At 43.6% G+C, this 144,179-nt stretch overlaps 2 protein-coding genes and 1 pseudogene across 2 annotated transcripts in view; 2 read left to right on the top strand and 1 right to left on the bottom strand.

Moving 5' to 3' along the window:
• Positions 1–38,834: 38,834 nt before the first annotated feature.
• Positions 38,835–46,267, bottom strand: LOC138368054 (Kruppel-like factor 18). Its single transcript, XM_069330352.1, has 6 exons — positions 46,190–46,267; positions 45,789–46,052; positions 42,567–42,748; positions 42,120–42,315; positions 40,811–41,074; positions 38,835–38,954 (listed from the first exon to the last, which is right to left on the bottom strand). Exons 1-6 carry the CDS (start codon positions 46,265–46,267, stop codon positions 38,835–38,837), a joined length of 1,104 nt encoding a protein of 367 aa, XP_069186453.1.
• A 1,980-nt stretch (positions 46,268–48,247) lies between these two features.
• On the top strand, positions 48,248–101,024 carry LOC138368055 (uncharacterized PE-PGRS family protein PE_PGRS46-like; annotated as a pseudogene).
• Positions 101,025–140,017: 38,993 nt separating this feature from the next.
• The window catches only part of LOC138368056 (uncharacterized), a 6,182-nt gene continuing 2,020 nt past the window's right edge, over positions 140,018–144,179 (top strand). The window contains exon 1 of the mRNA XM_069330353.1: positions 140,018–140,063. Coding sequence (XP_069186454.1) covers positions 140,018–140,063 — 46 coding nt within the window. The remainder of the gene's footprint in view (positions 140,064–144,179) is intronic.

Here is a 144,179-nt window from a genome sequence, read left to right on the forward strand (position 1 = left end):
CTCTCAGAGAAGTCACGGAGCACTGTGCTGCAGTAGTTACGGTGTACACTCTGCTCTCAGAGAAGTCACGGAACACTGTGCTGCAGTAGTTACGGTGTACACTCTGCTCTCAGAGAAGTCACGGAGCACTGTGCTGCAGTAGTTACGGTGTACACTCTGCTCTCAGAGAAGTCACGGAGCACTGTGCTGCAGTAGTTACGGTGTACACTCTGCTCTCAGAGAAGTCACGGAGCACTGTGCTGCAGTAGTTACGGTGTACACTCTGCTCTCAGAGAAGTCACGGAGCACTGTGCTGCAGTAGTTACGGTGTACACTCTGCTCTCAGAGAAGTCAAGGAGCACTGTGCTGCAGTAGTTACGGTGTACACTCTGCTCTCAGAGAAGTCACGGAGCACTGTGCTGCAGTAGTTACGGTGTACACTCTGCTCTCAGAGAAGTCACGGAGCACTGTGCTGCAGTAGTTACGGTGTACACTCTGCTCTCAGAGAAGTCACGGAGCACTGTGCTGCAGTAGTTACGGTGTACACTCTGCTCTCAGAGAAGTCACGGAGCACTGTGCTGCAGTAGTTACGGTGTACACTCTGCTCTCAGAGAAGTCACGGAGCACTGTGCTGCAGTAGTTACGGTGTACACTCTGCTCTCAGAGAAGTCACGGAGCACTGTGCTGCAGTAGTTACGGTGTACACTCTGCTCTCAGAGATGTCACGGAGCACTGTGCTGCAGTAGTTACGGTGTACACTCTGCTCTCAGAGATGTCACGGAGCACTGTGCTGCAGTAGTTACGGTGTACACTCTGCTCTCAGAGAAGTCACGGAGCACTGTGCTGCAGTAGTTACGGTGTACACTCTGCTCTCAGAGAAGTCACGGAGCACTGTGCTGCAGTAGTTACGGTGTACACTCTGCTCTCAGAGAAGTCACGGAGCACTGTGCTGCAGTAGTTACGGTGTACACTCTGCTCTCAGAGAAGTCACGGAGCACTGTGCTGCAGTAGTTACGGTGTACACTCTGCTCTCAGAGATGTCACGGAGCACTGTGCTGCAGTAGCTACGGTGTACACTCTGCTCTCAGAGAAGTCACGGAGCACTGTGCTGCAGTAGTTACGGTGTACACTCTGCTCTCAGAGATGTCACGGAGCACTGTGCTGCAGTAGTTACGGTATACACTCTGCTCTCAGAGATGTCACGGAGCACTGTGCTGCAGTAGCTACGGTATACACTCTGCTCTCAGAGATGTCACGGAGCACTGTGCTGCAGTAGCTACGGTATACACTCTGCTCTCAGAGATGTCACGGAGCACTGTGCTGCAGTAGTTACGGTGTACACTCTGCTCTCAGAGATGTCACGGAGCACTGTGCTGCAGTAGTTACGGTGTACACTCTGCTCTCAGAGAAGTCACGGAGCACTGTGCTGCAGTAGTTACGGTGTAGACTCTGCTCTCAGAGAAGTCACGGAGCACTGTGCTGCAGTAGTTACGGTATACACTCTGCTCTCAGAGATGTCACGGAGCACTGTGCTGCAGTAGCTACGGTGTACACTCTGCTCTCAGAGATGTCACGGAGCACTGTGCTACAGTAGCTACGGTATACACTCTGCTCTCAGAGATGTCACGGAGCACTGTGCTGCAGTAGCTACGGTGTACACTCTGCTCTCAGAGAAGTCACGGAGCACTGTGCTACAGTCTACACTGTGCTCTCAGAGAAGTCACGGAACACTGTGAGAAGAGCACAGAGCACAGTAGCTACGGTGTACACAGTGCTCTCAGAGAAGTCACGGAGCACTGTGCTGCAGTAGCTACGGTGTACACTGTGCTACAGTAGCTACGGTCTACACTCTGCTCTCAGAGAAGTCACGGAACACTGTGCTGCAGTAGTTACGGTCTACACTGTGCTACAGTAGCTACGGTCTACACTGTGCTACAGTAGCTACGGTCTACACTGTGCTACAGTAGCTACGGTCTACACTGTGCTACAGTAGCTACGGTCTACACTGTGCTACAGTAGCTACGGTCTACACTGTGCTACAGTAGCTACGGTCTACACTGTGCTACAGTAGCTACGGTCTACACTGTGCTACAGTAGCTACGGTCTACACTGTGCTACAGTAGCTACGGTCTACACTGTGCTACAGTAGCTACGGTCTACACTGTGCTACAGTAGCTACGGTCTACACTGTGCTACAGTAGCTACGGTCTACACTGTGCTACAGTAGCTACGGTCTACACTGTGCTACAGTAGCTACGGTCTACACTGTGCTACAGTAGCTACGGTCTACACTGTGCTACAGTAGCTACGGTCTACACTGTGCTACAGTAGCTACGGTCTACACTGTGCTACAGTAGCTACGGTCTACACTGTGCTACAGTAGCTACGGTCTACACTGTGCTACAGTAGCTACGGTGTACACTGTGCTACAGTAGCTACGGTCTACACTGAGCTACAGTAGCTACGGTCTACACTGTGCTACAGTAGCTACGGTCTACACTGTGCTCTCAGAGAAGTCACGGAACACTGTGAGAAGAGGACAAAGCTACAGTAGCTACGGTCTACACTGTGCTACAGTAGCTACGGTCTACACTGTGCTCTCAGAGAAGTCACGGAACACTGTGAGAAGAGGACAAAGCTACAGTAGCTACGGTGTACACTGTGCTCTCAGAGAATCACAATCCCATACCGGAAATAAACTTCATCTTCATAAATTCTAATAAAAACCATTCCGACCCGACACAATTAATGTCTCCATAAAGCACAAGATCTTCCGGATATAACCTCCATTAGTGATTACCAGAAGTTGTCTTCCTCTGATGGTCAATAGTTCCTCCCGGCCATCACCACCTCCATAATAATGACGCTACAAGTGAAAATTTGGGTCGTTACTGAATTTTTTGGGCGGTGTTTTGTAAATAGTTTCCTGGAACTTTTCGGTTCCAGCTTTATTTTTAATCATAATCATAGAAGGTAATTAATCATCTAAAAATTCGATGATTTACGCGTTCCGTTATAAATATTTGTATTTACAGTTTGATAATTATTATTTTTAAATATTTTATAATTAATATTTATATAACTTGTTGTGCCACATAATAACTGTTTTAGTTGCTTCAAGTTAGTATTCTTGTTTTATATACTGTTAATTATAAGTATTTGAAAATTTGATATATATGAAAATTCACCATAGTGTAGTTATGTGAAACTTTATAAACTAATATAAGCTCAACAGATCTGAATCTTTTTGTTTTCAAAACAACATTGTGACTGCGGAAATACTTGTAGTACGGCCCGACCTGTATGTAAATAGTTAGATAAGTCAAATAATTAATTAAAGTCTCTTCCCTCTTTGCTGGGAAAAACATCTGGGGACAGACATAGGCTGGTCAGGGGTTGGCCTAAGTTAAATGCTTTAGGCAATATTAATATTTATAGAGACACCAATAGTATTTTCATGGAGTCAAGTGTAAAGTATTTTGTGTTTCCTATAGAGCTTTTCACTGTTTCGTAATAATACATTTTCTGAGAGAATGGGGGTTGGAGGAGAGGTAGAACAGAAGGGTTGGGATAGGAATAGAAGGGAAGAGGAAGAGGACGATGTGAGGGGACCAAGTGTAAGGGAAGGGGGTAAATTGGTTGAAGAGGGGAAGTGGTAGAATGAGGAGGAAGAGACCTGGGTCCAGCAGGGTACCCGCTCCAGGGGTCGGTGGTTCGAGACTCCTAATACCCAAGTTAATGAAATGTTATTATCCACGGTAGTGTCATAATTCCTCTGTGCTCTACTGACAGCAATGGAAGGCTTAAGGTGCCAGTTGGGCAGCGGATAGTTGCTCCTGGAATCCTTCCTTATTAAGCTGTCCGTGGTGCAGTTTATAAAGCTACTGTCTCCCACTCGTACGACCCCCCAGACGCGACACAGACAAGAGCAGTACTCTGTGTGTCTACCCGGCAGTCCCATCACGTGACCCACGACCCCCCTGACGCGACACAGACAAGAGCAGTACTCTGTGTGTCCACCCGGCAGTCCCATCACGTGACCCACGACCCCCCAGACGCGACACAGACAAGAGCAGTACTCTGTGTGTCCACCCGGCAGTCACATCACGTGAGCCACGACCCACCAGACGCGACACAGACAAGAGCAGTACTCTGTGTGTCCACCCGGCAGTCACATCACGTGAGCCACGACCCCCCTGACGCGACACAGCTGACACTCATGTTGGTCATCGTTTATGGACCTCAAAAGCTGCTTCATGTTGACATAAGTTTCCTTCACTCGAGCTGCATAACTGGAAAGATCTGATGGCAAAACACTCCTGTTATGAAACAAAACACTCCTGTTATGAAACAAAACACTCCTGTTAGGCAACAAACACTCCTGTTAGGCAACAAACACTCCGGTTTTGCAACAAAACACTCCTGTTATGAAACAAAACACTCCTGTTATGAAACAAAACACTCCTGTTATGAAACAAAACACTCCTGTTAGGCAACAAACACTCCGGTTTTGCAACAAAACACTCCTGTTATGAAACAAAACACTCCTGTTAGGCAACAAAACACTCCTGTTATGAAACAAAACACTCCTGTTATGAAACAAAACATTCCTGTTAGGCAACAAACACTCCGGTTTTGCAACAAAACACTCCTGTTATGAAACAAAACATTCCTGTTATGCAACAAAACACTCCTGTTATGCAACAAAACACTCCTGTTATGAAACAAAACATTCCTGTTATGCAACAAAACACTCCTGTTATGCAACAAAACACTCCTGTTATGCAACAAAACACTCCTGTTATGCAACAAAACACTCCTGTTATGCAACAAAACACTCCTGTTATGCAACAAAACACTCCTGTTATGCAAAAATGCCCATTTAAGACTCGTCTTGGTGAAAACTAGATCTGATCAACAATTTGAAATATCATTTCCGTTTTCAGCGACACAGAGTTAGTTATATTTGACTTCATTTGTTTCAGAAGCATTTTGTCTGTACACCTGTACACTCATGAGGTTTATACAGTTAGTAAATCTTTGCTTAAATTTAAGTTAACAAAATAATTTTATTGTTAATAATTAATTCTAGAATGTATTAAACACATTGAATATAAAGAAACTGTCGCAATGAGAAAAAAAAGCACAAAAATATAAATAATAATTTTTAATGTTGTAACACAGTTCTTGACAATTTCCTGGAACCAAGAGCCAGGAGGCGCTTTATGGGACACTGTCTCAAGCTATCTCTGTATTTACGGCGATGTGAGCTACGAGGTGCTCTGGGAGGCTAACATTGTTCAAGGGGACCAAATGTAACCAGCATTTCTGCCGTGATCACCTGGTCAGGGGATGAGTCAAAGAGATAAGTTGACAAACGTGCATGTTTTCTTAGACCGAAGATGTCAAGGTTCTCTGGCTGTGGTGTCAGGTGGCGGTGGATGAACTACTGTAGTTCGCACCGTAGTTCATTGGGATGCTCAGTGATATATAATACCGGATATCTCTCGTGTTACACTTAATGCTTTAAATTATTATACCTCTTCTGACCTCCTCTATTATACAAGTCTTCCAGATTTTTGTTCGTGCTGATCCTACCATCCTAATTGGTGAGTTATATGCCAGACACAAAACATTAGATTAATTCACAAACACCAACGGTGCTTGATTGTGATTGCAATGACTTGATAAGAGTGATTACACTTCTTAGTGCAAGTTATGGTGTAAAATTATCAGTCTGAATGAGCCAGATCATATATATGAAGGAGTACACAACAGACATATTGACTTGAATCACTCATCCACAACTCATTACTCTGATACTGTACATATCTGACCATTCAGCAATAACAGCATACATACATGTGGCTAATGTTGTTGTTCCTAGTACTGATTAGACGAAGGTTAACAGTGAGAAAAGAATATTTAGATAACTTACACACTTCAGACTTGAAAACTGATGTAAAAATTACGTGCTTGAAATTTACAACTTTTTAAGATCCATCTTATAAATAGAACTGACGAGACTATCAACATCAGCGAGTTTAACCAAAAGAAAAGAACTACCAGTCGGTACGTTAGGAGGAGTCACCACTGTCGTCCTCCTAATCTGGAAGATCTTTAATAAATGACGACAATCAAATAGAGGCCATGAGAGTCTTTGAATACAAAGATTGGAACTTCCGCAGGTTAGGTTGTTGAAATAAGAGAAGGAAGGAAGGAAGGAATTGTCAGGGGAACCGCCTAGCTATTACGACTATATAGCACAGGGAAAGGGTCAGGATAAGGATTTGGGATGGGATGGGGAAAAGGATTAGTACTCAACCACTTGGACGGTCGGGGATTGAATGATTTAACTTTCACAAAATAGTTGGAAGGGTTTTGTAACTATGTGAACAATAGTACATTCTTAGACCTAATGGCAAATAAATAGATTTGGATACTGTTCACTTTATAGTCCGGAAAAAAACAAAGCTAGAAACAAAACTTAAATATCCCTAGGGCTTGTATAGCACATATTTGTACTATATTTAGCCTCAGATAGCGTGTATTAGGCCAAAGATGCTTAGTTTACGTTAGGTTTTCTTTGCAACATAGGTAAAAAAACTTATCCATTACGTCCAAATTAAATATTACCAGTTTTTTCTTTCTAATTGCTAATAATAAATATATATATATATATATATATATATATATATATATATATATATATATATATATATATATATATATATATATATATATATATATATATATATTGTACCTAGTAGCCAGAACGACGTACTCGGCCTGCTGTGCAAGGCCCGATTAGCCTAATAAGCCAAGTTTTCCTGAATTAATATGTTTTCTCTATTTTTTTCTTATGAAATGATAAAGCTAACCATTTCATTATTAATGAGGTCAATTTTTTTTTATTGGAGTTAAAATTAATGTAGATATATGATCGAACCTAACCAACCCTACCTAGGTAGGAAGACAGGTAGCCGAAAAAGTTAGGTAGTCGAAAAACAATTAATTCATGAAAACTTGTCTTATTAGGCAAATCGGGCCTTGCATAGTAGGCCGAGAAGTGCGTTCTGGCTACTAGGTACGACATAGTAGCCAGAACGCACTTCTCGGCCTACTATGCAAGGCCCGATTTGCCTAACAAGACAAGTTTTCCCGAATTTAAATATTAAAAAAAAAATATGAAGTGATAAAGCTACCCATTTCATTATGTGTGACTTCATATTTTTTAATTTGAATTCAAACTAATGTTGATATGTGACCGTACCTTACCAACCCTAACCTAACCTAACCTATCTTAACCTAACCTAAAGTAACATAATTAGGTCAACAATTTATGTTCCTAATATAATATAATAATATTTAAAATAAACCAATTGGAAACAACTTATTGAAAATATAGAAAATCACTCGGCCTATTAGGCAAATCGGGTCTTGCATAGTAAGCCGAGAAGTAGGTGTGTGTGTGTGTGTATATTCACCTAGTTGTATTCACCTAGTTGTGTTTGCGGGGGTTGAGCTTTGCTCTTTCGGTCCGCCTCTCAACTGGCAATCAACTGTTTACTAACTACTTTTTTTCCACACCACACATACACACACCCCAGGAAGCAGCCCGTGATAGCTGACTAACTCCCAGGTACCTATTTACTGCTAGGTAACAAGGGCATTCAGGGTGAAAGAAACTTTGCCCATTTGTTTCTGCCTGGTGCGGGTGTAACGGGAGCCAAACCTTTAACCTCACTACTGATTAAAAGTTGGCCGTTATTGAAGAAAAGTTGAAGAAAATGTGTGCAGAAACCAGAGTTTTGCTGAGTAACCTACAGTACAATCTCTCGAGACCCAAACGTTTGACCATTTGGATATCACGAACTCAGAGACACTGTCTCCTCTAGATTAAACCGCAACTCTGAATATTCGCTGCCACCATCTGCTAAGCCTGAGTGAAGCTCTCAGTTGATGGAAGGCAGGATACTATCAATTAAGCGTCCCCTAAAATTCTATCCCCAATGAAATGAAAAGGAGGGATAAGCTTTACGTTAATGTATAAATTACGAGAAAAGGAATACAAAAATTGAATTTAGGAAATGCTTGTTGATTTGCATGCGGAGACTAGGTATAGACATTTGAATTGCATTCAAGAATAATGTGAAAAAAACCGAAAGGAAAATACTACTAAACCAAATAAATTCTATAATTATTTATTAAATCAAAATTTAGACATCAAACAATATTTAACAAATTCCCTGACTATAACCCTAGTGAATGGAGGCGTTGAAAAATCTTTAATCAATAAAAGTGGATTCCTGTGGTTTACCAAGTTCAAGACAAACAGATACCTTAATACCACTGCCGGGCCTGATGTTCGCCGGCTTTTGAAGAGGTCTTGTCTCCACTGGATGTTCAGACTACACTGACTGTTTTTCCTGCTCTCTCAAGCCGAGAGAGCTGCCCTAGTATTCCTCCGCCTAGTTATCAATTATAAAGCAGGGTGAATTGAACAGACTAATCCTAATTACTGGCAAACCCCAGATGGTTGAATTATCATTTAACTTGTGGTAATTCCATTAGTCATCTTGGGAAAAGCTATATCAATTACAATATTCTCTAGTGGGCTTTAATTTGTACAATATGAATTAGTAAATATGGAAGATTGTGGTGACGTCGGGCGCCTAACCTCGACCCCTGGTAGGTCAGGTGCGTCGCCCGGCCAAGTAGTACCCTCAAAGGTACATGACGTCACTGTCTTTTTGATGGTATACGACCCAGATCTCACCCTTTACATTCATATTTAACCAGGCTGTTTATTAAACATAATCTCCGTATTACTGAATATAATATTAAATGAAAGCCTGAATTTCTGTAAATTACTGAAGTAACATGAGGGAGAAGAGAGGAGGGTGCGGCCAGCCACATGGTGACCTGTCCTCTCGGTGTTGCCAACCGGGTCATCTGCTCTCGGATTAAGAAAGGGATTTGATTCTACACTCATAACTGACGTTAAATTAATCAACATGCTTGACAACGGGGAGTTATTAATTACAGTTTCTTTAATACCTGAATGACTCAAAGTGATACTTTAAAACCAAGGAGAGCTGGCGACCCTGTATATACACTCCTGTCCTAGTCCCCAGGGCAGGACCTTCCCACTTCCCAGGTGAGGTAGTCTACCCTCTCACTCCACTTTCAAGACCCCATGGACCAAATAATGAATCTAAAATACATAATTTCTGAAAACAAACCTAGTTTGTTACACGGGAATCGAACCCGCGCCACAGAATTACGAGTCCTGCGCGCTATCCACCAGGCTACCAGGCCCTATGTGTCTGTGTGTGTGTGTGTACTCACCTATTTGTACTCACCTATTTGTGCTTGCAGGATCGAGCATTGGCTCTTTGATTTCCAGTTGCTGTAAGGCTTCTGTGCTGGCTAGGGTTCTAATCTCCTGGTGGGAAAGGTTGTATATATATAATATATATAATTATATATATAAGTATTACTACACTTATTTACAAAGTGCCGTTTTCACTTAGGACAATACATCGGCAGTGGTCATCAATCCCGGTGAATCCACTTTCCAGGTACACGTCGTCCACACCTAATGGCAAACACCGGCGAGTTCTCCTTCTTCAACATGGGCCAGTCCACACACACCGTATCTTCACAATGTGCCAATACCCCCACCTCTGCTCTCCAGATACACACTGGCCAGAGGGATTCAGCAACACGTTGACAGGGGTCTCAAACAATCACATACAGGTGTAACTATACCCCGACAGAAGTCGCAAGCAGCTCGCTAGCAGCACTTCTCGAGATGCACCACTATCACGTAACTTTTACTGGCCAATCCAGGGTATGTTGGCAAATCCAACACTGCAATAAACAGCAGCTAACACACTGCTAAAACTGACGGCGGCCACTTTGTCCTCTCACAGGGCCAAGTCAAGAGTCTTGGACTGCCTAAGGTGAACTGCCCTCTTCAGTGCAATCAATTGCTTACGTCGCCTCTGTGAACATAAAACGTCATTAACTAAACGGACAGTACACTGGGTGATCGTAGGATAACACCCACCCACCGGGGAATTGAAATTGTAACTTGTAGCCACACCTAGATGGTGTTGATATCAATATACCACCCACCAGAGGTCATCATCATCGACCTCACATTCTGACTAAGACAAGAAACTGGAGTCTTTCACTGATACCACGCCACCAACAACAGATGGAGTTGTCTGCGTAGCACCCAATACCAAGGAGTTGGAGTGCAGACCCATAGATGGCGCTGAAATCGCCACTCCACATTCCAACGACGGTGTCGATACCATAACAGGTGTGCAGGTGGGTGGTAGTATCAGGTGGTGGGCATGTGGGTGGCATATGCGCCACCGACAGCTAGACTTATTTACAGGTGTGACTGATGGTTAACACGTGGTAGGGGTCTGCAGCTATACACTGATTTGATCGTGTAAAATACACAGAAGCGGATACTGTCTTGCAATGCCAGTCCTTGCAACGTCTTAAACGCCAATCCTTCCTCCTAACTGGCCTTTAAGGCACTTCACCCTTAGATCATCTGTAGTGGACCTTATTGTCTACATTCAATCTTGGCTGAACTATTTCTGTATCAGAGCTATAGAGATTACTTTGATCACGATCAGAGTGGTATACTTTCTCAAAGTCCTGTTACTTTGCAATGTTCCTCGTGGTATCTTTCAGCAGACACATCACTTTGACAAAACTGCATACAACAAGGGATTCCGGCCATTTGTGTGATAGTTACAGCGAATTAGGACTTTGCAGTTAACTTCACTTTCCAATAATAATGTCGCTACTTACTGACGATAAGCAAGGACGCACATGTCTACTAGGACTGGTGTTCTGTGAAGGAATAACTTGGTGCTACAAGCATTGTCTATTCACCTCCAGTCATTGTCTCTGGGACTGGCCAATTAGTGATCAGATATTCTCCAGTCAAATATTTAGGCCTTGTGGTGGCAATAGGCTCATTTGAGATGGTGTGCGTAGTGATGGTGTTATAGCTATATATCACCGACCCTGAGGTGACTGAGGCTGACCTGACCTTCTGATCTTGTCGCCCCTTGGTCCCTCCCTCGAGCAGCCCTCCAAGATGGCTGACACACACACACACACACACACACACACACACACACACACACACACACACACACACACACACACACACACACACACACACACACACAAACACACAAACACACACACACACATACACACACACACACACACACACACACACACACACACACACACAAACACACACACACACACACACACACACACACACACACACACACACACACACACACAGAAGAAATTAGAGGAAAAACAGTGCAAAATATGATGAACCAAGTCATATGGAAATGGAAGGAGGCTGAAGAGAGATTTATCCCAACAGTAAAGGAAAAAACAGGAGTGAATATAATAACCCATGGTTTAATAGACAGTGTCAGGAAGCAAAGGTGAGAAGCAGGAGGGATTAAAGGAAATGCAGAAGACAAAGGACAGAGGACAACAGGATTAGATGTAACAGAGCTAGGAACGATTACATTAACATAAGACGAATATCGGAAAGAAATTATGAGAATGATATTGCAATCAAAGTGAAAAAGCAACCTAAATTACTACATAGCCATATAAGAAGGAAGATGTCGGTAAATGACCAAGCGACAAGACTGAGGAAAACAGAAGGGGCATATACAGAAAGCGACAAGGAAATATGCGAGGTACTGAATGCAAGTTTCCATGGAGTGTTCACAACCGAGCCTGAGTGGCTCCCATTGTTAGAAGAGAATTCCCTAGATGAAAGACTATCAGATATAGAGGTGACAGCAGTGGAGGTAATGAAAAAGTTGACAACACTGGATGCTATTAAAGCGGTTGGACCAGACAAAGTATCACCGTGGATACTAAAAGAGGCAGTGCAGGCTCTCAGCGTGCCTCTGGCAATGATCTTTAATGAGTCACTTATGTCGGGAGAATTGCCCAGTTGCTGGAAGGAGGGAAATGTCGTACCGATTTTCAAGAAAGGTGATAGGGAGGAGGCACTTAATTACAGACCCGTATCACTGACAAGCATCTCCTGCAAAATACTTGAAAGAATAATTAGGCTAAGACTTGTTGAGCACCTGGAGAGCATTGGGTTTGTAAACAAGTACCAACATGGGTTCTGGACAGGGAAATCATGCCTAACAAACATTTTAGAATTCGATGACAAAGTAACAAGGATAAGGCAGGACAGAGAAGGCTGGGCAGACTGCATATTTCTTGACTGCCTAAAGGCCTTTGATACAGTACCATACATGAGACTGCTATACAAACTTGAGAGGCAGGCAGGAGTAAGCAGAAAGGCCCTAGCATGGGTGAGGAACTGCCTAACAGGAAGGAGCCAGAGGGTAATGGTAAGGGGCGAGAAGTCGGACTGGCGAACAATAACGAGTGGAGTACCTCAAGGATCGGTGCTGGGCCCAATCCTCTTTCTAATTTACGTAAATGATATGTTTACAGGAGTGGAATCATACATGTCAATGTTTGCGGATGATGCAAAATTAATGAGAAGAGTTGTGACACATGAGGATTGTAGGATCCTCCAGGAGGACTTAAACAGGTTGCAGAGATGGTCAGGGAAATGGTTACTGGAGTTCAACACCAGTAAATGTAAAGTTATGGAAATGGGATCAGGTGATAGACGACCAAAGGGACAGTACACAAATAAGGGGAACTGCCTACCTGTGACTATTCGAGAAAGAGACCTGGGAATGAATGTGACACCTAATCTAACTCCTGAGGCACATATAAATAGGATAACGACAGCAGCGTACTCTACAAATTAGAACTTCATTCAGAAACCTAAGTGAGGAGGCTTTTAGGGCGCTTTACACTGCCTACGTGAGACCAGTCTTAGAGTATGCCGCGCCATCATGGAGCCCCCACCTGAAGAAACACATAAGGAAACTGGAGAAGGTTCAGAGGTCTGCGACGAGGCTTGATCCCAGAGTTACAAGGGATGGGATATGAAGAACGTCTGAGGGAACTGAACCTTACGACACTAGAGAAAAGAAGGGAGAGAGGAGATATGATAGGAACATAATATACTCAGGGGAATTGACAAAGTGGAAATAGATGAAATGTTCACACGTAATAATCACAGAACGAGGGGACATGGGTGGAAACTGGAAACTCAGATGAGTCACAGAGATGTTAGGAAGTTTTCTTTTAGCGTGAGAGTAGTGGAAAATGGAATGCACTTGGGGAACAGGTTGTGGAAGCAAACTCTATTCATACCTTTAAAATTAGGTATGATAGGGAAATGGGACAGGAGTCATTGCTGTAAACTACTGATGGCTGGAGAGGCTTCTGTGCTGGCTAGGGTTCTAATCTCCTGGTGGGAAAGTGTTCTAAGGTTGTGTAACTTCTCTTGCGTGTTTAGGCAAGTTGTGCATTAAGCATAGACACAGAGTTCTCCCATATTAACAGGAATTTGATGAAAGAAAGTGAGTAGCCCCTCACTATGCTCTAGTTGCCCTTGGGAGGTGGTGATCTTTGGGGGATTTAAATACTCCGAAATTACCATCTCTTTTAAGGGTCTGAGCTGAGGTGCAGTGGGTTAAAGGCGTACCAGTTATGCCAGTTGCTCTAAGGCTTCTGTGCTGGCTAGGGTTCGAATCTCCTGGTGGGAAAGTGTTTTAAGGTTGTATAACTTCTCTTCAGAGAGATTTGGCCTGCTCCTTCGTAACATCATGTTACTTTAGTACATCTAAAACATCTAGATACTACAAGCAAGTGTAGCACATATTTAGTAGAATACGTTTCTACCAGGCGTATACATACCCTACACTCACACTCCACCTCCCCTTCCCCCTCGCTGTCGCCACTCCACCTTCGTCGGTCACCAAACCACCAGTTCCAGCCAGCACGCGTCCCATTGGTGAATCGTCGTCTGCACTCGACTTCAGCGCCATCTGCATTGCCGATGACTAAGCGTGCACGAGCCATTGGATTTAGAATATTCTGTGCTCTCAAAGCTGACACACCTATCTAATATATGCTCTGTGTAGCAGTGGATGTGTTCAGCCAGCCAATATTCTCAGCACCTTTTGATTAATTTTTTGTCTTATTCATTGGAGAGTAACGTAACCACTGTCTTATTTTATATTATTTTTTGACTTTGTAATCTTGTTTATTTGCACTGTACATAGCCAAGGGATTATCTTTGTTCATATTTATTTTCAAGTTAACTGAAGTTTCATAGATTTGTTTTGTGTGTTTTTCCCTTTACCACAGGAGGCAACAGCCACACAGTCAACTTTTTTTTTGTAAATGTCATTGGCATTGACACCAGCCATTGGGAGGACTGCCGAACACCTACACTTTTTTTTCCATCACAATATATATATATATATATATATATATATATATATATATATATATATATATATATATATATATATATATATATATATATATATATATATATATATATTGGTAGCAGTCTTTCCTGTAGACATATATTATTAAATATGACCGAAAAAGTAAGATTAATAATTCTAACACGGAATTTTCTCAATCTTTCGTACATTTCTTTTCACTGTTGGAGGTAATTCAAAAATCAATTCTCCAAAATTCATTTTTATTTCTAGTCTGACGCGACACGAGCGCGTTTCGTAAAACTTGTTACATTTTCAAAGACTTTAGTTTACAAATACACAACTGAATAGAACTTACACATCTCCGATTTTGTTTATATCTACATTTGAGTGAGGTGGATGGGGTGAGGTGGCATTAATAGGGTATTAATTTCATCAACACAAGACAGAACAAGAGGTGGCATTAATAGGGTATTAATTTCATCAACACAAGACAGAACACAAAACAATGGGTATTGAAATGGAAGTGATTGTAGAAAGCCTATTGGTCCATATTTCTTGATGCTTCTATATTGGAGCGGAGTCTTGAGGTGGGTAGAATATAGTTGTGCATTAATTGGCTGTTGATTGCTGGTGTTGACTTCTTAATGTGTAGTGCCTCGCAAACGTCAAGCCGCCTGCTATCGCTGTATCTATCGATGATTTCTGTGTTGTTTACTCGGATTTCTCTGGCGATGGTTTGGTTGTGGGAAGAGATTATATGTTCCTTAATGGAGCCCTGTTGTTTATGCATCATTAAACGCCTAGAAAGAGATGTTGTTGTCTTGCCTATATACTGGGTTTTTTTGGAGCTTACAGTCCCCAAGTGGGCATTTGAAGGCATAGACGACGTTGGTCTCTTTTAAAGCGTTCTGCTTTGTGTCTGGAGAGTTTCTCATGAGTAGGCTGGCCGTTTTCTGGTTTTATAGTAAATCGTCAGTTGTATTCTCTGATTTTTGTCTATAGGGATAACGTTTCTATTAACAATATCTTTCAGGACCCTTTCCTCCGTTTGTGGATGAGCTGTGGAAAAGAAGTTCCTGTAAAATAGTCTAATAGGGGGTAGAGGTGTTGTGTTAGTTGTCTCTTCAGAGGTTGCATGGCGTTTCACTTTCCTTTCGTTCACGTTTGCACTTTCGTTTCACTTTTTCGGTCATATTTAATAATATATATATATATATATATATATATATATATATATATATATATATATATATATATATATATATATATATATATATATATATATACACATATATATATATACAAATATATATATATACACATATATATATAATTATACTTTATAATTTTTTTTTATTGGGGGGAGGGGATATTGCTGTTCGGGCCCTCAGCCTCTGGCTGGCCCACTAAGTGTTGCTTGTTTCTGTTTTACTTGGGCGGAGAATGAGTATTCATGACTTGTATGGTCACTTCAGTGAGATTTTGCCATATGTTTTTAACAACTTCTTCTGCTCTGTTGAATCTACATTGAAATCTTAATGGGTTTGTAACTGTGCACTGTGTTAGATTAAGGTCCCAGTTGGCTGTCGGGCATTTCTCCAGTGTTGACATTTCCTCTCATCTTCCAGAACCTGTAAGCCTATTTCTCATGCACATGGGTATCCAAGCCTGATGCGATGTAAGTGTACTTCTGTTGTTCTACTGCTCCCCTTCATCAAACTAAGTGGTGCATAGTTGGTTGAACTCTTGTACCAACCTGCGAATCCTAATGTGGCAACTGCTATGTGGGTTCACTGTACATCTTTTGAACTGCTGTTTCTAATTATTTTCTTAATCTGTGATTGACTCTGTGGTGTGTAAATGTCTCCATTTCTTCTCTTAGTTGCAAGTTTTGCTGCTTCGTCTGCAATGTCATTTCCTATTATTCCCACATGATTTTAATATATAATGTGGTGAAGGTGTAATAGTGTATTGTTTATCCCTCCCCCTATATTTTTCGCACTAATACTTGACACAGCCAGTTCTTAAAGCCCAAACGATTTAGGTTTGGATGTAAAAGAAGAGGTTATAACAGCAAGAATCCAGTTAATGGCCCAAAGTGGTCGTAACAACACCTCACGTGCCACTTCAGCAAGGTCTCTCGTCAGCTTGCTTGCTGCCACGTTTGTGATCTGCTTTAATACGATCATTGTAGAGCCTCAACACGACGTTGGTCAGAAGGACTGGCAGGCTCCAGTGTAGCCACATCCAGCCACGAGACCGATCATAGTGAAGATCAGCCATTCAGATCGTGTGGTATGAGTGTGTGAGGCTGGCATAATATAAGTGTTGAACTCTGTTTGATCACGTTATTATCAATCTATGCGTCGACCGCTTTTATAAGCCCGAATTACATTGCCACACACCCAAGTTGTTTAGATTTCAGGTAAAGACAAACACAACAGTGACAAGTGACTGTGAAGTATTGTGATTGTTTCACCTATCAGAGTGAATTTGTATCTTAGTGAATATGTATCTTACACACACAAAGCACATTTACATGTATGTTCATGTTCTATTGACTTCCTGCCAGTCGTGTCATTATTGTGTTTGTACATGCCATTATATTGGTTTTCCGAGTATTCAGTTTGAAACTCCTGTGTTTCCCTTGCATCCAGCAGTGTTAGGAAAGCCATGTTTGTAATTAGCTGTCTACGAAAGTATTAAGACAAAATTATACACTCGTGAACCACAATATGGATTAATTGAGGCATTCCTGTGTCCCTTTGAAGCGATATTAGCTTAGACGACACCAATCTAATGTAACAAACGCACTCTATGCAATAGTACATTAGTTATAGTGAATAAACATTGCTACATTTCACATTTTTCTTTGCAAAAGAGCCCTCTTTAAATATTTCCCTTTTCATAACTGTCGTCAGCACTAATACTCTAATGTTTACAACACTGAAAACAAATACTCTAAAGTTTTCAACACCGTATGACTAAAGGCTAAAAGCCTTGAGCCATTAATTACAAATTTTAATAAGGACCTATTCAGAAGTTTTTCAGAGTGCCCTTGTTGCATCTTGAAATCTGATGACCACAGTGAACAGGGAACAGGTGAAGAACAAACGAGATATTGGACAAGATAACCTTCGGGTAAGCAGGGAAGTAGGTATAGCAGAAGAAAAGACGATGATAAGAAACGTCGAAGTCGGAGAGACAGAGCCCGGGCTAAACCCAGCTTCATGGTAGTTCTGAGGCTCTCAACAACCTGGCCAGCTAGGCAAGGAGGCGAGGACGGCGGTCCTCTTGGGTCGTGGAGTCTTCATTCTTCTGTGATGCTGAAGTCTTCTTTCTTCTTTGATGCTGAAGTCTTCTGTCTTTAACGTCGGTCTTCACGGTGGCGAAAATGGCATCCTCCAATTCCGAACAGGCAAAATTAAGTCCTTATTTCCCTAAATAAAGGGAAGAAGACGGCTGCCTTCACTTGATGATGGCTATATTTTCTTTGTTAATTTGGCGTCTTTTAGCTCGCTGGTGCCTTGTTGCAACCCTCCACTGCTGGTCGGGGTTTGGGCCGTCGGACGTGTCGATGATATCAATCGTTGTTCTGCTGCTAGGGGTCGGGGTCTTCCTGTTTTGCCAGGTTACATAGGTCCTTCAGGGCAGAGGAGATGAGTCCCCGTTCTTTTGGCATTCTGTCTAGTTCTGCACGGCCGTGATCGCGTGCCACTTCTGGTGTGAGTGGAGACGGGAACAGGTGAAGCCTGCCAACAAGGACGCCCCACAGAGAGGACAATTTACTAAGTGTACCCTGTGTATATATACGTGCTCTCATAGTTGCAACAGTTCAATTGGCATTTTTTAAAACTGTCAGCCATTGGAAAGTGGCAAAGTTGTATGCAACAGTGTCGGGGAAAAGCAAATTTCCACACAGTTGAAGTGTTAGAACAAATATGAAGCTGAACTTGATCTTAGGTGAACTCAAAGAACAGCACTCATATTAATGTATTGATTGCACTAGGTATGTAAAGATGAAAAAGTACAGCACTTTCAATCACCGTGGCAGAACGGGAGACATCTCCTGTCACGCAGGGTGCAGTTGCACCTCCACAGATCTACAGTATCATCTACTGATACTGGTTATGGCTCAAAAGGGCCACCACTTACGGGCTATTCATGCCCGTGCCACCTTTTGGATGGCTTAATCTTCATCAATCAACCGTGGCAGATAACACCTTTTGGCATTTAACGCCTATATTCTACACCAAAAGCTAATCACTGAACTCTCTTGCTCAGCTTGCTGCTAAAATAAGTACCTTAGTACTTAAATTAACAGTCTACAAACTTAAAGCAACCCTACACAGACCACACGCACTGACGGATCTCTCAACTCGGCTTCGACGGAGGGCAGGAAGTATCGTCATTGTTAATTAGCCGGACGGCATCACAGTACAGAAGAATGTAGGGATCAGTAATTGGCCATCCACCTTTGCAAGGTGAACTGTTAACTAACCTTGTAGCATTTACAGAGAGCAGACGGGGGAGACATCTCCCGCCAACACATCACAAGGAGCAGTGTGGTCACAATGCTACCCAATCCTCATAAGTTTAGAGCTACTCCACTTGACGGTCATGCTATCGGGAGAAGCAATACTTTAAAGGTCCTGAAGGACGTTACTGGCCTCGAATCCGCTGACATTAGTCAGAAAGAGGAAGATATCGTGCTCTTTTTTTCATGTGAAGAGGAGCTAGAAAAACTCCTCACTAACGATGCCATTCTTCGCAAAGAGCACTACCTACATCCTCACTTCCCACGTCAGTTCCTGGCCGGAAGAACTGTTTTTACCAGTAGGACCAGCCGGTGGATCGCTGACCGACCTCAACATCATATCATGGACAATATCGAGGACGAAAATCCAAACATGTTGGTATTCAACCTAGTGTGGTCCAACACCGACAAAACAACAATGAAGATTACGTTCACCACCATAGCTGCGGCCACCCAGGCTGCCACACAAGGATTCTACTGCTTCGGCCAAAAAATACCATCCCACCAAATAAAAAAGGAACGATTCCATGAGATCCAGCAGTGCTTTAAGTCCTACGAGCTCTCCCACCCGACCAACAAGTGTCAGCACCCTGTCCAGAGGTGCAGTTTGTGCGCACTGGACCATCACTACTCCATATGTAAGGCAACAGTCCATCGCTGCTTGCTCTGTGAGGGCAATCACCCCGCAATTTCCTACCGCTGCCCCCGCAGACAGGAAAGCATCAAGGCCCAGGTTGAAGCCAAGAGAAACAACCCTTCTACCTCCGCAACCAGAGCCCCAAGAGTTCAACCCACCACCTTAGCTCTCACTAGTCGACCAGAAGACTTTCCGGTCTTACCAACATGTGGCTCCTCCCAGCAGGCGACACAGCCTTCTCATTGAGAGCCCAAGGTCCCACAGGCTCCTTCACAGCCCCCAGCATCACGTGCAGGCATTATCCCTGGTGTTATTAGACTTGCGGAAAGGCTTGCAGGACCAGACAACCAGCACTTTGTCAGTGAACTAAATGCATTATACATAGACAATGGCCTGGCCCCCATCATAGCCACTAGCGTAAATCTCACTGCCTCCTCTACCACTCCGGAAACTACCACCAGGACGACCATGCGGTCAACTTCAACACCGACTCCAGAACCGCCCATGACCCGGGCGACACACACAGAGGTAATTCCTTCTCCAGCTCCCAACACTCCTACAATCACTATCTCAGCAGCCGCGCTAGCAGACGTGCTGTCTACAAACGATAACAACACCACCAGCGCTCCTGAAATAGCTACAACCACCAATCAACGACATGTAAGCCTACCTAAGGCTGCGAGGCGAAAGATAAAAACGCCCACTACGGAGGTTACGGACTCCTCAGACGAGGAAATCATAGTAGGAGCTCCACCGCCGCATCACAAATACGACACCTACACGGTTCAAGACTTCCTCATGGAGGCCACGTCACCAACTCCAACGACAGCACTGCTCAGCCAAAGTCGCAGGCAAAGAAAAAACGGAAAAACTAGAGGTCTACACTAACCCCACCAGCTCCATAACTGGTATAGCCAGCCCTCCAGGCTGAAAACCATCATGAAGACCCCAATCCATCGCCAGATCTTTAGTATTAGTCACTGATACAGATAATGGCTCCAAAGAGCCTCCACTTACAGGCACACCGCAGCCCGTGCTACTGGAACTTATTGTTCTGAGTAGTGAATCTTAAACAACAGCAGCAACATTGTAGCATTTACAATTCTTCAAGCCATTCCAGTAGACTGCATAGTTATTTCACGCTCCCTTTCCTCATTAATAATAAAATTGTAACATTCTTTTTCTCCTAAGCTAGACATCTATATATTTGCAAACTTAATAAAGGGGATTACTTCAAAGTGATGCGGGTCTCCTCTTACACCGGGCGGCAAGAACCTGATAATGTGGAGTCCCTTGCTAAGCTTGCAGTAAATAATGACAAGGCTGAAGGCAGTCTTTGGCTGTCAAAAACATCTAAAAAAAACCGTCATTAGCTATTAGACGAGAACTCTTAAGAGAATTTGAAGAAAGCAGGAGGACTGCATAAAGGAACTAGCACGTCCTTGACTATAGCAATGTGTCAAACCAGACACTTGTACATAACAAGTAACAGCATCAGTAGACTGACTGACCTTGTCACAGCTCGACAACGACTTCGCTACAAGTATTTCTGGCAGACTGACACCCAAGATGACCTCACCACCATAAAGTGTAAAGGGTGTGAACTTAGAGAAGGACACACGCTAGAACATTATATTTTAGATTGTGTCATAATTTTGCAAATTAGAGATCATTCTTAATTCACGTCGCATGAAACGTCAACTCTATTATTGTATTTGATAAAACATCTGAAATTCTTGAGCACTGTTCCCACATGCTGAGTTAAGGAGAAAAAGGACATATGAATGATTAAAACATAACCTGACTATTACTGAAGTCCTACTACAGGGAAAGTGGACAGTTCCACTTTCTGGAAACTTTCCTATTTATAACTACTCATAGCCCAGTTGATAGAGCTACGACCGCTCACGCATGTGGTCCTGGGTTTAAGACTCGTATACTGCAGGTGAAGGGAACTTAACCTGTGTAGCCTGCAGAATGAAAATTATAAACAGCAACTCTTCTAAGGTGAAAAATATTTTATGTATTAGCATTAGATGTTCCTGCAATGTATAATATTATGCTATACATGCATAGATGTTGCAGTGTAAGAAGCCAGTTAGTTGGTTGTTGTTACTGTTATAAGGTGTGGAGAGTAGCTCAAGTTTAAAGTCAAATTACCCGCTGAAGTCAGATTAAGTTTGTTTGTGATCTCTGTAATCCTATTTACGGGCCTGTGTAAAAGATGGTTAAGCACTCACAGGATGGGTAAGCGCTCACAGGATGGGTAAGTGCTCACAGACAATGGGTAAGTGCTCACACAGAAAGGGTAAGTGCTCACAGGATGGGTAAGAACTCCCAGGATGGGTAAGCGGTCACAGGATGGGTAACTGGAGCACAATAACTTGCATGGTTACCACACCAACAGTCAGATCACTGAGCCAAATAACACTCACAAAACATAATTCATTCACTTGAACTCATCCATATATATTTGAGTTTTATTGTTGTTATTATTATTATTATTATTAATAAAAATAATAATAATAATAATATTATTATTATTATCATCCACACCCAAAAATCACAAAGGCATGAAATACCTGAAGCAGAAACCACAGGAGCAAACCGAGGATTTGAACCAACGTTCTGGATCCCCCAAGCCACGCGACTTAACCCAGTCGACCATGCTACGCTGTAAGTAATTAAACCTGGGCTCGTAAAGGGGCGCGTCTGAGGGGACCCAGAATACTAGTTCTTATCCCAAGATTACTCCATTGACTTTAGCATTATTATTATTATTATTATTATTATTATTATTTTTATTATTATTATTATTATTATTATTATTATTATTATTATTATTATTATTATTACAACTACTACTTCTTCCTGTTTATGAACCACCGTCACTATCTCTGTGGTTCACCATTTGTCATGACCGAACATGTGACTGTTGACGGGAGATATTTGTATTGTGTGATAATGAAATATAATGAAACTAATTTCCCGATACAATCACTTTAGTGGTGTTTACTATTGACTTTCATTATGTTTATATCTCTTTATTTATTGTTCTTTAATTATGCATACATATAAATAAATAAATAAGTAAATATATCAACATATCAACACATTTTCAAGAAATGAATGTATTTCTCTTTTTTTCTAATGTATATGTGTGAATATGTCTATCTTCATATGTCTAGATATGTATACATATATTAGTAGATATTTATATATATATATATATATATCTACTTAGATATGTCTAACTATATGTATATCAACATAGATATCTTTCTACATGTACATTTATATATATATATATATATATATATATATATATATATATATATATATATATATATATATATATATATATGTCGTACCTAGTAGCCAGAACTCACTTTTTGGCCTGCTATTCAAGGCCCGATTTGCCTAATAAGCCAAGTTTTCCTGAATTAATATATTTTTTCTAATTTTTTTCTTATGAAATGATAAAGCTACCCATTTCATTATGTATGAGGTCATTTTTTTTTATTGGAGTTAAAATTAACGTAGATATATGACCGAACCTAACCAACCCTACCTAACCTAACCTAACCTATCTTTATAGGTTAGGTTTGGTTAGGTAGCCGAAAAAGTTAGGTTAGGTTAGGTTAGGTAGGTTAGGTAGTCGAAAAACAATTAATTCATGAAAACTTGGCTTATTAGGCAAATCGGGCCTTGCATAGTAGGCTGAGAAGTGCGTTCTGGCTATTAGGTACGATATATATATATATATATATATATATATATATATATATATATATATATATATATATATATATATATGCGAACAAGCCTGAATGGTCCCCAGGACAATATGCAACTGAAAACTCACACCCCAGAAGTGACTCGAACCCATACTCCCAGAAGCAACGCAACTGGTATGTACAAGACGCCTTAATCCACTTGACCATCACGACCGGACATAATGAGGTGATAGCCGAGGCTATTTGAACCACCCCACCGCCGGCACTCGGATAGTAATCTTGGGCATAGCATTTTACCAAATCACCTCATTCTTTGGGGCACACGTGAGGAACACAAATGCGAACAAGCCTGAATGGTCCCCAGGACAATATGCAACTGAAAACTCACACCCCAGAAGTGACTCGAACCCATACTCCCAGAAGCAACGCAACTGGTATGTACAAGACGCCTTAATCCACTTGACCATCACGACCGGACATAATGAGGTGATAGCCGAGGCTATTTGAACCACCCCACCGCCGGCACTCGGATAGTAATCTTGGGCATAGCATTTTACCAAATCACCTCACGTGTGCCCCAAAGAATGAGGTGATTTGGTAAAATGCTATGCCCAAGATTACTATCCGAGTGCCGGCGGTGGGGTGGTTCAAATAGCCTCGGCTATCACCTCATTATGTCCGGTCGTGATGGTCAAGTGGATTAAGGCGTCTTGTGCATACCAGTTGCGTTGCTTCTGGGAGTATGGGTTCGAGTCACTTCTGGGGTGTGAGTTTTCAGTTGCATATTGTCCTGGGGACCATTCAGGCTTGTTCGCATTTGTGTTCCTCACGTGTGCCCCAAAGAATGAGGTGATTTGGTAAAATGCTATGCCCAAGATTACTATCCGAGTGCCGGCGGTGGGGTGGTTCAAATAGCCTCGGCTATCACCTCATTATGTCCGGTCGTGATGGTCAAGTGGATTAAGGCGTCTTGTACATACCAGTTGCGTTGCTTCTGGGAGTATGGGTTCGAGTCACTTCTGGGGTGTGAGTTTTCAGTTATATATATATATATATATATATATATATATATATATATATATATATATATATATATATATATATATATATATATATTAATCTTTTGAGAATATATCTTTAAATTTTAATAATTTCTTTGGTGGTTCCAGGTATGCCAACTGGGCACGGTGTTCGTCCCATCAGCGGCGTCGGAAGTGTGGGCGGGATCTCTCCTGGGGGTGGTGTGGGCGGCCCTGAGGCAGGTGTGGGCGTGGGTAGCGTGGACGCCGAGGAGGAGGAGGGCCCCGGTGGGAACACCAGGTTGTTGGAGCTGGTGCCTCCCATGATCATAGTGTTGGTGGCTTCCCTGACCACGATCCTGGTGATGTCGCTCCTGGTGATTTTCCTCCTGAAGAGACGGGGCAGGTTGAGACGCCTGGAGCAGGAGATGGAACAGGTGTGTGTGTGGTTAAGTAGGGGTGTTGTTAAGCAGGTGTGTGGGGGTGCTGGTGTGTGTGAGGAGTGGTGAGGCATGTGCAGTGGTGCAGGAGTGTAGTGGTAGACATATTAGTTGTGGGAGTGTCAGGAGGATCTGGTGTGAGACCGTGGTAGTGGTTCAGGTATGTGTAAGAGATCCAGGTGTGTGGTAGGGTTAATTTACGTGTGAAGACAAATGCAGAGCTTCTCTTAACAACTATGTGCCTTGATGTGCTCCAAACTATTTTTGAATTGCAATATTTAACGACCATTATAAAGGAAAGGTTTCGTTTAAGGACAAAATAATCAGAATATCATAAACGACATACAAAGACAGATTACGAATTCCATAAAATCAAAAGTAATATAATACCGCAACTGTGAGACTATGAGGAAGTAACTGTTGTGACTTACTGTGAGATGTGCCAGAGTGGTATACACAGTTGCTGTGAGAAGTACCAGTGTGGTACACACAGTAACTGTGAGAAGAAGCTCCGTAATAATATACACAGCTGCAACTAAATAAATCCTAACAGAACAAACAATAATAATTAGGTAAAGCCCAATATAGGTTAAAGAATAAACACAAGTCATCTTGGGTTGTTAATTCCTTCCCATTGTCAAGCTCCTTCACAAGGCGTTATACTGCTCTGTTATGAGGCCTTGATCGTCTGTGACTCTCTGCTTCTCTGTGCAACAGGTCAAGCTGAACAAGAAGATGGTGCCTGTACACAGCAGAGGTGAGGACAGCCCCTCCTCCAGGTACACCTCAGGTAAGCCAGCAGCTCTTCTGTCATTGTTGCCTTTTCTTATGAAAGAGATTCAACCTTCTCTGGGCTGGTAAGTTGACATTTTCCTCGTTAGGAAAATCTTGGAACCCCTGATGGTGTATTGCATTATATAAATGTTTAGAAAATAGTTACGATTTGGTTGATTATACTTAAACATGCAAGGAAAGCATTTTTGTTTTGGGGAGGGGGATGTTGTGACTACATACACACACACACACACACACACACACACACACACACACACACACACACACACACACACACACACACAGAAGAATCCATGGTATAATAGGGCATGTATGGAAGCGAAGAAACTGAACAAAAAGGCGTGGAGGAACTTCCGGAATAACAGAACACCAGAAAGCAGAGAGAGATACCAGAGAACCAGGAATGAGTACGTCAGGGTGAGAAGAGAAGCAGAGAAAAATTTTGAAAATGATATAGCCAACAAAGCCAAGACCGAACCTAAGCTACTCCACAGTCACATCAGAAGGAAAAGAACAGGTATTGAAACTTAGAACAGGCGAGGACAGGTATACAGAGAATGACAGAGAGGTGTGTGAGGAACTCAACAAGAGGTTCCAGGAGGTCTTCACAATAGAACAGGGTGAGGTCACTGTGCTAGGAGAAAGGGAGGTAAACCAGGCGGCCTTGGAGGAGTTCGAAATTATGAGAGAGGAGGTCAAGAGACACCTGCTGGATCTGGATGTTAGAAAGGCTGTTGGTCCAGATGGGATCTCACCATGGGTACTGAAAGAGTGTGCAGAGGCACTTTGCTTGCCACTCTCCATAGTATATAGTAAGTCACTAGAGACGGGAGACCTACCAGAAATATGGAAGACGGCGAATGTGGTCCCAATATACAAAAAGGGCGACAGACAAGAGGCACTGAACTACAGGCCAGTGTCCTTGACTTGTATACCATGCAAGGTGATGGAGAAGATCGTGAGAAAAAACCTGGTGACACATCTGGAGAGAAGGGACTTCGTGACAAATCGCCAACATGGATTCAGGGAGGGTAAATCTTGCCTTACAGGCTTGATAGAATTCTACGATCAGGGGACACAGATTAAGCAAGAAAGAGAGGGCTGGGCGGACTGCATTTTCTTGGATTGTCGGAAAGCCTTTGACACAGTACCGCATAAGAGGCTGGTACATAAGCTGGAGAGACAGACAGGTGTAGCTGGTAAGGTGCTCCAGTGGATAAGGGAGTATCTAAGCAATAGGAAGCAGAGAGTTACGGTGAGGGGTGAGACCTCCGATTGGCGTGAAGTCCCACAGGGCTCTGTACTCGGTCCTATCTTGTTTCTGATATATGTAAATGATCTCCCGGAGGGTATCGATTCATTTCTCTCAATGTTTGCGGACGATGCTAAAATTATGAGAAGGATTAAAACAGAAGAGGACTGTTTGAGGCTTCAAGAAGACCTAGACAAGCTGAAGGAATGGTCGAACAAATGGTTGTTAGAGTTTAACCCAACCAAATGTAATGTAATGAAGATAGGTGTAGGGAGCAGGAGGCCAGATACAAGGTATCATCTGGGAGAGGAAATTCTTCAGGAGTCAGAGAAGGAAAAAGACTTGGGGGTTGATATCACGCCAGACCTGTCTCCTGCAGCACATATCAAGCGGATAACATCAGCGGCATATGCCAGGCTGGCCAACATACGAACGGCATTCAGAAACTTGTGTAAAGAATCATTCAGAACTTTGTATACCACATATGTCAGGCCAATCCTGGAGTATGCAGCCCCAGCATGGAGTCCATATCTAGTCAAGGATAAGACTAAACTGGAAAAGGTTCAAAGGTTTGCCACCAGACTAGTACCCGAGCTGAGAGGTATGAGCTACGAGGAGAGACTACGGGAATTAAACCTCACTTCGCTGGAAGACAGAAGAGTTAGGGGGGACATGATCACCACATTCAAGATTGTGAAGGGGATTGATAGGGTAGATAAAGACAGTCTAGTTAACACAAGGGGAACACGCACAAGGGGACACAGGTGGAAACTGAGTGCCCAAATGAGCCACAGAGATATTAGAAAGAACTTTTTTAGTGTCAGAGTGGTTGACAAATGGAATGCATTAGGAAGTGATGTGGTGGAGGCTGACTCCATACACAGTTTCAAGTGTAGATATGACAGAGCCCGATAGGCTCATGAATCTGTACACCTGTTGATTGACGGTTGAGAGGCGGGACCAAAGAGCCAGAGCTCAACCCCCGCAAACACAACTAGGTGAGTACAACTAGGTGAGTACACACAATATGGCCACCATTAACATAATGGAGAGAGCAGCTTCTGTTGCTAGCAGGAATGGATCTGGACTACTAATTATGGGAGACTTCAACCATGGGAAGATAGATTGGGAGAACAGAGACCCGCATGGAGAACCAGAAACATGGAGAGCTAAGCTGCTGGACGTGGCAACAAGAAACTTTCTAAGCCAGCACATCAAGGATCCAACAAGAATGAGAGAAGAGGATGAACCAGCAATGCTTGATCTGATATTTACCCTAAATGAGTGGGATATAAGGGAAGTCAAGATGGAAGCGCCCTTGGGAATGAGTGATCACAGTGTATTGAACGTTGAGTACCTGGTAGAACTAGGAATTATCCCCCCCCCCAAAATAGAACTAGGAAACAAAAGGCTGGCATACCGAAAGGGAAATTATGAGGAGATGAGAAGCTTCCTAAGGGAAATACCTTGGGACACAGACTTCAGAGCAAATTCTGTACAAGATATGATGGACTATGTCACCCAAAAATATCAGGAGGCAGTAAGCAGATACATCCCGGCTGAAAAGGAAAAATCCGAGAAGCAAAAGAAGAATCCATGGTATAATAGGGCATGTATGGAAGCAAAGGTACTGAACACAAGGGCGTGGAGGAACTTTCGGAATAACAGATCACCAGATGTATAGACGACGTTGGTCACTTTTAAGGTGTTCTGTTTGGTGTCTGGAGAGTTCTTCACAAGTCGCTTGGTCGTCTTCTTGTTTTTGTAGTAAAGTGTTAATTGTATCTTCTGATTTGTGTCTGTGGGGTCATTATTCCTATCAATAGTATAACGTTCCTATCAATAACATCTTTCAGTACACTTTCCACCGTTTTATGAGCCGTCGAAAAGAAGTTCCTGTAAAACAGTCTAATAGGAGGTACAGGTGTTGTGTTAGTTGACTCTTCAGAGATTGCATGACGTGTCACCTTTTATTTAATAACGTCTTCAACATAACCGTTAGAGAAGACATTATTGACTAGGACCTGATTAACTCTACAGAGTTCCTCATCGACATACTTCCAACCAGAGCTGTGAGAGAGCCACATAGACTAGCCAAGCGACTCAACTGCCTGCTGACTCCGTATGTGCCTTGGGCTTTTAACCTCAAGTCTCCAAAGGAATTCGTTGACTTACTGCGGGGTGCACGGGGAGTATGGAGCACAGGGGTAAGAGCCTCTCTGGACGTTGACTTACTGCGGGGTGCACGGGGAGTATGGAGCACAGGGGTAAGAGCCTCTCTGGAGGTGGAGTCGCTGTTTACCAACGTGCCTATGGACGAAACAATCAGGATGATGACGGCCATAGAGTATCGTGATTTGGCTTGCACCCTTCTAGACATAACAGAGAGCATACTGAGGAAGTTACTCGAACACTGTACTAAAGAAGCACCCTTCTTGAGGCCGGATAGGCACATGTATAAGCAAGTAGATGGGGTCGCCATGGGTTCTCCACTAGGTGTCCTGTTTGCAAACTTCTACATGGGTACCATAGAGTAAAGGATCGTAGTTGACAAGGACTTGAAACCCGCCATATACTGCAGGTACGTCGATGACATTCTTATGCAGGTACCTGTGAAGGGAAATCTGGCTCTAGTTTAATACTAATAAAATGTAAAATTCTATGAATGCAAAATAACAATTATTTCTAAGATAGCTCGAAAGACTAGAATTATTATCTAAATGAGAGAACCAGTGGCTTATGGATCTCTATGATTAAATGCAATAAATTATATTATTCTATTATGCAATGAACCGTATATTCTATACATACTAGAACCATCTTCTCATTACACATTTTGGGGAGGTCTTCTATGAGTTTAGTCTACGTGATGCATATATAATAATTGTATACATGATAATGATGATAATATGCACACACACAGATTATATTGATTAGTAAATTCTAATGCAAAAATACTACTGCACGCTAAAGATTAAATATTATGTAATCAATATGCAATATAGTATGTGTTGACTCTCACAGCTGAGAGAGAACTATCTACAATAAGAACTAATTAAATCTCAGCTGTGACAGAGGAACGTAGTTGGAATCCAATCTCTACAACAGTCTGGAATCAGCTCTGATAGTGATCCTGGGAACACGTGAGCATATGAACAGTCACACGCCTCCTCAGTTGTGTTACTCCATGCTGCAATAATTAACTTCCATAACTTCCACTCCAGATTAATATTCACACACATAAATGCAATATCTAAATAATTGATAGGGAGGAAACAGCACTTACATGGGGTTTATATTTTTGCCTGGAGCGTCACGACAGGGCACCAACATGAATATTATCTATTGAGCTCACAATAATAATACAAGAGGGAATAATGCCTGCTGATACTGGTGTCCGTGATACTGAAAGGCTGGGTCCTCAATCTGAAGCCCGATGATGTACGGATGCTTGCATTATTGTCTGATATAGAAGGACAGCTTCGGTATACCTTGCTGCCAGTAGATCTAATATGGCGAGAGTCCTCCTTCCCTCCCGGGGGACGCGCATGCACGATAACTCCCAGTAGGGAGCCCGAGCATAAATTCTTTTCATTAATTAAAGTTAAATAGGGAAGGAAGTGTTTATGACGACTGATGATATTATAATTGAATACATTATGTGGTAATATTTGATTATCGTAGTGCAAGTCAGTTAATGCAGACTGAACAATAAAACGAAAATCTTTGGAGGTGAAAATTATTTTAGATTATGATATTATTTACTACAACATCTATCTAGCTTGGTAAAGGAATTCTAGTAAACTGCTGTATACTAAATATAGGTAACCTATTACTAAATAATAATCCTTGATAAAGGAAAGTAAATGGTTGGACTTCTGTTAGATCTACAGATATGTGGAAGGACTACGGATTAGTGGTGTTAATTAATTATGACACTTAGTACAGGAAATACATCCCATTGTACTAAGGATTAGTAAATGAGTATTAAATGATTGTGAGGCCTAATACAGGAAATACATCCTATTGTATTAGGGATGAGAATAATTGTTGGAAATTTCAACAACCTGATGACAGACGTCTGCAGCAGCTGAAGCAGACATTCGAGCAAAATTCGGTGTTAAGTTTCACTTACGAGATGGAGAGTGATGGGAAGCTGCCCTTTCTTGATGTAACAGTCACGGAAAAGAATTATGACTTCCACACTGCAGTCAACACTTAGGAAACGAACATAGGAATGTGCCTTAATGCCAATAATGACTGCCCAGACAGGTAAAAAGAGGAGTGTTGTCAACGCTTACGTCGACCAGGCTCTCACTCACAGCTCTGATTGGAAGCAGGTCGATGAAAAACTCTATAGGGCAAGGCAGGTCCTAATTAAAAAATGGCATATCTAACGGTTATGTTGAGGACGTCATTAAAAGAAAGGTGAAACGCCATGCAATCTCTGAAGAGTCAACTTACACAACACTTGTACCCCCTATTAGACTATTTTACTGGAACGTCTTTTCGACGGCTCTTAAAACGGAGGAAAGTGACCTGAAAGACATTATTAATAGGAACGTTATCGACACAGACAAAAATCACAAGATACAATTGACAATTTACTGCAAAAACAAGAAAACGGCCAACCTACTCATGAAGAACTCTTCAGACACCAAACAGAACGCCTTGAAAGAAACTAACGTCGTCTATACTTTCACATGCCCACTTGGGGACTTAGTTTATAGGCAAGACAACAACATCTCTTTCTAGGCGATTAACAATACACAAACAACAGGGCTCCATTAAGGAGCCTATAATCTCCACACACAACCAGACTATCACAAGAGAAATCTTAGCAAGCAACACAGAAATTATCGATAGATACAGCGACAGCAAGAGACTCGACATCAGCGAGGCCCTACACATGAAAAAGTCAACACCAGCAATTAACAGCCAATTAACAAATAATTACATTCTACCCACTTCAAGACCCCGAACCAACACAGAAACAGGAAAAAAAAAAACAATAATTCGTGTTTTCACTATGAAAAATTATTTTTACCTCATGATCACCCATTGGTTCGTGTTTTATCACCTCACCCAAAAACAAATATAAGCATGAAACAGAGTACATAAAAATTTGTCTTTGAAAATTTAAGAAGTCTCTTACGAAATGCTTCTAGGCGTCACACCATCAATAAAAATTTGAAAATTAACTTTGGAGAGTTAATTTTTCAATTACCTTTGACAGCGAAGAAAAATGCAAGAAATATTCAGAAAATTCGTGTTAGAATCTTTCCCTTTCGGTCATATTGAACAAAATATGTTTACAAGAAAGACTGCTACCAAAATATACTAATATACATATATATATGTATATACATACATATATATATATATATATATATATATATATATATATATATATATATATATATATATATATATATATATATATATATATATATATATAACTGAAAACTCACACCCCAGAAGTGACTCGAACCCATACTGCCAGAATCAATGCATCTAATGTACAGGATCGCTTAACCACTCGACCAACACGACCGGAGAAAAGAGGATGGTAGCCGAGGCTAATTCCCATCCCCCCGCCGGCACTCTGTTGGTAATCTTGGGCATGGTAATTTATCAAATCACATCATTCTTTAGGGCACACGTGAGGAACACAAATGCGAACAAGCCTGAACAGTCTCCAGGCATATATGCCACTGAAAACTCACACCACAGAAGTGACTCGAACCCATACTGCCAGAAGCAATGCATCTGATGTACTGGATCCCTTAACCACTCGACAAACATATATGCAACTTGTTGCACATATGCCTGGAGAGCGTTCAGGCTTGTTCGCATATATATATATATATATATATATATATATATATATATATATATATATATATATATACTGCCAGGAGCACTATGCAACTGGTGTACAGGGAGTCCTTAACCACTCGACCATCAGTGACCGTACAAAAAGAGGTGATAGCCGAGGCTATTTGAACCACCTCCCCGATGGCACTTTGATGGTAATCTTGGGCATGGTTGTTTTATCAAATCACCTCCTTTTTTGATTTGGTTGATTGGTTGATTTGGTTGATTAGGTTGATTTGGTTGATTTGATAAAACAACGTTGGTTGTTTTCCAACGTTGGTTTCCTTCAAGGCGTTCTGCTTTGTGTCTGGAGAGTTTTTCATGAGTAGGTTGGCCGTTTTTTTGGCGATTCCACGACCCAGAGATGGCTTCTTGAACCTTGGTGGAATCAACCTCACTGAGGACCAAGTCACTCTACTAAATCTGGTTATAAACTGTCACGTTATGTACAGACCAAGTGAGATGGCCCGGAAAGTTGGAGATCTTATTGGACTACATATTCGACATCGAGACGCAAAAGAATGTAAGGAGTCAGCAAGCCGTTGAGTCGCTTTGCAAGTCTGTACGTGGGTGTGGGTATCTGGTTAATGATTGGCAAAGTGTGTTTCCAGGCTAGTGGGTCTTAACATTTTCATACGCGGCAGTGGCCAAGTGGCTGCGTCCAAATAGCTGTGTCCAAGTGCCTGTGTCCAAGTGGCTGTACCCAAGTGGCTGTGTCCAAGTGGCTGCGTCCAAATAGCTGTGTCGAAGTGCCTGTATCCAAATGGCTGTATCCAAGTGGCTGTGTCCAAGTGCATGTGTCCAAGTGGCTGGATCCAAGTAGGGTTGTCCAAGTGGCTGTATCCAAGTGGCTGTGTTCAAGTGGCTGTGTCCCAGTGACTGTGTGCAAATGACTGTGTCCAAATGGCTGTGTCCAAGTGACTGTGTCCAAGTGTCTGCGTTCATGTGGCTGTGTCCAAGTGGCTGCATCCAAGTGGTTGTGTACACGTGACTGTGTCCAAGTGGCTGCGTCCAAGTGGTTGTGTCCAAGTGGCTGAGTCAAAGTGGCTGTGTCCAAGTACTCACCTAATTGTACACCTAATTGTGCTTGCGGGGGTTGAGCTTTGGCTCTTTGGTCCCGCCTCTCAACTGTCAATCAACTGGTGTACAGATTCCTGAGCCTACTGGACTCTATCATATCTACATTTGAAACTGTGTATGGAGTCAGCCTAGACCACATCACTTCCTACTGCCTTCCATCTATTAACTTCTCTGACACTGAAAAAATTATTTCTTACGTCTCTCTGACTCATCTGGGTACTAAGTTTCCACCTGTGTCCCCTTGTTCGTGTCCCACCCGTGCTAAAGAGTTTGTGTTTGTCCACCCTGTCAATTCCCCTGAGAATTTTGTAGGTGGTTATCATGTCTCCCCTTACTCTTCTGTTTTCCAGGGATGTGAGGTTCAGCTCCTTTTGCCTTTCCTTGTAGCTCATTCCTCTCAGTTCCGGGACGAGCCTGGTGGCATACCGCTGAATCTTCTCTAACTTTGTCTTGTGTTTAACTAGGTATGGACTCCTGGCTGGAGCTGCATACTCTTAGATTGATCTTTCATAGGTGATATACAGGGTCCTGAACGATTCCTTAAACAAGTTTCTATATGTAGTTATTATATTGGCCAGTCTAGCATATGCCGGTGATGATATTCTTTTGATGTGGGCCTCTGGGGACAGGTTCGGTGTGATATCAACCCCCAGATCTTTCTCTCTATTTGACTCCTGCAGGATTTTACCTCCCAGACGATACCTTGTGTTCTGTCTCTTGCTCCCTTCGCTTCCCAGTGTCAAAGTGGCTGTGTTCAAGTAGTTGTGTCCAAGTCGCTTCGTCCAAGTGGCTGTGACCAAGTGGATTTGTCCAAGAGGCTGCGTCCAAGTGGCTGTGTCCAAGTGACTGTGTTCAAGTGGCTGCGTCCATGTGACTGTGTCTAAGTGGCTGTGTCCAAGTGGATGTGTCCAAGATGCTGCGTCCAAGTGGCTGCGTCCAAGTGAGTGTTTCCAAGTGCCTGTGTCCAAGTAACTATGTCAATGTAGTGGTGTTCACGTGGCTGTGTCCAAGTGGCTTTGTCAAAGTGGTTGTGTCCAAGTGGCTGTGTCCAAGAGACTGAGTCCAAGTGACTGTGTCCAAGTGGCTGTGTCCAATTAGCAATTGTCAAAGTGGTTGTGCCTAAGAGGCTGTGTCAAAGTGGCGGTGTCCAAGAGGTTGTGTCCAAGAGGCTGTGTTCAAGAGGCTGTATCCAAGTGGCTGAGTCCAAGTGGCTGTGACCAAGTGACTGTGTCCAAGTGGTTGTGTCAAAGTGGTTGTGTTCCAGTGACTGTGGCCAAGTGACGGTGTCAAAGTGACTGTGTCCAAGTGGTTGTGCCCAAGTGGTTGTGTTCCAGTGGCTGTGGCCAAGTGACGGTGTCAAAGTGACTGTGTCCAAGTCTATGTTTCCTAGAGGCTGAGGCCAAGTGACTGTGTCCAAGTGACTGTGTCCAAGTGGTTGTGTCAAAGTGGTTGTGTTCCAGTGGCTGTGGCCAAGTGACGGTGTCGAAGTGACTGTGTCCAAGTGGTTTTGTCCAAGTTTTTGTGTCCTAGTGGCTGTGGCGAAAAGGCTGTGTCTAAGTGACTGTGTCTAAGAGGTTGTGTTCGAGTGGCTGTGGTCAAGTGGTTGTGTCCCAGTGGTTGTGTCCAAGTGTCAATGTGGCTGTAGCCAAGTGGCTGTGTCTATATGACTGTTCCAAGTGGTTTTGTCGCATTTGCTCTAGCCAAGTGGCTGTGTCTATATGACTGTGTTCAAGTGTTTGTCTCCTAGTGGCTGTGGCGAGGTAACTGTGTCTAAGTGACTGTGTCCAAGTGTTTGTGTCCTTGGAACTGTGGCCAAGTGTCTGTGTCCAAGTAGCTGCGTACAAGTGGCTGTGTCCACATGGCTGTGTTTACGTAGCTGTTCCCAAGTGGTTGTGTCCATGTGGCTGTGTCCAAGTGGCTGTGTCCCTGTGGCTGTGTCCAAGTGGTTGTATCCAAGTGGCTGTTTCCAACTGGTTGTGTCCAAGTGACTGTGTCCAAGTGGCTGTGTCCAAGCAGCTGTGTCCAAGTGGTTGTGTCTTAAGTGAATGTGTCAAACTGGTTGTGTCCAAATGCATGTGTCCAAATGCCTGTGTCCAAATGCCTTGCCTGTGCGACACTTGGACACAGCCAATTGGCTGTATCCAAGTGTCTGTGTTCAAGTGGCTATGTCCAAGTGATTGTGTCCAAGTGTGTGTGTCCAAGTGACTGTGTCCAAGTGGCAGTGTCCATGTGACAGTGTCCAAGTGATTGTGTCCAAGTGGTTGAGTCCTAATGACTGTTTCCAAGTGGTTGTGTCCAAGTGGCTGTGTCAAAGTGGGTGTGTCCAAGTAACTGTGTCCAAGTGTCTGTGTCCAAGTGGCTGTGGCCAAGTGTTTGTGTCTTATTGGCTGTGTCCAAGTGACTGTGTCCAAGTGGCTGTGTCCAAGTGTTTATGTCCTTGTTGCTGTGGCCAAGTAGCTTGGTCAAAGTGACTGTGTTCAAGTGTTTGTGTCCTAGTGGCTGAGGCCAAGTGACTGTGTCCAAGTGGCTGTGTCCTAGTGGCTGTGGCCAAGTGTTTGTGTCTTATTGGCTGTGTCCAAGTGACTGTGTCCAAGTGGCTGTGTCCAAGTGTCTGTGTTCAAGTGGCTGTGTCCAAGTAACTGTGTCCAAGTGTTTGTGTCCTAGTGGCTGTGGCGAAGTGGCTCTGTCTAAGTGAATGTGTCCAAGTGTGTGAGTCCAAGTGACTGTGGCCAAGTGACTGTGTCGAAGTGACAACGTCCTAGTGATTGTATCCAAATGTTTGTGTCTAAGTGACTGTGTCTAAGTGTGTGTGCCCAAGTGGCTGTGTCCAAGTGTTTGTGTCCTAGTAACTGTGGCCAAGTGGCTGTACCCAATTCACTGTGTTCAAATAGTTGTGTCCACGTTGTTGTGTCAAAGTGGGTGTGTCCAAGTTACTGTGTGCATGTGACTGTGTTCTAAGAGGTTGTGTTCGAGTGGCTGTGGTCAAGTGGTTGTGTCCAAGTGGTTGTGTCTAAGTGCCGTTATTCATGTGGCTTTGTCCCATGTGTATGTGTCCAAGTGTCTGTGTCCAAGCAGCTGCGTCCAAGTGGCTGTGTCCACGTGGCTGCGTCCACGTAGCTGTTCTCAAGTGGTTGTGTCCATGTGGCTGTGTCCAAGTTGCTGTCTCCAAGTGGTTGTGTCCAAGTGGCTGTGTCCATGTGACAGTGTCCAAGTGACTGTGTCCAAGTGGTTGAGTCCTAATGACTGTTTCCAAGTGGTTGTGTCCAAGTGGCTGAGTCCAAGTGGTTGAGTCCTAATGACTGTTTTCAAGTGGTTGTGTCCAAGTGGCTGAGTCCAAGTGGCTGTGTCCAAGTGGCTGTGTCCAAGTGGTTGTGTCCAAGTGGTTGTGTCCAAGTGGTTGTGTCCAAGTGGTTGTGTCCAAGTGATTGTGTTCAAGTGGTTGTGTCCAAGTGACTATGTCGAAGTGACTGTGTCCTAGTGGCTGCGCACAAGTGGCTGTGTCCAATTGGCTGTGTCAAAGTGGCTGAGTCTAAGTAGCTGTGATCAAGTGGCTGTGTCCGAGTGGCTGTGTCCAAATGGTTGTATCTAAGTGACTGTGTCCAATAGGCAGTGTCCAAGTGGCTGTGTCTAAGTGGTTGTTTCCAAATGGCTGCGTCCAAGTTGCTGTGTCCAAGTTAATGTCTCCAAGAAGCTGCGTCCTTGTGGTTGTGTCCACGTGACTGTGTTCAAGTGGGTGCGTCTAAGTGACTTTATTTATATGACTTTGTTCATGTGGCTGTGTCCAAGTGGCTGTGTCCAAGTGGTTTTGACCAAGTGGTTGTGTCCATGTGATTGTGTCCAATTGACTGTGTCCAAGTCTCTGTGTCGATGTGATTGTGTCAAAGTGGCTGTGACCAAGTAACTGTGTCCAAGTACCAGTATCCATGTGGATGTGAACAAGTGGTTCTGTCCAAGTGGCTGTGTCCTTGTGCCAGTGTCCAATTTGCCGCGTCCAAGTTACTGTGTCCAAGTGGCTGAGTCCAAGAGGCTGTTCCCAAGTGATTGTGGTCAAGTGGAAGTGTCAAAGTTGCTGATTCCAAGTGATTGTGTTCAAGTGGATGCGTCCAAGTGACTGTGTCCAAGAGGCTGCATCGAAGTGGCTGTGTCCAAGGGACTGTGTTCAAGTGGCTGTGTCTAAGTGGTTGTGTCCATGTGGCTGGGTCCAAGTTACTGTGTCCAAGCAGCTTTGTCCAAGTGGTTGTGCCCAAATGCCTCATTGTTAGTGGCTGTGTCCAAGTGGCTGTGTTCAAGTTGTTGTGTCCAAGTGGTTGTGTCCAAAAGGCTGTGTTTAAGTGGTTATGTCCAAGTGGCTGTGTCCAAGAGGTTGTGCCCAAAAGGCTGTGTCCAAGTGGTTGTGTCAAAGTAGTTTTGTCCAAGTGGTTGTGCCCAAAAAGCTGTGTCCAAAAGGCTGTTTCCAAGTGGATGTGTCCAAGTGGCTGTGCCCAAAAAGCTGTGTCCAAGTGGCTGTGTCCATGTGCCTGTTTATAAGTGGTTGTGTCCAAGTGACTGTGTCCAAGTGGTTGTGTCCAAGTGGTTATGTCCAGGTGCCGTTATTCATGTGGCTTTGTCCATGTGGCTGTGTCCAAGTGGCTGTGTCCAAGTGGTTGTGTCCAAGTGACTGTGACTAAGTAACTGTGTCCAAATACCAGAATCCATGTGGATAAGTCCAAGTACTCACCTAATTGTACTCACCTAATTGTGCTTGCGGGGGTTGAGCTTTGGCTCTTTGGTCCCGCCTCTCAACTGTCAATCAACTGGTGTACAGATTCCTGAGCCTACTGGGCTCTATCATATCTACAGTGGTTTTGTCCAAGTGGTTGTGTCCATGTGGCTGTGTCCAAGTGCCAGTGTCCAATTTGCTGTGCCCTAGTTACTGTGTCCAAGTGGTTATATCCAAGAGGTTGTGCCCAAAAGGCTGTGTCCAAGTGGCAGTGTCCAAGTGATTTTGTTCAAGTGATTGTGCCCAAAAAGCTGTGTCCAAAAGGCAGTGTCCAAGTGGCTGTGTCCAAGTGGTCCGTGTTAAATTAGCTGTGTCTAAGTGGTTGTGTCCGAGTAGTTGTTTCCAAGTGGCTGTGTCCAAGTGGTTTTGTCCAAGTGGTTGTGCTCAAAAGGCTGTGTCCAAGTTGCTGTGTCCAAGCGGTTGTGTCCAAGTGCCTGTTTATAAGTGATTGTGTCAAAGTGACTGTATCCAAGTGGTTGTTTCCAAGTGGTTGTGTCCAAGAGAATGAGTCCAAGTGACAGTGTCCAAGTGATTGTGTCCAAATGACTGTGTCGAAGTGGCTGTGTCCAATTAGCTGTGTCAAAGTGATTGTGCCCAAGAGGCTGTGTTCAAGTGACTGTGTCCAAGTGGTTTTGTCCAAGTGGTTGTGCTCAAAAGGCAGTGTCCAAGTGGCTGTGTCCAAGTGGTTGTGTCAAAGTGACTGTGTCCAAGTAGTTGTGTCCAAGTGGTTGTGATCAAGAGAATAAGTCCAAGTGACAGTGTCCAAGTGACTGTGTCCAAGTGACTGAGTTCATGTGACTGTGTCTTAGTGGCTGTGTCCATGTGGCTGTGTCCATGTGGCTGTGTCAAAGTGGTTGTTTACTAGTATCTGTGTGCAAATGCCTGTGTCGAAGTTACTGTGTCCAATTAGCTGTGTCATAGTAGTTTTGTCCAAGAGTTTTTGTCCTTGTGGCTGTGGCCAAGTGGCTGTGTCCATATGACAGTGTCTAAGTGGTTGTGTCCAAGTGTTTATGTCCTTCTTGCTGTGGCCAAGTAGCTGGGTCAAAGTGACTGTATTCAAGTGTTTGTATCCTAGTGGCTTTGGCCAAGTGACTGTCCAAGTGGCTGTGTCCAAGTGGCTGTGTCCTAGTGGCTGTGGCCAAGTGTTTGTGTCCTAGTGGCTGAGGTCTAGTGACTGTGTCCAAGTGGCTGTGTCCTAGAGGCTGTGGCCAAGTGTTTGTGTCTTATTGGCTGTGTCCAAGTGACTGTGTCCAAGTAACTGTGTCCAAGTAACTGTGTCCAAGTGTTTGTGTCCTAGTGGTTGTGGCGAAGTGGCTCTGTCTAAGTGACTGTGTCCAAGTGGTTTTGTCCAAGCGGTTGTGTCCATGTGGTTGTGTCCAAATGATTGTGTCCAAGTCTCTGTGTCTTTGTGGTTGTGTCCAAGTTACTGTGTCCAAGTCTCTGTGTTTTTGTGGCTGTGTCCAAGTACCAGAATCCATATGGATAAGTCCAAGTGGTTTTGTCCAAGTGGTTGCGTCCATGTGGCTGTGTCCAAGTGCCAGTGTCCAAGTTACTGTGTCCAAGTGGCTGAGTCCAAGTGGCAGTGTACAAATGACTGTGGTCAAGTCGTAGTGCCAGAGTTGCTGATTCCAAGTGACTATGTTCAAGTGGATGCGTCCAAGTGGCTGTATCCAAGGGACTGTGTTCAAGTGGTTGTGTCCAAGGGACTGTGTTCAAGTGGCTGTGTCCAAGTGGCTGTGTCCAAGTGGCTGTGTCCAAGTGGCTGTGTCCATGTGGCTGGGTCCAATCGGCTGTGTCCAAGTGACTGTGTTCAAGTGACTGTGTCGAAGTGGTTGTGTCCATTTGGCTGTGTCCAAGTGGCTGTGTCTAAGTGACTGTGTGGAAGTGGTTGTATCCAAGTGACTGTGTCGAAGTGGCTGTGTCCAAGTGAATGTGTTCAAGCAGCTGTGTTCAAGTGGCTGTGTCCAAGTGACTGTGTCCAAGTGACTGTGTCTAAGTGACTGTGTCCACGTGACTTTGTCCAAGTGACTGTGTCCACGTGACTGTTCTCAAGTGACTGTGTCCAAGTGACTAATTCCAAGTGTCCATTTGGCTGAGTCCAAGCTGTGGTTTCCAAGTGGCTTTGTCCAAATGTCTGTGTCCTATTAGCTGTGTTAAAGTGGTTGGGTCCAAGATGGTGTGTGTCCAAGTGGCTGTGTACAAAGGACTGTGTTCAAGTGGCTATGTCCAAGTGGTTGTGTCTATGAGATTGTGTCCAAGTGGCTGTGTCCAAGTGACTGTGTACAAGTACCTGTATCCATGAGGATGTGTCAAAGAGGTTCTGTCCAAGTGTTTGTGTCCAAGGGTCTGTGTCCAAGTGCCAGTGTCCAATTTGCTGTGTCCAAGTTACTGTGTCCAAGTAGATGTGTCGAAGTGGTTGTGTCCAAGTGACTGTGTCTAAGTGATTGTCCAAGAGGTTGAGTCCAAGTGGCTTTGTCGAAGTGGCTGAGTCCAAGAGACTGTGTCCAAGGGGCTGTGTCCAAGTGGCTGTGTCCAAATGGATGTGTCCAAGTGCCTGTGTCACATTGGTTTTGCCTAAGTGGCTGTGTCTATGTGGCTGGGTCTAAATGACTGTGTCCAAGTGGCTGTGTCAAAGTGGTTGTGTTCAATTGCCTGTTTATAAGTGTGTCCACGTGGTTGTGTCCAACTGACTGTGTCCAAGTGGCTGTGTCCATGTGACTGTATCCATGTGACTGTGACCAAGTCGCTGTGTCCAAGTGGTTGTGTCATAGTGACTGTTTCCAAGTGGTTGTGTTAAAGTGGTTGTGTCCAAGTGGTTGTGTCCAACTGGTGGTGTCCAAGTGATTGTGTTCAAGTGGTTGTGTCCAAGTGACTCTTTCTAAGTGACTGTGTCCAAGTGGCTGTGTCCAACTGGTTGTGTCCAAGTGGCTTTGTCCTTGTGACTGTGTGCAAGTGCTTGTGTCCAAAGTACTGTGTCCATGTGTTTGTGTCCAAGTGGTTGTGTCCAAGTGACTATGTCGAAGTGACTGTGACCAAGTGGCTGTGTTCAAATTGTTGTGTCAAAGTGGTTGTGTCCAAGTGGCTGTGTCGAAGTAGCTGAGTCCAGGTGCCTGTGCCCAAGTGGCAGTGTCCACGTGACTCTATCCAAGAGGCTGTGTCCAAGTGGCTGTGTCCAAGTGATTGCATTCAAGTATTTGTGTCCATGTGGCTGTGTCCAGGTCGCTGTGTCCAAGTGTTGTGTCAAGGTTTTTGTGCGCAAGTGGCTGTGTCCAAGTGACTGTGTCCAAGTGGTTGTGCCCAAGTGCCTGTTTATAAGTGGCTGTGTCCAATTGGCTGTGTCCAAGTGGTTGTGCGCAAGTGGTTGTGCCCAAGTGGCTGTGTCCAAGTGGATGTGTCCAAGTGGTTGTGTCCAAGTGCCTGTTTAAAAGTGGTTGTGTCCAAGTGCCTGTTTATAAGTGGTTGTATCCAGGTGACTGTGTCCAAGTGGTTGTGTCCAAGTGCTTGTGTCTAAGTGGCTGTGTCCAAATGACTGTGTCCAAGTCTCTGTGTCCATGTGGTTGTGTCCAAGTGGCTGTGTCCAAGTGACTGTGTACAAGTACCTGTATCCATGAGGATGTGTCAAAGAGGTTCTGTACAAGTGTTTGTGTCCAAGGGGCTGTGTCCAAGTGCCAGTGTCCAATTTGCTGTGTCCAAGTTACTGTGTCCAAGTAGCTGTGTCGAAGTGGTTGTGTCCAAGTGACTGTGTCTAAGTGACTGTCCAAGAGGTTGAGTCCAAGTGGCAGTCTCCAAGTAACTCTGTCCAAGTGACAGAGTGTCAAAGAGGTTCTCTCCATGTGCCTGTTTCCAAGTGCCTGCGTCCAAGTGGCTGCACCCAAGTGGATGTGTCCAAGTGATTGTGTCCAAGTAGCGTGTCCAAGTAACTGTGTCCAAGTGGCTGTGTCCAAGTGGCTGTGTCCAAATGGCTGTGTCCAAGTGCCTGTGTCACATTGGTTTTTCCCAAGTGCCTGTGTCACATTGGTTTTTCCCAAGTGGCTGTGTCCAATTGCCTGTTTATAAGTGACTGTGTCCAAGTGGTTGTGTCCAAGTGGTTGTGCCCAAAAGGCTGTGTCCAAGTGGCTGTGTCCACGTGGGTGTGTCCAAGTGGCTGTGTCCAAGTGGTTTTGTCCAAGTGGTTGTGCTCAAAAGGCTGTGTCCAAGTTGCTGTGTCCAAGCGGTTGTGTCCAAGTGCCTGTTTATAAGTGATTGTGTCAAAGTGACTGTATCCAAGTGGTTGTTTCCAAGTGGTTGTGTCCAAGAGAATGAGTCCAAGTGACAGTGTCCAAGTGATTGTGTCCAAATGACTGTGTCGAAGTGGCTGTGTCCAATTAGCTGTGTCAAAGTGATTGTGCCCAAGAGGCTGTGTTCAAGTGACTGTGTCCAAGTGGTTTTGTCCAAGTGGTTGTGCTCAAAAGGCAGTGTCAAAGTGACTGTGTCCAAGTAGTTGTGTCCAAGTGGTTGTGATCAAGAGAATAAGTCCAAGTGACAGTGTCCAAGTGACTGTGTCCAAGTGACTGAGTTCATGTGACTGTGTCTTAGTGGCTGTGTCCATGTGGCTGTGTCCATGTGGCTGTGTCAAAGTGGTTGTTTACTAGTATCTGTGTGCAAATGCCTGTGTCGAAGTTACTGTGTCCAATTAGCTGTGTCATAGTAGTTTTGTCCAAGAGTTTTTGTCCTAGTGGCTGTGGCCAAGTGGCTGTGTCCATATGACAGTGTCTAAGTGGTTGTGTCCAAGTGTTTATGTCCTTCTTGCTGTGGCCAAGTAGCTGGGTCAAAGTGACTGTATTCAAGTGTTTGTATCCTAGTGGCTTTGGCCAAGTGACTGTCCAAGTGGCTGTGTCCAAGTGGCTGTGTCCTAGTGGCTGTGGCCAAGTGTTTGTGTCCTAGTGGCTGAGGTCTAGTGACTGTGTCCAAGTGGGTGTGTCCTAGAGGCTGTGGCCAAGTGTTTGTGTCTTATTGGCTGTGTCCAAGTGACTGTGTCCAAGTGACTGTGTCCAAGTAACTGTGTCCAAGTAACTGTGTCCAAGTGTTTGTGTCCTAGTGGTTGTGGCGAAGTGGCTCTGTCTAAGTGACTGTGTCCAAGTGTGTGTGTCCAAGTGACTGTGGCCAAGTGGCTGTGTCGAAGTGACAACGTCCTAGTGATTGTATCCAAATGTTTGTGTTCTAATGACTTTTACGAAGTGGCTGTGTCTAAGTGAGGGTTTCTAAGTGTGTGTGTCCAAGTGACTGTGTCCAAGTGACTGTGCCCAAGTGGCTGTGTCCAAGTGGCTGTGTCCATTTGTTTGTGTCCTAGTGGGTGTGGCCAAGTGTTTGTGTCCTATTGGCTGAGGCCAAGTGACTCTGTCCAAGTGGCTGTGTCCTAGTGGCTGTGGCCAAGTGATTGTGTCCAAGTGACTGTGGCCAAGTAACTGTGACCAAGTGACTATGTCAAAGAGTTTGTGTCCAAGTGGCTGTGGCCAAGTGGCTGTGTCGAAGTGACAATGTCCTAGTGATTGTATCCAAATGTTTGTGTTCTAGTGATTGTTACGAAGTGGCTGTGTCTAAGTGACGGCGTCTAAGTGTGTGTGTCCAAGTGACTGTGTCCAAGTGACTGTGCCCAAGTGGCTGTGTCCATGTAGTTTTGTCCAAGTGGTTGTGCCCAAAAAGCTGTGTCCAAGTGGCTGTGTCCAATTGCCTGTTTATAAGTGGTTGTGTCCAAGTGACTGTGTCCAAGTGGTTGTGTCCAAGTGGTTGTGTCCAAATGCCGTTATTCATGTGGCTTTGTCCATGTGGCTGAGTCCAAGTGGCTGTGTCCAAGAGGTTGTGCCTAAAAGGCTGTGTCCAAGTGGCTGTGTCCAAGTGGATGTGTCCAAGTGGTTTTGTCCAAGTGGCCAAGTGGTTGTGCTCAAAAAGCTGTGTCCAAGTGGCTGTGTCCAAGTACCTGTTTATTAGTGGTTGTGTCCAAGTGACTGTGTCCAAGTGGTTGTGTCCAAGTGGTTGTGTCCAAGTGCCGTTATTCATGTGGCTTTGTCCATGTGTCTGTGTCCAAGTGGCTGTGTCCAAGTGGTTTTGTCCAAGCGGTTGTGTCCATGTGGTTGTGTCCAAATGATTGTGTCCAAGTCTCTGTGTCTTTGTGGTTGTGTCCAAGTTACTGTGTCCAAGTCTCTGTGTTTTTGTGGCTGTGTCCAAGTACCAGAATCCATATGGATAAGTTCAAGTGGTTTTGTCCATGTGGTTGCGTCCATGTGGCTGTGTCCAAGTGCCAGTGTCCAAGTTACTGTGTCCAAGTGGCTGAGTCCAAGTGGCAGTGTACAAATGACTGTGGTCAAGTCGTAGTGCCAGAGTTGCTGATTCCAAGTGACTATGTTCAAGTGGATGCGTCCAAGTGGCTGTATCCAAGGGACTGTGTTCAAGTGGTTGTGTCCAAGGGACTGTGTTCAAGTGGCTGTGTCCAAGTGGCTGTGTCCAAGTGGCTGTGTCCAAGTGGCTGTGTCCATTTGGCTGGGTCCAATCGGCTGTGTCCAAGTGGCTGTGTGCATGTGGTTGTGTCCAAATGGTGGTGACTAAAAGGCTGTGTCCAAGTGGCTGTGTCCAAGTGGCTATGTCCAAGAGGTTGTGGCCAAAAAGCTGTGTCCATGTGGCTGTGTTCAAGTGGTTGTGTCAAAGTGCCTGTTTATAAGTGGTTGTTTCCATGTGACTGTGCCCAAGTGGTTTTGTCCAAGATACTGAGTCCAAGTGACTGTGTCCAAGTGACTGTGTTCAAGTGACTGTGTCGAAGTGGTTGTGTCCAATTGGCTGTGTCCAAGTGGCTGTGTCTAAGTGACTGTGTGGAAGTGGTTGTATCCAAGTGACTGTGTCGAAGTGGCTGTGTCCAAGTGAATGTGTTCAAGCAGCTGTGTTCAAGTGGCTGTGTCCAAGTGACTGTGTCCAAGTGACTGTGTCTAAGTGACTGTGTCCACGTGACTTTGTCCAAGTGACTGTGTCCACGTGACTGTTCTCAAGTGACTGTGTCCAAGTGACTAATTCCAAGTGTCCATTTGGCTGAGTCCAAGCTGTGGTTTCCAAGTGGCTTTGTCCAAATGTCTGTGTCCTATTAGCTGTGTTAAAGTGGTTGGGTCCAAGATGGTGTGTGTCCAAGTGGCTGTGTACAAAGGACTGTGTTCAAGTGGCTATGTCCAAGTGGTTGTGTCTATGAGATTGTGTCCAAGTGGCTGTGTCCAAGTGGCTGTGTCCAAGTGACTGTGTACAAGTACCTGTATCCATGAGGATGTGTCAAAGAGGTTCTGTACAAGTGTTTGTGTCCAAGGGTCTGTGTCCAAGTGCCAGTGTCCAATTTGCTGTGTCCAAGTTACTGTGTCCAAGTAGATGTGTCGAAGTGGTTGTGTCCAAGTGACTGTGTCTAAGTGATTGTCCAAGAGGTTGAGTCCAAGTGGCTTTGTCGAAGTGGCTGAGTCCAAGAGACTGTATCCAAGGGGCTGTGTCCAAGTGGCTGTGTCCAAATGGATGTGTCCAAGTGCCTGTGTCACATTGGTTTTGCCTAAGTGGCTGTGTCTATGTGGCTGGGTCTAAATGACTGTGTCCAAGTGGCTGTGTCAAAGTGGTTGTGTTCAATTGCCTGTTTATAAGTGTGTCCACGTGGTTGTGTCCAACTGACTGTGTCCAAGTGGCTGTGTCCATGTGACTGTTTCCATGTGACTGTGACCAAGTCGCTGTGTCCAAGTGGTTGTGTCATAGTGACTGTTTCCAAGTGGTTGTGTTAAAGTGGTTGTGTCCAAGTGGTTGTGTCCAACTGGTGGTGTCCAAGTGATTGTGTTCAAGTGGTTGTGTCCAAGTGACTCTTTCTAAGTGACTGTGTCCAAGTGGCTGTGTCCAACTGGTTGTGTCCAAGTGGCTTTGTCCTTGTGACTGTGTGCAAGTGCCTGTGTCCAAAGTACTGTGTCCATGTGTTTGTGTCCAAGTGGTTGTGTCCAAGTGACTATGTCGAAGTGACTGTGACCAAGTGGCTGTGTTCAAATTGTTGTGTCAAAGTGGTTGTGTCCAAGTGGCTGTGTCGAAGTAGCTGAGTCCAGGTGCCTGTGCCCAAGTGGCAGTGTCCACGTGACTCTATCCAAGAGGCTGTGTCCAAGTGGCTGTGTCCAAGTGATTGCATTCAAGTATTTGTGTCCATGTGGCTGTGTCCAGGTCGCTGTGTCCAAGTGTTGTGTCAAGGTTTTTGTGCGCAAGTGGCTGTGTCCAAGTGACTGTGTCCAAGTGGTTGTGCCCAAGTGCCTGTTTATAAGTGGCTGTGTCCAATTGGCTGTGTCCAAGTGGTTGTGCGCAAGTGGTTGTGCCCAAGTGGCTGTGTCCAAGTGGATGTGTCCAAGTGGTTGTGTCCAAGTGCCTGTTTAAAAGTGGTTGTGTCCAAGTGCCTGTTTATAAGTGGTTGTGTCCAGGTGACTGTGTCCAAGTGTTTGTGTCCAAGTGCTTGTGTCTAAGTGGCTGTGTCCAAATGACTGTGTCCAAGTCTCTGTGTCCATGTGGTTGTGTCCAAGTGGCTGTGTCCAAGTGACTGTGTCCAAGTCTCTGTGTCCATGTGGTTGTGTCCAAGTGGCTGTGTCCAAGTGACTGTGTACAAGTACCTGTATCCATGAGGATGTGTCAAAGAGGTTCTGTACAAGTGTTTGTGTCCAAGGGGCTGTGTCCAAGTGCCAGTGTCCAATTTGCTGTGTCCAAGTTACTGTGTCCAAGTAGCTGTGTCGAAGTGGTTGTGTCCAAGTGACTGTGTCTAAGTGACTGTCCAAGAGGTTGAGTCCAAGTGGCAGTCTCCAAGTAACTCTGTCCAAGTGACAGAGTGTCAAAGAGGTTCTCTCCATGTGCCTGTTTCCAAGTGCCTGCGTCCAAGTGGCTGCACCCAAGTGGATGTGTCCAAGTGATTGTGTCCAAGTAGCGTGTCCAAGTAACTGTGTCCAAGTGGCTGTGTCCAAGTGGCTGTGTCCAAATGGCTGTGTCCAAGTGCCTGTGTCACATTGGTTTTTCCCAAGTGGCTGTGTGCAAGTGGCCGTGTCCAATTGCCTGTTTATAAGTGACTGTGTCCAAGTGGTTGTGTCCAAGTGGTTGTGCCCAAAAGGCTGTGTCCAAGTGGTTGTGTCCAACTGGCTGTGTCCAAGTGGCTGTGTCCAAGTGGTGGTGTCCAAGTGATTGTGTTCAAGTGGTTGTGTCCAAGTGACTGTGTCCAAGTGCCTGTGTCCAAGTGCCTGTGTCCAAAGGACTGTGTCCAAGTAGTTGTGTCTAAGTAAATGTGTCCATGTGTTTATGTCCAAGTGGTTGTGTCCAAGTGACTATGTCGAAGTGACTGTGTCCTAGTGGCTGCGCCCATGTGGCTGTGTCCACGTGGTTGTGTCCAAGTGGCTGCGTCCAAGTGGCTGTGACCAAGTATTCACCTAGTTGTATTCACCTAGTTGTGTTTACGGGGGTTGAGCTTTGCTCTTACGGCCCGCCTCTCAACTGTCAATCAACTGTTTACTAACTACTTTTTTTTTACACCACACACACACACCCCAGGAAGCAGCCCGTGACAGCTGACTAACTCCCAGGTACAAATTTACTGCTAGGTAACAGGGGCATTCAGGGTGAAAGAAACTTTGCCCATTTGTTTCTGCCTCGTGCGGGAATCGAAAGTGACTTTGTCCAATTGGCAGGGTCCAAGTGGCTGTGTCTAAGTGGTTGTGTCCAAATGGTAGCGTCCAAGTTGCTGTGTCGAAGTGAATGTCTCCAAGAGGCTGCGTCCACGTGGCTGTGTCCAAGTGACTGTGTTCAAGTGGTTGTGTCCAAGTGGTTGTGTCCAAGTGGCTATGTCCAAGTGGATGAGTCCAAGAGGCTGCGTCCAAGTGGGTGTGTCCAAGTGACTGTGTTCAAGTGGCTGCGTCCAAGAGACTGTGTCCAAGTGGCTGTGTCCAAGTGGATAAGTCCAAGAGGCTCCGTCCAAGTGGGTGTGTCCAAGTGGTTGTGTCCAAGTTGTTGTGTTCAAATGAATGTGTTCAACAGGTTGTGTCCATGTGACCGTGTTCAAGTGGCTCAGTCCAAGTGGTTGTGCCCAAGTGACTGTGATCAAGTGCTTTTGTCCAAGTGGATGTGTCCAAGTGGCTGTGTCGAAGTGGTTGTGTCCAAGTGACTTTGTCGAAGTGGCTGAGTCCAAGAGGCTGTGCCCAAGTGGCTGTGTCCAATTGGCTGTGTCCAAGTGGCTATGTCCAAATGGCTGTGTCCAAGTGCCTGTGTATAAGTGTTTGTGTGTCGAAGTGGCTGTGTCTATGTGGCTGTGTCCATGTGGTTGTGTCCAAGTGGCTGTGTCCAAGTGGTTGTTTCAGGTGGCTGTGTCCCAATGCCTGTGTCTAAGTGACTGTGTCCAGGTGACTGTGTCGAAGTGACTGTGTCGAAGTGGCAGTGTGCAAGTGACTGTGTCCAAGTGACTGTGTCCAAGTGGCTGTGTCCAAGTTGCAGTGTCCAAGTAGTTATTTCCAAATGGCTGTGTTCAAATGCCTGTCTCCAAGTGGCTGTGACCAAGTGGCTGTGTCCAATTAGCTGTGTCAAACTGTTTGTGCTCAAGGGGCTGTGTCCAAGTGGCTGTGTCCAAGTGGTTGTGTCCAAGTAGTTGTGTCCAAGAGGCTGTGTCCAATTAGCTGTGTCCAAGTAGTTGTGTCGAAGTGGTTGCGCCCAAAAGGCTGTGCCCAAGTGTGGCAGCGTCCTATTGTGGCAGCGTCCTATTGTGGCAGTGTTCAAGTTGTTGTTTCCAAGTGGTTGTGCCCTAGTGGCTGTGTCCAAGTGGCTGTGTCCAAGTGACTGTGTCTAAGTGGCATGTCCAAGTAACTATGTCCAAGTAGCTGTGTCCAAGTGGCTGTGTCGAAATGGCTGTGTCCAAATGCCTGTGTCAGAGTGGTGCTGCCAAAGTGGCTATGTCAAAGTGGCTATATTGTGGCTGTGTCCGTGTGGCTGGGTCCAATTGACTATGTCCAAGCATCTTTTCCAAGTAGTTGTTTCCAAGTTCCTGTTGATAAGTGGTTGTGTCCAAGTGGTTGTGTCCATGTGTTTGTGTCCTTGTGGCTGTGGCCAATTAGCTATGTCCAAGTTTACTGTGTCCAAGTGGTTGTGCCCTATTTTTTGTGTACCAGCAGCTGTGGCTATGTGACGGTGGCCGAGTGTTTGTGTCCAAGTGCTTGTGTCCTAGTGGCTGTGGCGAAGAGGCTGTGTCTAAGAGGTTGTGTTCGAGTGGCTGTGGTCAAGTGGTTGTGTCCCAGTGGTTGTGTCCAAGTGCTTGTGTCAATGTGGCTGTAGCCAAGTGGCTGTGTCTATATGACTGTGTCCAAGTGGTTTTGTCGCATTTGCTCTAGCCAAGTGACTGTGTCCAAGTGATTGTGTCCAAGTGGTTGTGTCCAAGAGTTTGTGTCCTAGTAGCTGTGGCCAAGTGGCTTTTTTCCAATGACTGTGTCTAAGTGGTTGTGTCCAAGTGTTTGTGTCCTAGTGGCTGTGGCCAAGTGGTTTTTTTCCAATGAAAAAAACATTTGCTCTAGCCAAGTGACTGTGTCTAAGTGGTTGTGTCCAAGTGTTTGTGTCCTAGTGGCTGTCGCCAAGTGGCTGTGTCAAAGTGACTGTGTTCAAGTGTTTGTGTCCTAGTGCCTATGGCCAAGTGACTGTGTCCAAGTGGCTGTGTCCTAGTGTATGTGGCCAAGTGACTGTGTCCAAGTGGCTGTGTGTAAGTGACTATGTCCAAGTGACTGTGTCGAAGTGTTTGTGTCCTATTTGCTGTGGCCAAGTGACATTGTCCAAATGACTAATTCCAAGTGTTTGTGGCCAAGTGACTGTGGCCAAGTGGCTGTTTCCAAGTGTTTCTGTCCTAGTGGCTGTGTCAAAGTGATTGTGTCCAAGTGTCTGTGTCCAAGTAGCTGTATCCAAGTGGCTGTGTCCACGTGGCTGTGTCCATGTAGCTGTTCTCAAGTGGTTGTGTCCATGTGGCTGTGTCCAAGTTGCTGTGTCCAAGTGGCTGTGTCCAAGTGGTTGTCTCCAAGTGACTGTGTCCAACTGGTTGTGTCCAAGTGACTGAGTCCAAGTGGCTGTGTCCAAGTGGCTGTGTCCAAGTGGTTGTTTCATGTGGCTGTGTCCAAATGATTGTGTACAAGTGGCTGCGTCCAATTAGCTGTTTCAAAGTTGTTGTGACTAAGAGGTCGTGTTCAAGTGGCTGTGTCCAACTAGTTGTGTTCAAATGCCTGTGTCAAAGGAACTGTGTCCAAGTGGCTGTGTCCAAACAGCTGTGTCCAAGTGGTTGTTTCCAAGTGACTGTGTCCAACTTGTTGTGTCCAAATGCCTGTGTCAAAGTGGCTGTGACCAAGTAGTCTGTGTCAAATTAGCTGTGTCAAAGTGGTTGTGCACAAGGGGCTGTATCCAAGTGTCTGTGTCCATGTGGTTGTGTCCGAGTAGTTGTGTCCAAGAGGCTGTGTCCAAGTGGTTGTGTTCAAGTAGTTGTGTCCTAGTGGTTGTGTCCAAGTGGCTGTCTCCAAGTGACTGAGTCTAAGTGGCGTGTCCAAGTAACTGTGTCCAAGAGGCTGTATCCAAGTGGCTGTGTCCAAATGGCTGAGTCCAAGTGCCTGTGCCCAAGTGGTTTTGCCAAAGTGGCTATGTCAAAGTGGCTGTGTCCGTGTGGCTGGGTTGAAGTGACTGTGTCCAAGCAGCTGTGTCCAAGTGGTTGTGTCCAAGTTCCTGTTGATAAGTGGTTGTGTCCAAGTGGCTGTGTCCAAGTGGTTGTGTCCAATTGGCTGTGTCCTATTGGCTGTGTCCAAGTGACTGTGTCGAAGTGGTTGTATCCAAGTGGCTGTGTCCAAGTGACTGTGTCCAAGTGACTTTTTCCAAGTGACTGTGTCCACGCGACTGTGTCCAAGTGACTGTGTCCAAGTGGCTGTGTCCGAGTGGTTGTTTCCCAGTGGCTGTGTCCAAGTGGTTGTTTCAGGTGGCTGTGTCAAATGCCTGTGTCCAAATGACTGTGTCCAACTGGTTGTGTCCTAGTGGCTGTGGCCAAGTGGCTGTGTCCAAGTAGCTGTGTCCACGTGGCTGTGTCCAAGTAGCTGTTCCCAAGTGGGTGTGTCTATGTGGCTGTGTTCAAGTAACAGTGTCCAAGTGGCTGTGTCCAGGTGCTGTGTCCAAATGGCTGTGTCCAAGTGCCTGTGTCCAAATGGTTGTGCCCAAGTGACTGTGTCCAAGCTGATGATTCCAAGTGGTTGTGTCCAAGTGCCTGTTTATAAGTGGTTGTGTCCAAGTGGTTTTGTCCAAGTGGCTGTGTCCAAGTGACTGTGTCCAAGTGGCTGTGTCCATGTGGTTGTGTCCAAGTGGCTGTGTTCGAGTGGTTGTGTCCAAGTGGCTGAGTCTAGGTGGCTGTGTCCAAGTACTCACCTAATTGTACACCTAATTGTGCTTGCGGGGTTTGAGCTCTGGCTCTTTGGTCCCGCCTCTCATCTGTCAATCAACTGGTGTACAGATTCCTGAGCCCACTGGGCTCCATCATATCTACATTTGAAACTGTGTATGGAGTCAGCCTCCATCACATCACTTCCTAGTGCATTCCCATTCTTAACTACTCTGACACGGAAAAAAATCCTTCTAACGTCTCTGTGACACATCTAGAAACTAAGTTACTCCTGTGTCCCCTTGTTCGTATCCCACCCGTGCTGAAGACTTTGTCTTTGTCCACCCTATTAATTTCCTTGAGAATTTTGTAGGTGGTTATCATGTCTCCCTTTACTCTTCTGTTTTCCAGGGATGTGAGGTTCAGCTCCTTTAGCCTTTCCTCGTAGCTCATTCCTCTCAGTTCCGGGACGAGCCTGGTGGCATAGCGATGAATCTTCTCTAACTTTGTCTTGTGTTTAACTAGGTATGGACTCCTGGCTGGAGCTGCATACTCTTGGATTGATCTTTCATAGGTGATATACAGGGTCCTGAACGATTCCTTAAACAAGTTTCTATATGTAGTTATTATATTGGCCAGTCTAGCATATGCCGGTGATGATATTCTTTTGATGTGGGCCTCTGGGGACAGGTTCGGTGTGATATCAACCCCCAGATCTTTCTCTCTATTTGACTCCTGCAGGATTTTACCTCCCAGACGATACCTTGTGTTCAGCCTCATGCTCCCTTCGCCTAATTTTATTACCTTACACATACCTGAGTTGAACTTTAGCAGCCATTTTCTAGACCATTCCTCCAGTTTGTCCAGGTCATCCTGTAATCTCTGTCTATCTTCATCCGTCTTGATTCTTATAATTTTTGCATCATCAACAAACATTGAGAGGAACAAGTGTATGCCCTCCGGAAAATCGTTTACATATATTAGAAACAGGATGGGTCCAAGTACTGAGCCCTGTGGGACTCCGCTTGTGACATCTCGCCACTCTGATGTCTCCCCCCTCACCGTTACTCGGTGTTTCCTGTTGCTTAAGTACTCCCTTATCCACTGGAGCACCTTCCCTTTTACTCCTGCCTGTTGCTCTAACATTTTTAACAGCCTTTTATGGGGTACTGTATCAAAAGCTTTCTGGCAGTCCAGGAAAATGCAGTCTGCCCACCCATCTCTTTCCTGCCTAATTTTTGTTGCCTGGTCATAAAATTCTATTAAACCTGTGGGGCACGATTTACTATCCCTGAACCCATGTTGGTGGTGCGTTACAAAGTTATTTCCCTCCAGGTGCTCTACGAGACTTTTCCTCACGATCTTCTCCATCACCTTGCATGGTATACAAGTTAGGGAAACTGGCCTGTAGTTAAGTGCCTCTTGCCTGTCACCCTTCTTGTATATTGGGACCACGTTAGCTGTCTTCCAACTTTCTGGTAAGTCTCCTGCTTCCAGTGACCTATTATACACCATAGAGAGTGGCACACTTAGTGCTTCTGCACCTCCCTATAGTATCCATGGTGAGATTCTATCAGGCCCAACAGCCTTTGTCACATCCAGCTCCAGCAGACACCTTTTGACCTCATCACTGGTGATGTCAATTCCCTCCAAGGTTGCTTAGTTTGCCTCCTTCTCATTTAATACAAGGGCTTATCCTTTTCCTATTGTGAAGACCTCCTGGAATCTCTTGTTGAGTTCTTCACACACCTCCTTGTCATTCTCTGTGTATCTGTTCTCCCCTTTTCACAGTTTCATCACTTGTTCCTTCACTGCTGTTTTCCTCCTGATGTGTCTGTGTAGCAACTTTGGTTGGGTCTTGGCTTTACTCGCTATGTCATTTTCAAACTGTCTCTCTGCTTCCCTCCTCACTCTGAGGTACTCATTTCTGGCCCTCTGGTATCTCTCCCTGCTCTCCGGTGTTCTGTTATTTCTGTAGTTTCTCCATGTTCTTTTACTCAGTTGCTTCGCTACCTTGCATTCCTGGTTGAACCATTGGTTTTTCTTTTGTTTTTCGTTTTTCTCCTTTTGGGCGGGAATAAACCTGTCTGCAGCTTCCTGGTACTTCTGGGTGACAAAATCCATCATGACCTGCACATTCTTGTCTCTAAGTTTTGTTTCCCATGGTATTCCTCTGAGGAAGTTCCTCATCACGTCATATTTTCCACTCCGGTAATTTAGTCTTTTTCCCTTCAATCCCATCCTTGGATAGGTTATCCCTACCTCCACCAAGTACTCAAAAGTCAGTACACTGTGGTCACTCATTCCTATGGGGGCTTCAACTTTGACTTCCTTTATTTCTGACTCATTCAGTGTGAATATCAAGTCTAGCTGGTTCATCATTGCCTTTTACTCCTGTGGGTTCCTTGACATGCTGGCTCAGAAAGTTCCTTGTTGCCACTTCCAAGAGTTTAGCTCTCCACGTATCTGCACCACCATGTGGATCCCCATTTTCCCAGTCTATTTTTCCATGGTTAAGCCCATGGTTAAGAGTCTTGAGCCATTCCTGCAGGCAACTGAAGCTGTTCTCTCTATTATATTAATGGTTGCCATGTTGTTCCTATCAAACACTTATCTAGGTCTTCTGCCATTTTGGGGAGGGTTCTAAATGACTGCCACTATTATTATTATAGTTCCTGTTATGTAATCTCTTAATCCGTCACAGCCCGGAATTTCCATCTCATCAAAACTCCAGTCCTTCCTTATCAGCAGGGTCACTCCTCCACCTCCTCTCCCTTCCCTCTCTTTCCTTACTGTATAGTAGTCCTTTGGAAACACAGCATCTGTTATGACTCCTGACAATTTTGTTTCCGTGAGTCCTATTACATCAGGGTTTTCTTCTTGTGCCCTTTCTGCCAGTTCACTTGCTTTTTGCTGGCTTTCTTGCCAGTTCACACTTGTACTCACCTATTTGTGCTTGCGGGGGTTGAGCTTTGGCTCTTTGGTCCCGCCTCTCGACTGTCAATCAACTGGCGTACAGAATCCTGAGCCTATTGGGCTCTATCATATCTACATTTAAAACTGTGTATGGAGTCAGCCTCCACCACATCACTGCCTAATGCATTCCATCCGTTAACTACTCTGACACTGAAAAAGTTCCTTCTAACGTCTCTGTGGCTCATCTGGGTACTCAGTTTCCACCTGTGTCCCCTTGTTCGCGTCCCACCAGTGTTGAATAGTTAATCCTTGTTTACCCGGTCGATTCCTATGAGGATTTTGTAGGTTGTGATCATGTCTCCCCATACTCTTCTGTCTTCCAATGTCGTAAGGTGCATTTCCCGCAGCCTTTCCTCGTAACTCATGCCTCTTAGTTCTGGGACTAGTCTAGTGGCATACCTTTGGACTTTTTCGAGCTTCTTCTTGTGCTTGACAAGGTACGGGCTCCATGCTGGGGCCGCATACTCCAGGATTGGTGTGTGTGTGTGTGTGTGTGTGTGTGTGTGTGTGTGTGTGTGTGTGTGTGTGTGTGTGTGTGTGTGTGTGTGTGTGTGTACTCACCTAGTTGTGTTTGCAGGGGTTGAGCTCTGGCTCTTTGGTCCCGCCTGTCAACCGTCAATCAACAGGTGTACAGGTTCCTGAGCCTATTGTGCTCTATCATATCTACACATGAAACATGGAGTCAGCCTCCACCACATCACTTCCTAATGCATTCCATTTGTCAACCACTCTGACACTAAAAAAGTTCTTTCTAATATTTGTGAGGCTCATTTGGGCACTCAGTTTCCACCTGTGTCCCCTAGTGCATGTGCCCCTTGTGTTAAATAACCTGTCTTTATCTACCCTGTCGATTCCCTTGAGAATCTTGAATGTGGTGATCATGTCCCCCCGAACTCTTCTGTCTACCAACGAAGTGAGGTTTAATTCCCGTAGTCTCTCCTCGTAGCTCATACCTCTCAGCTCGAGTACTAGTCTGGTGGCAAACCTTTGAATCATTTCTAGTTTAGTCTTATGCTTGTCTAGATATGGACTTCATGCTGGAGCCGCATAATCCAGGATTGGTCTGACATATGTGGTATATAATGTTCTTAAAGATTCCTTACAGGTTTCTAAATGCCGTTCTTATGTTAGCCAACCTGGCATATGCCGCTGATGTTATCCTCTTGATATGAGCTTCAGGGGATAGGTGTGGCGTGATATCAACCCACAGGTCTTTCTCTCTCTCTGACTCTTGAATTTTTTCGTCTCCCAAATGATACCTTGTATCTGGCCTCCTGCTTCCTACCCCTATCTTTATTACATTACATTTGCTTGGGTTAAACTCTAACAACCATTTGTTCGACCATTCCTGCAGCTTTTCCAGGTCTTCTTGAAGCCTCAAGCTGTTCTCCTCTGTCTTATTCCTTCTCATAATTTTGGCGTCGTCAGCAAACATTGAGAGGAATGAGTCTATACCCTCCCTCCGGGAGATCATTTACGTATATCAGAAACAGGATAGGTCCAAGTACAGAGCCCTGTGGGACTCCACTGGTGACTTCACGCCAATCTGAGGTCTCACCCATCACTGTAACTCTCTGCTTCTTATTGCTTAGGTACTCCCTTATCCACTGGAGCGCCCTACCAGTTACTCCTGCCTGTTTCTCCAGCTTATATGCAGTCCGCCCATCCTTCTCTTTCTTGCTTAATCTTTGTCACTTGATTGTAGAATTCTATTAAGCCTGTTAGGCCAGATTTACCCTCCCTGAACCCATGTTGATGGGTTGTCACGAAGTCTCGACTCTCCAGATGTGTTACAAGGTTTTTTCTCACGATCTTCTCCATCACCTTGCATGGTATACAAGTTAAGGACACTGCCCTGTAGTTTAGTGTCTCTTGTCTGTCGCCCTTTTTGTATATTGGGACTACATTAGCCGTCTTCCATATTTTCGGTAGGTCTTCCGTTTCCAGTGACCTACTATACACTATGGAGAGTGGCAAACAAAGTGCTCCTGCACACTCTTTCAATACCCATGGTGAGATTCCGTCCGACCCAACAGCTTTTCTCACGTCCAGCTCCAATAGGTGCTTCTCTCTGAATACTTGATTGAATCTTAATTTTTTTACCCTATTAACGTAGCTTCCTGCTCTGAATACTTAACTAGATCATTTACACAGAGATTACATACACATATGTGTGTGTGTGTGTGAGTGTGTGTGTGTGTGTGTGTGTGTGTGTGTGTGTGTGTGTGTGTGTGTGTGTGTACTCACCTAGTTGTGTTTGCGGGGGTTGAGCTCTGGCTCTTTGGTCCCGCCTCTCAACCGTCAATCAACAGGTGTACAGATTCCTGAGCCTATCGGGCTCTATCATATCTACACTTGAAACTGTGTATGGAGTCAGCCTCCACCACATCACTTCCTAATGCATTCCATTTGTTAACCACTCTGACACTAAAAAAGTTCTTTCTAATATCTCTGTGGCTCATTTGGGCACTCAGTTTCCACCTGTGTCCCCTTGTGCGTGTTCCCCTTGTGTTAAATAGACTGTCTTTATCTACCCTATCAATTCCCTTCAGAATCTTGAATGCGGTGATCATGTCCCCCCTAACTCTTCTGTCTTCCAGCGAAGTGAGGTTTAATTCCCGTAGTCTCTCCTCGTAGCTCATACCTCTCAGCTCGGGTACTAGTCTGGTGGCAAACCTTTGAACCTTTTCCAGTTTAGTCTTATCCTTGACTTGATATGGACTCCATGCTGGGGCTGCATACTCCAGGATTGGCCTGACATATGTGGTATACAGAGTTCTGAATGATTCTTTACACAAGTTTCTGAATGCCGTTCGTATGTTGGCCAGCCTGGCATATGCCGCTGATGTTATCCGCTTGATATGTGCTGCAGGAGACAGGTCTGGCGTGATATCAACCCCCAAGTCTTTTTCCTTCTCTGACTCCTGAAGAATTTCCTCTCCCAGATGATACCTTGTATCTGGCCTCCTGCTCCCTACACCTATCTTCATTACATTACATTTGGTTGGGTTAAACTCTAACAACCATTTGTTCGACCATTCCTTCAGCTTGTCTAGGTCTTCTTGAAGCCTCAAACAGTTCTCTTCTGTTTTAATCCTTCTCATAATTTTAGCATCGTCCGCAAACATTGAGAGAAATGAATCGATACCCTCTTGGAGATCATTTACATATATCAGAAACAAGATAGGACCGAGTACAGAGCCCTGTGGGACTCCACTGGTGACTTCACGCCAATCGGACGTCTCACCCCTCACCGTAACTCTCTGCTTCCTATTGCTTAGATACTCCCTTATCCACTGGAGCACCTTACCAGCTACACCTGCCTGACTCTCCAGCTTATGCACCAGCCTCTTATGCGGTACTGTGTCAAAGGCTTTCCGACAATCCAAGAAAATGCAGTCCGCCCAGCCCTCTCTTTCTTGCATAATCTTTGTCACCTGATCGTAGAATTCTATCAAGCCTGTAAGGCAAGATTTACCCTTCCTGAACCCATGTTGGTGATTTGTCACGAAGTCCCTTCTCTCCAGATGTGTTACCAGGTTTTTTCTCACGATCTTCTCCATCACCTTCCATGGTATACAAGTCAAGGACACTGGCCTGTAGTTCAGTGCCTCTTGCCTGTCGCCCTTTTTGTATATTGGGACCACATTCGCCGTCTTCCATATTTCTGGTAGGTCTCCGTCTCTAGTGACTTACTATACACTATGGAGAGTGGTAAGCAAAGTGCCTCTGCACACTCTTTCAGTATCCATGGTGAGAACCCATCTGGACCAAGAGCCTTTCTAACATCCAGATCCAGCAGGTGTCTCTTGACCTCCACTCTCGTAATTTCGCACTCTTCCAAGGCCGCCTGGTTTACCTCCCTTTCTCCTAGCACAGTGACCACACCTTGTTCTATTGTGAAGACCTCCTGGAACCTCTTGTTGAGTTCTTCACACACCTCTCTGTCATTCTCTGTATACCTGTCCTCGCCTGTTCTAAGTTTCAATACCTGTTCTTTCACTGTTGTTTTCCTTCTGATGTGACTGTGGAGTAGCTTTGGTTCGGTCTTGGCTTTGTTTGCTATATCATTTTCAAAACTTTTCTCTGCTTCTCTTCTCACCCTGACGTACTCATTCCTGGTTCTCTGGTATCTCTCTCTGCTTTCTGGTGTTCTGTTATTCCGGAAGTTCCTCCACGCCCTTTTGTTCAGTTTCTTCGCTTCTATACATGCCCTATTATACCATGGATTCTTCTGTTGCTTCTCAGATTTTTCCCTTTGGGCCGGGATGAACCTGTTTACTGCCTCCTGACACTTTTGGGTAACATAGTCCATCATACCCTGTACGGACTTATCTCTGAGGTGTGTGTCCCAAGGTATTTCACTTAGGAAATTTCTCATCTGTTCATAATTTCCCTTTCGGTATGCCAGCCTTTTGATTCCTAGTTCTTTTTTGGGGGGAGATAAGTCCTAGCTCTACCAGGTACTCAAAGTTCAATACACAGTGGTCACTCATTCCCAAGGGCGCTTCCATCTTAACTTCTCTTATATCCCACTCATTTAGGGTAAATATCAAATCAAGCATTGCTGGTTCATCTTCTCCTCTCATTCTTGTTGGTTCTGTGATGTGCTGGCTTAGAAAGTTTCTTGTTGCCACGTCCACCAGCTTAGCTCTCCATGTTTCTGGTCCTCCATGCGGGTCTCTGTTCTTCCAATCTATCTTCCCATGGTTGAAGTCTTAATTAGTAGTCCAGATCCATTCCTGCTAGCAACAGAAGCTGCTCTTTCTATTATGTTAATGGTGGCCATGTTGTTTCTATTATATTCCTGTCTAGATCTTCTGTCATTTGGTGGTGGATTATATATGACTACGACTATATTTTTTTCCCTCCATTTGTTACAGTACCTGCTATGTAGTCACTGAAACCTTCACAGCCCTGAATATCCATCTCCTCAAAATCCCAGTTTTTTCTTACCAGCAGAGCTACACTACCCCCACCTCTTCCTTCCCTCTCTTTCCTCATAACATAATAGTCCTGTGGGAACACTGCGTTTGTTATCGTTTTCGTGATCTTTGTTTCTGTGAGGGCTATTATGTCTGGGTTTTCCTCTAGTACCCGTTCTCCAAGCTCATTTGCTTTATTTGTAATTCCATCTATGTTAGTGTACATCGCTTTGAGGCTCACTTTCTTCTGTCCCTTCTCAAATCGCCTCCTTGGTGAGTGTTCTGCTGGTGGGGGAGGCTGTTCCATGGGTGTGAGGACCTGTGAGGTGGATAACAGGGTCTCAGAGGATACTGGGATGAGGGGCGGGGGATCCGGTGAAGGGGGAGGGACAGGGAGGGTATGGGGTGAAAGGGGAGGGAGGACGGGAAGGAAAGGGGGGGAGGGAGGACTCGGGAGGAGGGGAGGGGTAGAAGGGTGGGGATTGGGTGTGGGGGGAGGGAGATTTGGCTGAACATTTGAGTGGGGGTAGGGAGGGTTTGGGGTAGGGGGGTTTTCTATGCAGAGGAGGGAGGCGGGGTTGTCCTCCCTTCTGGCGTTACTGGGTAGCTGGTTGTGGGTTCCCCCCTCGCCTCTGGGGGTGTTGTGTTGGGAGCTGTGACTTCCTGGTTTTCCCCTCTCGCCCTGCGCCTCTTCCTTGCTTCTGCCGCCATGGCTCTCTCCTCCCTTGTCATGTCTCTCTGGAGGAATACATTTTTTAATTTTCCCACGTTTTTCAGGGAGCTCTTCCTTGATAGGATCTTCTCCTTTGTGCTCTCGTTTGCAAACACTATCTTTATCATTCAACACTGTGTGTGTGTTTGTGTTTGTGGTTGTGTGTGTGTGTGTGTGTGTGTGTGTGTGTGTGTGTGTGTGTGTGTGTGTGTGTGTGTGTGTGTGTGTGTGTGTGTGTGTGAGTATGCTTAGATCACAAAAAAAAGATGAATAATGTGAAAATGTATAACCAAAAAGGAAAACGAAACATGAAATATTTGATCACTTTGGTGTCTTTCAACACATCTTCAAATTACTGCTACATCCAATAATCTAAACCAAATATGTACTTGAAGAAATTCTTTTAAGTCTCAACACCTCAAACGACTGATCTCTCTCACTTTCTGTCAAGTGAGTGAGTGTACGAATGGGCGTAATTCAGCAGTGGATATAACAGACTGGTATAAGAGGTGACCTTTAATGCCTATGTTGAGGTTAAGGTGAAAGGTCAGGCGATCATGTCCATTATTCATGGGGCTGTTATCTAGCCCAAGCTACGTTAATGGGGTAAAAAAAATTAAGATTCAATTAAGTATTTAGAGAGAAATTAACATATTCAAGGGCTTTATAAAGTGGTTATTTCACACCTGGTCCTGAGAGACAGTTATTTCAATGTTCTTACTGAAAAAAACAACGCGAGCCCTAACCTAAGCTCCAGTTAATTTTCTCGTTGGCATATATCACGTCGGTGTGATGTCTCTGTGTATATAAACTTTCTGTTGTCAACTTTACAATATTTGTGTTGCAACTATGATATATGAGAGCTATAATGTTGCCACACTCGTGAAGGTGTTGCCCGCTTGTGCTCGTGTCGGTGTCGTCACAGTTTGTTCAACACTTGTTGTTGTTGTTGTTGTTGTTCATAATGTGTGTCGTACTTGTCGTTGTCTTTGACTCTGGTTCTCTACTCGTTGCTTTCAACTCATTTTCTTTGCACTTTTCGTTGTCTTTACACCTTGTTTTGTGTTGGTCGTTGTCTTCACAAAGTGTTATGTACTTGTCGTTGTCTTCACAAAGTGTTATGCACTTGTCGTTGTCTTCACACAGTGTTATGTACTTGTCGTTGTCTTCACAAACTGTTGTGTACTTGTCGTTGTCTTCAAAACTTATTCACAACCCTTTGTGTGTCTTGGCGAAAGATGCAAGTAATTTTATTGATTTAAATAACATATATAGATTTAATAAATAATTTTTGTTTAATATGAAAAACATACATTTAAATTAATATACAGTACATTTTACCTTCATCAACACCAAGACGCAGCGCCCACTCTCCCACCCAACATGACTACATAGGTATTAATAAATTACAGAACCCCTATTGACCCATGCGCCTCCCCCCATATAACATATATATATATATATATATATATATATATATATATATATATATATATATATATATATATATATATATATATATATATATTATATATATATATATATATATTATTTATATATCGACTTGAGAATGGTCCAGGAAGGACCGAAACGACGTCGTCCCTTCACCTTCTAGTGTGTGGTCTGGTCAACATACTTCAGCTACTATATTATATTATATTATATTATATTATATTATATATATTATATATATATATATATATATATATATATATATATATATATATATATATATATATATATATATATATATATATGTCGTACCTAGTAGCCTGAACGCACTTTTCAGCCTACTATGCTAGGCCCGATTTGCCTAATAAGCCAAGTTTTCCTGAATTAATATATTTTTTTCTAATTTTTTTCTTATGAAATGATAAAGCTACAGATTTCATTATGTATGAGGTCAATTTTTTTTATTAGAGTTAAAATTAACGTAGATATATGACCGAACCTAATCAACCCTACCTAACCTAACCTAACCTATCTTTATAGGTTCGGTTAGGTTAGGTAGCCGAAAAAGTTAGGTTAGGTTAGGTTAGGTAGGTTAGGTAGTCGAAAACAATTAATTCATGAAAACTTGGCTTATTAGGAAAATCGGGCCTTGCATAGTAGACTGAGAAGTGCATTCTGGCTACTAGGTACGACATATATATATATATATATATATATATATATATATATATATATATATATATATATATATATATATATATATAACTGAAAACTCACAACCCAGAAGTGACTCGAACCCATACTGCCAGGAGCAACACAACTGGTATGTACAGGACATCTTAATTCACTTGACCATTACCACTGACAAAAACTGATGGTAGCCGAAGCTATTTAGCCCATCAGCCCGTCGGCACTCTGATGGTAATCTTGGGCATAGCATTTTATTTTTTAATAAATAATTTTTATTTTTAATAAATAAAAGACATTTTATTTTATAAAATGCAATGCCCAAGATTACCATCAGAGTGCCGGCGGGCTGATGGGCTAAATAGCGTCGGCTACCATCAGTTTTTGTCCAGTGGTAATGGTCAAGTAGATTAAGGCGTCCTGTACATACCAGTTGCGTGAGTTTTCTTGTGAATCAGTCTTGTGTTGACAATGGCTTTAACAGGCCGAAACGTTCACTTACTTTCTTATTTCTCTGTGGATTTTCTGCATATATATATATATATATATATATATATATATATTTATATATATATATATATATATATATATATATATATATATATATATATATATATATATATATATATATATATATTATTAAATATGACCGAAAAAGTAAGATTAATAATTCTAACACAAATTTTCTCAATCTTTCGTATATTTCTTTTCACTGTTGGAGGTAAATCAAAAATCAATTCTCCAAAATTCATTTTTATTTCTAGTCTGACGCGACACGAGCGCGTTTCGTAAAACTTATTACATTTTCAAAGACTTTAGTTTACAAATACACAACTGAATAGAACTTACGCATCTCCGATTTTATATCTACATTTGAGTGAGGTGGATGGGGAGAGGTGGCATTAATAGGGTATTAATTTCATCAACACAAGACAGAACAAGAGGTGGTATTAATAGGGAATTAATTTCATCAACACAAGACAGAACACGAAACAATGGATATTGAATAGAAGTGTTTGTAGAAAGCCTATTGGTCCATATTTCTTGATGCTTCTATATTGGAGCGGAGTCTTGAGGTGGGTAGAATATAGTTGAGCAATAATTGGCTGTTGATTGCTGGTGTTGACTTCTTGATGTGTAGTGCCTCGCAAACGTCAAGCCGCCTGCTATCGCTGTATCTATCGATGATTTCTGTGTTGTTTACTAGGATTTCTCTGGCGATGGTTTGGTTGTGGGAAGAGATGATCTCTTCCCATATATATATATATATATATATATATATATATATATATATATATATATATATATATATATATATGTATATATATGTCGTACCTAGTAGCCAGAATGCACTTCTCAGCCTACTATGCAAGGCCCGATTTGCCTATTAAGCCAAGTTTTCCTGAATTAATATATTTTCTCTATTTTTTTCTTATGAAATGATAAAGCTACCCATTTCATTATGTATGAGGTCAATTTTACTTGATTGGAGTTAAAATTAATGTAGATATATGACCGAACCTAACCAACCCTACCTAACCTAACCTAACCTATCTTTATAGGTTAGGTTAGGTTAGGTAGCCGGAAAAGTTAGGTTAAGTTTGGTTAGGTAGGTTAGGTAGTCGAAAAAGCATTAATTTATGAAAACTTTGCTTATTAGGCAAATCGGGCCTTGCATAGTAGGCTGAGAAGTGCGTTCTGGCTACTAGGTACGACATATATATATATATATATATATATATATATATATATATATATATATATATATATATATATATATATGTCGTACCTAATAGCCAGAACGCACTTCTCAGCCTACTATGCAAGGCCCGATTTGCTTAATAAGCCAAGTTTTCATGAATTAATTGTTTTTCGACTACCTAACCTACCTAACCTAACCTAACCTAACTTTTTCGGCTACCTAACCAAACCTAACCTATAAAGATAGGTTAGGTTAGGTTAGGTAGGGTTGGTTAGGTTCGGTCATATATCTACGTTAATTTTAACTCCAATAAAAAAAATGACCTCATACATAATGAAATGGGTAGCTTTATCATTTCATAAGAAAAAATTAGAAAAAATATATTAATTCAGGAAAACTTGGCTTATTAGGCAAATCGGGCCTTGAATAGTAGGCCAAAACGTGAGTTCTGGCTACTAGGTACGACATATATATATATATATATATATATATATATATATATATATATATATATATATATATATATATATATATATATATATATATGACAATGTCAGACCACGGAGGAAAATGAAACAGGAATTTCCTTAAGTACTTTCGTATATTAAATACATCTTCAGAAGGAATCTGACATTGTCACATTCTTAATCACGTGTTTATTTTCGTGATATACACACACACACACATATATATATATATATATATATATATATATATATATATATATATATATATATATATATATATATATATATATATATATATATATATATATATATATATATGTCGTACCTAGTAGCCAGAACTCACTTCTCAGCCTACTATTAGAGGCCCGATTTGCCTAATAAGCCAAGTTTTCATGAATTAATTGATTTTCGACTACCTAACCTACCTAACCTAACCTAACCTAAATTTTTCGGCTACCTAACCTAACCTAACCTATAAAGATAGGTTAGGTTAGGTTAGGTAGGGTTGGTTAGGTTCGGTCATATATCTAGGTTAATTTTAACTCCAATAAAAAAAATTGACCTCATACATAATGAAATGGGTAGTTTTATCATTTCATAAGAAAAAAATTTCAGAAAATATATTAATTCTGGAAAACTTGGCTTATTAGGCAAATCGGGCCTTGCATAGTAGGCTGAGAAGTGCATTCTGGCTACTAGGTACGACATATATATATATATATATATATATATATATATATATATATATATATATATATATATATATATATATATATATATATATATATATATATATATATTGTTAAATATAACCGAAAAAGTAAGGTTAATAATTCTAACACGAATTTTCTCGATCTTTCTTACGTTTCTTTTCACTGTTGATGGTAATTCAAAGGTCAATTCTCCCAAATTCATTTTTATTTCTAGTCTGACGCGACACTTGAGCGCGTTTCGTAAAACTTATTACATTTTAAAAGACTTTAGTTTACACAAACACACACAACTTTTAACTGAATAGAGCGTAAACATCTTTCGAGTTTTTATACCTTCATTTGGGTGAAGTGACATGTTACAATAGTTTTGGTGAAAATTAACTTTTAACACAAGACAGAACACGAAACAAAGAAATACAAACAGGTATTAAAAGTAGGTGACTGCAGAAGGCCTATTTTTATTGGCCCATATTTCTTGATGCTTCTATATTGGAGCGGAGTCTTGAAGTGGGTAGAATATAGTTGTGCATTAATTGGTTGTTGATTGCTGGTGTTGACTTCTTGATGTGTAGTGCCTCACAGACGTCGAGCCGCCTGCTATCGCTGTATCTATCGATGATTTCTGTGTTGTTTGTTAAGATTTCTCTGGTGATGGTTTGTTTGTGGGAAGAGATTATATGTTCCTTAATGGAGCCCTGTTGCTTATGCATCGTTAAACGCCTGGAAAGAGATGTTGTTGTCTTGCCTATATACTGGTTTTTTTGAGGCTTACAATCCCCAAGAGGGCATTTGAAGGCATAGACGACGTTGGTCTCTTTTAAAGCGTTCTGCTTTGTGTCTGGAGAGTTTCTCATGAGTAGGCTGGCCGTTTTTCTGGTTTTATAATAAATCGTCAGTTGTATCTTCTGATTTTTGTCTGTAGGGATAACGTTTCTACTGACAATATCTTTCAGGATCCTTTCCTCCGTTTTATGGGCTGTGGAAAAGAAGTTCCTGTAAAATAGTCTAATAGGGGGTATAGGTGTTGTGTTAGTTGTCTCTTCAGAGGTTGCATGGCGTTTCACTTTCCTTCTTATGATGTCTTCCACGAAACCATTGGAGAAGCCGTTGTTGACTAGGACCTGCCTTACCCTACAGAGTTCTTCGTCGACTTGCTTCCATTCTGAGCTGTGGCTGAGAGCACGGTCGACATAAGCGTTAACAACACTCCTCTTGTACCTGTCCGGGCAGTCACTGTTGGCATTCAGGCACATTCCTATGTTTGTTTCCTTAGTGTAGACTGCAGTGTGGAAACCTCCGCTCCTTTCCATGACTGTTGCATCTAGAAAGGGCTGCTTCCCATCCTTCTCCATCTCGTAAGTGAAATGCAACAGAGAATTCTGCTCAAATGCCTCCTTCAGCTCCTGCAGATGTCTGACATCAGGTACCTGTGTAAAAATGTCGTCAATATACCTGCAGTATATGGCCGGTTTCAATTTTTATGTCGACTAAGACTTTTTGCTCGATGGTACCCATGTAGAAGTTTGCAAACAGGACACCTAGGGGAGAATCCATGGCGACCCCATCTACTTGCTTATACATGTGTCCATCTGGGCTCAAGAAGGGTACCTGTTTATATATATATATATATATATATATATATATATATATATATATATATATATATATAAATATATATATATATATATATATATATATATATATATATATATACATATATATATATATATATATATATATATATATATATATATATATATATATATATATATATATATATATATATATATATATATGTGTGTGTGTGTGTATATGACGAAAATAAACACGTGATTAAAAATGTGACAATGTCAGACCACGGAGGAAAAATGAAACAGGAATTTCCTTAAGTACTTTCGTATATTAATACATCTTCAGAAGGAGTCAAATACGAAAGTACTTAAGGAAATTCCTGTTTCATTTTTCCTCCGTGGTCTGACATTGTCATAAATATATATATATATATATATATATATATATATATATATATATATATATATATATATATATATATATATATATATATATATATATATACATATATATATATATATATACATATATATATATATACATATATATATATATATATATATATATATATATATATATATATATATATATATATATATATATATATATATATATGTCGTACCTAGTAGCCAGAATGCACTTCTCAGCCTACTATGCAAGGCCCGATTTGCCTAATAAGCCAAGTTTTCCTGAATTAATATATTTGCTCTAATTTTTTTCTTATGAAATGACAAAGCTACCCATTTCATTATGTATGAGGTCAATTTTTTTTTATTGGAGTTAAAATTAACGTAGATATATGACCGAACCTAACCAACCCTACCTAACCTAACTTAACCTATCTTTATAGGTAAGGTTAGGTTAGGTAACCGAAAATGTTAGGTTAGGTTAGGTTAGGTAGGTTAGGTAGTCGAAAAAGCATTAGTTCATGAAAACTTGGCTTATTAGGCAAATCGGGGCTTGCATAGTAGGCTGAGAAGTACGTTCTGGCTACTAGGTACGACATATATATATATATATATATATATATATATATATATATATATATATATATATATATATATATATATATATATATATATATATATATATATATGTCGTACCTAGTAGCCAGAACGCACTTCTCAGCCTACTATGCAAGGCCCGATTTGCCTAATAAGCCAAGTTTTCAAGAATTAATGTTTTTTCGACTACCTAACCTAACCTAACCTAACTTTTTCTGCTACCTAACCTAACCTAACCTATAAAGATAGGTTAGGTTAGGTTAGGTAGGGTTGGTTAGGTTCGGTCATATATCTATGTTAATTTTAACTCGAATAAAATAAATTTATCCTCATACATAATGAATTGGGTAGCTTTATCATTTCATAAGAAAAAAATTAGAGAAAATATATTAATTCAGGAAAACTTGGCTTATTAGGCAAATCGGGCCTTGCATAGTAGGCTGAGAAGTGCGTTCTGGCTACTAGGTACGACATATATATATATATATATATATATATATATATATATATATATATATATATATATATATATATATATATATATATATATATATATATACATATGCAAACAAGCCTGAATGGTCCCCAGGACTATATACAACTGAAAACTGCCAGGAGCAACGCAACTGGTTGCTATGGTTGCTATGGGCATGGCATAAAATGCTATGCCCATGATTACCATCCGAGTGCCGGCGGGGAAGTGGTTCAAATAGCTTCGGCTATCACTTCCTCCTGTCCGGTCGTGATGGTCAAGCGGATTAAGGCGTTCTGTACATACCAGCTGCGTTGCTCCTGGCAGTATGGGTTCGAGTCACTTCTGGGGTGTGAGTTTTCAGTTGTATATAGTCCTGGGGACCATACAGGCTTGTTTGCATTTGTGTTCCTCCCGTGTGCCCCAAAGAATGAGGTGATTTGATAAAATGCTATGCCCAAGATTACCATCCGAGTGCCGGCGGGGAAGTGGTTCAAATAGCTTCGGCTATCACTTCCTTATGTCCGGTCGTGATGGTCAAGTGGATTAAGGCGTCCCTGTACATACCAGTTGCGTTGCTCCTGGCAGTATGGGTTCGAGTCACTTCTGGGGTGTGAGTTTTCAGTTATATATATATATATATGTGTCGTACCTAGTAGCCAGAACGCACTTCTCAGCCTACTATGCAAGGCCCAATTTGCCTAATAAGCCAAGTTTTCAGGAATAAATTGTTTTTCGACTACCTAACCTACATAACCGAACCTAACCTAACTTTTTTGGCTACCTAACCTAACCTATAAAGATTGGTTAGGTTAGGTTAGGTAGGGTTGGTTAGGTTCGGTCATATATCTACGTTAATTTGAACTCCAATAAAAAAAAATTGACCTCATACATAATGAAATGGGTAGCTTTATCATTTCATAAGAAAAAAATTAGAGAAAATATATTAATTCAGGAAAACTTGGCTTATTAGGCAAATCGGGCCATGCATAGTAGGCTGAGAAGTGCATTCTGGCTGCTAGGTACGACATATATATATATTTATATTTCTGTAAAATTAACCAAAAATAAAAATAATAATATTAATATTTGTCAATGTGAGATTTTTTTCTACGCCTACCTCCCTTAGGAGGTGGACTACAAGTTTAAAGTCTGCTCACGGCAGTTAAGCATGAGTCCAATAGAAAAAGGAAAAGCGGGAGCAAACCGCCAGGCCTCCACCACCAGGGGTGACAACCTGTCCACAATTGGCCGCTGGCTCCTCCTAGTTAAACAGGACGTTAAAACTAATAAAGGGTAACCGACGGGTTCTCACAATTAAATATTTATATTTGATGTGGCGCTATGAATTGGAATTCGAATTCCCAAGAACAGCCGTCATATCAAGATCACATCAACATTTAATAATATGCAGAAATATGGTGGAATAATATGGTTGAAGGGTTGACATCAAAGACTGTTTTCTATAACATAACAATTTATTACTAGCAAGAGATTAACTACTACATTACCGAGTTTACGTTACGTTAATGTCAATCCAGTGGCACGATAACAAACAGCTAAATAGCAACCCTTGCTGTGAGGCTGCATACTGAACTAACCTGAACACAGGTGTGCCCACTGATGACGCAATATTGCAAATCAAAGAAAAATATCACAGACTAAGTTACACCACAGCGAATGGTTACGTTATTGTACATCAAGTGGCACTTGCAACACAGCTATTCAACAGCCCCTCGAGAAGTGACAGCAGGCTCCATCTTGCTGACACTTCGGGCTGACAACATGAACTAACTGAACAAATGGAGGATATCCACTGAAGACACAAGCATGCAATCAATAGTGTCTCGGTTTCCCTGACAGCTACTATAATCACAAGCTTAGGGGTCCTCCAGCCCCCCAGGAGAGACCCACGTAACTAGGCGGGTAGTCCAACAGTGACTCCACCCCCTATCACAACCCAGTGTGAACACTCTTTGCAACTCCCTACAAGAAGTTGCCCTGTAAACAGTAACAAAGACAGGCAAGGCGGGATTCTGGGACACAGCTCCACAAATCCCTAGATGACTCTACTCTCGTCACCAGACGACAACCAAAAGAAATTGCCTGAAGTGATTAATTACGTTAATTGACTGATCGCAGCAGTCAGCAACAAAGTACTACGGTAAACACAAACAATTGTCTCACACTAGACAACAACATGATGATACTCTACGTTAATCATTAACACTTGTCTCTCTCTTGTTAACAATAACTCAACATATTACAACACACTTGACTCCTTGCAAGTATTCAGTGAGTAATTCTTAATTAATGTCAAACGGACCACTAATTACATCCCCATTGAGTTACGTTAACTAAGCCTACCCTAACTTGGTAGCTTCTCAACAGTCTGTGTCAAAAAAATACTAGTGAGTGTTAATTACCCTAATTAACTCCGAGCCATTAATTAACTGTCACCAGGATCGATAATTAATCATCCATAAATACGTCTCACTCCGCACTGCCTAAGCAGGTCTCATCAAACACTGTGAATTCACGGGAAAGGAGTTAATTACCCCTAATTAACAAGATGTGCCACTAATCCACTGTCCTCAGACAGGAGTTGATTAATACAACGATTTATGCTAGCTCCATGACCTCGCTTTACCGGGTCATCTGAGCTCTCAGACGTTAATTACTCCACTAATTAACATGAGCCACTAATTGCTATACCCCAGAAAGGTAATTAGTCTCGAGCAAATTACGTTAACACAAATACTGACAGATTCTGACTGATCCTCTCCCACTACGTGAATTCATGATGAGAAGGCTAATTACATAATTAGCTAGAGTGGTCAATTAGTTGTCACACGGACAATTAATTGCTCCCGAGACGTATCTCACTCAAGGTCAATGCTGTTCTCTCTCATAACAGCCCTCACTCACTCAACAATAAGTGTGCACCCCTTATCCAGTTAATTCCCCAATTATTAGCTCACTGAATCCTTAAGTCCTCAACACAACTTAAAGAAACAAAGTAACCCCAGTGTTACATAGGTCACACTACAATGGCATGCAACAACACAAATGCACTGCCCACATACGGTTGCGGCTACTGCAACTCGTTAATTACTGTGCCCACACAATAATGATACACGGTTGTGCAACACACAAGAGTATACCAATATTACTGCCCCCTTTTCTTGCAACCGTTGCAAAGAACTACTGTGAACACACACTTACCTTGGCAAGGGAATTAACCAATCAATTGCCTGCTCTCATTAAGTACTGTGAATTCCCCTGAATAATCCTAGGGGTTAAACCTTCAACACAGCTCTCAGGGCAGCAATATCGTATAAACTGATAACAATACTGCACAAACCTGCAACATAATGATGCTGTCAGCATTCCCCACATGCTAATGACATCATTAGGCAATCAGTCAGCAATCACATCTACTGACTCACCACACAACACAGTACATAAAACATGCAAATGAACACATAGAAATGGCATTCACATATTCAATGAAAATTATATCATCAGGTAAATGTATCTCTAACTACACAGACCTCAGGGTACCCACTGACATCCCTGCAACCTGGCCTGCCTACCTCTAATGATACAATTATATGCGGTACTCTATGGCATTAATCAAGTCTGAACGATTATATAGAATCGACAGGCTGGATCACTTATATGGTAAATCTCTACACTGACCGGTACATACTCGAGTCAGTCTACACACTTATATACATCATGATACTACAGTGTGGTCCCGTGTACAACATCTATCTCCTGGTACCGCCCTACCAGTCACCTGGATGTGCTACAGACAGCTGTCTCTCAGCTGCTTCCCTAGCCTGGCAGGGCTATGAGACAACTCTTACCGGGAATTTCCACCGGTACTCATCACACTGTACACAATGATAATTTTACTCACGTCTAACCTCCTCCTTTCACTCATTTCCCAGGTCACTATCACTCTAGCTGTCAACACTTAGTTTGCTCCTCATGCATCGACAAGATGTGGTCCTAGGCTGTCCCGGGAAAGTGGCCAAGTGGCCCAAGGAGGTGGCCAAGTGGCCCAAGGAGGTGGCCAAGACATGTGGCCACCGCATGGCCCACAGCGCCCCCCCCCCCCGAGCTGAGAGGGGGTGGGGGTGGTAGCCGCCTGCGGGCAGGCGGGTTGGCCGAGCCGGGCCGAGCGGCCAGGCGGCCTGGGGTGGCCTGGGGGTGGCCCCCGGGCATACACACGTGTACGGGGAATCACCAACAACTCCAGCAAACCAGAGCCTGCCTTGCTCTACACTGGGGTGACAATGGCCGGCGGCGTCCCCACATTGACGCCGCCTGGCGGAATTCAAAGTCCCACAAGGGCCTGTAATCTCACCACAATTACACTAGGAGGCCCTGTACGTACTCAGCCAATTGTCATCAACACTAGACAGGTTATTTGAACCACCTGTTACCCCATGAGGCTCTGCCAGCTGCCTCATGGGTGCCCACTGTCTCTGAGGCTATTTTACTGGTCCTTCCGTACCTCGTCGGCCCTCAAATTTCACGAAAATTGGGCCTAGACACAACCCGGGATGGCAGAAGTGCCATCCCTGCTAGTTAACACGGTAACGTCCACGATTAATGGGGGTGAAGGGGGAAAACTCCCCCCCTCCACCCAGATACGTCCTCGTCCACCTGCTACCCTGCTCAGACTGACTATTTCCTGGGCTAAGGAAACTCAAAATGCCCATACCTCCTCCCTACTTTGTCTTGACCAATCGGCACGAAGCCGGCACTGTTCCCTCGTGCCGCTACCAATCACAGCCTTTCGCGCCAAAACACATCTCGGAGCATACATGCCTACCCCAATCACAGCCTCACTCACCCTCAAGCATCCTGTGACGTACCAAGGAGGGGGAGGCCTAAAGACAAGGCGCATTGTCTCACATGGTGGGGGGGGGGGCAACGTTCACCCCACTCTCCCCCCCCCACCTAACGGTTTTAGTAAAGTACCTCACATACCACTTCACTCTCACCTCCTCATCCTATTTCACAGAAACAGGAAAATATCTGTAATTCTCTCTACAGAGCAATCACAGACTTCTAACCAGTCCCAACCGACAGTCCTTAACATAAGCTTTCATTCAACACCCCACAAGTATATGTTAATTTGAAAGCTTCAGTTTCTAGAGTCCCTAGAGCGACTAGCCTAATCTAGAAACTAGGAAAACTAGCTGAGGGAATCTAGATTCCCTCACAGTCAATGCAATAAATAACAATCGAATTAATAATAATGTTGACATTAATCATAACCACAGCAAACATAGTAGTAATTGCTCATCGGGAAAAAAACAATTGTTAATAATATTCATGTCATAAATTTTACACTAACAATAATTAAACCCATTAAATAAATTCATATTTTCTCATTTATTTTTTTCCCCAGGTTCCAATATGAAGATTGTGGAGATGGAGGAGGATCCTGGCGGCACTGAAGGCGGCGGTGGTGGCGGCGTCGTCAGCGGCATCAGGCTTGGGCGAGGCATGGTTGGCGGGGGTCATGTGGTGGGGGTCGGTGGTATGGTGAGAGCCAAGAGCTCCGTAGACAATGGTTCCTTCACCTCCTGCAACGGTGACCTTCCGACCACTACCTCCAGAGATTCTCTTCTGCGACCCCACTGCAAACCAGTGAGTCAGCGCTCTGGCGCGGTAATTTGGTAACTATTGCTGTTAAACAGAATATGTCACACACTATAACTGGTAAACTGGGTACGTCAAGAACTATAGCCGGTAAACTGGGTAGATCAGGAATAATAGCCGGTAAACTGGGTAAGCCGGATACTAGAGTCGGATAACTTGAGAGTTTAATTATCCCCAAATTAAAGGTAAGCAACCCTAGCATCTCCAATTTAACAGTAATAGGCGTAAAATGGTGACTAATGCAGTAATTGTCTACAAACGATACAGTAGATATATTATCAAAGAAGTTGCACTTTTGTTGAGAAGCAAAATTGTATTATATATATATATATATATATATATATATATATATATATATATATATATATATATATATATATATATATATATATATATATATATATATATTATTAAATATGACCGAAAAAGTAATTTTAATAATTCTAACACGAATTTTCTCAATCTTTCGTACATTACGCTTCACTGTTGGAGGTAAATCAAAGATCACTTCTCCAAAATTCATTTTTATTTCTAGTCTGACGCGACACGGGCGCGTTTCGTAAAACTTATAACATTTTCAAAGACTTCACAAATACACAACTGATTAGAACTTACGTATCTCTGATTTTATATCTACATTTGAGTGAGGTGGGAGGGGTGATGTGGCATTAACACAAGACAGAACAAGAGGGGATATTAATAGGGTATTAAAAGTATCAACACAAGACAGAACAGAAACAATGGGTATTGAATAGAAGTGTTTGTAGAAAGCCTATTGGTCCATATTTCTTGATGCTTCTATATTGGAGCGGAGTCTTGAGGTGGGTAGAATATAGTTGTGCAATAATTGGCTGTTGATTGCTGGTGTTGACTTCTTGATGTGTAATGCCTCGCAAACGTCAAGCCGCCTGCTATCGCTGTATCTATCGATGATTTCTGTGTTGTTTACTAGGATTTCTCTGGCGATGGTTTGGTTATGGGAAGAGATTATATGTTCCTTAATGGAGCCCTGTTGCTTATATTATATATATATAAGCAACATATTATATATATATAAGCAACAGGGCTCCATTAAGGAACATATAAGCTCTTCCCATAACCAAACCATCGCCAGAGAAATCCTAGTAAACAACACAGAAATCATCGATAGATACAGCGATAGCAGGCGGCTTGACGTTTGCGAGGCACTACACATCAAGAAGTCAACACCAGCAATCAACAGCCAATTATTGCACAACTATATTCTACCCACCTCAAGACTCTGCTCCAATATAGAAGCATCAAGAAATATGGACCAATAGGCTTTCTACAAACACTTCTATTCAATACCCATTGTTTCTGTTCTGTCTTGTGTTGATACTTTTAATACCCTATTAATATCCCCTCTTGTTCTGTCTTGTGTTAATGCCACATCACCCCTCCCACCTCACTCAAATGTAGATATAAAATCAGAGATACGTAAGTTCTAATCAGTTGTGTATTTGTGAAGTCTTTGAAAATGTAATAAGTTTTACGAAACGCGCCCGTGTCGCGTCAGACTAGAAATAAAAATGAATTTTGGAGAAGTGATATTTGATTTACCTCCAACAGTGAAGCGTAATGTACGAAAGATTGAGAAAATTCGTGTTAGAATTATTAATCTTACTTTTTCGGTCATATTTAATAATATATGTCTACAGGAAAGACTGCTACCAAAATATACTAATATATATATATATATATATATATATATATATATATATATATATATATATATATACATATATATATATATATATATATATATATATATATATATATATATAATATATATATATATATATATATATATAATGTCGTACCTAGTAGCCAGAACGCACTTCTCAGCCTACTATGCAAGGCCCGATTTGCCTAATAAGCCAAGTTTTCATGAACTAATTGTTTTTCGACTACCTAACCTACCTAACCTAACCTAACCTAACTTTTTCGGCTACCTAACCTAACCTAACCTATAAAGATAGGTTAGGTAGGGTTGGTTAGGATCGGTCATATATCTACGTTAATTTTAACTCCAAAAAAAAAAATTGACCTCATACATAATGAAATGGTTAGCTTTATCATTTCATAAGAAAAAAAATTAGAGAAAATATATTAATTCAGGAAAACTTTGCTTATTAGGCAAATCAGGCCTTGCATAGTTGGCCAAAAAGTGAGTTCTGGCTACTAGGTACGACATATATATATATATATATATATATATATATATATATATATATATATATATATATATATATATATATATATATATATATATATATATATATATATATATATATATGTCGTACCTAGTAGCCAGAACGCACTTCTCAGCCTACTATGCATGGCCCGATTTGCCTAATAAGCCAAGTTTTCATGAATTAATATATTTTCTCTAATTTTTTTCTTATGAAATGATAAAGCTACCCATTTCATTATGTATGTGGTTAATTTTTTTTTATTTGAGTTAAAATTAACGTAGATATAGGACCGAACCTAACCAACCCTACCTAACCTAACCTAACCTATCTTTATAGGTTAGGTTAGGTTAGGTAGCCGAAAAAGTTAGGTTAGGTTAGGTTAGGTAGGTTAGGTAGTCGAAAAAACATTAATTCATGAAAACTTGGCTTATTAGGCAAATCGGGCCTTGCATAGTAGGCTGAGAAGTGCATTCTGGCTACTAGGTACGACATATATATATATATATATATATATATATATATATATATATATATATATATATATATATATATATATATATATATGTCGTACCTAGTAGCCAGAACGCACTTCTCAGCCTACTATTCAAGGCCCGATTTGCCTAATAAGCCAAGTTTTTATGAATTAATGTTTTTTCGACCACCTAACCTGCTTAACCTAACCTAACCAAACTTTTTCGGCTACCTAACCGAACCTAACCTATGAAGATAGGTTAGGTTAGGTTAGGTAGGGTTGGTTAGGTTCGGTCATATATCTACATTAATTTTAGCTCCAATAAAAAAAATTGACCTCATACATAATGAAATAGGTAGCTTTATCATTTCATAAGAAATAAATTACAGAAAATATATTATTTCAGGAAAACTTGGCTTATTAGGCAAATCGGGCCATGCATAGTAGGCTGAGAAGTGCGTTCTGGCTACTAGGTACGACATATATATATATATATATATATATATATATATATTAGTATATTTTGGTAGCAGTCTTTCCTGTAGACATATATTATTAAATATGACCGAAAAAGTAAGATTAATAATTCTAACACGAATTTTCTCAATCTTTCGTACATTACGCTTCACTGTTGGAGGTAAATCAAAAATCACTTCTCCAAAATTCATTTTTATTTCTAGTCTGACGCGACACGGGCGCGTTTCGTAAAACTTATTACATTTTCAAAGACTTCACAAATACACAACTGATTAGAACTTACGTATCTCTGAGTTTATATCTACATTTGAGTGAGGTGGGAAGGGTGATGTGGCATTAGAACAAGATGGGATATTAATAGGGTATTAAAAGTATCAACACAAGACAGAACAGAAACAAGCGGTATTGAATAGAAGTGTTTGTAGAAAGCCTATTGGTCCATATTTCTTGATGCTTCTATATTGGAGTGGAGTCTTGAGGTGGGTAGAATATAGTTGTGCAATAATTGGCTGTTGATTGCTGGTGTTGACTTCTTGATGTGTAGTGCCTCGCAAACGTCAAGCCGCCTGCTATCGCTGTATCTATCGATGATTTCTGTGTTGTTTACTAGGATTTCTAGTAGATTGTTTACTAGAAATCCTAGTAAACAACACAGAAATCATCGATAGATACAGCGATAGCAGGCGGCTTGACGTTTGCGAGGCAATACACATCAAGAAGTCAACACCAGCAATCAACAGCCAATTATTGCACAACTATATTCTACCCACCTCAAGACTCCGCTCCAATATAGAAGCATCAAGAAATATGGACCAATAGGCTTTCTACAAACACTTCTATTCAATACCCATTGTTTCTGTTCTGTCTTGTGTTGATACTTTTAATACCCTATTAATATCCCATCTTGTTCTAATGCCACATCACCCTTCCCACCTCACTCAAATGTAGATATAAACTCAGAGATACGTAAGTTCTAATCAGTTGTGTATTTGTGAAGTCTTTGAAAATGTAATAAGTTTTACGAAACGCGCCCGTGTCGCGTCAGACTAGAAATAAAAATGAATTTTGGAGAAGTGATTTTTTATTTACCTCCAACAGTGAAGCGTAATGTACGAAGGATTGAGAAAATTCGTGTTAGAATTATTAATCTTACTTTTTCGGTCATATTTAATATATATATATATATATATATATATATATATATATATATATATATATATATATATATATATATATATATATATATGTCGTACCTAATAGCCAGAACGCACTTCTCAGCCTACTATTCAAGGCCCGATTTGCCTAATAAGCCAAGTTTTCATGAATTAATGTTTTTTCGTCTACCTAACCTACCTAACCTAACCTAACCTAGTTTTTTTGGCTACCTAACCTAACCTTACCTATAAATATAGGTTAGGTTAGGTTAGGTAGGGTTGGTTAGGTTCGGTCATATATCTACGTTAATTTTAACTCCAATAAAAAAAAAATGACCTCATACATAGAGAAAAGGGTAGCTTTATCATTTCATAAGAAAAAAATTATAGTAAATATATTAATTCAGGAAAACTTGGCTTATTAGGCAAATCGGGCCTTGAATAGTAGGCTGAGAAGTGAGTTCTGGCTACTAGGTACGACATATATATATATATATATATATATATATATATATATATATACATATATATATACATATATATATATATATATATATATATATATATATATATATATATATATATATATATTTATATATATATAAATATATATATATATATTTATATATATATATATATATATATATACATATATATATTAGTATATTTTGGTAGCAGTCTTTCCTGTAGACATATATTATTAAATATGACCGAAAAAGTAAGATTAATAATTCTAACACGAATTTTCTCAATCTTTCGTACATTACGCTTCACTGTTGGAGGTAAATCAAAAATTAATTCTCCAAAATTCATTTTTATTTCTAGTCTGACGCGACACGGGCGCGTTTCGTAAAACTTATTACATTTTCAAAGACTTTAGTTCACAAATACACAACTGAATAGAACTTACGTATCTCAGATTTTATATCTACATTTGAGTGAGGTGGGAGGGGTGATGTGGCATTAACACAAGACAGAACAAGAGGGGATATTAATAGGGTATTAAAAGTATCAACACAAGACAGAACACAAACAATGGGTATTGAATAGAAGTGTTTGTAGAAAGCCTATTGGTCCATATTTCTTGATGCTTCTATATTGTAGCGGAGTCTTGAGGTGGGTAGAATATTGTTGTGGAATAATTGGCTGTTGATTGCTGGTGTTGACTTCTTGATGTGTAGTGCCTCGCAAACGTCAAGCCGCCTGCTATCGCTGTATCTATCGATGATTTCTGTGTTGTTTACTAGGATTTCTAGTAAACAATCTACTAGAAATCCTAGTAAACAACACAGAAATCATCGATAGATACAGCGATAGCAGGCGGCTTGACGTTTGCGAGGCACTACACATCAAGAAGTCAACACCAGCAATCAACAGCCAATTATTGCACAACTATATTCTACCCACCTCAAGACTCCGCTCCAATATAGAAGCATCAAGAAATATGGACCAATAGGCTTTCTACAAACACTTCTATTCAATACCCATTGTTTGTGTTCTGTCTTGTGTTGATACTTTTAATACCATATTAATATCCCCTCTTGTTCTGTCTTGTGTTAATGCCACATCACCCCTCCCACCTCACTCAAATGTAGATATAAAATCTGAGATACGTAAGTTCTATTCAGTTGTGTATTTGTGAACTAAAGTCTTTGAAAATGTAATAAGTTTTACGAAACGCGCCCGTGTCGCGTCAGACTAGAAATAAAAATGAATTTTGGAGAATTAATTTTTGATTTACCTCCAACAGTGAAGCGTAATGTACGAAAGATTGAGAAAATTCGTGTTAGAATTATTAATCTTACTTTTTCGGTCATATTTAATAACATATATATATGTATATATATATATATATGGCCCACTCTGTGGCCCACGCTGTGCCACAGAGTGGGCCTCTCGTGCAGGCCAATCACCTCAACCACCATCCCTAAAAGCCCACAAGCAATCCAGCTGGGATGGCCCCATTGTAGACCAAGTTGCTGCAGAGTGCCTGGGTGCTGCAACAACACAACACGACATTGCTCGCCTCACAGCAGTAGCAACACCACATGCAGGGGATTTCCTGTTAGCAACCCCAATGTCGGCAACTGGCACGCGTCTCACACCACACGCCCTCCGAATTGCTGCGGCCCTCCGCCTTGCTGCCCCAATCCACACCAGATATAGGTGTATTTGCGGCGAGGTGGTGGCTGACAGGTACGGCCACCATGGCCTACTCTGCCAAAGCACAGGGGGATGGCACTCGAGGCACAGTGAACTTAACGACATCATCAAGAGGAGCCTCACCACAGCTGGATGCCCAGCTGAAAGAGAGCCCCGTTTCCTAACGCCCCGTAACTCTGATCCTCTTATTGGTCGCCCGGATGGTATCACAGTGAACCCCTGGAAGAATGGCAAGCATTTGGTATGGGACTACACGTGCGTATCAACCCTGGCTAACACCTACATTAACCTCAGTGTTGCACAACCAGGTGGCGCTGCCACCCACAGGGAAGCAGCCAAATCCCGTAAGTATAGAGAACTGGATCACCGCTACAATTTTGTCCCCATTGCTTCTGAGACACTCGGCGCCTGGGGTAAAAGTGCTACCAGTTTTTTAAAGGAACTGGGTTCTAGGCTCATTGAAACAACAAGGGACCCAAGAGCTGCAAGCTTTCTTTTCCAGCGCCTCAGTGTGGCGATATAGAGGGGAAATGCGCACTGCATCCAGGGTTCCTGCCCGCCATCTGAGGAGCTGGAGGAACTCGACAACCTATGATAACCATCTTTGTAACCCATATGTAACTCCTTTTTTGTAACAAAGTTCAAATTATATATATATATATATATATATATATATATATATATATATATATATATATATATATATATATATATATATATATATATATATATGTCGTACCTAGTAGCCAGAACGCACTTCTCAGCTTACTATGCAAGCCCCGATTTGCCTAATAAGCCAAGTTTTCACGAATTAATGTTTTTCCGACTACCTAACCTACCTAACCTAACCTAACCTAACTTTTTTCTGCTACCTAACCTAACCTAACCTATAAAGATAGGTTAGGTTAGGTTAGGTAAGGTTGGTTAGGTTCGGTCGAATATCTACGTTAATTTTAACTCCAATAAAAAAAAATGACCTCATACATAATGAAATGGGTAGCTTTATCATTTCATGAGAAAAAAATTAGAGAAAATACATTAATTCGTGAAAACTTGGCTTATTAGGTAAATCGGGCCTTGCATAGTAGGCTGAGAAGTGCGTTCTGGCTACTAGGTACGACATATATATATATATATATATATTTTTGTATATATATATATATGTATATATATATATATATATATATATATATATATATATATATATATATATATATATATATGTCGTACCTAGTAGCCAGAACGCACTTCTCAGCCTACTATGCAAGGCCCGATTTGCCTAATAAGCCAAGTTTTCATGAATTAATTGTTTTTCGACTACCTAACCTACCTAACCTAACCTAACCTAACTTTTTCGGCTACCTAACCTAACCTAACCTATAAAGATAGGTTAGGTTAGGTTAGGTAGGGTTGGTTAGGTTCGGTCATATATCTACGTTAATTTTAACTCCAATAAAAAAAAATTGACCTCATACATAATGAAATGGGTAGCTTTATCATTCCATAAGGAAAAAAATTGAGAAAATATATTAATTTAGGAAAACTTGGCTTATTAGGCAAATCGGGCCTTGCATAGTAGGCCGAGAAGTGCGTTCTGGCTACTAGGTACGACATATATATATATATATATATATATATATATATATATATATATATATATATATATATATATATATATATATATATATATATCATATATTTTCACGGTAATCTCTCTAGGAAAGAGATTAGGCCTGCTCCATCATCACCTATTCTACCACACCACGTCTACATATTCAAGAATTACAGCAACAACAACAACAACTAGTGCTCATACGTCTAGACAGTGTAATACCAGTCTACCTCCCCCAAGGCCGTCAGCCCACCGCACCTGATGCCGACTCCAGGATCACGCCACTGGCTGGTAACAAGCAAGCTGATTGTTTGTACATTCTGGCTCTTAGTTATCACTACACCAACACTACCTGGATGGCCGTTTTTCCATATAAATAGAAGCTTGCCCACCACCACCAGCTGAATACTCTCTTGTGCTCTAGCTGTCGGACCTACCCTCACACTACCTGGCGTGGTGGTAGATCTACACAGTCTAGCATACAGTATCTTCAAGCACCATTTTTATTTCATGTTCTGTAACGTAACGTTAAGTTGTCTGTTTGATTGTTTTTGCACCCTGTGAATAAGTCAAGTTCTTAAGGAGCTATTTTCGATTTGTGATTTGTCTAATTAAATTTTTCATATTAAAGTATTTAAATTTTCCATTCCCTATGTTTTATCCTGCAATTATTACACTGTGAAGAAGTCAACATTGCAATTTTATTTTAATTTGTTTTCACTTTTTTTGTTTATATGTTCGTGGCATTCCATCTGCCCTAAGCCACTGCACTTAGTGATTTTACTGTAACAATAGTAGTAGTAGGCATCCTTCAGTCTCGGGAGACTATGGAGTAGCGCCCTAGTTGTCAATCCTGGTGCAGCGTCTGGTGTGACTGATGAGGCCAATCCGAGAGTGGCAGTCCATCCCACACCGAGCACAAACGAAGTCCGATTCTGGTCTGTCTTCCTGGCGACCGGCTTTCCTTCTCTGTCTCTTTGCCTCCGATTCCTTGGTAAGTGACTCCTCGAACTTCAAAGAGGAGAGACCTCTTTGAACAGACTGCCTCCAGGCTGAACGGTCTGCAGCCAATGTCTCCCATATAGCAAGATCGACGTCCATGGCTTTCAGGTCCCTCTTGCATACGTCTTTTACTGTAACAATATATATATATATATATATATATATATATATATATATATATATATATATATATATATATATATATATATATATATATATATATATATACATTAGAAAAATAAAGAAGCAAAGGAGAACCTAGGCATCTTCTTTAACCCCTACAAGTGTGAAATTAGACTTCTCAAATCTGTCTTGGCGAGGAATTCTTGTAATCGGACCCGCAGACAACACTGTCCTCGGACCTCCTCTTGGGTCTAACGCAATGGACGAGATCCTCGGGGAAGAAAATCTCGGGCCTCGGAAAATCTTGGAAAACTATTATGTTGGCACTCAAGAAACGATAAGGTCAGTGACATCATCAAGAGGAGCCTTGCCTCTGCCCAGTGTCCAGCAGCGAGAGAGCCCCATAATCTAATGTACCATAATTCTCCGGCCACAGCCTGTCGACCGGATGGAGTTACATTACGTCCATCAAAAGATGGTAGGGAATTAGCGAGGGACTATACTTGTGTGTGTCCATTTTGGCATCCACTTACATTACCCTCTGTGTCAGCCAAGCGGGAGCTGCTGCCACACAAAGAGAAAGCGAGAATGCAAACAAGTACAAGGAAATAGATCACAGATTAAACTTTCTTCCTGTAGGAGCTGAGACGCTCGGCCTATGGGAAGAGAGTGCACAGAAGTTTCTGAAGTACCTGGATTCCAAGCTTATTGAAAGAATAAGAGACCCTAAAGCAGCAAGCATTGTTTTCCAGCACCTCAGCGTTGCCATCCACAGGGGAAATGCCCACAGAATCTTTAGTTGTTATTATTTCATTGATTATAATAATAAAATTATTATTATTTCGTTATTACAACGTTATTAATAATTTTATTATTAATAATTAGGATAGAATTATACTTATTATGGAGAAACTGACTATAGTTATTTTTATTAATGCTACTTGCATTGCTGTTTTTAATGCGTTGATATATTTTCATTTTGATCAAATTACCATAACTTTTATCTTTTCTTTAATTATTAGAAGAAGAATCTTACCAAGGTTGTTAATAATAACTGTTAAGTAAAGTACCTTTTATTACCACATTCATCGTACCTGCCTGTCATCAGTCACGAGGAAATAATGGCCACTGAATAATCCATAAGTCAGACTACTGAATAATGCATGATTTTGATGCGTGTGGTGAGCTGTGTGACTGAATGAATAATTTGGTCCGCACAGCTCATGAAGGTACACTCACCACGCACTTGTGGCTATGTCTAGAGAACACATAGTGGAGAGGAGGTGAGCGTCTTGACCTCTAATCTTTCTCATTTTGGGTTTGTCATGATAGATTGGTCTTATATACATGCAGTGTCCTCGAGTATAAACTACAGAGGATTTTATACATAACATTGAAATATTTTCAACTCGTAAGATTAACTTTTCAGGGCAGGTAGGATCGCGCTGCCCATCCTGGGAATAATATCAGATTAATGAGTGTGTTCCTCCTCAGGGCGGTATGCTGGAGACCTTCCGGGGAGGTGGCACGACGCTGCCCATCCTGGGAATACAACACCTTGCTTACTACACAGGCAGGCATATGGTGCTTCAAGGTGGGTTAGGTGAGTATAGTGGTGGTGGTGAAGGTGAGTTAGGTGAGTATAGTGGTGGTGCCTGAAGGTGGGTTAGGTGAGTATAGTGGTGGTGCTGAAGGTGGGTTAGGTGAGTATAGTGGAGGTGTTGAAGGTGGGTTAGGTGAGTATAGTGGTGGTGTTGAAGGTGGGTTAGGTGAGTATAGTGGTGGTGCTGAAGGTGGGTTAGGTGAGTATAGTGGAGGTGTTGAAGGTGGGTTAGGTGAGTATAGTGGTGGTGTTGAAGGTGGGTTAGGTGAGTATAGTCGTGGTGTTGAAGGTGGGTTAGGTGAGTATAGTGGTGGTGTTGAAGGTGGGTTAGGTGAGTATAGTGGAGGTGTTGAAGGTGGGTTAGGTGAGTATAGTGGTGGTGTTGAAGGTGGGTTAGGTGAGTATAGTGGTAGTGCCTGAAGGTGGGTTAGGTGAGTATAGTGGAGGTGTTGAAGGTGGGTTAGGTGAGTATAGTGGAGGTGTTGAAGGTGGGTTAGGTGAGTATAGTGGTGGTGTTGAAGGTGGGTTAGGTGAGTATAGTGGTGGTGTTGAAGGTGAGTTAGGTGAGTATAGTGGTGGTGCCTGAAGGTGGGTTAGGTGAGTATAGTGGTGGTACCTGAAGGTGGGTTAGGTGAGTATAGTGGTGGTGCTTGAAGGTGGGTTAGGTGAGTATAGTGGTGGTGTTGAAGGTGGGTTAGGTGAGTATAGTGGAGGTGTTGAAGGTGGGTTAGGTGAGTATAGTGGTGGTGTTGAAGGTGGGTTAGGTGAGTATAGTGGTGGTGTTGAAGGTGGGTTAGGTGAGTATAGTGGTGGTGTTGAAGGTGAGTTAGGTGAGTATAGTGGTAGTGCCTGAAGGTGGGTTAGGTGAGTATAGTGGTGGTGCCTGAAGGTGGGTTAGGTGAGTATAGTGGTGGTGCTTGAAGGTGGGTTAGGTGAGTATAGTGGTGGTGCTTGAAGGTGGGTTAGGTGAGTATAGTGGTGGTGTTGAAGGTGGGTTAGGTGAGTATAGTGGTGGTGTTGAAGGTGGGTTAGGTGAGTATAGTGGTGGTGTTGAAGGTGGGTTAGGTGAGTATAGTGGTGGTGCTTGAAGGTGGGTTAGGTGAGTATAGTGGTGGTGTTGAAGGTGGGTTAGGTGAGTATAGTGGTGGTGTTGAAGGTGGGTTAGGTGAGTATAGTGGAGGTGTTGAAGGTGGGTTAGGTGAGTATACTGGTGGTGTTGAAGGTGAGTTAGGTGAGTATAGTGGTGGTGTTGAAGGTGGGTTAGGTGAGTATAGTGGTGGTGTTGAAGGTGAGTTAGGTGAGTATAGTGGTGGTGCCTGAAGGTGGGTTAGGTGAGTATAGTGGTGGTGCCTGAAGGTGGGTTAGGTGAGTATAGTGGTGGTGCTTGAAGGTGGGTTAGGTGAGTATAGTGGTGGTGCTTGAAGGTGGGTTAGGTGAGTATAGTGGTGGTGTTGAAGGTGGGTTAGGTGAGTATAGTGGTGGTGTTGAAGGTGGGTTAGGTGAGTATAGTGGTGGTGCCTGAAGGTGGGTTAGGTGAGTATAGTGGTGGTGCCTGAAGGTGGGTTAGGTGAGTATAGTGGTGGTGCCTGAAGGTGGGTTAGGTGAGTATAGTGGTGGTGCCTGAAGGTGGGTTAGGTGAGTATAGTGGTGGTCCTTGAAGGTGGGTTAGGTGAGTATAGTGGTGGTGCTTGAAGGTGGGTTAGGTGAGTATAGTGGTGGTGTTGAAGGTGGGTTAGGTGAGTATAGTGGTGGTGCTTGAAGGTGGGTTAGGTGAGTATAGTGGTGGTGTTGAAGGTGGGTTAGGTGAGTATAGTGGTGGTGCTTGTGTAACGGGGGCGGGATAGCTCTCTTTTGTCCATTATCCCGTCCTTAGTATACTTTTCTAGAGTTCCCCCAGAGTTCCCACTGCATCCTCTCTAGTTTACCACCTTGTAACCTAGGAATTTGATTACTTAGGTGCTACACAAACAAGGCATTGTACCTGATCGGCTACCCGCAACTGTAGAGAACTCTAGAACATTTCACTGCCACGAACATTTAAGAGAAACGAAAAGAAAGAAATGACTAATGAAGTAATGAGTGCGAATTTGGGGTGAGGGAGGAAGAGAGGAGGGAGGAGTAGGTAAGAGGAGCAAGGAGTGTCGTCATGTGAAAGGGAAAGTGGGAGAGAGGGGAAGGAAGAGGAGAGGGAGTTGGAAGTGAGTAGGAAAGGTAGAAGTTTAAATAGGTAGAAGTAGCAGTAGAAATTGAAAGCCTTGCCACCATAGACTTCAGAATGCACCATGAAGGTTCGAAACGTTGTGCAATTTTAAAATAAAAGTAATACACCCTTCTGTTATTCAATTCTTTTCTTCACCATTTAAACATCATTACTTTTGGTGAACTCCTCTTCCAGCTGAACCCTGATGCAAGAGCATGAGTAAGAGGGGATGGAAGTCCTAAATCAGAAAATATTATATATGGAATATGCTGTCATATTCAATGCGACATGTACATATATATATATATATATATATATATATATATATATATATATATATATATATATATATATATATATATATATATATATATATATATATATATGTCGTACCTAGTAGCCAGAACGCACTTCTCTGCCTACTATGCAAGGCCCGATTTGCCTAATGAACCAAGTTTTCACGAATTAATTGTTTTTCGACTACCTAACCTACCTAACCTAACCTAACTTTTTCGGCTACCTAACCTAACCTAACCTATAAAGATAGGTTAGGTTGATTAGGTTAGGTAGGGTTGGTTAGGTTCAGTCATATATCTACGTTAATTTTAACTCCAATAAAAAAAAAATTGACCTCATACATAATGAAATGGATAGCTTTATCATTTCATAAGAAAAAAATTAGAGAAAATATATTAATTCAGGAAAACTTGGCCTATTAGGCAAATCGGGCCTTGTATAGTAGGCCTAGAACGACGTTCTGGCTACTAGGTACAACATATCAATATATATATATATATATATATATATATATATATATATATATATATATATATATATATATATATATATATATATATATATATTATATTAAATATGACCGAAAAAGTAAGATTAATAATTCTAACACGAATTTTCTCAATCTTTCGTACATTATGCTTCACTGTTGGAGGTAAATCAAAAATCACTTCTCCAAAATTCATTTTTATTTCTAGTCATTTTTATCACTAGAAATAAAAATGAATTTTGGAGAAGTGATTTTTGATTTACCTCCAACAGTGAAGCATAATGTACGAAAGATTGAGAAAATTCGTGTTAGAATTATTAATCTTACTTTTTCGGTCATATTTAATAAAATATGTCTACAGGAAAGACTGCTACCAAAATATATATATATATATATATATATATATATATATATATATATATATATATATATATATATATATATATATATATATATATATATATATATATATATATATATATATAAATATATATATATATATATATATATATATGTCGTACCTAGTAGCCAGAACGCAATTCTCAGCCTACTATGCAAGGCCCGATTTGCCTAATAAGCCAAGTTTTCATGAATTAATTGGTTTTCGACTACCTAACCTACCTAACCTAACCTAACCTAACTTTTTCGGCTACCTAACCTAACCTAACCTATAAAGATAGGTTAGGTTAGGTTAGGTAGGGTTGGTTAGGTTTGGTCAGATATCTACGTTAATTTTAACTCCAATAAAAAAAATTGACCTCATGCATAATGAAATGGGTAGCTTTATCATTTCATAAGAAAAAAATTAGAGAAAATATATTAATTCAGGGAAACTTGGCTTATTAGGCAAATCGGGCCTTGCATACTAGGCCGAGAAGTGCGTTCTGGCTATTAGGTACGACATATATATATATATATATATTATTAAATATGACCGAAAAAGTAAGATTAATAATTCTAAAACGAATTTTCTCAATCTTTCGTACATTTCTTTTCACTGTTGGAGGTAAATCAAAAATCAATTCTCCAAAATTCATTTTTATTTCTAGTCTGACGCAACACGAGCGCGTTTCGTAAAACTTATTACATTTTCAAAGACTTTAGTTTACAAATACACAACTGAATAGAACTTACGCATCTCCGATTTTATATCTACATTTTAGTGAGGTGGGTGGGGTGAGGTGGCATTAATAGGGTATTAATTTCATCAACACAAGACAGAACAAGAGGTGGCATTAATAGGGTATTAATTTCATCAACACAAGACAGAACACGAAACAATGGATATTGAATAGAAGTGTTTGTAGAAAGCCTATTGGTCCATATTTCTTGATGCTTCTATATTGGAGCGGAGTCTTGAGGTGGGTAGAATATAGTTGTGCAATAATTGGCTGTTGATTGCTGGTGTTGACTTCTTGATGTGTAGTGCCTCGCAAACGTCAAGCCGCCTGCTATCGCTGTGTCTATCGATGATTTCTGCGTTGTTTTCTAGGATTTCTCTGGCGATGGTTTGGTTATGGGAAGAGATTATATGTTCCTTAATGGAGCCCTGTTGCTTATGCATCGTTAAACGCCTAGAAAGAGATGTTGTTGTCTTGCCTATATACTGTTTTTTTTGGAGCTTACAGTCCCCAAGTGGGCATTTGAAGGCATAGACGACGTTAGTCTCTTTTAAAGCGTTCTGTTTTGTGTCTGGAGAGTTTCTCATGAGTAGGCTGGCCGTTTTTCTGGTTTTATAGTAAATCGTCAGTTGTATCCTCTGATTTTTGTCTGTAGGGATAACGTTTCTATTAACAATATCTTTCAGGACCCTTTCCTCCGTTTTATGAGCTGTGGAAAAGAAGTTCCTGTAAAATAGTCTAATAGGGGTTATAGGTGTTGTGTTAGTTGTCTCTTCAGAGGTTGCATGGCTTTTCACTTTCCTTCTTATGATGTCTTCGACGAAACCATTGGAGAAGCCGTTATTGCCTAGGACCTGCCTTACCCTACAGAGTTCTTCGTCGACTTGCTTCCATTCTGAGCTGTGGCTGAGAGCACGGTCGACATATGCGTTAACAACACTCCTCTTGTACCTGTCTGGGTACAAGAGGAGTGTACTATGTTTGTTTCCTTAGTGTAGACTGCAGTGTGGAAACCTCCGCCCTTTTCCATGACTGTTACATCTAGAAAGGGCAGCTTCCCATCCTTTTCCATCTCGTAAGTGAAACGCAGCACGGAACTCTGCTCAAATGCCTCCTTCAGCTCCTGCAGATGTCTGACATCAGGTACCTGTGTAAAAATGTCGTCAACATACCTGCAGTATATGGCCGGTTTCAAGTTCATGTCGACTAAGACTTTTTGCTCGATGGTACCCATGTAGAAGTTTGCAAACAGGACACCTAGGGGAGAACCCATGGCGACCCCATCTACTTGCTTATACATGTGCCCATCCGGGCTCAAGAAGGGTGCCTCTTTAGTACAAGCTTGGAGTAGTTTCCTCAGAATATTTTCTGGTATGTCAAGAGGAGTACAGGCTGGATCACGATACACTCTGTCGGCTATCATTCCGATTGTCTCGTCCACAGGTACGTTGGTAAACAGCGATTCTACGTCCAACGAGGCTCTTATCCCTGTGGCCCGTGTGCCCCGCAGTAAGTCAACAAATTCCTTTGGAGACTTCAGGCTGAAGGCGCAAGGAACATAAGGAGTCAGCAGGCCGTTGAGTCGCTTCGCCAGTCTGTACGTGGGTGTGGGTATCTGGCTAATGATTGGCCGAAGTGGGTTTCCAGGCTTGTGCGTCTTGACATTTCCATACGCATATCCAGGTTTATATTCCCCAATGATCTTTGGCAGGTGGAGTCCGGATTTCTTGGCGTTCACAGTTTCGATCAGTTTGTTGACCTTTGCTTTTAATTCGGCTGTAGTGTCCTTCGTTACCCTTTGGAACTTAGTTTGGTCAGAGAGTATGATGTTCATTTTCGCCAGATATTCGTCTTTTTTAAGAATGACATATATTGGCGACTTGTCACCTCTCCTGACAACTATCTCCTTGTTCTCACGAAGGCTTTTAGCTGCCGCTTTAAGCTCGGGGGACAGTATGGTGCTTCTGTAGTTGCCTCGATTCTTTCCTCCTTCTGCAATAAGTTCTGCTTGTAAGGTATCTTTGGTAGTGACCTTCTTTTGTGTCTCGAGGTCGAATATGTCGTCCAACAGAATTTCCAACTCTACTTTCCGGGCCATCTCACTCGGTCTGGACATAACATGACAGTTTATGCCCAGATTTAGGAGAGTGACTTGGTCCTCAGTGAGGTTAATTCCTGCAAGGTTCAGGAAGCCATCTCTTGGTCGTGGAATTGCCATAGGTCCTCCATATAATGTTAGTTTCTTGATAATCCTTTTTTCAGTGCTGAGGTGATGTTGGTCTGTGTGGATGTCGAGGTGTTGTTCAATGCGGGTACGGATACTATCGTCGATGTTGCTATTTCTCCACTCGTTTGTAGCATGAAGTAGTTGCGTTTTGTTGTCTTTGATTTCATTCTCTGCCTTGTATATCTGATCACGAATCAGATCCTGGCGATATTTTATCGTGAAGGCTTGATTCCTTGCTGCTGGGTCGTGCGCTTTAATATTAGTATATTTTGGTAGCAGTCTTTCCTGTAGACATATATTATTAAATATGACCGAAAAAGTAAGATTAATAATTCTAACACGAATTTTCTCAATCTTTCGTACATTACGCTTCACTGTTGGAGGTAAATCAAAAATCAATTCTCCAAAATTCATTTTTATTTCTAGTCTAACGCGACACGGGCGCGTTTCGTAAAACTTATTACATTTTCAAAGACTTTAGTTCACAAATACACAACTGAATAGAACTTACGTATCTCCGATTTTATATCTACATTTGAGTGAGGTGGAAGGGGTGATGTGGCATTAACACAAGACAGAACAAAGTGTGGTATTAATAGGGTATTAATTTCATCAACACAAGACAGAACACGGGTATTAATAGGGTTCATGTTATGTCCAGACCGAGTGAGATGGCCCGGAAAGTAGAGTTGGAAATTCTGTTGGACGACATATTCGACCTCGAGACACAAAAGAAGGTCACTACCAAAGATACCTTACAAGCAGAACTTATTGCAGAAGGAGGAAAGAATCGAGGCAACTACAGAAGCACCATACTGTCCCCCGAGCTTAAAGCGGCAGCTAAAAGCCTTCGTGAGAACAAGGAGATAGTTGTCAGGAGAGGTGACAAGTCGCCAATATATGTCATTCTTAAAAAAGACGAATATCTGGCGAAAATGAACATCATACTCTCTGACCAAACTAAGTTCCAAAGGGTAACGAAGGACACTACAGCCGAATTAAAAGCAAAGGTCAACAAACTGATCGAAACTGTGAACGCCAAGAAATCCGGACTCCACCTGCCAAAGATCATTGGGGAATATAAACCTGGATATGCGTATGGAAATGTCAAGACGCACAAGCCTGGAAACCCACTTCGGCCAATCATTAGCCAGATACCCACACCCACGTACAGACTGGCGAAGCGACTCAACGGCCTGCTGACTCCTTATGTTCCTTGCGCCTTCAGCCTGAAGTCTCCAAAGGAATTTGTTGACTCACTGCGGGGCACACGGGCCACAGGGATAAGAGCCTCGTTGGACGTAGAATCGCTGTTTACCAACGTACCTGTGGACGAGACAATCGGAGTGATAGCCGACAGAGTGTATCGTGATCCAGCCTGTACTCCTCTTGACATACCAGAAAATATTCTGAGGAAACTACTCCAAGCTTGTACTAAAGAGGCACCCTTCTTGAGCCCAGATGGGCACATGTATAAGCAAGTAGATGGGGTCGCCATGGGTTCTCCCCTAGGTGTCCTGTTTGCAAACTTCTACATGGGTACCATCGAGCAAAAAGTCTTAGTCGACATGAACTTGAAACCGGCCATATACTGCAGGTATGTTGACGACATTTTTACACAGGTACCTGATGTCAGACATCTGCAGGAGCTGAAGGAGGCATTTGAGCAGAGTTCCGTGCTGCGTTTCACTTACGAGATGGAAAAGGATGGGAAGCTGCCCTTTCTAGATGTAACAGTCATGGAAAAGGGCGGAGGTTTCCACACTGCAGTCTACACTAAGGAAACAAACATAGGAATGTGCCTAAATGCCAACAGTGACTGCCCAGACAGGTACAAGAGGAGTGTTGTTAACGCATATGTCGACCGTGCTCTCAGCCACAGCTCAGAATGGAAGCAAGTCGACGAAGAACTCTGTAGGGTAAGGCAGGTCCTAGTCAATAACGGCTTCTCCAATGGTTTCGTCGAAGACATCATAAGAAGGAAAGTGAAAAGCCATGCAACCTCTGAAGAGACAACTAACACAACACCTATACCCCCTATTAGACTATTTTACAGGAACTTCTTTTCCACAGCTCATAAAACGGAGGAAAGGGTCCTGAAAGATATTGTTAATAGAAACGTTATCCCTACAGACAAAAATCAGAGGATACAACTGACGATTTACTATAAAACCAGAAAAACGGCCAGCCTACTCATGAGAAACTCTCCAGACACAAAACAGAACGCTTTAAAAGAGACTAACGTCGTCTATGCCTTCAAATGCCCACTTGGGGACTGTAAGCTCCAAAAAACCCAGTATATAGGCAAGACAACAACATCTCTTTCTAGGCGTTTAACGATGCATAAGCAACAGGGCTCCATTAAGGAACATATAATCTCATCCCACAACCAAACCATCGCCAGAGAAATCCTAGTAAACAACACAGAAATCATCGATAGATACAGCAATAGCAGGCGGCTTGACGTTTGCGAGGCACTACACATCAAGAAGTCAACACCAGCAATCAACAGCCAATTATTGCACAACTATATTCTACCCACCTCAAGACTCCGCTCCAATATAGAAGCATCAAGAAATATGGACCAATAGGCTTTCTACAAACACATCTATTCAATATCCATTGTTTCGTGTTCTGTCTTGTGTTGATGAAATTAATACCCTATTAATACCCTTGTTCTGTCTTGTGTTGATGAAATTAATACCCTATTAATACCACACTTTGTTCTGTCTTGTGTTAATGCCACATCACCCCTTCCACCTCACTCAAATGTAGATATAAAATCGGAGATACGTAAGTTCTATTCAGTTGTGTATTTGTGAACTAAAGTCTTTGAAAATGTAATAAGTTTTACGAAACGCGCCCGTGTCGCGTCAGACTAGAAATAAAAATGAATTTTGGAGAATTGATTTTTGATTTACCTCCAACAGTGAAGCGTAATGTACGAAAGATTGAGAAAATTCGTGTTAGAATTATTAATCTTACTTTTTCGGTCATATTTAATATATATATATATATATATATATATATATATATATATATATATATATATATATATATGCAATTGACGATCACAAAACACTGATCATTTTATGCGGAAAATCCACAGAGAAATATGAAATGAGGTGAACGTTTCGGCTTTGTTAAAGCCTTTGTCAACACCAGACTGACTAAGGAGAAGGGAGAAGGGGGGAAGATATATAGGCCGACACCTGACCACCCCATCCCAAGGGTTGGTCATGTGTAATTAACCAAAAACAGGTATAACTGTTTTTTGACCATTCTAAGCTAAGCTATACCTGTTTTTGGTTAATTACACCTGACCAACCCTTGGGATGGGGTGGTCAGGTGTCGGCCTATATATCTTCCCCCCTTCTCCCTTCTCCTTAGTCAGATTGGTGTTGACAAAGGCTTTAACAAAGCCGAAACGTTCACCTCATTTCATATTTCTCTGTGGATTTTCCGCATATATATATATATATATATATATATATATATATATATATATATATATATATATATATATATATATATATATATATATATATATAACAGCAACATCGACGTTATATATATATATATATATATATATATATATATATATATATATATATATATATATATATATATATATATATATATATATATATATATAACTGAAAACTCACACCCCAGAAGTGACTCGAACCCATACTCCCAGGAGCCACGCAACTGGTATGTACAAGACGCCTTAATCCACTTGACCATCACGACCGGACAAAATGAGGTGATAGCCGAGGCTATTTGAACCACCCCACCTCACGTGTTCCTCACGTGTGCCCCAAAGAATGAGGTGATTTGGTAAAATGCTATGCCCAAGATTACTATCCGAGTGCCGGCGGTGGGGTGGTTCAAATAGCCTCGGCTATCACCTCATTTTGTCCGGTCGTGATGGTCAAGTGGATTAAGGCGTCTTGTACATACCAGTTGCGTGGCTCCTGGGAGTATGGGTTCGAGTCACTTCTGGGGTGTGAGTTTTCAGTTGCATATTGTCCTGGGGACCATTCAGGCTTGTTCGCATTTGTGTTCCTCACGTGTGCCCCAAAGAATGAGGTGATTTGGTAAAATGCTATGCCCAAGATTACTATCCGAGTGCCGGCGGTGGGGTGGTTCAAATAGCCTCGGCTATCACCTCATTTTGTCCGGTCGTGATGGTCAAGAGGATTAAGGCGTCTTGTACATACCAGTTGCGTGGCTCCTGGGAGTATGGGTTCGAGTCACTTCTGGGGTGTGAGTTTTCAGTTGCATATTGTCCTGGGGACCATTCAGGCTTGTTCGCATTTGTGTTCCTCACGTGTGCCCCAAAGAATGAGGTGATTTGGTAAAATGCTATGCCCAAGATTACTATCCGAGTGCCGGCGGTGGGGTGGTTCAAATAGCCTCGGCTATCACCTCATTTTGTCCGGTCGTGATGGTCAAGTGGATTAAGGCGTCTTGTACATACCAGTTGCGTGGCTCTTGGGAGTATGGGTTCGAGTCACTTCTGGGGTGTGAGTTTTCAGTTGCATATTGTCCTGGGGACCATTCAGGCTTGTTCGCATTTGTGTTCCTCACGTGTGCCCCAAAGAATGAGGTGATTTGGTAAAATGCTATGCCCAAGATTACTATCCGAGTGCCGGCGGTGGGGTGGTTCAAATAGCCTCGGCTATCACCTCATTTTGTCCGGTCGTGATGGTCAAGTGGATTAAGGCGTCTTGTACATACCAGTTGCGTGGCTCCTGGGAGTATGGGTTCGAGTCACTTCTGGGGTGTGAGTTTTCAGCTGCATATTGTCCTGGGGACCATTCAGGCTTGTTCGCATTTGTGTTCCTCACGTGTGCCCCAAAGAATGAGGTGATTTGGTAAAATGCTATGCCCAAGATTACTATCCGAGTGCCGGCGGTGGGGTGGTTCAAATAGCCTCGGCTATCACCTCATTTTGTCCAGTCGTGATGGTCAAGTGGATTAAGGCGTCTTGTACATACCAGTTGCGTGGCTCCTGGGAGTATGGGTTCGAGTCACTTCTGGGGTGTGAGTTTTCAGTTGCATATTGTCCTGGGGACCATTCAGGCTTGTTCGCATATATATATATGCTTGGGAGAGTGCTTCTTCAATAACAAATTGTAAAAGCACCTATAACAGAAACATAATTGAATCTGCTTTGATACAGATCACCAAAGAAAGTAATTTGAATATTAGCAGTGGTCTATATAACTTAGATCCATTTCTAATAGATCAGCTAAAGGGCGATTTAAGTAGAATCATTGAAAAACATTTGTCTCACTAATTTATTGTATATATTTACTTCTTTATGTTATAATTACCTATATATTATGCTTGTATGTCTGCTGTATCAGATGGGCCATTGGGCTACATCGGATGTGCCAATTGGGTGCATCTGATGGGCCAATGGGCCGTCTGCGTTGTCCAAGTATTGTACCTCACCTTACTTCACCACTCCTTCCTGCCTATTTATACCCATCACTCGATCTGTAAAATGACCTTCTGAAGATGTATTTAATATACGAAAGTACTTAAGGAAATTTCCTGTTTCATTTTTCCTCCGTGGTCTGACATTGTCATATATATATATATATATATATATATATATATATATATATATATATATATATATATATATATATATATATATATATATATATATATATATATATATATATATATTATATATATATATATAACAGCAACATCGACGAAAACCTCCGTACTCGTATCGAGCAAGACCTCGACATCCTCACACATCGACATCACCTCAGCAAGACTAGAAATAAAAATGAATTTTGGAGAATTGATTTTTCAATTACCATCGACAGTGAAAAAAACTCCCAGGTATCTATTCATGGTAGGTGAGCAGGGGCATCAGGGTGAAAGAAGCTCTGCCCATTTGTTTCTGCCTCGGCCGGGAATCGAACCCGAGCCACAGGATTGCGAGTCCCGCGTGCTATTCACTCTAACCATCCAGACCCACACATTGTGTGTGTGTGTATTAGTGTGTGTATTCACCTAGTTTTGCTTGAGAAGGTTGAGCTTTGATCTTTCAGCCCGTCTCACAACTGTCAATCAGCTGTCACTAACTACTAACAATTTCCCCCCCCCCCTACACACACACCCAAGAAGCAGCTCCGTAACAACTGTCTATCTCCCAGGTACCTACTTACTGCTAGGTAACAGGAGCATTCAGGGTGAAAGAAATTTTTCCCATTTGTTTCTGCCTGGTCCAAGAATCGAACCCGGGCCACAGAATTATGAGTACTGCCCGCTATCCACTCAGCTACCAGACCCCGCTGTGTACTTACCTAGTTGTGCTTGCGGGGGTTGAGCTCCGGCTCTTCAGTCCCGCCTCTTAGCTGTCAATCAACTAATGTACAGGTTCCTGAGCCTATTGGGCTCTATCATATCTACACCTGAAGCTGTGTATGGAGTCAGCCTCCACCACATCACTGCCTAAGGCATTCCATTTGTCTAACGTCTCTATGGCTCATTTGGACACTCAATTTCCACCTGTGTCCCCTAGTGCGTGTCCCCCTTGTGTTAAATAGTCTATCTTTATCTACCCTATCAATTCTTCTGAGAATTTTGTATGTGGTGATAACGTCCCCTCTAACTCTTCTGTCTTCCAGTGACGTGAGGCTTAATTCCCGTAGTCTCTCCTCATAGCTCATACCCCTCAGTTCGGGTACTAGTCTTGTGGAAAACCTTGGAACCTTTTCCAGTTTAGTCTTATGCTTGACTAGATATGAACTGAATGCTGGAGCCGCAAACTCCAGGATTGGTCTGACATATGTGGTATATAATGTTATGAAAGATTCCTTACAGAAGTTTCTAGAGGCCGCTCCTATGTTAGCCAACCTGGCATGTGCCGCTGATGTTATCCTCTTGATATGAGCTACAGGGGACAGGCCTGACGTGATATCAACCCCTAGGTCTTTCTCTCTCTCTGACTCTTTCTGACTCTTGAAGATTTCATCTCCCAAATGATACCTTGTATTCAGTCTCCTGCTCCCTACACCTATCTTCATTACATTATATTTCCTTGGGTTAAACTCTAACAACAATTTGTTCGACCATTGCTTCAGTTTGTCCAGATCTTCTTGAAGCCTCAAGCAGTTCTCATCTGTCTTAATCCTTCTCATAATTTTGGCGTCGTCAGCAAACATTGAGAGGAATGAGTCTATTCCCTCCGGGAGATCATTTACATATATCAGAAACAGGACAGGTTCGAGTACAGAGCCCCGTGGGACTCCAATGGTGTGTGTGTGTATGTGTATGTGTATGTGTGTGTGTGTATGTGTGTTTGTGTGTTTGTGTGTTTGTGTGTGTGTGTGTGTGTGTGTGTGTGTGTGTGTGTGTGTGTGTGTGTGTGTGTGTGTGTATGTGCTTGTGTGTGTGTGTATGTGTACTCACCTATCACCTATTACACAAAATATGTGTGTGTGTGAGAGAGAGAGATAGAGACTGCTGTGCGGATCTGATGTGGATATTCTAATGAGATATAATTGTTTAAGATAAATAATATTTTCCATATAGCCATCATTAGTGGCGAGAGAAAAACGAACATTCATCATTCTTTTGACATATAAACTAACACAAATTTCCCGTAGCATACTAGAAAATACTGATCTTGCACAATCCAGATGTTTTATATTTTGTCAGACATATAATTACGTGTTATGCTTATCTTGTGATGGCTTCACTTCCATACAAAATAACAAATTCTTTGTTAGAACGAGTTAAACAAAAATGTTGTGTAGAAAAACAATGGTCCTTCTTATTTCCTTTATTCATATGCTCACAATATTTTATATGAAAATATAATGTGTAATGTTGTCTGCCCTCAGGTCTGCGGCCTCTGGGCACCTCTCTCAGCTCCTCGTGTTCCAGTTTCCGCAGCGGAGTGCCCATGGGAGGAGCAACAAACATGGGGGCCATGGGCGTCATGGGAGGTGTTTCGGGTATGCTGGAAGCCTCGGGGCTGGTCAACACGCCCTCCGCCTCCTCCTCCCATCTTCTTCACGTGCCTCTGCTTCCCGAGAATATAGGAAAGGACCGCGGGCCAACGCCATCGCCTCGGGGCAATGAGGGTGTGAGTGTGTTGTGAGGCCAGCCTTAACCACAGGAACCAGTGGTGTCTGAGGCCGGCCTTAACCACATTAACCAGTGGTGTCTGAGGCCGGCCTTAACCACAGGAACCAGTGGTGTCTGAGGCCGGCCTTAACCACAGGAACCAGTGGTGTCTGAGGCCGGCCTTAACCACAGGAATCAGTGGTGTCTGAGGCCGGCCTTAACCACAGGAACCAGTGGTGTCTGAGGCCGGCCTTAACCACCGGAACCAGTGGTGTCTGAGGCCGGCCTTAACCACAGGAACCAGTGGTGTCTGAGGCCGGCCTTAACCACAGGAACCAGTGGTGTCTGAGGCCGGCCTTAACCACAGGAACCAGTGGTGTCTGAGGCCAGCCTTGACCACGGGAACCAGTGGTGTCTGAGGCCAGCCTTGACCACGGGAACCAGTGGTGTCTGAGGCCAGCCTTGACCACGGGAACCAGTGGTGTCTGAGGCCAGCCTTGACCACGGGAACCAGTGGTGTCTGAGGCCAACCTTAACCACGGGAACCAGTGGTGTCTGAGGCCGGCCTTAACCACGGGAACCAGTGGTGTCTGAGGCCAGCCTTGACCACGGGAACCAGTGGTGTCTGAGGCCAACCTTGACCATGGGAACCACTGGTGTCTGAGGCCAGCCTTGACCACGGGAACCACTGGTGTCTGAGGCCAGCCTTGACCACGGGAACCACTGGTGTCTGAGGCCGGCCTTAACCACAGGAACCAGTGGTGTCTGAGGCCGGCCTTAACCACAGGAACCAGTTGGGTCCTCTGGCAGGTTGGGAGAGGACACTTTACTCTGACCGTTTTCTGGACCTTTGGAAACCTTAGGAGGACGGGCCTGAGGGCGGCCATGGTCACGGGCCTGAGGGCGGCCATGGTCACGGGCCTGAGGGCGGCCATGGTCACGGGCCTGAGGGCGGCCATGGTCACGGGCCTGAGGGTGGCCATGGTCACGGGCCTTAGGGCGGCCATGGTCACGGGCCTGAGGGCGGCCATGGTCACGGGCCTGAGGGCGGCCATGGTCACGGGCCTGAGGGCGGCCATGGTCACGGGCCTGAGGGCGGCCATGGTCACGGGCCTGAGGGCGGCCATGGTCACGGGCCTGAGGGCGGCCATGGTCACGGGCCTGAGGGCGGCCATGGTCACGGGCCTGAGGGCGGCCATGGTCACGGGCCTGAGGGCGGCCATGGTCACGGGCCTGAGGGCGGCCATGGTCACGGGCCTGAGGGCGGCCATGGTCACGGGCCTGAGGGCGGCCATGGTCACGGGCCTGAGGGCTGCCATGGTCACGGGCCTGAGGGCGGCCATGGTCACGGGCCTGAGGGCGGCCATGGTCACGGGCCTGAGGGCGGCCATGGTCACGGGCCTGAGGGCGGCCATGGTCACGGGCCTGAGGGCGGCCATGGTCACGGGCCTGAGGGCTGCCATGGTCAAGGGCCTGAGGGCGGCCATGGTCACGGGCACTAGAGACGTCTGAAAGTTTCCCAGCATAAGTGTAAATCACTGTAGTGAACGGCACTACAACATACAGTGAAGCAATTACAGTGCAACAGTGTACATTCCATGCAGTGCACAGTGCAGCAGTGTACAGTGCAGCAATTACAAAACTGTGTGCCGTGCATTAGTGCACCTTGATGAATAATTACCAAACTAGACAATTCAATCCTGAAATATATGTATTTATTTAGTTGCATTATGACGGAGTGTTGATCACAGGGACTTCAAACTGGCTGAAGTCGTCTGAATCACAGTTGTCGGCAGATGTTAATGCCAGGAAATCGTTGTAACAAAGTAAAGAGCTACAAAAGCATCTCCCCCTCCCCTTCCGGCCCGTTGGCGTCGTGAGGGGGCTTGGTGGACGGCTGCCGGAGTGTGATGCTCCGTTGGGCAGTCCTCTGTCCTTTTCTGGCCTTGCTCTCCTGCTGCTGTCTTCTCCAATTGTGCCGGATCGCTTTTCCTTTTCCTTATGTTTCGTTTTTCTCCCCCCTCTTCTCCTATCTGCTTGTCGTTTCCTGCCGACCTTTTGCTTGTTTTGGATTCTTTCTTTGGACTTCTTCTATTTTGACGCCCGGGTGCTTGAGGAGGCATACTCTTGCACCCGTAGAACTGTAGTACCCGACGTCTCGAGCGAGGGGAACCTTTTATTGTCAATCCCCCTTTCGTCGCTGAACCCGATCTCGACGGACTGACGGTTCTTAAGGTGGCGTTTGTGGGGCGTATACTCACGACGCACCCCTAGGGGGCCCCGGCATGATCAGCGATAGCTTCCTGTTGGGTGTCCTGCCTCTAATTGTGGCTCCATGGTGGGTATGGGGGCACATTCGTGGATGAATTTGTCACTTTTCGTCTCTATGTCGTTGAATGTTTCCGTTGTACCCTCTCAGGCTCGTGGGGTGGGCGACCAAGCCCCCGAGTCGGCCTGTATTGGAAGACCAGGCTCTGTAGCTCCCGCTGCGTTGGGCCCCGACCTTGCTCCTCCTTTGACCGTCCTGACTTCTTCCCCCAGCTCCCCTCCCTCCTCTGAGGTTGGGTCGAGCCTCCAGCCCCCGGTGGTGACCACTTCGTCCCCTGGTGTGGCTAAGTCTTTCGTTGTGACTACTGCGCCTTTTGACCCCTCTCTCTCTAGGGGTTCTCAACGCCGTTCGCGCCCCAACCGCACTCGCTCGATTCCTTCCCGTGCTGATGCGTATCAGGCCTTGTTTGGTCCTGCTTCATGGGCCAAATACTTTGATCTCCTCCCTCTTGATTCTGCGCCTCCTGACGATTTCTCCCTCCATCGGCATCTTGTAGATTCCGTGGATGCGTGTGTTACTTTCAACCCCACTCGTCTCGGTACACGTGTCGTTGCTGCTCCTTCTCAGGATGCGGCTTCCCGCTTGGCTGCCTTATCTTGCCTTGGCGAGATCCCTGTTCGGGTCTCCAAGAACGTTCAGATGAATTCCAGTGTTGGCACTATTCTCCTCCCACCCCATGTTGCAACCGGTGTTCGGAATCTGCAGGATTGCCACGATGATATTCGGCATATCCTTGATGCCCAAGGCCATTCTGTCCTCCAGGTTGACTCGTTTACTCGTCCCCCTCGTGGTCGTCGCCGTCAACCCCTTCGCGTTGTGAAGATCACCTTTGATGGTAGGACCCTTCCATCCTCTGTCATTCTTGCTGGTGCTAGGTGCTCTGTCCAGGAGTATATTCCTTCTCCTCGACTTTGTAATAAGTGCTGGAGGTTTGGGCATGGTGCCCTCCGCTGCTCTGGGACTGTCTCTCTCTGTCCTTTGTGTGGGAGTGAAGGTCACTCTAAGTCGGAGTGCACTTCTCCCCAAGCTCGCTGCCTCAACTGCGGTGAGGCCCATCCTACGTTCTCCCGTGCCTGTGTCCATTACAAGCTTGAGGCGGCCGTCCTTAACCTGAAGCACCGGGAGCGTTTGTCTTTTCCTGAGGCGAGGCGCCAGGTTCGCCGGCTCCCGCCTTATACTAACATCTCTTATGCTCGCGTGTTGCGCTCTTCCTCTCCTCGTCCTTCCCCCCTTCCTCAGACTCTCAACCGTTTCCGGGCCTTGGACCTGATACGCCCACTGCCCCCTCCTCTGTTCCTTTGAGTTCTTTCCCGAGGGGTCCCCCTCCTGGTCCTCTGTCTGGGGTTCCCCTTCTTTCAACCCGGTCTGTCATGTCGCCTGTGTCTTCTTCCTCGTCCCCCTCCGATCCTCCTTCCCATCCTCTTCCTCCATCTATCGGCTCTCCCCGCCGCCTGTCGGTGCAGGCGGATGTCCATCGCTCTCCTAACGGCCGTCGTGTGTGCTCTCGTTCGGCTTCTCCTGTTGAGACACTGGAATCCGTTGCCCGGTACGTAGTTGCTGGGACACCTGTCTCTTTAAGTCAGAAGCGTAAGCCTGGCTCCTCTCCTTCCTCTTCCCCGGCGGGTAAGAAGGCTTCGCTTTCTTCCTTAGCTCCTACTTCTGGCTCTGTTGCTCCTTCCCCTCCCGTTTCAGTGGTTGCGCCCCCTGTTCCTGCTATGGAGGTTTCTTTGGCCCCTGCTTCCCTTTCGGTTGCTGCTCTTGCTGGGGTGCGCTCCCCTCTTTCTACTCCCCCTCTTCCTACTCCCCCTCTTCCTACTGCTGTCCTTGACTGCTCCTCTCCGTTGTCTCCTCCTCTTCCTCCTCCTCCTCCGGACCCCGCCCGCCCACCTCTGATCTGTTCTCCCGTTTCCTTCCCTCCGTCTTTGCTCAGTTTACCCATGCCCCCTAACCCTGACTTTGCTGACCCTGATCCCGACCCTGATATTCTTTAACGTGCTCTGTTGCTCTTTCGCCTTTGTTTCTTCCTTGTTCTCTGTTTTTGTCCTTTCTCTTCCCGTCGTTGTCCATTCTTCAATGGAACGTTCGAGGTTATTACGCCAATTTCCTCGAACTCCAACTTCTGATTTCGCGGTTTTCGCCCCTTTGTGTCTGTCTCCAGGAGCCAATGCTTGGTGCTCGTCCTGGTCGTTTTCGTGGCTATTCCTTTCTCTCCCCCCCCCCAGCCATTGCTGGGGCTTCTAATTCTTCTGCTCTCTTGATTCGTGCAGATGTTCCCTTTGTTCCTTTACTTTTTCCTTCGCCTCTCCATTGTTTTGCTGCTCGTATCTTTGTGGGGAAATGGTACACAGTTTGTTCCATTTATCTCCCCCCGAGTGTCCCGCTCTCTCTTCCTGATTTGAAACACCTCCTAGACTCCTTGCCGGAGCCTGTGCTCCTGCTGGGTGACTTCAATTGTCGTCATTCTCTTTGGGGTGACGTTCTGACGAATACCCGGGGTCGCCTCCTTGAGCCGTTTCTCCTATCTTCTTCCCTGTCTCTTCTGAATTCTGGTGAGCCCACTCATTTGGACTCTCGGACTCGCGCCCTTTCTTGTCTTGATCTTTCTCTCTGCTCTTCTTCTCTTTACTTGGATTTCACGTGGCAGGTTCTTGATGACCTCCATGGAAGTGATCATTTCCCCATCCTTGTTTCCTTTTTCTCTTTTCGCCCTTCCCTCTCTTTCCCTAGGTGGCAGTTTGCTAAGGCAGACTGGACCCTATTTACCCTCAGTGCTGCTCTCTCTGACCTCTCCCTTCTGCCTCTCTCTCGCGCTCTCCTCCTTTTTCATGACACTGTCTTCAACGCTGCCCTCCGCTCTATTCCTCGCTCTTCCTCTCGGGGTCCACGGAAGTGCGTTCCCTGGTGGAATGCGGACTGTGCTCGGGCTGTCCGCTGTAAGCGTGCAGCCTGGAAGAGGCACCGCCGTAGGCAGACGACCGATTCTTTTCTTTTCTTTCGGAAAGCGAGTGCGGTGGCCCGTAGGGCCATCCGTACGGCTAAACGTGAATGTTGGGCATCTTATGTCTCAACAATTACGTCAGAAACCCCTCTGGCCCAGATCTGGAAGCGTATCCGCAAGATAGCGGGTAAGTTCGTTCCCGATGTTTCACCGGTCCTTCACCTCCATGATACTCTTGTGGCGGACCCGTTGCAGGTCGCTTCCGAACTGGGTTCCCACTTTTCTTCTGTTAGCTCTGGTCTTCATCTTCCCCAATCTTTCCTTCTTCGTAAACCTGCCCTTGAGTCTCGTCCTTTAGATTTCTGCACTCATCTTCAGCTTCCCTATAATGATCCCTTCTCTCTCTCTGAACTTCGTTCTGCTCTGGCCCTCTGCGGTTCTACGGCGGCGGGCTCCGATGGTATTCATTATGAGATGCTTCGCCATCTCCCTCCGAGCACGTCTCAGTATTTACTGAGTCTGTATAATCGGATCTGGGAGTCGTCGTCAGTCCCTGAGGACTGGCTCGATGCCGTTGTCCTCCCTGTTCGCAAACCGGGGTCTCTGGGTACTTCCCCTAAGGACTTTCGCCCTATTGCTCTCACAAGTTGTGTCTGCAAACTTTTTGAACGTATGGTTAACGTTCGTCTGATGTGGTTCCTGGAACACCATCACCTCCTCTCCCCTTCTCAATTTGGTTTCCGCAAGTGCCGCAGCACGACAGATGTCCTGGTGAACTTGGAGGTCTATATTCGTACTGCTTTTGCTGCGAAGACCTCCGTTGTTGCCGTCCTTTTTGACCTGGAAAAGGCTTACGACACCACTTGGCGTTATCATATCCTATCTCAACTTCATTCTTTTGGCCTCCGTGGTCATCTCCGTCTCTTTCTCCGCAGCTTCCTCTCTCGTCGTTCCTTTCGGGTGCGCCTTGGTACCGCTCTCTCTCCCTCTTTTCAGCAATATGAAGGTGTGCCCCAGGGTAGTGTTCTGAGCACTACTCTTTTTCTGGTTGCCCTCAATGGTCTTCTTTCCTCTCTTCCTTCTGGTGTCTTCTCCGCTCTCTATGTCGATGATCTTACCCTTTGTTGTCAGGGTGATGATTCGCCTCTCCTTCAACGCCGGCTTCAACTTGCAATTGATGCCGTGTCGTCTTGGGCCACTGATCATGGCTTCAAGTTCTCTACTTCTAAGACTTGTGCCATGACATTTACGCGGAAACGGATTGTTCTTCGTCCCTCTTTGTCACTTTATGGTCATCCCCTTGAATACAAAGATTCCGCGAAGCTTTTGGGGTTATTCCTTGACACTCGTTTGTCTTGGTCTCCCCATATCTCTTACCTCCGTGTTGAGTGCTCTAAGGCCCTTACCCTCCTTCGGGTCTTATCCCATACTTCTTGGGGGGCAGATAGGCGCACTCTCCTTGCTTTACATTCTTCTCTCGTCCTGTCTAAGCTCGATTATGGTTGCCCTGCTTACTCGTCTGCTTCTCCTTCTACTCTTCGCCGTCTTGATGCTTTGCACCATACTGGGTTGCGCCTCAGTTCTGGTGCCTTTCGTTCGACTCCCGTCCTTAGCTTGTATGTTGACACTGGCTTCCTGTCTCTCCAGGACCGCCGTGATCGCTACTGTCTTCGCTATCTTGCGCGGTCCTTGCAACATCCTTCCTCTCGCCTCTGTCGTGCTTTAACTTTTACCCCTCCTGCGGTTCCTGTTCCTCTTCACCACCTCCCTCTTTCTGTCCGGTTATCTCGCCTGCAGGATTCTCTTTCCGTTCGTATTTCTGATGTTTCTCCTCGTGTTGTTCCTTCTTTGCCCCCGTGGAGGGTCCCTCTTCCGCGGTTTTGTACTTCCTTGACCCGTATCACTAAAGCTTTTACCCCTCCTACGGTTCTAAAACGCCTTTTCCTCGAGCACTTTTCTTCTCACTCCCGCTCCGTTTCTGTCTTCACCGATGGGTCTAAGTCAGCGGACGGTGTTGGCTACTCTGTTGTTTTTCCTGATCGCACTTATATGTGTCGCTTGCCTCCGGAGACTAGCATCTTTACAGCGGAACTTTATGCTATTCTCTATGCTCTTCGTCTCCTATTTTCTCGTTGTCAGTCTTCCTTTGTAGTTGTTGTTGACTCTCGTAGTGCCCTCATGGCTCTCGGGTCCTTTAATCCAGTTCATCCAGTGGTTGTCGAGATCCAGCATTGGCTGTTTCTCGTTCATAGTAAATTTAAGTCGGTTGAGTTTTGTTGGGTTCCCGGCCATATTGGTGTGTCTTTAAATGAGCGTGCGGATGCTGCCGCCAAGGAAGCTGTCCGCTCTTGTCCCATCTCTCGTAAGGGCATTCCGTATTCCGACTTTTACCCGGTTATCCATTCCTCAGTCCTTACCCGTTGGCAGGCTTCTTGGTTGTCTGTTACTGGTAACAAGCTACGTACTCTTAAATGTTGTGTTTCCTCGTGGCAGTCCTCCTTCCACCGTAACCGGCGGTGGGAAACAGCTCTGGCGAGGTTGCGTATTGGCCATACTCGCTTAACCCATGGTCACTTGATGGAGCGTCGCCCTGCTCCTTATTGTCCTAGTTGCATTGTCCCTCTTACGGTCGTGCATGTCCTTCTTGAATGTCCTGACTTCCAGGACGAGCGTATGTCTTGCTTTCCGACCGCCCCTCGCGGTCACCTGTCCCTCGATAGAATTCTTGGTGACTCGGATACTTTTGATATCGTTCGCCTTATGCGTTTTTGTTCTCGTATTGGCATCCTTGGTGATATTTAGCGCCCTCTGATTATTTTGCGTATTTGATGGTGCTACATAGCCTTCCCGGTTTGGTGCCTTCTTTTGATAATTACTTACTTACTTACAAAAGCATCTGTATGCCACAAATAAGCCTTAACTAATTCATCACAGTGCTTTCTGAAGCTTCGTTCCTCAAAGGTGGTAAACAGAGGCATAACCTTAGAGGTGTTGCAAGAGAATGTGTTGAGCCCAAGTAACCAACAAGGACTACTAAGTGCTCCAGACACGCCTCATTCAAGAGACCGCCAACTGCAGAAGTGCCGGATGGACAGAACAGAGGAGTCGTATAAAAAACACAAACCGTAAACTATTAAACTTGAGGCGATCGAGAAGGCCAGATAGCGGTTGTCACTCGTTACTTAAGACTCACTTGACCTCAGGGAATTAAAAGGATGTTTTACGAAACGCGTTCAAGTGTCGCGTCAGACTAGAAATAAAAATGAATTTTGGAGAATTGATTTATCAGTTACCATCAACAGTGAAAAGAAATATAAGAAACAGAAAAAATTCGTGTTAGATTAATTAGTCTTACTTTTTCGGTCATATTTAATAATATATATATATATATATATATATATATATATATATATATATATATATATATATATATATATAAATATATATATATATATATATATATATATATATATATATATATATATATATATATATATATATATCATATATATATGTTCATATATATATGAACATATATATATGTTCCTGTAGACATATATTATTAAATATGATCGAAAAAGTAAGATTAATAATTCTAACACGAATTTTCTCAATCTTTCGTACATTTCTTTTCACTGTTGGAGGTAATTCAAAAATCAATTCTCCAAAATTCATTTTTTTTTTTTATTTCTAGTCTGACGCGACACTTGAGCGCGTTTCGTAAAACTTATTACATTTTCAAAGACTTTACACATACACAACTGAATAGAACTTGCACATCTCCGATTTTGTTTATATCTACATTTGAGTGAGGTAGATGGGGTGAGGTGGTATTTAATAAGGTATTAATTTCATCAACACAAGCCCGAACATGAAACAATGGGTATTGAATAGAAGTGATTGTAGAAAGCCTATTGGTCTATATTTCTTGATGCTTCTATATTGGAGCAGAGTCTTGAGGTGGGAAGAATATAGTTGTGCATTAATTGGCTGTTGATTGCTGGTGTTGACTTCTTGATGTGTAATGCCTCGCAAACGTCAAGCCGCCTGCTATCGCTGTATCTATCGATGATTTCTGTGTTGTTTACTAGGATTTCTCTGGCGATGGTTTGGTTGTGGGAAGAGATTATATGTTCCTTAATGGAGCCCTGTTGCTTATGCATCGTTAAACGCCTAGAAAGAGATGTTGTTGTCTTGCCTATATACTGGTGTTTTTGGAGCTTACAGTCCCCAAGAGGGCATTTGAAGGAATAGACGACGTTAGTCTCTTTTAAAGCGTTCTGTTTTGTGTCTGGAGAGTTTCTCATGAGTAGGCTGGCCGTTTTTCTGGTTTTATTGTAAATCGTCAGTTGTATCCTCTGATTTTTGTCTGTAGGGATAACGTTTCTATTAACAATATCTTTCAGGACCCTTTCCTCCGTTTTATGAGCTGTGGAAAAGAAGTTCCTGTAAAATAGTCTAATAGGGGGTATAGGTGTTGTGTTGGTTGTTTCTTCAGAGGTTGCATGGCGTTTCACTTTCCTTCTAATGATGTCTTCAACGAAACCATTGGAGAAGCCGTTGTTAACTAGGACCTGCCTTACCCTACAGAGTTCTTCGTCGACTTACTTCCATTCTGAGCTGTGGCTGAGAGCACGGTCGACATATGCGTTAACAACACTCCTCTTGTACCTATCTGGGCAGTCGCTTTTGGCATTTAGGCACATTCCTATGTTCATTTCCTTAGTGTAGACTGCAGTTTGGATACCTCCGCTCTTTTCCATGACTGTTACATCTAGAAAGGGCAGCTTCCCATCCTTTTCCATCTCGTAAGTGAAACGCAGCACGGAACTCCGCTCAAATGCCTCCTTCAACTCCTGCAGATGTCTGACATCAGGTACCTGTGTAAAAATGTCGTCAACATACCTGCAGTATATGGCCGGTTTCATGTTCATGTCGACTAAGACTTTTTGCTCGATGGTGCCCATGTAGAAGTTTGCAAACAGGACACCTAGGGGAGAACCCATGGCGACCCCATCTACTTGCTTATACATGTGCCCATCCGGGCTCAAGAAGGGTGCCTCTTTAGTACAAGCTTGGAGTAGTTTCCTTAGGATATTTTCTGGTATGTCAAGAGGAGTACAGGCTGGATCACGATACACTCTGTCGGCTATCATCCCGATTGTCTCGTCCACTGGTACGTTAGTGAACAGCGACTCTACGTCCACCGAGGCTCTTATTCCTGTGGCCCATGTGCCCCGCAGTAAGTCAACAAATTCCTTTGGCGACTTCAGGCTGAAGGCGCAAGGGACATAAGGAGTCAGCAGGCCGTTGAGTCGCTTCGATAGTCTGTACTTGGGTGTGGGTATCTGGCTAATGATTGGCCGAAGTGGGTTTCCAGGCTTGTGTGTCTTGACATTTCCATACGCATATCCAGGTTTATATTCCCCAATAATCTTTGGCAGATGGAGTCCTGATTTCTTGGCGTTCACAGTTTTGATTAGTCACATTAGATATAAACAAAATCGGAGATGTGTAAGTTCTATTCAGTTGTGTATGTGTAAAGTCTTTGAAAATGTAATAAGTTTTACGAAACGCGCTCAAGTGTCGCGTCAGACTAGAAATAAAAATGAATTTTGGAGAATTGATTTTTGAATTACCTCCAACAGTGAAAAGAAATGTACGAAAGATTGAGAAAATTCGTGTTAGAATTATTAATCTTACTTTTTCGGTCATATTTAATAATATATATATATATTTATATATATATATATATATATATATATATATATATATATATATATATATATATATATATATATATATATATTTTTTTTTATACCTAGAAGGGGTACCACCTCTGGTGCAAATGTAGGGACCCATAGCCTCGGAGAAGAAAATAAAGAGTACTCAGAGAAGACCTTGTGGATCCTCACTGAACACTTTGATATTTTCTTCTCCTACCACCCCTATTCTTTTGTTAAGTGTGTATATTTATCTAACTTTATTTGAAAATGTCATTATACAAAAAAAGTTACAATATTGATTACATACAGGGTACAAGGCTGCTTGTCACAAGTTGAATAGCTCCTCCAGCTCCTCAGATGGCGGGCAGGAACCATGGATGCAGTGAGCATTTCCTCACTGGATTGCCACACTAAGGCGCTGAAAAAGAAAACTGGCAGCTCTGGGGTCTCTAGTTGTTTCGATTAGCTTAGACCCCAACTCCTTTAAAAAGCTAGCAGCACTTTTACCCCAGGCACCAAGTGTCTCTGAGGCAATGGGGACAAAATTGTAGTGGTGCTCAAGGTCTCTGTATTTACGTGACTTGGCCGCTTCCCGGTGATTGGCAGCTCCTCCAGCTTGTGTAGCACTGAAGTCAACATAGGTATTGGCTAAAGTTGAAACGCAAGTGTAGTCCCACACCAACTGTCTACCATTCTTCCAGGGGTTCACCGTAATTCCGTCTGGGCGACCGACAGGCTCATCAGAGTTGCGGGACATTAGGTAACGGGGCTCTCTCTCTGCTGGACAACCGGCTGTGGTAAGGCTTCTCTTAATAATGTCATTAACCTCGCCGTGTCTTGCATGCCATCCTCCCGTCCTTTGGCAAAGAAGGCCATGCCGTCCATATCTGTCGGCCTCTGCCTCGCCGCAAATACACCTGTATTCGGTGTGGATTGGGGCAGCTAGGCGGAGAGCCACGGCAATTCGGAGGGCCTGCGGTGTGAGACGGGTGCCGGTTGCTGACAGTGGTTGTTTCCTCTGTGAGTCGCTGAGGGAAAGATTGAGGGCTTTTTCTAGTGTTGATTTCAGCAAGCTGTCATACTCTTCTAATTTAATATTGTTGAAAGATGGCGAACATCTTAGAAAGTAGGTCAGCCTGGGAAGGGACAAGCATCTGGTGATGAGGTAAAGTGCATCATGAGCATCGATGTCTTCAATCCTCTCGTTCATCCTCTTCAGGTCAGTGATCTTCTTACCAAGGACCCCGTCGATGGCATTCCTTCCAAGAGGAGCACCTAGGAGTGTGCTGTCCTCAGGGTTGGTTGTATGAATGTCAGGGAAAACAACCTTTATTTGCTCTATTATGTGCTGGTTGGTGGAGGTTATTTCGCACTTGGAAGGGTTCAGGGTGAGGCCTAGGCTTGCTCCTTGCTCCTGGATTATTCTTATGTCGTCCAAGAGTGAGGCTGGGGAGCCGGCTAGAGTACCATCATCCAAAAACCAAATGTTGAGCTCACTGGACAGGTTATCGGTGACTTCCTTGATAACTAGGCAGAACAGAAAAGGAGCAAGGGACCTTGCTCAACCTTGACGTCCAACCTTGTTGGACACCTTCTTGTGATTCAATTTCATGTTCCCCAAAAAGCAAAGTTAGATTCTTGCTGTAGCATGAGTTTACAAACGGGTAGAGGGAAGGAAAAAGGCGATGAACTGCACTGAGTACTGCATCCCTTCTAACCAGATTGAAAGCATTTTTGAAGTCCAGCTTTATCAGGGCTTTTTCATTCGTAATGTTGGCAATGTAGGCTCTAGCTGCATGAGCCGCTGCCTCACACCCTTGGGGAATGCCAAACCCAAGCTGTTTTGGCTTCAGCATGTCGGCTGCTGCCTGACTAACTGCTCTAGCAGCAGCCTTAGCGACGAGACGCCGGAGTGAATTGCCGACAGCTATCGGTCTGATTCCTCCATCTTTTTTCCTCAGGGCACAGAGGGTAGCGCCAAAAAAGAGAGGCCGTATGGTCTCTGGTATGTTGCCAGCTAGACATGTGTTGGCGAATCTAGTTAGTTCCACCAGGAGGCCCTGTGCAATGTCTCCCAGTGCAGGGTTGAGCATTTGTTTGATGTGGTTGGGTCGTAGTCCTGTGAACCCACCTGCTGATCCTGGTGGGAAGGATAAAGCTGCTTTGTGCACCATGGATTCGAGCACACACAGGGGTTCTGCTCTGGTGACACCGACTAGGGGAACACTGTCGTCACGAGGAGCTCTGGGTGGGTGTATATATAAATATATATATATATATATATATATATATATATATATATATATATATATATATATATATATATATATATATCTATATATATATCTATATATATATCTATATATATATATATATATATATATATATATATATATATATATATATATATATATATATATGTAACGTTCTGCGCATTGAAGATGTGTTAAGACATTATCATGTGTTCAGACGGATGAGTTGTGAGAGCCTCACTCACTGTTTTTGTGGAATATGAGTCCATGTATTATTATGAGTGCTTTGGGGCACTTTGTTTTATTGACAAAAGTATGCAGTTGATATTTTTTTCCAGAGTATGATTAACCTAATGAAAAATTTTGTTCAAGAGATCGTATTGTGTTTTGAAAACGATTTATGTCCCTCAGGAATTGATGAGGCAGACTTGCTTGGTGAATTTGGTTGTGGAATTCTGAAATTTCACGCAGACTTCAACCACTTCGCTGGACTGGAGACATTACGGTCAGGGAAAAGTCGCTCATCACCATCTAGAGGAGTCTTGCTCACTATTAATAGAAACACTAATAATCTCAAACAAAATGAGAAATGCTTCTGCGAGATGTTAATTAGAACTTAAATGGTGAAATATTTTTTAGTTTTATATTTTCCTTACTCTTTAAATATTGGGATCATAATTTTGCTTTAAAATACTTTGGATGCGTCAAATCAAGATGTCATCAAGTTCGGTAAAATTATCGGTAATAGAAATACGATTCTAAGGAACAAAACAATAGGAAGAGAGGAGGATAATAACCTCAGCGGAAGCTGCTGAGGCAGTACTTCGATACTCTGTCATGAAAAGCAATTTGCGGCTCTCACGCAGCTGAGGAAGTAGCTACCAGGTCACCAGGACAGCCTCACGCAGCTGAGGAAGTAGCTACCAGGTCACAAGGACAGCCTCACGCAGCTGAGGAAGTAGCTACCAGGTCACCAGGACAGCGTCACGCAGCTGAGGAAGTAGCTACCAGGTCACCAGGACAGCGTCACGCAGCTGAGGAAGTAGCTACCAGGTCACCAGGACAGCGTCACGCAGCTGAGGAAGTAGCTACCAGGTCACCAGGACAGCGTCACGCAGCTGAGGAAGTAGCTACCAGGTCACCAGGACAGTCTCACGCAGCTGAGGAAGTAGCTACCAGGTCACCAGGACAGCCTCACGCAGCTGAGGAAGTAGCTACCAGGTTACCAGGACAACGTCATGCAGCTGAGGAAGTAGCTACCAGGTCACCAGGACAGCGTCACGCAGCTGAGGAAGTAGCTACCAGGTCACCAGGACAGCGTCACGCAGCTGAGGAAGTAGCTACCAGGTCACCAGGACAGCCTCACGCAGCTGAGGAAGTAGCTACCCAGGTCACCAGGACAGCGTCCACGCAGCTTGAGGAAGTAGCTACCAGGTCACCCAGGACAGCGTCACGCAGCTGAGGAAGTAGCTACCCGGTCACCTAGGACCGCCTCACGCAGCTGAGGGAAGTAGCTACCAAGTTCACCAAGGACAGCCTTCACTGCCAGCTGAGGAAAGTATCTACCAGGGTCACCAGGACAGCCTCACGCAGCTGAGGGTAGTAGCTTACCAGGTCACCAGGACAGCCTCACGCAGCTGAGGAAGTAGCTTACCAGGTCACCAGGACAGCCTCACGCCATCTGAGGAAGTAGCTACCAGGTCACCAGGACAGCCTCACGCAGCTGAGGAAAGTAGCTACCAGGTCACCAGGACAGCCTCACGCAGCTGAGGAAGTAGCTACCAGGTCACCAGGACAGCCTCACGCAGCTGAGGAAGTAGCTACCAGGTCACCAGGACAGCCTCACGCAGCTGAGGAAGTAGCTACCAGGTCACCAGGACAGCCTCACGCAGCTGAGGAAGTAGCTACCAGGTCACCAGGACAGCCTCACGCAGCTGAGGAAGTAGCTACCAGGTCACCAGGACAGCCTCACGCAGCTGAGGAAGTAGCTACCAGGTCACCAGGACAGCCTCACGCAGCTGAGGAAGTAGCTACCAGGTCACCAGGACAGCCTCACGCAGCTGAGGAAGTAGCTACCAGGTCACCAGGACAGCCTCACGCAGCTGAGGAAGTAGCTACCAGGTCACCAGGACAGCCTCACGCAGCTGAGGAAGTAGCTACCAGGTCACCAGGACAGCCTCACGCAGCTGAGGAAGTAGCTACCAGGTCACCAGGACAGCCTCACGCAGCTGAGGAAGTAGCTACCAGGTCACCAGGACAGCCTCACGCAGCTGAGGAAGTAGCTACCAGGTCACCAGGACAGCCTCACGCAGCTGAGGAAGTAGCTACCAGGTCACCAGGACAGCCTCACGCAGCTGAGGAAGTAGCTACCAGGTCACCAGGACAGCCTCACGCAGCTGAGGAAGTAGCTACCAGGTCACCAGGACAGCCTCACGCAGCTGAGGAAGTAGCTACCAGGTCACCAGGACAGCCTCACGCAGCTGAGGAAGTAGCTACCAGGTCACCAGGACAGCCTCACGCAGCTGAGGAAGTAGCTACCAGGTCACCAGGACAGCCTCACGCAGCTGAGGAAGTAGCTACCAGGTCACCAGGACAGCCTCACGCAGCTGAGGAAGTAGCTACCAGGTCACCAGGACAGCCTCACGCAGCTGAGGAAGTAGCTACCAGGTCACCAGGACAGCCTCACGCAGCTGAGGAAGTAGCTACCAGGTCACCAGGACAGCCTCACGCAGCTGAGGAAGTAGCTACCAGGTCACCAGGACAGCCTCACGCAGCTGAGGAAGTAGCTACCAGGTCACCAGGACAGCCTCACGCAGCTGAGGAAGTAGCTACCAGGTCACCAGGACAGCCTCACGCAGCTGAGGAAGTAGCTACCAGGTCACCAGGACAGCCTCACGCAGCTGAGGAAGTAGCTACCAGGTCACCAGGACAGCCTCACGCAGCTGAGGAAGTAGCTACCAGGTCACCAGGACAGCCTCACGCAGCTGAGGAAGTAGCTACCAGGTCACCAGGACAGCCTCACGCAGCTGAGGAAGTAGCTACCAGGTCACCAGGACAGCCTCACGCAGCTGAGGAAGTAGCTACCAGGTCACCAGGACAGCCTCACGCAGCTGAGGAAGTAGCTACCAGGTCACCAGGACAGCCTCACGCAGCTGAGGAAGTAGCTACCAGGTCACCAGGACAGCCTCACGCAGCTGAGGAAGTAGCTACCAGGTCACCAGGACAGCCTCACGCAGCTGAGGAAGTAGCTACCAGGTCACCAGGACAGCCTCACGCAGCTGAGGAAGTAGCTACCAGGTCACCAGGACAGCCTCACGCAGCTGAGGAAGTAGCTACCAGGTCACCAGGACAGCCTCACGCAGCTGAGGAAGTAGCTACCAGGTCACCAGGACAGCCTCACGCAGCTGAGGAAGTAGCTACCAGGTCACCAGGACAGCCTCACGCAGCTGAGGAAGTAGCTACCAGGTCACCAGGACAGCCTCACGCAGCTGAGGAAGTAGCTACCAGGTCACCAGGACAGCCTCACGCAGCTGAGGAAGTAGCTACCAGGTCACCAGGACAGCCTCACGCAGCTGAGGAAGTAGCTACCAGGTCACCAGGACAGCCTCACGCAGCTGAGGAAGTAGCTACCAGGTCACCAGGACAGCCTCACGCAGCTGAGGAAGTAGCTACCAGGTCACCAGGACAGCCTCACGCAGCTGAGGAAGTAGCTACCAGGTCACCAGGACAGCCTCACGCAGCTGAGGAAGTAGCTACCAGGTCACCAGGACAGCCTCACGCAGCTGAGGAAGTAGCTACCAGGTCACCAGGACAGCCTCACGCAGCTGAGGAAGTAGCTACCAGGTCACCAGGACAGCCTCACGCAGCTGAGGAAGTAGCTACCAGGTCACCAGGACAGCCTCACGCAGCTGAGGAAGTAGCTACCAGGTCACCAGGACAGCCTCACGCAGCTGAGGAAGTAGCTACCAGGTCACCAGGACAGCCTCACGCAGCTGAGGAAGTAGCTACCAGGTCACCAGGACAGCCTCACGCAGCTGAGGAAGTAGCTACCAGGTCACCAGGACAGCCTCACGCAGCTGAGGAAGTAGCTACCAGGTCACCAGGACAGCCTCACGCAGCTGAGGAAGTAGCTACCAGGTCACCAGGACAGCCTCACGCAGCTGAGGAAGTAGCTACCAGGTCACCAGGACAGCCTCACGCAGCTGAGGAAGTAGCTACCAGGTCACCAGGACAGCCTCACGCAGCTGAGGAAGTAGCTACCAGGTCACCAGGACAGCCTCACGCAGCTGAGGAAGTAGCTACCAGGTCACCAGGACAGCCTCACGCAGCTGAGGAAGTAGCTACCAGGTCACCAGGACAGCCTCACGCAGCTGAGGAAGTAGCTACCAGGTCACCAGGACAGCCTCACGCAGCTGAGGAAGTAGCTACCAGGTCACCAGGACAGCCTCACGCAGCTGAGGAAGTAGCTACCAGGTCACCAGGACAGCCTCACGCAGCTGAGGAAGTAGCTACCAGGTCACCAGGACAGCCTCACGCAGCTGAGGAAGTAGCTACCAGGTCACCAGGACAGCCTCACGCAGCTGAGGAAGTAGCTACCAGGTCACCAGGACAGCCTCACGCAGCTGAGGAAGTAGCTACCAGGTCACCAGGACAGCCTCACGCAGCTGAGGAAGTAGCTACCAGGTCACCAGGACAGCCTCACGCAGCTGAGGAAGTAGCTACCAGGTCACCAGGACAGCCTCACGCAGCTGAGGAAGTAGCTACCAGGTCACCAGGACAGCCTCACGCAGCTGAGGAAGTAGCTACCAGGTCACCAGGACAGCCTCACGCAGCTGAGGAAGTAGCTACCAGGTCACCAGGACAGCCTCACGCAGCTGAGGAAGTAGCTACCAGGTCACCAGGACAGCCTCACGCAGCTGAGGAAGTAGCTACCAGGTCACCAGGACAGCCTCACGCAGCTGAGGAAGTAGCTACCAGGTCACCAGGACAGCCTCACGCAGCTGAGGAAGTAGCTACCAGGTCACCAGGACAGCCTCACGCAGCTGAGGAAGTAGCTACCAGGTCACCAGGACAGCCTCACGCAGCTGAGGAAGTAGCTACCAGGTCACCAGGACAGCCTCACGCAGCTGAGGAAGTAGCTACCAGGTCACCAGGACAGCCTCACGCAGCTGAGGAAGTAGCTACCAGGTCACCAGGACAGCCTCACGCAGCTGAGGAAGTAGCTACCAGGTCACCAGGACAGCCTCACGCAGCTGAGGAAGTAGCTACCAGGTCACCAGGACAGCCTCACGCAGCTGAGGAAGTAGCTACCAGGTCACCAGGACAGCCTCACGCAGCTGAGGAAGTAGCTACCAGGTCACCAGGACAGCCTCACGCAGCTGAGGAAGTAGCTACCAGGTCACCAGGACAGCCTCACGCAGCTGAGGAAGTAGCTACCAGGTCACCAGGACAGCCTCACGCAGCTGAGGAAGTAGCTACCAGGTCACCAGGACAGCCTCACGCAGCTGAGGAAGTAGCTACCAGGTCACCAGGACAGCCTCACGCAGCTGAGGAAGTAGCTACCAGGTCACCAGGACAGCCTCACGCAGCTGAGGAAGTAGCTACCAGGTCACCAGGACAGCCTCACGCAGCTGAGGAAGTAGCTACCAGGTCACCAGGACAGCCTCACGCAGCTGAGGAAGTAGCTACCAGGTCACCAGGACAGCCTCACGCAGCTGAGGAAGTAGCTACCAGGTCACCAGGACAGCCTCACGCAGCTGAGGAAGTAGCTACCAGGTCACCAGGACAGCCTCACGCAGCTGAGGAAGTAGCTACCAGGTCACCAGGACAGCCTCACGCAGCTGAGGAAGTAGCTACCAGGTCACCAGGACAGCCTCACGCAGCTGAGGAAGTAGCTACCAGGTCACCAGGACAGCCTCACGCAGCTGAGGAAGTAGCTACCAGGTCACCAGGACAGCCTCACGCAGCTGAGGAAGTAGCTACCAGGTCACCAGGACAGCACCACGCAGCTGAGGAAGTAGCTACCAGGTCACCAGGACAGCCTCACGCAGCTGAGGAAGTAGCTACCAGGTCACCAGGACAGCACTCACGCAGCTGAGGAAGTAGCTACCAGGTCACCAGGACAGCCTCACGCAGCTGAGGAAGTAGCTACCAGGTCACCAGGACAGCCTCACGCAGCTGAGGAAGTAGCTACCAGGTCACCAGGACAGCCTCACGCAGCTGAGGAAGTAGCTACCAGGTCACCAGGACAGCCTCACGCAGCTGAGGAAGTAGCTACCAGGTCACCAGGACAGCACTCACGCAGCTGAGGAAGTAGCTACCAGGTCACCAGGACAGCCTCACGCAGCTGAGGAAGTAGCTACCAGGTCACCAGGACAGCCTCACGCAGCTGAGGAAGTAGCTACCAGGTCACCAGGACAGCCTCACGCAGCTGAGGAAGTAGCTACCAGGTCACCAGGACAGCCTCACGCAGCTGAGGAAGTAGCTACCAGGTCACCAGGACAGCCTCACGCAGCTGAGGAAGTAGCTACCAGGTCACCAGGACAGCCTCACGCAGCTGAGGAAGTAGCTACCAGGTCACCAGGACAGCCTCACGCAGCTGAGGAAGTAGCTACCAGGTCACCAGGACAGCACCACGCAGCTGAGGAAGTAGCTACCAGGTCACCAGGACAGCCTCACGCAGCTGAGGAAGTAGCTACCAGGTCAGCCAGGACAGCCTCACGCAGCTGAGGAAGTAGCTACCAGGTCACCAGGACAGCATCACGCAGATGAGGAAGTAGCTACCAGGTCACCAGGACAGCCTCACGCAGCTGAGGAAGTAGCTACCAGGTCACCAGGACAGCACCACGCAGCTGAGGAAGTAGCTACCAGGTCACCAGGACAGCACCACGCAGCTGAGGAAGTAGCTACCAGGTCACCAGGACAGCCTCACGCAGCTGAGGAAGTAGCTACCAGGTCACCAGGACAGCACCTCGCAGTGTTAAACTTACCCGGATGTTATATTATAAAGTTTACAACATTTTAGGATCTTTGTATATTGGCGTTATTGAACAGTTACACTTAGAAGATTACACATGAACTGGTGCAATTTACAATATATGACGGGATGACCATCCTGCAAAACTGCAGTTGCATGTGGATCATATTGGGATGCAATAACGTTGTTTTTGCGTATACAACAACTCAGTATTTAACGCAAATTTACAAGCATTCTTTGTCTTGAAACTAGGACTAACGTCACTAGTCCGATACGTTACAAAAAAGGTTCCCAGTATTAACATGCACAGAAACGGGCCAGCATAGCTTGTGTGTGGTCAGTAGAGAGACGTATGTTGCGAATTCACGGCGGTAAGAATGTGCCAGCATCTATATCATACAGACAAGTTTGCAACCATGTATGTTTATCCGCAGGATGCAATAATAATTATGTACACATAACAAAAAGCTAGGATTTTATTTTTTTACTGGCATGACTTCTATAAGGATGAGGGATGCAGCTGAGAGACAGGGAAGGTTCAGACGCTGTGTGTACATTGCCAGTGAGCTGATCACAATGATGTTTGTTGGGACCACTAGCTAATTCAGAACCCATTTTACAGCCCTCCTGAAGGAAGTTGCACTGGATCTGCGATTAAACGAAGCTCCCAAACAAGGGTTTCCCATAAATATAATCACCCAAATTCATTCATCCTCCATAAAAGCTCGACACATCCAACTGATCCTAGGTAATTAGTCCTGTGACTTGTTCAACACGTTTTGTTTAAAGCAGTAACACTTTCTGTATAGTTATGAATAACTGAAGATTTTGTAGTGTTGAGAAAAAAAAGAGTTTCATTAAGTTGATTCATTCATGAATTTATAAGAATCCAAACACACGCACACACACTCACACTCACACACACACACACACACACACACACACACACACACACACACACACACACACACACACACACACACACACACACACACCATTGGCCACCATTAACATAATAGAAAGAGCAGCTTCTGTTGCTAGCAGGAATGGATCTGGACTACTAATTATGGGAGACTTCAACCATGGGAAGATAGATTGGAAGAACAGAGACCCGCATGGAGGACCAGAAACATGGAGAGCTAAGCTGCTGGACGTGGCAACAAGAAACTTTCTAAGCCAGCATACCAAAGAGCCAACAAGAATGAGAGGAGAAGATGAACCAGCAATGCTTGATTTGATATTTACCCTAAATGAATGGGATATAAGGGAGTTAAGATGGAAGCGCCCTTGGGAATGAGTGACCACAGTGTATTGAACTTTGAGTACCTGGTAGAGCTAGGACTTATCTCCCCCCAAAAAGAACTAGGAATCAAAAGGCTGGCATACCGAAAGGGGAATTATGAACAGATGAGAAGTTTCCTAAGTGAAATACCTTGGGACACAGACCTCAGAGACAAGTCTGTACAGGGTATGATGGACTATGTTACCCAAAAGTGTCAGGAGGCAGTAAACAGGTTCATCCCGGCCCAAAGGGAAAAATCCGAGAAGCAACAGAAGAATCCATGGTATAATAGGGCATGTATGGAAGCGAAGAAACTGAACAAAAAGGCGTGGAGGAACTTCCGGAATAACAGAACACCAGAAAGCAGGGAGAGATACCAGAGAACCAGGAATGAGTACGTCAGGGTGAGAAGAGAAGCAGAGAAAAATTTTGAAAATGATATAGCAAACAAAGCCAAGACCGAACCAAAGCTACTCCACAGTCACATCAGAAGGAAAACAACAGTGAAAGAACAGGTATTGAAACTTAGAACAGGCGAGGACAGGTATACAGAGAATGACAGAGAGGTGTGTGAGGAACTCAACAAGAGGTTCCAGGAGGTCTTCACAATAGAACAGGGTGAGGTCACTGTGCTAGGAGAAAGGGAGGTAAACCAGGCGGCCTTGGAGGAGTTCGAAATTACGAGAGAGGAGGTCAAGAGACACCTGCTGGATCTGGATGTTAGAAAGGCGGTTGGTCCAGATGGGATCTCACCATGGGTACTGAAAGAGTGCGCAGAGGCACTTTGCTTGCCACTCTCCATAGTGTATAGTAAATCAATAGAGACGGGAGACCTACCAGAAATATGGAAGACGGCGAATGTGGTCCCAATATACAAAAAGGGCGACAGACAAGAGGCACTGAACTACAGGCCAGTGTCCTTGACTTGTATACCATGCAAGGTGATGGAGAAGATCGTGAGAAAAAACCTGGTAACACATCTGGAGAGAAGGGACTTCGTGACAAATCGCCAACATGGATTCAGGGAGGGTAAATCTTGCCTTACAGGCTTGATAGAATTCTACGATCAGGTGACACAGATTAAGCAAGAAAGAGAGGGCTGGGCGGACTGCATTTTCTTGGATTGTCGGAAAGCCTTTGACACAGTACCGCATAAGAGGCTGGTACATAAGCTGGAGAGACAGGCAGGTGTAGCTGGTAAGGTGCTCCAGTGGATAAGGGAGTATCTAAGCAATAGGAAGCAGAGAGTTACGGTGAGGGGTGAGACCTCCGATTGGCGTGAAGTCACCAGTGGAGTCCCACAGGGCTCTGTACTCGGTCCTATCTTGTTTCTGATATATGTAAATGATCTCCCGGAGGGTATCGATTCATTTCTCTCAATGTTTGCGGACGATGCTAAAATTATGAGAAGGATTAAAACAGAAGAGGACTGTTTGAGGCTTCAAGAAGACCTAGACAAGCTGAAGGAATGGTCGAACAAATGGTTGTTAGAGTTTAACCCAACCAAATGTAATGTAATGAAGATAGGTGTAGGGAGCAGGAGGCCAGATACAAGGTATCATCTGGGAGAGGAAATTCTTCAGGAGTCAGAGAAGAAAAAAGACTTGGGGGTTGATATCACGCCAGACCTGTCTCCTGCAGCACATATCAAGCGGATAACATCAGCGGCATATGCCAGGCTGGCCAACATACGAACGGCATTCAGAAACTTGTGTAAAGAATCATTCAGAACTTTGTATACCACATATGTCAGGCCAATCCTGGAGTATGCAGCCCCAGCATGGAGTCCATATCTAGTCAAGGATAAGACTAAACTGGAAAAGGTTCAAAGGTTTGCCACCAGACTAGTACCCGAGCTGAGAGGTATGAGCTACGAGGAGAGACTACGGGAATTAAACCTCACTTCGCTGGAAGACAGAAGAGTTAGGGGGGACATGATCACCACATTCAAGATTCTGAAGGGGATTGATAGGGTAGATAAAGACAGTCTATTTAACACAAGGGGAACACGCACAAGGGGACACAGGTGGAAACTGAGTGCCCAAATGAGCCACAGAGATATTAGAAAGAACTTTTTTAGTGTCAGAGTGGTTGACAAATGGAATGCATTAGGGGGTGATGTGGTGGAGGCTCACTCCATACACAGTTTCAAGTGTAGATATGACAGAGCCCGATAGGCTCAGGAATCTGTACACCTGTTGATTGACGGTTGAGAGGCGGGACCAAAGAGCCAGAGCTCAACCCCCGCAAACACAACTAGGTGAGTACAACTAGGTGAGTACACACACACACACACACACACACACACACACACACACACACACACACACACAATGAATTGGAATGAATTCAGTGAAGGACTGAGGGTAATGAGGGAGACAGTAGCCAACCTACAATATGATTTAAGGGCAGCAAAGGAGCAAGGAAGTGTTGTCTAAAAGGTGTAGAGAAGTTCAAGAAAATATTCCTGCAGAGGGATATGACAAGGGAAGAGAGAATACGGACAGCAGACGCGAGGAAGGAGCGTAGGGAGCGAGAAGGAAATCAGGGTACCACAACCCAGAACCCTACATTCCCAGAGGGAAGTGGAGAACCCTTCTCAAACAGTGCAACAGCCAGAGATTGGGGTACCCCCCCACATTCTACCCAACAGACACCCAACCTGCCCCATCCCCTGTCAGCCCCCCACTAAGTACCCACCTAGGGCACCCTCCCCCCACCCACCCCCCTCCCCCCACTCACCCCCCTTCTCCCCCTCACCCCTCTCCCCAGGACCTCCCTTCTCCCCCATCCCCCATGCCCTCCCTTCTCCCACATGCCTTCCCGTCTCTCCCACCCCCATGCCCTCCCTTTCCCCCCTCCCCCCTAAGCCCCCCACTCTCCCCCACCCCACCTAAGTCTTCCCCTCTCCCCCACTCCCCTAAACCCTCCCCTCTTCCTCACCCACCTCAGCCCTCCCTTTTCCCCCACGCCCCCCAAGCCCTCCACCCTTTTCTCTCCCCCAAGCCCCCCCATCTCCCCTATCCCCCACAGCCTCTCCTCCCCCCATGCTTCCCCAACCCTCCCTCTCTTACCCACCCCCTGTACCCCTCCCCCTCTTATCCACCCCCTGTACCCTCCCCCTCTTATCCACCCCCTGTACCCTCCCCCTTTTCCCCCACCACCCCAAGCCCTCCCTCCTCCACCAATCCCCCCGTGCCAGGTCCCCCCCAGCTCCCACACACCCCAGATCCCAAATGTCCCCCCCAGAAAAGAAGCAGAAGAGAGTCAGTTTCAGGGTGATGTACTCGAACATAGATGGGATCACAAGCAAGACAAGTGAACTAAGGGAAAGAGCACAAGAAGTTAACCCAGATGTAATCGGACTCACTGAAACAAAACTCTCTGGAATCATAACGAATGCCGTGTTTCCCCAGGAGTACACAGTAATAAGGAAAGAGAGGGAAGGTAGGGGAGGAGGCGGAGTGGCCCTACTCATGAGAAGGGAATGGAGTTTTAAGGAGATGGCCATCCCGGGCTGTGAGGAGTTCAGAGACTACATAGCAGGCACCATAACAATGGGAGGACCAAGAATAGTAGTAGCAGTAATATACAACCCTCCACCAAATGACAGGAGACCCAGTCAAGAGTATGAAAACAACAACAAGGCAGTTAACACTATAATTGAGAGGGCAGCCTCTGCTGCCTGTAGAAATAGATCCCACCTGCTCATCATGGGCGACTTCAATCACGGAAAGATTGACTGGGAAAACAAGGAACCGCATGGAGGCGAGGATACGTGGAGAGCCAAACTATTGGAGGTGGTGACAAGCAACTTTTTAACCCAGCATGTCGGAGAACCCACAAGGAAGAGAGGCAATGACGAACCAGCGAGACTCGACCTAGTCTTCACTCTGAACGACTCCGACATAAGAGAAATCGGTTTTGAGGACCCAGTAGAAATGAGCGACCACAGTGTACTGGTGTTTGAGTACTTGATTGAAGAAGGGTTATTGAACTCGAGGAGGGATACCGAAACCAAAAGGTTAGCATACCGAAAGGGAAACTATGAGGGGATAAGAAAATTCCTAACAGATATAGCATGGGAAACAGAGCTCAGGGGAAAGACGGCCCAAGATATGATGGATTACATCACGCAGAAGTGCAAGGACGCAGCAAACAAGTTTGTCCCAGTCCAAAAGGAAAACAGAGAAATGAAGATGAGAATCCCATGGTTTAATCAGAGATGTAGGCTAGCTAAACAGCAAAGTAAAAGGGCATGGAGAAACTATAGGAATAACAGGACACTGGAGAGCAGAGAAAGATACCAGAATGCCAGGAATGAATATGTCAGGTTGAGAAGAGAGGCAGAAAGACAATACGAAAATGACATCGCAAGCAAGGCAAAGACTCAGCCTAAATTGTTGCATAGCCACATTAGGAGAAAAACAACAGTAAAGGAACAGGTTATGAGACTAAGGATAGGGGCGGAAGGATTCACTACAAATGACAAGAAAGTGTATGAGGAATTGAATAAGAAATTCCAGGAGGTCTTCACCTTAGAGCGAGGATAAATTCCAGAGGTAAGTGAGGGAATAGCTAACCAGGAACCACTGGAAGAGTTTGAGATTACCAGTGGGGATGTAAGGAAGTGTTTACTAGAGTTGGACGTGATGAAGGCTATAGGCCCAGATGGAATCTTCCCTTGGGTTCTAAAGGAAGGAGCAAGAGAACTGTGCCTACCACTCTCCATAGTGTATAACAAATCACTGGCAACAGGGGAACTGCCAGATATTTGGAAAGCAGCTAACGTAGTCCCGATATACAAGAAAGGGGATAGACAGGAGTCACTGAACTACAGGCCAGTGTCCCTAACCTGCATACCATGCAAGCTGATGGAGAAGATTGTGCGAAAAAAACTAGTGGAGCATCTGGAGCGAAGGAACTTTGTAACACAGCATCAACATGGGTTCAGGGATGGCAGGTCCTGCCTCACAGGGTTACTTGAATTCTACGACCAGGCAACAAAAATAAGGCAAGAAAGAGAAGGGTGGGCAGACTGCATATTTTTGGATTGTCAGAAAGCCTTTGATACAGTGCCACACAAGAGGCTAGTGCGAAAGTTGGAGATGCAGGCTGGAGTGAGAGGGAAGGTACTCCGGTGGATAGAGGAGTACCTAAGCAACAGGAGACAACGAGTCTGTGTGAGGGGTGAGGTCTCAGATTGGCGAGACGTCACAAGTGGAGTCCCGCAGGGGTCATTCCTTGGACCTATACTGTTTCTGGTAAATGTAAATGATCTCCCAGAGGGTATAGATTCGTTCCTCTCAATGTTTGCCGACGATGCAAAAATTATGAGGAGGATTGAAACAGAGGATGATAGTAGGAGGCTACAAGATGACCTGGATAGACTGAGTGAATGGTCCAACAAATGGCTGTTGAAGTTCAACCCGAGTAAATGCAAAGTAATGAAACTAGGCAGTGGAAACAGGAGGCCAGGCACAGGATACAGAATAGGAGATGAAGTACTTAATGAAACAGACAGAGAGAAAGATCTAGGAGTTGATATCACACCAAACCTGTCTCCTGAAGCCCACATAAAGAGAATAACGTCTGCGGCATATGCGAGGCTGGCTAACATCAGAACGGCGTTCAGGAACCTGTGTAAGGAATCATTCAGAATCTTGTACACCACATATGTAAGACCAATCCTGGAGTATGCGGCCCCAGCATGGAGCCCGTACCTTGTCAAGCACAAGACGAAGCTGGAAAAAGTCCAAAGGTATGCTACTAGACTAGTCCCGGAACTAAGAGGCATGAGTTATGAGGAAAGGCTGCGGGAAATGCACCTTACGACACTGGAAGACAGAAGAGTAAGGGGGGACATGATCACAACCTACAAAATCCTCAGGGGAATCGACCGGGTAAACAAGGATGAACTATTCAACACTGGTGGGACGCGAACAAGGGGACACAGGTGGAAGCTGAGTACCCAAATGAGCCACAGAGACGTTAGAAAGAACTTTTTCAGTGTCAGAGTAGTTAGTAAGTGGAATGCATTAGGAAGTGATGTGGTGGAGGCTGACTCTATACACAGTTTCAAATGTAGATATGATAGAGCCCAATAGGCTCAGGAATCTGTACACCAGTTGATTGACGGTTAAGAGGCGGGACCAAAGAGCCAGAGCTCAACCCCCGCAAGCACAATTAGGTGAGTACAATTAGGTAAGTACACACACACACACACACACACACACACACACACACACACACACACACACACACACACACACACACACACACACACACACACACACACACACACACACACACACACACACACACACACACACACACACAGACTCAGCCTAAATTGCTGCATAGCCACATCAGGAGAAAAACAACAGTAAAGGAACAGGTTATGAACTTAAGGATAGGGGCAGAAGGACTCACTACAAACGACAAGGAAGTGTGTGAGGAACTGAATAAGAAATTCCAAAAGGTCTTCCCCCTTAGAGCAAGGAGAAATTCCAGAGATAAGAGAGAAAATAGCTAACCAGGAACCACTGGAAGAGTTTGAAAATACCAGCGGGGAAGTAAGGAAGTGTTTACTAGAGTTGGATGTGACAAAGGCTATAGGCCTAGATGGAATCTCCCTTTGGATTTTAAAGGAAGGAGCAGAAGAACTGTGCCTACCACTCTCCATAGTGTATAGCAAATCACTGGCAACAGGGGAACTGCCAGATATTTTGAAAGCAGCTAACATAGTCCCGATATACAAGAAAGGGAATAGACGGGAGGCACTGAACTACAGGCCAGTGTCCCTAACCTGCATACCATGCAAGCTGATGGAGAAGATTGTGCGAAGAAAGCTAGTGGAACAACTGGAGCGAAAGAACTTTGTAACACAGCATCAACATGGGTTCAGGGATGGCAGGTCCTGCCTCACAGGGTTACTTGAATTCTAAGACCAGGCAACAAAAATCAGGCAAGAAAGAGAAGGGTGGGCAGACTGCATATTTTTGGATTGCCAGAAAGCCATTGATACAGTGCCACACAAGAGGCTAGTGAAAAAGCTGGAGATGCAGGCTGGAGTGAAAGGGAAGGTACTCCATTGGATAAAGGAGTACCTAAGCAACAGGAGACAACGAGTCAGTGTGAGGGGTGAGGTCTCAGATTGGCGAAACGTTACAAGTGGAGTCCCGCAGGGGTCAGTCCGTGGGTCTATACTGTTTCTGATATATGTAAATGATCTCCGAGAGGTACAGATTCGATTCTCTCAATGTTTGCTGATGATGCAAAAATGATGAGAAGGATTGAAACAGAGGATGATAGTAGGAGGCTACAAGATGACGTAGACAGACTGAGTGAATGGTTCAACAAATGGCTGTTGAAGTTCTACCCGAGTAATTGCAAAGTAATGAAACTAGGCAGTAGAAACTGGAGGCCAGACACAGGATACAGAATAGAAGATGAAGTACTTAATGAAACGGACAGAGAGAAAGATCTAGGAGTTAATATCCCACCAAACCTGTCTCCTGAAGCCCACATAAAAAGAATAACGTCTGCAGCACATGCGAGGCTGGCTAACATCAGAACAGCGTTCAGGAACCTGTGTAAGGAATCATTCAGAATCTTGTACACCACATATGTTAGGCCAATTCTGAAGTATGCGGCTCCAGCATGGAGCCCGTACCTTGTCAAGCACAAGACGAAGCTGGAAAAAGTAAAAAAATATGCCACTAGACTTGTCCCAGAACTAAGAGACATGAGTTACGAAGAAAGGCTGCGGGAAATGCACCTTACGACACTGGAAGACAGAAAAGAAAGGGGAGACATGATTACAACCTACAAAATCCTCAGAGGAATCGACCGGGTAAACAAGGATAAACTATTCAACACTGGTGGAACGCGAACAAGGCGACACAGGTGGAAACTGAGTACCCACATGAGCCACAGGGACGATAAAAGGAACTTTCTCAGTGTCAGAGTAGTTAATGGATGGAATGCATTAGGCAGTGGTGTGGTGGAGGCTGACTCCATACACAGTTTCAAATGTAGATATGAGAGATCAATGTAGATATGGTAGATCTGTACACCAGTTGATTGACAGTTGAGAGACGGGACCAAAGAGTCCAAGCTCAACCCCCACAAGCACAAATAGGTGAGTACACATACACTACACACACATAAGGCTTAAGTAATTTAAAAAAATGTTTTGTCATTGTGTACAAATATAAAATATATTTAATGTTCCAATAACATGTCTAAAAAAAGGATTTTTTCATATATATATATATATATATATATATATATATATATATATATATATATATATATATATATATATATATATATATATATATATATATATATATATATATATATATATATATATATATATATATATTGGTAGCAGTCTTACTTGTAAACATATGTTATATATACATATTAATAATTCTAACACGAATTTTCTCAATATTTTTTATGTTTCTTTTCACAGTCATTGGTAATTGAAAAATCAATTCTCCAAAATTCATTTTTATTTCTAGTCTGGCGCGACACTTGAACGCATTTCGTAATAACTTGTTACATTTTCCAAGACTTTAGTTTACACTCACACAACTATAACCTGTAAACACTAAACAGAGTTTTACTATTCTATCATTTAAACAGCTTTAATCTTATATGCTCGCATTTGGGCGAGATGATGTTACAACAGTTTTGGATGAGGTGAACAAAACTTTCAACCTCTGAAGAGACAACTAACACAACACCTATACCCCCTATTAGACTATTTTACAGGTACTTCTTTTCCACAGCTCATAAAACGGAGGAAAGGGTCCTGAAAGATATTGCTACTAGGAACGTTATCCCCACAGACAAAAATCAGAAGATACAACTGACGATTTACTGTAAAACCAAAAAAACGGCCAACCAACTCATGAGAAACTCTTCAGACACAAAGCAGAACGCTTTAAAAGAGACCAACGTCGTCTATGCCTTCAAATGCCCACTAGGGAACTGTAAGCCTCAAAGAACTCAGAGGAGCAACAGGGCTCCATTAAGGAACATATAATCTCTTCCCACAACCAGACCATCAAAAGAAAAGTCTTAACAAACAACAAAGAAATCATCGATAGATAAAGCGATCGAAGCGGCTTGACATGTGCAAGGCACTACACATCAAGAAGTCAACACCAGCTATCAACAGCCAATTAATTCACAACTATATTCTACCCACTTCAAGACTCCGCTCCAATATAGAAGCATCAAGAAATATGAGCCAATAGACCCTTTGCAGTTACTTCCATTCTTCCCTCTAATTTATGCAATTTATACCCAATGTTCTGTCTTGTGTGGAAAGTTTGCTCTATCTTGTGTTAAAAGTTTTGTTCAACTCATCCAAAACTGTTGTAACATATCACCTCACCCAAATGCGAGTATATAAGATAAAAGTTGTTTAAATGATAGCTTAGTAAAACTCTGTTTAGTGTTTGCAGGTTATAGTTGTGTGTATGTAAACTAAAGTCTCTGAAAATGTAATAAGTTATTACAAAACGCGTTCGTGTCGCATCAGACTAGAAATAAAAATGAATTTTGGAGAATTGATTTTTCAATTACCATCAACAGTAAAAAGAAACATAAGAAATATTGAGAAAATTCGTGTTAGAATTATTAATATGTATATATAACATATGTTTACAAGTAAGACTGCTACCAATATATATATATATATATATATATATATATATATATATATATATATATATATATATATATATATATATATATATATATAAGCCCATACTTGCTTAAACCACAAGTGAAGATTAACAATCTTTGGACAACACCCACCAGTGGGCCTCGAACCCAGAAATCACAACTACCTTCCAGTAGCTGCCATAACTAGTACGCCTTAACCCACTACACAACATCAGACCCTTAAATGAAGTAGAGATTTTGAGGTATATATACACCTCAAATATCCCCACTTCCCAAGGGCACCAGATAAGTGAGAGGTTTCTATACGTTTTTCATCAAGCCACTGTTAATGTGGGAGAACTCGTGTCCATGCTATAAGCCCATACTTGCATAAACCACACGTGAAGATTAACAATCTTTGGACAACACCCACCAATTGGGCCTCGAACCCAGAAAGCACAACTACCTTCCAGTAGCTGCCATACTGGAGTAACCCCTCACTTATCTGGTGCCCTTGGGAAGTGGGGACAAATGAGGTGTATATATACCTCGAAATCTCTACTTCTTTTAAGGGTCTCATGTGGTGTAGTGGGTTAAGGCGTACTAGTTATGGCAGCTACTGGAATGTAGTTGTGCTTTCTTGGTTCGAGGCCCACTGGTGGGTGTCGAGAACGAAACTTTTTTTTTACAGTACTCATTCTCTTGTAATTTCCTGTCTAAATATGTTTTCAAAAAGTCTTTAAATCAGCAATGGTTTTTCTAGAGTTGGTAGATAGAACGTGGTTTACAATATTATATACCCATTTCAATACCGGCTAAGAATATGAAGTATTTTTATATTAGCTCCTTATCTATTACAACTGATGATGGGACCGAACCTCACTAACTATCCACAATATGTATTATATTGTAAATAATAATATTTGTGCTACAGTTTTTCAGTCATGCATCTGGTTTATGAAACTTTTATCACATACAATAAAACGCTTTTATGTCTTGAGTACATATATATGTTTCCTTAATGCCTTTTAAGTACCGATATATATATATATATATATATATATATATATATATATATATATATATATATATATATACATATATATATATATACATATATATATATATATATATATATATATATATATATATATATATATATATATATATATATATATATATATATATATATATATATATATATATATATGTATATATATATGTCGTACCTAGTAGCCAGAACGCACTTCTCTGCCTACTTTGCAAGGCCCGATTTGCCTAATAAGCCAAGTTTTCCTGAATTAATATATTTTCTCTAATTTTTTCCTTATGAAATGATAAAGCTACCCATTTCATTATGTATGAGGTCAATTTTTTTTATTGGAGCTAAAATTAACGTAGATATATGACCGAACCTAACCAACCCTACCTAACCTAACCTAACCAATCTCTATTGGATAGGTTAGGTTAGGTAGCCTAAAAAGCTAGGTTAGGTTAGGTTAGGTAGGTTAGGTAGTCAAAAAACAATTAATTCATGAAAACTTGGCTTATTAGGCAAATCGGGCCTTGCATAGTAGGCCGAGAAGTGCGTTCTGGCTACTAGGTACGACATATATATATATATATATATATATATATATATATATATATATATATATATATATATATATATATATACATATATATATATATATATAAATATATATATATATGCGAACTAGCCTGAATGGTCCCCAGGACTATATGCGTCTGAAAACTCACACCCCAGAAGTGACTCGAACCCATACTCCCAGGAGCAACGCAACTGGTAACTACGGGGCGCCTTAATCCGCTTTTTGTGTTCCTCACGTGTGCCCCAAAGAATGAGGTGATTTGATAAAATGCTATGCCCAAGATTACCATCCGAGTTGCCGGCAGGGAAGTGGTTCAAATAGCTTCGGCTATCACTTCCTTTTGTCCGGCTGTGATGGTCAAGCGGATTAAGGCGCCCCGTAGTTACCAGTTGCGTTGCTCCTGGGAGTATGGGTTCGAGTCACTTCTGGGGTGTGAGTTTTCAGACGCATATAGTCCTGGGGACCATTCAGGCTTGTTCGCATTTGTGTTCCTCACGTGTGCCCCAAAGAATGAGGTGATTTGATAAAATGCTATGCCCAAGATTACCATCCGAGTTGCCGGCGGGGAAGTGGTTCAAATAGCTTCGGCTATCACTTCCTTTTGTCCGGCCGTGATGGTCAAGCGCATTAAGGCGCCCCGTAGTTACCAGTTGCGTTGCTCCTGGGAGTATGGGTTCGAGTCACTTCTGGGGTGTGAGTTTTCAGACATATATATATATATATATATATATATATATATATATATATATATATATATATATATATATATATATATATATATATATATATATATATATATATATATATATTTGATAGTTAGAAGATATACATAGGTTGATACAAAAATAATAATGCAAAAAGGTGCTTAAAGGTTATGGATGTCTTGAAAAACACAACAATGGGAAACATTGATGAATGTCACAGACGGGTTCGATCATTGTTGCAAGTCAAACAGCTCTTCGAATTCCTCTGAAGTTGGACTAGTGCCCAAGACGCAACAGGCATTTCCCCTCTGAATCACAACACTGAGGCGCTGGAACAAGAAACTTTTTGCTCTCTGGTCTTTTGTAGCGCTGATCAATTTGTCCCCCAATTCCTTCAGGAACTTCAATGCACATTTTCCCCACGAACCGAGGGTCTCCGAGCCGATCGGAACAAAGCTGTAGCAGTGTGCTAGACCTCTGTATTTAATAATTTTCTGCGATTCCCTGAAAGAAGCAGCACCACCGCTTTCACGTGTGCTGTAGTGGAGGTAGGTACTGGCCAGTGTGGCAGCGCACGTGTAATCCCATACCACTTGCTTACCATCCTTCCAAGGTAGCAAGGTGACCCCATCAGGGCGCTTCTGAGGGTCGTTAGGTCTGGATAAGTGTGGTTCTCTTTGTGCCGGGCAGCGGGCTGTGGCGAGGCTCCTCTTGATGATGTCGTTGACTTCTTCATGTCTTGCAATTTTACCCTGTGATTTACGACATACCAGACCATGACGACCATATTGGTCTGCCATCGCAGTTCCGCAGATGCACCTATGTTCGGTGAGGATGGGGGCGGCAAGGCGAAGGGCAACTCCAATGCGGAGAGCGTCATGACTGAGGCGAGTTCCCAGGGCTGCATTGGGCACAGCAAATAAAAAATCCCCGGCGTGGGGTGCTGTTACCGCTAGGAGGCGGGCTTTGTTTTCAGCATCAGCGTTGTCAATCATTGCTGTGACAGTCTTTTCCATTATGGGGCTATCCCAGTGGGCCTGCTTGTGGTCTTTTTGGACTTGTGGTCGGGGTTGAGGGTGTGCAATGGTGTCCCATTGTCTGGCTGCTTCGATGAACGTTTGATCATGAGTTCCCGCTGTCTCTCTCATACTCTCTGGTAGGATCTGCCCTACCAATTCGTTGGCTGCTGTACATGAGGATAAGAATGCTGGAAGTGCTACCTCAGTTGCCTTTCGTATGCCTATCCCTCCAAATCTCACTGGTAGTGTTGCTTGGTCCCACTGACTGTCATCTAAATCTAGGTTGAGCGCCTTCCTGAATATTGACCTGAGGAGCTCATCATATTGATGTAGAAGTGGGTTGCTAAAAGTTGGTGCACACCTTAAGAAGTATGTTAGCCTGGGCAAGGTAAGGCACTTTGTGAGAAGGTAGAGGGCATCGTGGGAGTCCAAGTCCCCAATTATCTCTTCCATCCTCTTTAGGTCTCTAAACTTTTCGTCAAGGACTGCAGCAATGGCATTGTGGCCCAGAGGTGCTCCGAGTAGTGTGCTGTCGGTAGGTTTAACGACTGAGGCTTCTGGTAGAACTGATTTCACTGCTCTAATGATTACTTCACTGGATGCAATAATTTCGCACTTGGAGGGGTTAAGAACGAGACCCATGGACTCCCCCCATGTCTTCACCAGCTGTAGGTCTTCTAGCAGTCTAGCAGGGAATCTTAGCAGGGAATCTAGCAGGGAATCTAGCAGGGAATCTAGCAGGGAATATATATATATATATATATATATATATATATATATATATATATATATATATATATATATATATATATATATATATATATATATATATATATATATATATATATATATATATATATAGTATATACTACTCTATTTTTACTTTTACTGTTTTACTTTTACTTTTACTGTTTTTACGTGTTACTCTCCACCTGGGAAGGAGAGGGTGCACTCAGTGGGCAGCCAGGCGTCATCACATCTAGGCATGGCACATGTCGCACCTGACACACAGCCTCTTTCCAGCCAAGAAGATGACCACCCAAGAGGAAACTGTCAAGTGTATGACAGACGGTCCCGTCTCAATTCAAATGGAACTGTCCGCTATCATTCTGTCAATTCAGGTGGCTGTCTAGGGTCCAGGCTCCTGCCCTGGGGCAGTGACGATGGACAACCTGCTGCAGGAGCGAGGAACAATACCTCCCTCAACTTCATTTCAGCAGATAATCTGCTTGAAGCAGTCAAAGTGACGTCCACCAGGACCTTGCCCCACATCCCCAAGGCTGCCCGTCACCAAGCAGCAGCCAAACTCACCAGTCTGCTGACAAAGGTCAACAATGCTCCCAGAACCTCTGGATCGTGGCACAATCTCCTTCTATTTGAGAATGCATGCCTTACATTACCGCCCAGGAGAGACAAGTCATTAGCAACCTCTGTAATCAGGGCACTTAATGAATTCCCCAGAGCAGACAACCTGGTCCGCCTCCCCCCTCGTGCCAAGAACACCAGCCGCAGGACGACCAACAATAACTCATCTGAGAACCACAAAATGAGAGCACAGATCACCAGGAAAATAGAAGAGGGCAATACCACAGGTGCCATCAGAATCATGACCAGCGATGACACTATTGCCCCCAGGAACGCCACGACAGCAGAGGCTCTTCAAGACAAACACCCACCCAGAGCCCCCGACAGCAGCAGGGATCCCCAGGAAAACAATGCTGGCATAGAACCCTTGACTGTTCGAGAATCTGAGGTGTACAAAGCTGCCATGTCTTTCCCAACAGGTTCAGCAGGGGGCTTTACAGGCCTAAGACCCCAGCACATCAAACAAATGCTGAACCCGGTGCTTGGAGATGCTGCAAAGGACCTTCTAGTGGAACTTACCAGATTCTCCAACATGTGTTTGGCTGGCGGCATCCCTGAGGACATCAGGCCTGTCTTTTATGGAGCAGCACTCTGTGCTCTAAAGAAGAAGGATAGGGGTATCAGGCCCATTGCCGTTGGCAACACCCTCCGACGCCTTGTAGCTAAGGCTGCAGTGAGATCTATCAGCCAGGAAGCAGCCACCTTGCTGAAACCTCATCAGCTCGGGTTTGGGATTCCCCTAGGTTGTGAAGCTGCAGCACATGCAGCGCGGGCTTACATTGCTGATCTCCCGGACCAGAAGGCACTAGTAAAGCTTGACTTCAAAAATGCCTTCAATCAAGTCAGAAGAGACGCTGTCCTCAGGACTGTACACAACCATTTCCGTCCCCTTTACCCATTCATCCGATCGTGCTACAGTGGGGACTCTAAGCTTCTTTTTGGGGAGCATGAAATAAACTCTTGTGAAGGTGTCCAACAAGGTGACCCCTTAGCACCCCTCCTTTTCTGCCTAGCTATCAAAGAGGTCACTGATAGTCTGACAAGCGAGCTAAACATCTGGTACCTGGATGATGGCACTCTAGCTGGAACTCCGGAAACCATTTTGGAGGATATAAGGAAAATCCAGGAGCAGGGAGCATCCTTAGGCCTCATTCTCAATGCATCCAAATGTGAAATAATCTCCCGCAACCCAGACATCACTGGGCAAATACAAAATGTTCTTCCAGACATTCTCGTTGTCGAGCCACCGGACTGCACTCTCCTGGGTGCCCCCATTGGCCCACGAGCAATCGAGGAGGTCTTGGCTGCAAAAATCACTGACCTAAAGAGAATGTTGGACAGGATTGACAAGATTGATGCCCATGATGCTCTCTTTCTCCTTGCAAGATGCCTGTCTCTCCCTAAGTTGACCAACTTTCTGAGATGTTCTCCATCCTACAGCAGCCCTAAGTTAAATGTGTATGACACCCTTCTGAGGTCCATGCTGGTGAAAGTCCTGAACCTGCCATTGGACGACTCTCAGTGGGAGCAAGCAACCCTTCCTGTAAGACTCGGCGGCCTTGGTGTCTACACAGCCTCCCAAATTGCTCTACCAGCCTTCCTTCCCTCCTCCCATGCATCGCACGACCTCGTCAGAGATATTTTACCTGCAACCCTGAGAGATTCAGCAGGAATACATGATCCTGCTTTCACTGAATGTTCAAATCAGTGGGATGTTCTTGCAGCCCCAGCAACCATTATAGAGCCAAAAAACAACACAAACAGTCCGGCTGGGACCACCCTCTAGTGGAAAAAGTAGCTGATGCCGTGCTCAGCGCCGCAACATCAGAAAAGGAGAAAGCCCGCCTCAGAGCAGTGCGTGCCCCCCATGCAGGAGACTTACTCCTGGCAGTACCCATGTCAGCAATGGGCACGCGCCTAGATCCAGAATCCCTTCGTGTAGCAGTGGCCCTCCGCCTTGGTGCCCCAATTCACACTGAATACAAGTGTATTTGCAACAGGGTGGAAGCAGACCAATACGGACTGCATGGGTGGCATTGCGGAAGTACAAAGGGCTGGCATGCAAGACACAACGAGGTCAATGACATCATCAAGAGAAGCCTCGTCTCAGCTAGGTGCCCAGCGGAGAGAGAACCTCGCATCCTAGGGGTCCAAAACCCGGATTTCCTCGCACTTCGCCCTGATGGCATCACCATATACTCATGGAAGGAGGGTAGACAGTTGGTGTGGGACTACACATGTGTATCCACCCTGGCTGACACCTATGTACACTTCGGAGCTGATCAAGAAGGTGGGGCAGCCAACCACAGGGAAACAGCAAAATCACTCAAGTCCGGCGACTGGAAGGTCAATACCTCTTTGTTCCCATAGCGTCTGAGACGCATGGCCCCTGCGGCAAGAGTGCCTTGGGATTTCTCAAGGAATTGGGTTCCAAGCTCATTGACGTCAACAGAGACCCAAGGGCTTCCAGTTTTTTGTTTCAGCGCCTCAGTGTGGCGATCCAGAGGGGAAATGCTTGCTGCGTCCTCGGTTCCTGTCCAGAAGCGGAGGAGCTTCAAGAGATCCATAACCTTTAGGCATTTGTCTTGTATGTTTTGTAACCTTTAAATACACAATAAAGGAAAAAAAAGGGAAGGGTGTGGTAGGAGAAAAGCACACAGAAACTGTATTGGAGGGACCTACATTCCCTCCAATGCGTTATGTGTGGTTTCCTCCGAGGCTATGGATCCCCCTTCTTCCAGCCAGAGGTGGTATTCTCTTCCCTTTTGAATGTAAAAAAAAAAAATATATATATGTATATATATATAACTGAAAACTCCACACCCCAGATGGATTCGAACCCAGACAGCCAGGAGCACAGTGCACCTTGGCGTACCTGGTTATTTAACCACTCGACCACCGTGACTGTACAAAAGTCATTGGGAGCCGAGGCTATATCCCCAACGACCCGAAAGCACTTGGTGGTATGCTTGGGCATAGATATTTCATGCTCATGGTTCGAATCCTTCTGGGATGGGGAGTTTTCAGTTGCATATTGGCTTGGGGACCACTCAAGCTTGTTCGCATTTGTGTTGCTCCCGTGGCCCCACAAATTGAGGTGATTCGATGAAATACCATGTTTACGGTGTTGCAAATAGACGAAGAGTCAAATGAATGGAAAGCAGTGAAGTCGAGCGTCCACACCTTGTGACAGCAGACAACTAAATGACACAGAGAAATCCCATTATTGTGATATATACAATGAACAAATCCCAGTGGGTGCAGTTGTACACCAGGTTGCAATTATTTGGACCATGTCGTGGCGCAGTTGACTAAGCGCGCCTGAGTACACCCAGCGCATAGGTTCGAACCTTCATCACGGCTCCTGATGATTTGTGATTTGTTCTTTAAATAAGTGACGTTTTGCCTTCGAATCTCCAAGTGACTCGATGATGAATGTGATGAAAGATGTCCTATTATTGGTCACACCACGTCACGTGACTTGTAAAGTGACGTCAGTGTATTAAACGTCAGAGATAAACTATTCACCATCCTGTTAGCTAAAAATGATACACGAAGGTTATAGATATTTCTAAATGAAAAGAAAACCTTCTGCTCTACTCAGAAAATAAATTTGAGCTGGTGGAAGATATTTGAGGATGTTGTTCCCAAAAAGAACGTTACTGAGAGGAAACATTCACGATGTATTTAACACGATGTTACTAAATGTAACCATTTAGTAACTTCCTTACTTCTAGTCTCAGAAAATTATTTGGTTAATATAAAAGACTGACAAAGAGAAGAGGTCAGAGCACAAAATGTCCCGACATATTTTTCAGGGAAAAATCAGTAATACAAATTTATATATAATTGCCCTGTAATGCAAATAATATGTTCTGAACCTAAATAATAAACTCGGCACGAATGAGAACTTATATTTCCTTAATAAAGTTATACAACAATTGCCTTACATAATCTTGAAGTCAATGTGAGTGAATTAAACATTAACTTCAGTAGTTGCTACTAACGTGACACTGTAATGAACATTGACGCAGGGAGCTTTAACCAGAGCTTTAGCTATGATAAAGTAAATTTCTCAGTTTCAAATGAGCAAATGCACAGATCACTTTATCGCGCTCAAATGTTAATAAGACACACTAAGCAAAATCACGATGTAATTACACTCATAAGTGATAAACAACTTTCTAATATAAAATAAAACATGTTCATGACATCCAACCCACACATCTGAAAATGATGAAACGATGACAACTTGTTCCGTCATGTTCATATTCTTACCTTTCATCTTATTCACAACCCATCCTCCGAAATTACAGTACGTCTTAATACTAAGTGTAATAATAACATTTCCTGATTGTCATACTTAGTACGTAATACCTACGTCCAAGAGCATCCCAGACGCTGCATCAAACGACTGAGCTACAACATGGTAAAGAGTTGAAACCAGAACTTCTACTGAACTTACTTGGATCCTGCAGCCTCTCCGAGACACAAACAAGGGCTTTACACAACTCCTCCATGCAACTGTGATTTCTGTGTGTAATGAAGTAAAGGCGAAGAGGTAGAACGGTCTATTGACATAGACATAGATCGAGTGAATTGGGGAGATGTGTAAAACCCTGGTTTGTGTCTCGGAGAGGCTGCAGGATCCAAGTAAGTTCAGTAGAACTTCTGGTTTCAACTCTTTTACCATGTCGTAGCTCAGTCAATTAAGGTAGCGTCTAGGATGCTGTCGGACGTAGGTTCGAATCCTCATCACGACCCTTGTGGATTTGTTCATATATTATCTATGTTGTTTTTAAACTTGTATATAGAACAGCGTGGGAAGTATAATAGTGCATTCTAAAAGTATTGAATATATATAGATATATATATATATATATATATATATATATATATATATATATATATATATATATATATATATATATATATATATATATATATATATATATGCGGAAAATCCACAGAGAAATATGAAATGAGGTGAACGTTTCGGCTTTGTTAAAGCCTTTGTCAACACCAGACTGACTAAGGAGAAAGGAAGGGGAGGATATATAGGCCGACACCTGACCAACCCATCCCAAGGGTTGGTCAGGTGTAATTAACCAAAAACAGGTATAGCTTAGCTTAGAATGGTCAAAGAGGATTAAGCGGTCAGAAAATAAGGATAAAAGATTAAAGAAAAGCCTCATGAACACACAATATATGAATATACAATTATAATGAGACATTGTAAGCCTCTCTATCAGAGTTGTTTCTTAAACTGTTGTGCAATATTATAACTTAAAAATGGATCAAGTTTATACATACCAGTACTAACATTAAGAAGATTTGGACACTGACTGATTAGAGCAGACTCAATCAAATTCCGTTCCACGAAATCCCCACAATTTGATTGAGTCTGCTCTAATCAGTCGGTGTCCAAATCTTCTTAATGTTAGTACTGGTATGTATAAACTTGATCCATTTTTAAGTTATAATATTGCACAACAGTTTAAGAAACAACTCTGATAGAGAGGCTTACAATGTCTCATTATAATTGTATATTCATATATTGTGTGTTCATGAGGCTTTTCTTTATTCTTTCATCCTTATTTTCTGACCGCTTAATCCTCTTTGACCATTCTAAGCTAAGCTATACCTGTTTTTGGTTAATTCCTTCCCTAGGTATTGGTTGGGTCAGGTGTCGGCCTATATATCCTCCCCTTCCCTTCTCCTTAGTCAGTCTGGTGTTGATAAAGGCTTTAACAAAGCCGAAACGTTCACCTCATTTCATATTTCTCTGTGGATTTTCCGCATAAAATGATCAGTGTTTTGTGATCGTCAATTGCATATATATATATATATATATATATATATATATATATATATATATATATATATATATATATATATATATATATATATATATATATGTATATATATATATATATATATATATATATATATATATATATATATATATATATATGTATATATATATATATATATATATATATATATATATATGTATATATATATATATATATATATATATATATATATATATATATATATATATACATATATATATATATATATATATATATATACATATATATATATATATATATATATATATATATATATATATAAATATATAAATATATATATATATATATATATATATATATATATATATATATATATATATATATATATATATATGTCGTACCTAGTAGCCAGAACGCACTTCTCAGCCTACTATGCAAGGCCCGATTTGCCTAATAAGCCAAGTTTTCCTAAATTAATATATTTTCTCTAATTTTTTTCTTATGAAATGATAAAGCTACCCATTTCATTATGTATTTAGGTCAATTTTTTTTTATTGGAGTTAAAATTAACGTTGATATATGACCGAACCTAACTAACCCTACCTAACCTAACCTAACCTATCTTTATAGGTTAGGTTAGGTTAGGTTAGGTAGCCGAAAAAGTTAGGTTAGGTTAGGTTAGGTAGGTTAGGTACTCGAAAAACAAATAATTCATGAAAAGTTGGCTTATTAGGCAAATCGGGCCTTGCATAGTAGGCTAAGAAGTTCGTTCTGGCTATTAGGTACGACATATGTCTATATATATATATGTCGTACCTAGTAGCCAGAACGCACTTCTCACCTTACTATGCAAGGCCCGATTTGCCTAATAAGCAAAGTTTTCATGAATCAATGTTTTTTCGACTACCTAACCTACCTAACCTAACGTAACCTAACTTTTTCGGCTACCTAACCTAACCTAACCTATTAAGATACGTTAGGTTAGGTTAGGTAGGGTTGGTTAGGTTCGGTCATATATCTACGTTAATTTTAACTCCAATAAAAAATAATTGACCTCATACATAATGAAATGGGTAACTATCATTTCATAAGTAAAAAATTAGAGAAAATATATTAATTCAGGAAAACTTGGCTTATTAGGCAAATCGGGCCTTGCATAGTAGGCTGAGAAGTGCATTCTGGCTACTTGGTACGACATATATATATATATATATATATATATATATATATATATATATATATATATATGTCGTACCTAGTAGCCAGAACTCACTTCTCAGCCTACTATGCAAGGCCCGATTTGCCTAATAAGGCAAGTTTTCATGAATTAATGTTTTTTCGTCTGCCTAACCTACCTAACCTAACCTAACCTAGCTTTTTTTGGCTACCTAACCTAACCTTACCTATATATATAGGTTAGGTTAGGTTAGGTAGGGTTGGTTAGGTTCGGTCATATATCTACGTTAATTTTAACTCCAATAAAAAAAAATTGACCTCATACATAGAGAAAAGGGTTGCTTTATCATTTCATGAGAAAAAAATTATAGTAAATATATTAATTCAGGAAAACTTGGCTTATTAGGCAAATCGGGCCTTGAATAGTAGGCTGAGAAGTGAGTTCTGGCTACTAGGTACGACATATATATATATATATATATATATATATATATATATATAATCCTAGGACTAATAGTAACAGAATCAACCTCGACTAAAGAGTGTGATAGTTGGAATTGCTTTCTTTTAGTGTTTGCATGTTGGCCTTCATCTCGCGTCAATGTTTAGTCGAATATCCAAATATCCGAATCATTGTCGCTGTCGGAAAATCCGACACCATTTAATATATCATACATACAGATAATTGTAGCTGTGTTGTATAAACAAGTTAACCCATAGAAAACGTAACTTGTAGTGGAATTACCGTCTAAAGAAAACGGGATATCATCACCACATACCATTATAAATTCACCAGCTATTCTGCTGGGAATTATTCTTAAATACATTAGTCTTTGGACTTTACCATCATAAAACATCTCATATAAATTAACTTAATTATCAGTATTAAAGTAGAGTAAATGTGACCCTTCTATCACTTATTGACATCTGGACAATGTAAGCTAGGCGTCAGGGTGAGGGAGGGCAGCCATTGTTTATACTAGACCAGAGGCGCAGGGAGCTATTCGGCTCCTGTTAATTTTACTTGGACGTAGTGTTATGGAAACCAAAGGTGTACCATCTTCAACACACTGTCAACAAATTCAGGTTAAGTGTTCTTTCCGAAACCCATGTATCTTTCATTTGTGGCCATTAATGTCATTATATAGGGTTATCCGGTTAGAGCACGTGGTAGCCTCAAACTAAAGGTAATTAAGCCAGGTCTTTAAGGTTCCATGTACAGTGTTTTCTCTGATATAGCTTGTCATATATAGGTATCTGGCTTTACAGCTAGCGCCCTTTTGACAGGTCAAGACGAGGAAGCATGCTTTGTGCATCAGTTACCAGGGTGATGGAAGCTACCTCAAAGAGGGAAAATGTGGTGTCTACATCCTGGTTATACCTGGTGGACTAAGGCCTGCTGTACAAATAAGATAAGGAACCTCTTCAATGTATGTAGTCTAATACTGTAGTTTGATTGGCTGCATATATATAAATTTAATTAATATAAACCCCCCTAATGTGTAGAGGATCGATTTGTGAGATTGAGATTATTGCAGAAATACAGTCCACTTAACATCATACAAATTGCTATCGAAGTATATAAATTAACGTAAATATAAATTCATATAAATTAAATAAATATAAATCTCACAGGTCGGTTCCCACAGTCGCAAGGAAAGTGCCGGATATGTTAAAACCTAACTAGAATGAATGGGTAAAGGAATCAGACTTCATAACATTTGGACAGATGAAGGAAGAACGACCAAAAAAAAAAAAAAAACACAAGATACTTATA

The sequence above is a fragment of the Procambarus clarkii genome, chromosome 24, assembly GCF_040958095.1.
Source record: "Procambarus clarkii isolate CNS0578487 chromosome 24, FALCON_Pclarkii_2.0, whole genome shotgun sequence".
Lineage (NCBI taxonomy): Eukaryota > Metazoa > Arthropoda > Malacostraca > Decapoda > Cambaridae > Procambarus > Procambarus clarkii.

What these genes read in the sequence shown, in the direction of transcription:
- LOC138368054 (XM_069330352.1), bottom strand. Translation starts at nt 46,267, where the DNA reads ATGACACAACCACTTGGACACAGCGACTTGGTCACAGTCACATGGAAA. An exon ending in ACACATCCTCATGGATACAG is followed by an intron (nt 41,075 to 42,119) that starts GTACTTGTACAC and finishes AATGTGACACAG; the next exon opens with GCACTTGGACACATCCATTT. An exon ending in ACACATCCTCATGGATACAG is followed by an intron (nt 38,955 to 40,810) that starts GTACTTGTACAC and finishes ACTTATAAACAG; the next exon opens with GCACTTGGACACAACCGCTT.